This window comes from Pomacea canaliculata, linkage group LG9, assembly GCF_003073045.1.
Source record: "Pomacea canaliculata isolate SZHN2017 linkage group LG9, ASM307304v1, whole genome shotgun sequence".
NCBI classification, from domain to species: Eukaryota; Metazoa; Mollusca; class Gastropoda; order Architaenioglossa; family Ampullariidae; genus Pomacea; species Pomacea canaliculata.
The window spans coordinates 16,881-149,013 of NC_037598.1; the positions used below are offsets into that span (position 1 = coordinate 16,881).

Below are 132,133 nucleotides of genomic sequence, written 5' to 3' on the forward strand. Positions count from 1 at the left end.
TATTTAGTTGTTTTCCATAAAATAATTCTATAATAAGCATTCCAATCAACTTTTTAAATTTTGCATCTGAAGATTATTAGGTATGTTCTGCTAAAGTTATGTTTCTTGTTAGGAAGGACTTTCTAACGACAAAACAAAAGATTAGTAACATTTCTCATCTGAAGACTTTAATTATGTTCTCACGAATTCTATTCTCTTTAGGTGTTCTTGCATTTCGGAAAAGTCAGCCACAGCCATTGTCATCAGTCGACCGGAGGTCAAGTCACTGGTCTTGTTGGACGAGTAGGAGTGTGGAATACTGTTCAGTCTAACAGACCAGAAGATGAAGAACTATCAAACGACAATCAGCTGGAAAATGGTACCGTTAAAAATGTTATCTGCTTAAAGATCGCCACAGTCACCTCCAGACAACTTGCTCCTTCTCATGGCATCACCGTGTGTGTGTCTCTGTGTTCGTGCATGCAAAGGGATTTCAGCAAAAATGCAAAAAGAAAATAAATAAATAAAAAATAAAAATAAATTTCTGTGCACAATGACTGAGTTGACGGCAGCACTGATCTGTAGGTGCACGCCCCACTGTGTGTACAGGTGTTTGTACATCGCTCTGTGTGAATAACGGTCACACGCTGCACGCTGCTCATGCGCTTCCTGATAATTGCACGACACACACATGAACACTTGTGAAATACTCATTAAAGCTTTGACAAAATAAAACAATATTTCTTGTAAAAAAAAGTAATGAACATTTTTTTTCTTTTTCTCTCTCTTTCATGCACTCTGTGTGTGTGTGTGTGTGTGTTCCTTCAGTCTACATACGTAAGTACGTGTGATTTCCTGTCAGTGACTGATCACGTGCTGTGCGATACAGTAAATGTAATTTTAACATGCGTGTGTCTGTGTGTGCACAGCCCTGCAATATACGCTCTCATTCTTAAACTCGACTTACCTTATGTGCTTTATTTTCTCAATGAAAATTCTTTTTTAACGAAAACAGTTGTCTTTAAGGTTTTTAGAACAAAGTTTTCTAGCTAGCGAAAAAAAAAAAATTACAGAAAGCTATATTGAACAAAGGGTTTCCTGTAGGCGTGGCAGTAGGTAAGTGTATTTAAATCAGCTTCACAGACCAGTAGCCCACACGCAGCCACTCAGTCACAGAAATGTTTTCCACTGTTGAGAGGTTTGTTGCACTGACGAGTGTTTCTAGTTCTCAACTGACAGGCGCCGACACAACGCTGCTTCTCTTAGGGTTAGTGCTTCACACACTGTCCACTCAAACATTTGTTTCTTCTAACTCAGCGACATTAGCAAACACTTCGGACACAGAGAACCACTCGCGACAGTTTGATAATGAATACTTGTTATCTTCTCTGTCTCTCGTCAGACGCGATGTTTCTACTAGTCACGTGACAGTGTCTACACCTGACGTCACGTCTGACACTAAACAGTTAGACAGGAGACTTACAACGTCTACACTATCAGCTGTTGTCACTAGGGAGAATGTGTTAATGAAAGAAAATAACAATACAAGTGTAAACATGTCTTTACGAAATGACACCTATCGTTCCGTTCTTATTTCTCTAAACTACATCACAAACTGTTTGAAGAAAAGATCAGCAGGCGAATTCAAAGTAACTGACATGAAGATAACAATTAATGTCTCCGATTTTATTCCGAAAGGATCTTGTAAAATAAAGGTATCCCTACCTGTTGACCACATGGCTCGTGTTCAGGTAACTAAGAACGCATCGTGTGAGGATCTTCAGATTGAGTTGCAGGACGTTCAAGAAGATTTCCTGTTAGTCGAGGAGATGGAAGATGTTTATTCAAGCTACATATGTAAGGATTATGTAGATGCCTTCTCCTTTAGCAATAAAATCCTGGTTTCAATGGAGTCATTAACTATTAAAAAAATGTCAATTTCAATATATATCAAAATATCCGCAGTTCATATTCAACAGAGACCTCAGCTGGAAGTCATCTATACGACACACAACTCTGGTACGTAAAACATTATTTTTTGTTGTTTTTTTTTTTGTTTGAGTAAGTAAATAAAACACTGTACTATATTTGTTAACAACCGAGACATGAAATAGCTAAATTAGTACAACAAATGCCGAAGCATATATGCAAATAATAAACTACACACTAAACAGCCGCCATCACGCCCGTTTAATTGTGACTAACAAATAATCATCAAAGACAATAAATTAAATGCTTCACAGTCAGTGCTGTAATGTGGCAACCAAATGTCATGTAGACATCAAATCGCTAACAACTAAATGTCCAGACTAAAGCTGACCACGTTAAGAACAGACGGGCTTTGAACTTTAGGGAAGCAGTCTGCAGGGTGGCCGACCTTCAATAACAGGAGCTGGGTACTTCAGGTGTCTACTGTCGCAGGCTGATTAGTTGGCTGACACGTCTATAGCTTCCCTTCATTTCCATCGTCCTTATCTTGGAGACCTAAGCTTTTGTTAGTATAATAACAATAATTACAACAATAATAATAAGTCCAACATTTTTATTACAAAACGTGCCATTTGTATTCCTTTCAATCACACTCCTAAGGACAGTTATTTCGTGGGATGGAGGATATAACAACTCTTCTGATGACCGATAAAAGACAAACAAAGACAACGCAGAGAAGAATCGCATATCAACAGCTCAAAGTCTCGTGCTTCTGTCGTGTAAGATGAGGAGGGAAGGAGCATTAAACGGAAAATAAGGGGAGTTGAAGAAGGACTGGCATTGTGTGGATGTTTATCAGGAGCGAGACAAAAGGGCAGCTTTAAACAGAGATGAGGAGGCTGTTGACAAGCTGACATTTTCAATATTTGTGATGAGAGGAAGTAAAACATCTAACTGACGAGTTGTTGGCTTGGTTTTGAGTGTAATCGCCTTTACAATGGCTTCAGAGACTGGTCAAAACTTGAGGAGCATCCCGAGAAAACATCATGTTATTATTCGGTGTCACGGACGCGGCTCTCACCAGAGCAACACACACAACACGTCCACGCTCATTTTTTCACACACCAGACAAACATCTGCCCATGGGCTGCTCGTCTATTTACTGACAGAGGTCTAGTGTGTTGCTTATCACACTAGCCGTCCTAATCCACTGGTCAACACAAATAATAACAGTTTTACGCAGCAACAAGCTATCACACTCATATCTTCACTAAATCATAAGGCATACATCATAATCATAACTGTAGTAAACCATCCAGATATGGCATGAAATCTATGAATGTAAAACTCAAATAAACTACTGGACACAGCCAGCAAGAAAACACAGTCCAGTGTCTAGAATACTCAGGGTGCACATCAAACCACGCTAGAACCTACAATACTCAGGGTGCACAGCTCCGCTACTAAATCCCACTCTGGCTGTGTAGGATGAAGGGTTGGGGGGGGGAGGTTCCTCTACTCGACCACCATCCTTCTAGTTGCGCTGCTGCCGTCCTGTTGGTGTCGTCGTCGTCGTCGTCGTCGTCGTCGTCGCGCCGACTCCCGCTGTCAAACCTATAGCCGTCTCGAGCCCGGTGCCTCACTCCCCGCTCACTTTATACAATCGCAGAGCTTCTTGGAGACTGTGCAGCGTCTCCGGTCCCACTCGTTTCTTGAAGGCCGTGCAGAGCCTCACCTCGGTAGTCCACAATAAACAATAGTGGTGTCACACCTCGCTCCTGCAAGCAACTTCCAAACGGCCTCTTCACCTTTACACACTGTCTGTGTTAATCCAAACCGCCCCCCTTTTGGCTTTCAACCGTCGTCTATATACACTCCATGTGTCACACTCCACACTGGGTGAGCACTTCATGCCTCACACGTGAGGTCCAAAACTCACGTGGTGTCCAGAATTCACGTGGCTCACGATTTTTACATGGCAGGGGGGCAACACACAGGGCTGGCTACGTCACCCCCATCCCCCCCTATCCCTTTACCGTCTGATTCGGCGACATCATATCTAAAGATTATCTTGTATCTGCGATCTCGTGAAGAAATAATCATTAAAACCTTGTGGTATCTGTGAAGACGAGTAAGTAGTGAACACTTCTACTTCCATATACAGCTCGCACACACACACACGCACACTCTACTCACACAGAAACCATTTTTCATTTGCCCCTCTGTCTTTCATCTTACACCCTACACCTACACACCTACACACACATTATTATACCCCAGCCTGCTTTACATTTATATGATTAACACTGAAAGATATCTTTCCAGTTGAAATTCCTGTTTAAACTGTCCATGGGGTGACACGTGGGTGTAGCGGGCACAATGGTCGCCAGAATCACCATTTAACACAAACAAGGACACCGTGGAGCACAATTCAATTAAAAGACGAAAAAAAAAAAGTTTTCTTTTGTGTCTTTTGAATGTCTTTGATTTTCGTTGCTTGATTTTGTTGCTAGAGAGTGTGAGACAGAGTAATAGAGAGAGTGAGAGAGAAAGGTAGAGTTTGTGTGCTTACCGGAATATATGTTTTACTCATTAAAGGCTATGTTCGAACACCCAACTGGAACGGGTCAATTCCTACAAGCATGGACAGCTGGACAAAGATTCTTATCCCCAATCACCATATGGTAATGGTTAGTTTTCAAAAAAAAGATATGACTGAAACTGATGAATGCGAACGAGAGAAACTCTCTCTGTACAGTGAAGAACCTCTCGATACACATTTGATCTTAAGGACATGTGACAGCAGACAGCCACCTGTTTCTCTCTACAATGTCAGCAAGCTGCACATTCACTTCCGGTCTGTGAGATTATCTCCAGAGACAGGATTTCGACTTTTTTTCTCTTTTCACACCCTCTCCGCTCTTCCCCAACAACTGAGTGACGGCAGGTGGAACTGCTCTGTGCCGCACTGGCCCGACTTCCGCCTGCACTTCCCGTGTAACCTGGTGTCCGACTGCGTGGGCAACGAGGACGAAGAGGACTGTCCTTACACCGGTCACGTGTGTGGTCCAGGCTTCCTGTCAGCTAACGTCACGTGTCTACAGTTTGTAAAGCCATTCCAGGATGTATCGTGGGAGACAGCTGCGGAAACCTGCAAGTCTCGAGGTCTGGTGCTGATGACAGCGAACACACCTGCAGAATGGGAGGCAACTCGAGATCTTCTGCGGCGGTATTTTCCTAACTCCGAGTTTGTGCTTTATAGGGTACGGCCGCCTTCCTCGTCATTGTCATACATGTAAGCTATTGTAGCTGTAACATTTCTCTTTCCATCTGCTACTAAAATAATCCCTGGTATCTACTGTTTAAATAAACTCTGTGTCCCGAAGGCTTATCTTGATTAAGTGGTTATTCAGAAAACGATACTCGTCCTTGAAGACCATCAAACCAATTGGTCTTACTTTCTAGAAGGAAAACTCGTAATCCTTGCTGAAATATCTCACAAGAAAAACTAGTAAAAACTTTAAGCCGTTTTTTTGATTACTATTCTTATTGACTAATTACACAGTCTTCTCTTCTGTTTCTTTAATATGAATTATTATAAGTCAGCATGTTCCATAAAAGACATCCTATTATCAAAACTAAATAACAATAATAAATTAGATTTTGATGCTTGGTTTAGTTTTAAGGGTAAAAAAGAAAGTAAACGTTCAGTCTGGAAGACAAGTAATCACATTATTTTCTTTCCTCTCTTGTTAGGTACAGACAGTTGTGGATAGGAGTGGATGGAATAGCAAATTATCTGCAACAACTGGATACTAGGTTACAACACGATGATTGCCTGGGCATCAGTATTTACTCAGACTATCACTATGGCCCAAGTGTCGCAGAATGCAATTATAACTATTGGTCATGGTTCGCCTGCAAGTTTCCCGTTAGTCCCGATGACACTTTACCACAGATGCCGGTGTTGCTCACAGCCAACTGGTCAGTGGACGTCTTGCAGTGTCCGTCACTCCACTACACACACACTTTCCTCGCTTGTGATGTCAAGAGTGAGTGCTGGGCGGACAAGTACGACAACTCTAAGACATGTAGTACTCCTGTGACGTCACGTCCTCCTTTGTTCTCGTGTATCAACGAGATTCAACGTGTGCCCTACTCCCTTGTCTGCGATCATCGGTCTCACTGCTCCGATGACAGCGACGAGAAGTTCTGCATCTTTCCTTCTTGTCCTCGGAAAAAGGACTTTTTTGAGTGTGACAACAAACAGGTAAACAGTTGAGTGTGGGGGTGACGTTGTCTTTTTTCTCAACTAGTAGTATGGTGTGTTGGGACAAATATATTTAAACGTTATTTACATCATGGTTTATGTTTAAGTTAAATGATAAACAAGTAAATAAAGAGATATAATTGCAACGAGCATGATCCCAATATCACACGGATAATTTACTTCCGTTGTGCATGTCCATAGCTACATAAAAACTATTCTTAAGTTTTCTTTGTCAGGGCCAACATTACTGCCAATGAGTAAAAGTTTTCTCACTGCAAAGTTTAGTGATTCAATAAGACTGTTTAACACAGGACATGTCTCTAGCTAAATATAGTATTAAGTATTATAAGTATCCTTTTTTTGTTCGTCGTCCCATTTTTAAATGTTAAATTTTTCGTCTGTGTGGGATCCTTTTTTCGCATCGGTATAATCTTCATTTGCTAATATTTTATGCTGACTTACTCTCATTTATTACATTGTTATCGTTTTCTGATGAGCACTTTGATTGACACTCAAACGTTTGCTTTGTTCTTTACAGTGCATTCCAAATAATTTTCAATGCGATGAATTTGTGCATTGCCTAGATGGCTCAGACGAAATAAGATGCATGGAAACATATTTATTTACTACCAAAAAAAGTTTTCCTCCACCTGCTATCATAGACATGGACTCGGATGGATTGCTGAGACCAGTAAAGCCATTAACGACGACACACCAACCTCTGTGTAATGAAACCCATTTCCAGTGTCCAGGACTAGACATTTACTGCATGCCCGTCTATGTTCGCTGTAATGGTGTCTTTGACTGTCCAGGTAAACAGGACGAGACGGCGTGTGACACCTACACCTGTCCCGGCTACTACCGCTGCCGCTCGTCCCACGTCTGCCTCCATCCTCATCACGTGTGTGACGGTTGGTCACAGTGTCCTGAGGGAGACGACGAGCTGCTGTGTGGCCTTTCTTGTCCTGACACGTGTGTGTGTCACGGACTGGCCTTCACCTGCATTAAGATGTTTGCAGCTTCCAGTTACTTACAACTGCGGTTTCTTGAAGCAAGTGGGTCGGGGATGACCCCCAGCGATGTTGTCAACAACACCATGATTGTTTATCTCAGCTTTAACAACTGTAACATCAGTGTTCTCGACCAAATGAACTTGGCTAACCTTCACATCCTTGACCTAAGTGACAATTATATTACCTCATTCAGTTCTAATATAATTGAAAACCTACATAATCTGAGGACATTAAGTCTTGCAGGTAATCCTCTTGCATCTTTATACCCAACTGACAGACATCGTCATTCTGTATTAAGGCAAGTAATAGACCTTGATGTTTCCAGAGTTAAGTTTCCAATACTGGATGTTATAATTTCTGTAACATTTCCTAATCTACAAAAACTTAATCTGTCGAGCTGCGGCGTTGAAACCATTGCTGGCGAGGTGTTCACAAACCTGACTGAAATACGAAGTCTAGATTTAAAGGGGTCTGCTGTGAACTATTTCCCACCACAAACATTCACCTTCTTAAGTAAGTTAGAGTCCCTGTATGCCGACAACTACAAGGTCTGTTGTCCTGTCTCACTTCCCGAACGGTTTAATTTGCAAAAGTGTGAAGCGCCATCTGACGAGGTCTCGTCCTGTGATGCCCTCCTGCGCTCAGACACATACCGTGTCTTCCTCTCGTTATTCGCGGCTTTAGCTCTGATGGGCAACGCGGGAAGTTTTGTTTACCGCGTGTTTATCAGTAAGAAAACAAGCAACCTTGGTTTTGATGTCTTTGTCACTAATTTAAGTATAGCTGACTTTGTGATGGGTGTGTACCTGGTGATCATAGGAATAGCTGACCGTGTGTACCTGGGAAACTACTTGTGGAACGACTTAATATGGAGAAATAGTTGTGTGTGTAAGCTGGCCGGCTTTCTCTGTCTACTGTCCAGTGAAGTGTCAGCTTTTATTATCCTTCTCGTCACACTAGACCGATTACTTGTCATCGCGTTTCCATTTAGTGTCCTTCACTTCTGTAAACAATCTGCGTGGATTGCTTCAGGTATAGTATGGAGTGTCGGTGTTCTCATTGCAGTGATTCCTTTACTGCCATCAACATCTGATTGGAATTTCTACAGTCAAAACGGGATCTGTATTCCGATTCCAATCATCAGGAACTACTTTTCGGGAAATGATTACGCTTTTGGTGTCATGATTGTCCTTAACGGATTTCTCTTCTTGCTTATTACTGCTGGTCAGGTTTTCATCTTCTGGTCTGTAAGAGTCAACAGTATGACAGACACATCCAAGAAGACCAAGGACCTGACCATCGCCCGTCGACTGATGACAGTGGTTGTGTCTGACTTTTGCTGCAAGTTCCCCGTGGCCTTGCTGGGACTTCTAGCGGCCCGCGGCACGCCAGTCTCTAGTGAGGTCATCGTCGCTCTCGTCATCTTCGTTGTTCCCCTCAACTCCGCTCTCAACCCCTTCCTGTACACATACAACGTGATGAAGGAGCGCAGGCGCAAGGCCAGAGAAGAGAAAATGAGAAAGTATTTTATGTCACTTACCAAATAGAAGAACACTAAAACAGACTAGTAGTTGTGTGCAGAAAAAAATGACTTTGGTTGAGAAATTTTTTTGCTTTTTTTTAATAAATAAAAGTATTATTTACAGAAACATTAAACTTGTGACAAGATTCATGTTAATCTTAAAATCCGGAATTCGATTAGTTGTTATAGGTTTCCCTAATCTTGGTCTTTATTATAAGTTACTTTCTTGCGGAAAACTTAAATACTGTATTGTTGATTCTAGGCAGCACACTCAGTCCGGTAAAATAAGTTACTAAATAAAGGTGTTTGTAAAATTTACTGGTTTAAAGGACGCACTGGGATGCTAAGAATGTGTAGAGTATACTGAAATCCCTTTTTTAGTGGAGGACAACTCGATCTTGATTCTTCTTACGGATACTTGTCATGTCACGTGACATGTCTAACCCTGACATTGCAGCTACAGGAGGATATAAGGACCTGGCACGAACTCAGTACTATCTACAATAATAGTGGAGATTCTTAATGCGCTATCACAGATGAGGTTGCTGACCATCAACTAAAAGCTCTATTCCCTTATTACAGCTGTAATGTTACTCCGCGCCATTCTTGGGTTGTGAGGGTTCATCACACACTAGACTGCAAAGTTCTAGACCAGCATTCTTCTAGTTCTTGTTGATAAGAATAAACATTTCACTGTGAATAGCACAGACCTTGTCACTGTACTTGCTGGACCTGTCTCCTTTGATGTCACAGCTTAGTTTACTAATATGTCAGTGAACGAGAGAAGAATACATGAAATAAATTATATTTGAAATAATCATCCCCCTCAGAGAGAGAGAGAAAGCTGTTCCCAAACAGATTATTGATCCCTCGAGCTGTTGCTTGACCCCAATTGTACTCAAATATATGAGGTGACAGAAGGACAGGCCAGAAAATAACCCGTAAGTCCCATAGTTGCCAATATTTTAAAGGAGGACCATACCCCACTACACTACTGCTCCCTACTGGGGGCAATATATGGTGTCAAGACACCACCTGTGACATGTAGCTGCTACAGCCTGCTGAGACCGGGCAGTTGACGCCGTAGGTGAAGGTGAGGACGTGTCATGGTGTCGTGGGTAGTTGCATGTGTCTCCACGGATTGGTTGTAGTATAACTGTTTAACAGACGGCTAGTCGTTTACAAAGAAGAAAAACACAGACAAGAGTGTTGGTGGCTCGCAAAGACAGAATGTGACCGATGGCGCTGTTCTTATGAAGCTTATAATAGACAGACAGCTGAAACTTATTTATCATTATAGGTTGACTGAGAGACAACTAGCTATTACCTGTTTATAATGATGGTTAGACTGACAGACAACTGTAAATTGTTTATCATTATAGGTTGACTGAGAGACAACTAGCTATTACCTGTTTATAATGATGGTTAGACTGACAGACAGCTGTAAATTGTCTATCATTATACCATGACTGAGAGACAACTATAACCTGTTTACTTAAAATAATTGTTAGATTGATTAATAGACAAGCAGATGTAACTCGTTTATTATGAAAGGTTGACTGAGAGACAACAAAAACCTATTTTAGACTGACAGACAGCTGTAACTTGTTTATCATTATACCATGACTGAGAGACAACTATAACCTGTTAATAATAATTGTTTGAGTAGCGGTTCTCAACCTGTGGGGCGCGAACCCTGGGGGGGGGGGTGCGACGTACCTACAAGGAGGGCGCGAAGGTGGTATTTTTTTAAAAGTTTCTTATACCGGTATTACTGAAATTAGTTTACATTGTGTAACCGAGTGGTGAGGGGCCTCAAAGTCCAAATCTCTTCTCCCTATTCAAGTACACTGTCTCGGCAATGCAGTGACTTCTCACTTCCAAAACTCAAAACACAATCCCCCTCTCAACAATTAAGCCTCCAATCTCCCTCCTCTCGCCTTTTTCCCTCTCTCTCTCCCAATCTCTCATCGCTGACTCCCCTCTCCCTCTCCAGTCACACCTCTCTCTTTTTATTAAAAACATGTAAAAGGCAGGCATATAATTCATATAAGGCATATATATTATAATATATAATATTATATATTATAATATATGAATATAATATATAAGGCAGATAATATGTCTGTGGTCACTATAAATAGAGTAGTCTGTGCTATCAAAAGGTTGATTTGCCCCCTGAGCTTATGGAATAAGATGATTCATTGCCGGAATCAGGCAGTTTTTATTATATCTGGCCATGATTGCCTGCCTCCACTTTGAGGATGCTGGCTGCTCTCGTCCCATGTGAGGTCAGAAGAAGGGAGACCACTCGCGGCACTGAGCGGACAGTGCACGTTGACGACGACAGGACGGTTAGGACAAAGACAGGTAAATCCAGTTTCGCTCACAGGACATTGGGACACTACGTGGCAATGCAAAATAAACAAAGTATATTATATACATATAAATTATTACCTTATACCTGCCCTCTGTCAATAGATAATATTGATTACAATTTTAATTTGTAGGAACAAAAATTGCTAGATGTAAGCATTTTACGAAATTACCTCGCGTTTAAAAGAGAAAAGCTGTGAAGAAAGCAATGTTTTACACAGACAATACACTTTGTTACAAGGTAGTAGAGGAGAAGAAGGGAGGATTTGATAGGCAGTAGGGAGCTGGAATGACCACCTGTCCGTTATGTACGAGATAGGTGGTGATTAGTTGTAGTTCAAAGGCTGCACGGTGTAAATAGAGGCTGTCAGGTGTGTTGACATCAGATCCTCTGTGGGATGTTGGTCGGGTATTTGTGACTGTTTCAGCGCGACATACTCGGGTGTGTGCAGACACCATCAGCAATAAAGTGCTCAACGCTTCATCTCACCTGTGGCTGTCTGGTGTCGGCAGCGGAATCTCGAGGCTGGTTGTAGATAGTCTGTCAATGATGCTATAGTTTTTTTTTTTTTATTTTTTCTGAGCAAAGGAAAAGAAAGTGACTATAAAGATGACGGAACTCATCAAGAGTCGTTGAAATTCGCTGACTACTTTAATTATGCTGTGTTTTGTACTAATAAAGACTAATAAAACTAATAAAACTAATTTACAGTCATGTCTTCAAGAAACATTTAAAGTGTGCAGTGTTGCTTGTACATTATATAAAGTAGGCTGAATCGCTCTGCAGAGTATTTTATGATGACAGAGGAGAGCCTTTAAAAGTTGTAGGAAGAGTTGCTCTTGCGGAAATGTATGTTTGTGGCACATGGATGCGAGAGCGCACACACACACACACAAACACACTTGCAAGCGCACGTAGACACACATTTGATGTCACACGCAGATCATCATTGACTAATTTACTGTATTTCGGATCATCATTATCAATCATCATCGATCATCATCGATCACGGTCGATCATCAGTACCAGCCTCCCAGTCCACCCCTAGCCTAGTGGTCACTCCTGGCTGCTGTGTAATCATGACACCTTGCCCAGGCGTCTCTCACCTTTCACACTCACCCGCTCCTCTCAACGCCCGATGAAGATGCCCCAAGGGACGCTACGCTGTGGGGCTCGCTTCATTGTCTCCAAGTGACTGGAACCAATGGCCAGAGTCCACAACACCACGTGACGCTACAGCGCGTGACTGCTTTTGGCGCCCAAACTGCGGAAAGCGTTGGGAGGGCCATGAACAGCGAACCCCCATTGTTACAACAAGCAGCAGACTCAGCATCAAGCAGACGACTCGTGACGTAGCATACGCATGACGTCAGGCCTTGCTACAGTCATCGGAAAATGGCCTCGACCTTTCCCCGCGAACCGGATAAAAATAGTCTGGAATATGACGTCATAGTCGTCTGCTGTCAGCCTTTCTATTCCCTGGGCGTCCCCAGCGCTGAGAGAAACACAGGCTGACAAGCGACAACAGCCATAGGTAGTTATAGTAAACCAAGCAGGGTCAAGATCCTCTTCTACACTTTCTATAAATAGCCATATGACACGACATCCTTCCTTTTCTTTAGAAATTTGAGTTAAAAGCAATTTTATTAAAGACGTCAGTTTTGTTTAGTTTGTGTGATTCTTTTTACTACTTAAGATAACTTGTGTTGTGTGTGTCTGTGTTTTTTTTTCGTTGTTCGTCTGTTTCTAATATAAAATGGTTCGTTTGTGTGTGTGTTTTTTTTTATCCCGTCCGAAAGTAACTTCAGATTTGCATGCGACAGACTAGAATGCGAGTAGAAGATTCTAAGTCTAAGGGAAGTAAATCTACTACAGAATTGCCTTTTGCTTAGTTCTGTCCCTTATTGTCTAAACAAGTCGCGAGAATGTTCAAGCTTTGGTTACCTAGTTATTTGTTCTAGACTAATTGTTCCTGATTAAAAAATGTTTTAATTATTTATCAAAATTGTAGAAAGAGCAGGTTTACATCTCATTACTATAAAATTTTAATCGTTTTAAGAGAAGAGTGGCAAAGAAGTTTAAGCTTGCGTATGTGTGTGTGTGTACTCCGGACTTTAACAAATAATAACTGTGATTATGGACTAAGATGTCATCTGTACTTTTTGGTTTGTAAATATAGTTGGCGACATATCAGGCATTGAAAGCTATCTGTAAAATAAATTTTGGGGACTTCAGGATTGTTGTAAATGTTATAACTGTAACACCAAGCACTTAAGTACTCTAGATTATAAAAAAATTGTTGTTTTTGTGCTTTTCTTGAAATGTTTCGGTAAAATTTGTGAACCACAGTTCTCTATAGCTTTGAGGAAAAAGGCCTCTGCAAAAATAGTTTACGATTGCTAAAAAAAACAAACATGGTGATAGCCCTTATGTTAGAATTAATAACTGAGTTAAGACTTTCTGACAAAGTGATAACACGCCTCTCAACTAACTGAGAATTCTATTGTTTTTCTATTCTAAAAGACATCCCAGTTTAATGTAAGTAGCAAGGTGAATACTCTGGACAATATTTTGTATGGTTACTTTAGTTTGACACAGGCACGATGCTATAAATATCTTTTTCATCGTAGTCTCATTTCTCTGTCGTTTTTATAGAGGTCTCCTGCCGCCCTTTCTTAAAGACCAGAATGAATGGTTTTTGTCTTTTTATGGATAATTATATATAGGTGATATAAAACTAACCTGTAAATTTCAGCCATTAAAACTTATGCGTTAATTAATTAACCGCTAGAATTTGTGTACTACGTCACGTTAGTGAACCGTTTATAACAGTCCCAGCAGTCAATAGAGAGAGAGAGAGTGTGTGCGAATTATTCGGACGCTGACAGTCTACATTTTTCTAATTATGACAAACTGTTACTTTAGTACGAAACTATCGCTCATTCTGTCTCTCTGTTTGGTGTTGACTGCTGGAAACCTTGTGAATGGTGCACTAGCGTGGCTTGAGTATAGTATGAAATGTATCTTCTAGAATCTAGATGAATTCAAATAACCACGAGCATGCTTATGCCTTCTTCGTAGTTGTAAAAGTCCAATGCATGCAATTCATTTTTTTTTTATAGAGAATAACAGAAAACCAAGTAAGATGGAAACAGCCAGTGATCAGACAAATAATGCACTCCGATCTTTTGAAGACAAATGTCGTATTGTTGCAATGATTTGATGTTTGGATATCGATGTCCATCTCTTTTTTTCTCTACCATTACATCTAACGTGCTTTGCATTTGATGTTCTATTCAACTTTTCTTCTTTTGTTTCATTCTTCGTTGCCCGTTCTTTAGAATCGCTAGAGGGAGGGAAAGCGGTAAAGCAAGGGGAGATAATATTAGGTGCATTCTGTGTATTGTAAGTATTTTGTGTTTGTGTATTGCGTGTATTATGAGTCTTCGCGCTGATGTCAATGTTTAGTATGCTTAGAGCAGTGACTCACTTCTTTACTCATTCCTGTACTTTCATACAAAAAACATGGTCAATGCATCAGAACTTCTTAAAAATTTATTTTTGATTAGCAGATCGTGGACTAGTCGGATGTGGGATTTTCTCTGTTCATCACTAACACTTTCATTAGCATGACAATGGGCTGAAGGCTGGAGATGTGATGTGATGCTATCCCACTGTTGTCAGCAACTAAAATAATAAAAGTCAGCAACAACACCTCAGTTTACATATGAGACTATGTAAGAATCTTAACTGCTGTTTATTATCGGAAAAAAGTCTTGAGACAGCTGTTGAACTTGTGTTACTCCAGTTTAGTATGATATATGTATTGTATGTATTAATATGCATTAATATACATGTATGCATGTATTAACGAACATCTGATACATGTGCATATAAAACATGTTTTTTTAATTTATGCTTTTGTTTATTTCCCACATGGATACATGAATGAGATCACTTGTTAAAACATTTCCTTACACTTATTCTGACTAAAAGATAACTAACTCCAGCCAAGTATGTCTCTCACTCTTACATTTGGCTAATACTAAGGTTATAAACATTTTCCTTACATTTTACCATGCTTATGTATATCCATGTACCTGAGTACTCACCTGTGTGCCTGATGTCAGTCTCTACCTGAACAACCACATCTTGCGGACAGCGCTGCGCTTAGAGTTGAGTGTGAAAGTGCCTCCAGTTCCAGAGTCCACAGGTTCTGAAAAATAAGCATTCTATATTACAAAAGAGACGGACAACAAAAAAAGTTATCTTGGATTTCTGTTATTCTTTATAGTCTAAAATATTTTGATTTCAAAGTTAGTATCGGTATATAGTAAAAAAGTATATTAATTAGTTTGTTATGAACTTATGACATAGACAAAAACAACTCATACACAAAGTTCCTACAAGCGGGTATCTAACATACATTTGCACACACCGGTAATACAGTAACTTAATATTTGCTGGTATCTTTACCACAGAGATTGGACACAGCCTTGTAGTCATCTTCACATTCACAAGTAGTCAGGCAGTAGGCACCCGACACACAGTTGTTTGCATTTTCCCCTGAACACTCCTGGCCTTGTGTCAGCACTGCAATCAGGTGTTGTTTGTTTACAGAACAGTACTTAGCATGCACACACACACACACACACAAACTTTTTCATACAATTTAGGGGTTTACTGAAATCAGATTTTCGTTACTTATTAACAAACGTAAAGGACACCTAGACTGTGTTATTTACCAGTTGCACAGTAATAACAAGTTATCGTGTAAATACAATTTTCAACTAAATTTGTCAGTCTTTTACAAATGAGAGAATACTTATTTTATACATTAAACTAATCAGGGAAATTTAATATAAACACTGTCTGGTTACCTGTTTTCTTAATAGTAGTAATGGGATAATTCGGTCATGGTAGGATCGGAACATTTGTCGCTTATAAAAATGCAAACTTGTGTAGCTGCACCTCTTTATTTTTTTATGTCAATATAGGATTTTAAAACATTTCTTGTCTTGTACAGTGAAAAGAAATACTTGCAGCACTTGGCATAGACTCTGTCACAGACAGCGCCAGTCACGCAGGTGTCGGCAGCAGAACAGGGGGAGCCTACTCCAACATTGGTGGCCGCTAGGGTCGCTGTAACAATATGGCATAGCAACAACACACAGCACCACCTTGTAGATGTTTTATCAGCATCATCAATAATTCTCCTTCAAACATTTTTGCTTATATCTATTTCAACTTACAGTGACTATCAAAATTGTTCATGGACAAGACAATATGTACAGGATGTACGTACGGTTAGCAGCCAGAAGAAGCAAGAAGCCAGTTCCAAGCAAAGCCAGCTCCATTCTCAGTTCAGTCGCAAAGGTCTTCCTGTCTAAAGATGGTTCAGATGATCTTCCGTGAAGAGGTCATGACATCACACACCCTTTTATATCTTTCCACCAAATGTAAGTGTGTTTGTGTGGGTAGGTGTGCTTATTAATCACAGTATCTGACATCAATGTCGTTTCCACACCTTTTGTGTCTTGTTTAGATCCCTGTATATTTTACTTACTTCTTGCAGGTGTCACCAAATCATTAGAAATTGACCTCACCCTTCATTGAGAATGGGTTAATCAATGCTTACCTTCTTCATAAATGATTCTAAAACTCTTTACTAAAGACAGCCTGACTGAGTTAATACCTAAAGCCACAATAAGGAAACGTGTGTGGTGATAACATCCTTGCAGAAATCTCTCTAATCAAAGTAAGCTCACTGTCAGCTGTTTCCTGTTTACAGCCACACACGTCTCAAACATATTTCTTCTTCTACTTAGTCGAGTAATCTTAGAGAGAGAGAGAAAGAGAAAGCTAAGTAATGACTTCCTTAATGTGAGTGCTCATTAGTCGATGACTGAATTAGTTGTGCTTTAGAGAAGCTTTCTTAAAACATTGATAGTTTATTCGCAAAAGACTCAACAGAATTTTTCTTTTTTCAAATTTTTTTTTTCCTTGCCGTTAAACGTATCTCTGTTTTCCTTTCTCGTCTCGGATGAATGGCTTTGTATAACTGTCTGCAGTTTTCGTTTCTATTTCTGCTGCGTAAGTCTTTTTCTTTCTCCATCCTCTTTTACCTTCGTATCAATTAATCTACAATGTATATTTTGTAACAACGAAAGTAACCTTCATCGACTCCATAGTATACTTTTCTCTAGACTAGCATACATTAAGTGCAATACCTTTTGGAATTGTCTTTTTATCCCACGCGTTTTCTCACTACAAAACACAAGACCTGTCCATACTGATAGAACTGACCTTCATTAAAACCCAAATATTTGTCTTTTGTCTCTTCACTTTAACTGAGGATCCATGTTGTCTTGAATATGGGGATATGAACACACTTGAAAAAGAACTGATTTATTTAGTGTGATGATGGTTTTGTACACTTCATGTCTTTTACCGAATGCAATCGGGATTTTGCTTCATTGTTTACCAGATTACAATGTGTTTTAGGCATTTACAAAGCCAAGTGCCGTTTATTGGTTAGTTTTCGTAATAATATTGAATAATCTGAAGTAAACAATAAACGCTGTTTAGCAATAGTCAGCAAATAAACGATGTCATTCATGTTTCTTGTTTTGTACTTACTAGGATAACGAGCAAGCAAAGAACAATGTCAAATATTGTTGGTTCGACTTTTCCCTGCCCTAGCTTTGTCAAAAGGGTTTATGTAAAGTTTTCTTATAGGTGAAAATCCCAAAAAATAAAATAAAGGGAAAGATTTCATGATTTAGAGATAAGCATATTGTAGGTATTCATGATTTTGTATTAACGGGACGGTGTGTAGTTGATTTTTGTTTTATAATAGTAGAAGTTCTTTAATTACACGACCTGGTTACACTATAAGGATGTAACTTCACAAAAATCAAATATTTAAATAAAAAATAATAAAGCAATCTGTTTAGCTTATCACATGGGTAGATCGAGGGTTTACGCCTGTGGTCCATCAGTCGTAAGTCATCCATTTGGTCGGTCGACTTGAGGTTTGGATAACCAAAAGTTGCAGTCTCCAAGAGTGACATACAAGACCACTAGAAAATAAAATAAAAGATGTTCCTGAAATAAAAGGCAGTAAAACTGTTGAGAAATGACGGAAATAAAGAGATTTTTTTGTTAGAATTAATAATGCTGCAATAGTTCATATTATCATGCATTTTTAATTCTCAAACGAGGCTTTAACATAACAAGGTCTCATCGCATTCTCTTTTTTTAAGAGGATAGGTGAAGATATATATATAGCATTGTATGCAAGGGGAGAAATTCCCATAACTCAGTATAATGTTTTCTTGTCCAATTTACTTCCATTTGAAATGCTTTCTTGACCTACAAACAGGTCAAAAAGGGTCAAAGAGATACTTGAAACGAACAGATTGTAAGGGATTTTCTAAATTACTTGCTTCCCTACTCCGAAAGAATTTCGTGAAAGAGCATCCGTTCGTTTCCTGATATGATTTAAATTTGTTTGATAGCCGTGAATTCATTACAAATAAGAGAAGGATAACAAAAAGCTGCTGATCTCATTATTTGATAATTAGTTAGTAATCGTCCTTTTTCTTTTCTGACCTTTTGTAGTTTGAATGAATACTCGTAATTCCAAGAGTCTGTACTTAATTTTTTTTAGTTTAGACAGGAATGTTACACATCGTCTTGTAATTCCAGTGCAACTTCACTAATGATGATGTCCCAGTTCTCTGCAGCAAATTATTTTTCATCACAGGTGCTGATGACGTCAGTGGTGATACTGGAGACGTTAGTGGTGCATCAAGTGCCTGCAGTCATACTACGAATACAGTGTGCGATAAAGTCTATGAAAAGTGTTGTGTTTCCTTTATTCTCCAATGAAGAAATTGTGTCTTTTTTCTGAAGGATGAATATAACCTAGGCAAGAATGCACATTTGACTATAAGGCCAGTATTTATGGCCGTTATTACATGTATGGGTGTGTCCATTGTTAGCTGTACAGTAAGTTTTCGACATTAATAGCCTAGAATTTGAAATGCACATAGACCTAAAAGAATATTTACAGATGAATATCGTGTAACCAGCCAGTCGAAATTGTCAACTACAGCAGCCAACTTTTTAAATTAAATTTATATATATGTATAATGTGTTATATAACTGTAGTTGATTATACTGTGGTGTTGGGATCTTCTATCAAAAGGTAGTGTTTAAAACTAAATAAAAACAAATTTTCCCTTGTTTTTAGTATAATGCAGCGCAAGCATTTCATCTACGCAGTGACCAACACGTAGACAAGTTAAATTAAATGTCCTTTAACTATGTAGCATTGTATGATCCTACATTTTTGTTTTGGTTAGGATTTGTGTTCCCATGTACTGAAATCAGCTTCTGAAATCGGTAATTTTCGGCTTTCTAGACTATTTAAAAATTATTTTACATATAAAGACATTTTATACCATTCACTTACAAAATATTCTGTAGAGACGACCTCAGAAAAAAAGTTGGTCACGTGTTTAAGTTAAGGAGCCTTAAAGGAAGCTAAAAGCTGACTTTTTCTCTTTTACAAGGCGCCATGTATTAGAAATACTTGATCTCCATAAAAATTCCGGCATCGGTCAGAAAAAATTCTTTTTGTCTCTGAACAAAAATTATTTATCTAGCTGACTCTAGTCAAAATATGTCCAACTGTAGAAGTCTTCGTTTGCTTCTTTGTGCTTATTCATCCTCTTGTTATACTTCTTCCCCTCCCTCCCAATGTGTTTGTGTGTGCTTATGTGTATGTGTGTGTTAGTGTGTGTGTTTGTGTGTTATGTGTGTACGTGTTTCTGTCTATGTGTATGTGTTCTGACTATGTGGCTAAACGTTTTATTTACTCGTTTTTTTATGTCGGATAAAGAAACCGCTTATTAAAGATATCAGCGAATGTAAGCAGGGACCTAAAATACAAAAAAATGTTTTCCTTTTCTAAAACTGATCAGTCACTTTGCACATTATATATTTATATCTATAAATTATTTCAATGACTAAAGTAGGAAAAGCCTACACAGAAGCAAATGTAAACAACTGAGTTCTCAAGCTATTCCTCCTAAAATATTAAGTTATTGTATTTTGTGTTTGTATACTGTGTCTATTTTATGTGTTCGCGCTGATGTAAATGTGAATGTTCGGTATGGTTAAAGCAGTCCTACACTTCTTTCATCATTCCTATACTTTCATACAAGAAAAACAGTCAATGCATCAATGCTTTACATTTTATTTCTGATTAAACACATCGTGGATAAGTCGGATGTGTGATTTTCTCTGTGTCTCGCTAACACTTTCATCTGGTCACAGACTGATGCTTCTCCGTGACACAGAGCTTCATGATAATCACACAGAGCATGGCAGCAACACAGTCATCAGCTGACGATGGACAGACAGCTGCAGATGTGCTGTGGTACTCTCCAACTGGTGTCAACGACTAAAAAAATAAAAATAATAAAAATCATCAACAATATGTCAGTTGACATATTGAACCATGTAAGAATCTCAACTGCTGTTTAATATTAAGTAAACAATAGTGTTTTAATAGCTTTTGAACTATTGTTGCTCAAGTTTAGTATTGTGTTTATATGTGTATGTATTAACCAACACATATATATATATACACCTACAAATGCATGCTTATTATGCACTTATTTCTCGTATGGGTAAGTAAATGCGATTACTTTCTACAAACATTTTCTTAAACTTATTTTGTTTCAAACGATTAACTAACTCTGGCGAAAGTATGTCTCTTACTCCGACATTTGGATAATAAATAGGCTAGTAAAATATAGTTGACATTTTATCATCCTTATTTACAGCTACATGCCTAACTACTTACCTGTCTGCCCAGTAGGAGTCTCTACCAAGTCATCCACATCTTTTTATGAGTGTTGCGCTTAGAGTTTCGGATGATGTCTCCAGTGCCAGAGTTTGCAGGTTCTAAAAAAATAAAAACTTTATATAAAAAAGAGAGGAAAACAAAAAGTATTTTCTCACATTTGCGTTTTTCTTTATAGTTTTGAAAATTTTGATATCAAAGTTTGAACAAGTATGATATAAAGAAAGTGTAATAATTAGCTCTTTATGACAGACACATACAAGACTCATACACACAGTTCGTACAAACGGGTGTCAAACATACAATTGACATACCCGTAATTCAGAATTTTAATATTTGTTATATCTTTACCACAGAGATTGGACACAGCCGTATAGTCATCTTCACATTCACAAGTAGTCAGGCAGTAGGCACCCGACACACAGTTGTTTGCATTTTCGCCTGAACACTCCTGGCCTTGTGTCAGCACTGCAATCAGGTGTTGTTTGTTTACAGAACAGTACTGAGCACACAGACACACACACTCACACATACACATAAACACACGCACACCATGACTGTGGTATCAGTTGTACAGAAATAACAAGTTATCGTATAAATACAATTTTCAACTAAATTTGTTGCTTATTTCATTTGACTTTTTCCTTCACCTGGGATTTTTTTTTTTTTACAAATAAAAGAATAATTATTAGTTAATGTCAATAGTCAGGACAATGCTATATAGACCCTGATTAATTTTAAAGCCTTTACATTAATAGTTATCAGTGGTTATTTCGGGTCATGATAGGATGGTAACATTTGTCGCTTACTTATAGTAAATGAAAACTTGTGTAGCTAAAATTCCACATCTTGACCTCTAACTTTCTACAGTTCGCAGGAGTTCTAAATGCAATTAAACAGTTTCAAAATAAATTACAGATCAAAAACTGAGGAACTGAGGAAAGAAAAGAAAAGGTACGGGAGATAATTTGTAAGGGGAATAAATCGGTACAATTAATGCTTGGAAATTCTGACTCCTTGCCTAGTGGAATTGTGAAATTGGACTCTACCTTTGAAAACATACCATGGAAACTTGTTTTTAACAAATGCCATAAGACAACATCTGATAACCAACTAAAATGGTTCCAGTTAAGACTTCTCCTTAGAATTTTGTCAACTAACAGGTTTCTCTTTATAAGAATGATTGTTAATTCCCCCAAATGTGCTAGATATCTTAACGATGTAGAGACAATAAGTCATCTGTTATGGCAATGTCAACTTGTTAGTGCTTTCTGGAGAGATTTACATTCAGTCATGATTAGTAAATGTACAACACTAAGAAATTTTAATTTTTCTGAAAAACTTATTTTATTTGGTGTACAGGACACATTTGTACGGTCAAAGTGTTAGACCTAATTATCTTGTTAGCAAAATATTTCATTTATGTATGCAAATGGAAAAACGATATACCCTCTCTACATGCCTTTTTGAAGATTGTAAAATACAGATATAATATAGAAAGATACCATACTATTTTAGGTAATGAATTAGACCTATTTGAAGTTATTTGGAAACCATATTAAAAATTATTAATATAAGCGCAATTAGTGGAAGCTGGGATGTTCTCTGTCACTTCTTCTAAACATCTTTCCTCTTCACTCTTTTCTCCCTTTCTATACTGAATGAATCTAGTAATCAATGTCATAAATGTCATATATGTTGTGCTATTAAAAAAAAAGAAAACTTGTGTAGCTGAATTTTTATTTTCTTTCTAGTCAATATTGGATTTTAAAACATTTCTTGTCTTGTAGAGTCAAAAGAAATACTTGCAGCACTTGGCATAGACTCGGTCACAGACAGCGCCAGTCACGCAGGTGTCGGCAGCAGAACAGGGGGAGCCTACTCCAACATTGGTGGCCGCTAGGGTCGCTGTAACAACATGGCATAGCAACAACACACAGCACAACAGCAACCACAAGCACCAAACACACCTTTGAGGGTGACGTGGCGCCAACTACCAAAAAAGATATATATATAGGAAAAATACTAATATTAACAAACAAGTGTGATTACTCAGGTGTTATGTGCAGTTATCTGTAAACAGAAAAAAACGCGCTTATAAGTTTTTTTTCAGCGACATAAATATTTATGTTTATGAGACCAACATGTCTTTTTGAACTACATAAATTGTTGCATAAGGCAGACGATATGTATAGGATGTACTTACGGTTAGCAGCCAGAGCAAGAAGCAAGAAGACAGTTTCAAGCAAAGCCAGCTCCATGCTCAGTCGCAGAGGTCTTCCTGTCTAACGATGGTTCAGATGATCTTCAGAGATGTGGTGATGCCATCGCACACCCTTATATATCTTTCTACTGAAAGTGTAGACAGTGTGCGTGTGTGTGTGTGTGAGAGAGAGAATAAATCCTAGTATCTGACATCAATGTCATTTCCACACCTTTTGTGTCTTCTTTACAGCTCTCTATATTTGGCTTACTTCAAGTAGGTGGCAGCAAATCGTTAGAAATTGATATCAACAGTCATTGATGATGGGGTAATCAAAGGTTACCCTCTTCATAAATGATTCTAAAAGCCTTTACGAAAGACAGAAATCTCTGTAGTCAAAGTAAGCTCACTGCCAGCTGTTTGCTGTTTATAGCCACACGTGTCTCATATATATGTCTTTTCCTTCTTAGTCCGGGAATCTTAGAGAGAGAGAGAGAAGTAATGACTTCCTTTATGTCAGTGCTAATTAGCCGATGATTGAATTAGTGATGATTTAGGGAAACTTTCTTAAAGAATGCATAGTTTTTATTATTGCTAAAGATATTTTCAACGGAATCTTTCTTTTTCTCCTTTTTTTGCTTTCCGTTTAACTTACCTCGGCTTTTTTTCTCGTCTCCGATAAATTGTTTTGTATAACTGTCTGCACTGTTCCTCTTCTATCTCTGCTCCGTAGGTCTTTTTCTTTCCCCATCCTTTCTCTTCAACTTCGTATCAGTTAATCTACAATGTATATTTTGTAACAACGAAAGTAACCTTCATCGACTCCATTGTATACTTTCCTCTAGAGCATTCATTGAGTACAATACTTTAAGGGATGCTCTTTGCACACGGTGCTTTGTACTTCTTTAGTTTCATCAGTCATTGGAGACCGATTTTTACACTGATGCAAAATATTTATTGGGATGAACCTCTATCTGTCGGTGCGAGAAAAATAAGCTTTTGTGGTTTTTATGGGGTGTAGCTTAGAAAATAACTAGTGTCAAAGCAGTCTATGACTGACTTATAAATCCATCCACTATATTTACTTCGATCATGTTTTCGATTACAGCTCCTGTTTGGGTACACAATTTGCAGTTTGTACATAACTGATCATAGAAATGATAGAAAACAAACTTCGTTTCACAGAAGACTAACAGTTTGATGTTATCACTGTGAGGGATGCACTGACAGTACACACCAGCAAACACTTTCTCCCACGCGTTCTTTCTCTCTACAAAACACATGGAAAACTGCAGACAGTTATACAAAGCCATTCATCCGAGATGAGAAAGGAAAACGTAGGAAAGTTGAACGGCAAGGAAAAAAAAAGAAAAAAGAAATTTCAGTTTTAAATGTCTTCTGCGAATAAACTATCACTTCACTAAATCATCACTAATTTAATCATCGACTAATCAGCACTCACATCAAGGAAGTCATTACTTCTCTCTCTCTCTAAGATTCCCGGACTAAGTAGAAGAAGAAATATGTATGAGACGTGTGTGGTTGTAAACAGGAAACAGCTGACAGTGAGTTAACTTTAATTTGACAGATTTCTGCGAGAATGTTGCCACCACTCACGTTTCCTTATTGTGGCTTTAGGTATTAACTCAGTCAGGCTGTCTTTAGTAAAGGGTTTTAGAATTATTTATGAAGAAGGTAAGCACGATAAACCCATTATCATGACCGATGAGATCAGTTTCTAATGGTTTGGTGACACCTACAAGAAGTAAGCCAGATATAGAGGGCGCTAAATAAGACAGAACGTGTGGAAACGACATTGATGACAGATCCTGTGATTAATACTCTCTCTCTCACACACCCAAACTGTCTACACTTTCATCAGAAAGATATATAAGGGTGTGGTATCATCACCTCATCACTGAAGATCATCTGAACCATCTTTAGACAAGAAGACCTTTGAGACTGAGAATGGAGCTGGCTTTGCTTGGAACTGTCTTCTTGCTTCTTGCTCTGGCTGCTAACCGTACGTACATCCTATACACATCGTCTGCCCTATGCAACAATTTAAGTAGTTTGAAAAAAAATTTTAGACTCATAAACAGAATTATTTATGACACTGATAAAAAAATATAATTATAGACACGCTGATAATTTCCATAAAATTGTGAAGAGAAACTGAGTGAAGCTGGAGTTTTCAGGGTGGCGTTAACGGTCGGTCAGCCTGGAGTAAATTTTAGCCACAAGAAGCTCATCTGTCTGTTTGACTTATTGCAAAAAGTTATTTTTTTTTTGTTTACAGCTTAAACGCATAAATACTAATAAATAGTTTTTACATTCACTTGACGCAAACACACACAAGCTAGCATCAATCTTAAAAGCTATGAAACCTAAAATTCATGACCATCTAATACATTACAGAATTAAACATCCTAAAATAGGCATTGCACTTGCTTTCATCGCTTCTTGTCTGAGTTTTACACAGGTTTAAAGTAAACGGCCTAATATACCTCAGTAATGTCAGGTGTTTGTTGATATTAATATTTTTACTTTTTATTTATATATACTGAATTTTTATAGTTTGTTCCACGTCACCCTCAAGGACATCTTTGGAGCTTGTGGTTGCTGTGGTGCTGTGTGTTGTTGCTATGCCATGTTGTTACAGCGACCCTAGCGGCCACCAACGTTGGAGTAGGCTCCCCCTGTTCTGCTGCCGACACCTGCGTGACTGGCGCTGTCTGTGACAGAGTCTATGCCAAGTGCTGCAAGTATTTCTTTTCACTGTACAGGACAGGATTTCAAAAATCCAATAATTGTCTAGTGACATTCTTTAATAATAATTCTTCCATTTATAAAATACTGACATGTAAAGAAAAAGCCAAATAAAATAAAATAACTGACAAATTTAGTAGAAAATTGTATTATTACTGTAACTTGTTTTTACTGTACAACTGATACCACAGTCGCGATGTTCTTCAGGTTTGTTATTAAGTGGCGCAAACCTGATCTCAGTAAACCCCAAAACTGTATGAAAGTGTGGTTTTGTGTGTTTATATATAATTATATGTGTGTGTGTCTGTGTGCTAAGTACTATTGTGTAAACAAACAACACCTGATTGCAGTGCTGACACAAGGCCAGGAGTGTTCAGGCGAAAATGCAAACAACTGTGTGTCGGGTGCCTACTGCCTGACTACTTGTGAATGTGAAGATGACTATACGGCTGTGTCCAATCTCTGTGGTAAAGATATAACAAATATTAAAATTCTGAATTACGGGTATGTCAATTGTATGTTTGACACCCGTTTATACGAACTGTGTGTATGAGTCTTGTATGTGTCTGTCATAAAGCGCTAATTATTACACTTTCTTTATATCATGCTGATTCAAACTTTGATATCAAAATTTTCAAAACTATAAAGAAAAACGCAAATGTGGGAAAATACTCTTTTTACATCTCTTTATATATATATAATTGTTATTTCTTTTAAGAACCTGCAAACTCTGGCACTGGAGACATCATCCGAAACTCTAAGCGCAACACTCATAAAAAGATGTGGATGACTTGGTAGAGACTCCTACTGGGCAGACAGGTAAGTAGTTAGGCATGTAGCTGTAAATAAGGATGATAAAATGTAAACATTTTACTAACCTGTTTGTTATCCAAATTTCAAAGTGAGTTACATACTTTTGCCAGAGTTAGTCATCCGTTTTAGACAAAATTAGTGTACGAAAATATGCGTACAAAATGTTCTCATTTACTTACTCATATGGGAAAATAAACAATGCACCAAAAAACATGCATTTGTAGGTATATATGTGCTGCCTAATAGATACATGTATAAATGGTACACGGACTTTTCGCCGACGGACGTTTCGCCGCCGGACGTTTCGGAGCCGGACGTTTTGCCGACGGACGTTTCGCCACCGGACGTTTCGAGTCGGACCATTTGCCGACCGGCGTTTCGCCGCCGGACGTTTCGGCGCGGGGGCACTTTCATTTCAGCATTTCACGCGGGACCTTTAGCCGAAGTCAAGTGTGGGACGCCCTTCGCTACACATTTCTCTCGCCATTGTATCAATGTATCAGTGAACTCTCTCTCACTATCCCTCCTCATGTGAACCGTTAGCTCACACATTTCTCTCGCCATTGTATCAATGTTTTTTCTCAAAGCTGTTGCGCATAATCTGTGACAATCACAGTGAACTGTCTGTGAAGTCTGTGTGTAAAATTTGTTTGAAATAAGAATTATTGGTGTAATCTAGTAGTTTACTTTCATTCTTTGAGAAGTAAGTAAGCTCTCTCTCTCTCTGACATAATGCGACGAAACGTCCGGCGGCGAAACGCCGGTCGGCAAAACGTCCGACTCCGAAACGTCCGGCGGCGAAACGTGCAGTCGACAAAACGTCCGGCTCCGAAACGTCCGGCGGCGAAACGTCCGTCGGCAAAACGTCCGCACACGGTATAAAGACCATACGGAACTTGAGAAACAATAGTTCACGAGCTGTTTAAACACTATTTTTACTTAATATTAAACAGCAGTTGAGATTCTTACATGGTCTAAAATTTTAACTGACACATTGTTAATGATTTTTGTTATTTTATTATTTTAGTCGCTGACAACAGGTGGAGACCCCGACAGCACTTTCCAGCTTTCTGTCCATCGTCATGCTGATGACTCTGTACCCGCCATGCTTTAGCAGTCATCTACATTAGAAAAATATTTGCCTATAAATAATCAGTAATTATTATAACAAGCTCTGTGCTATAAAGAAAGATCAGCCTGTGATCAGATGAAAGTGTTAGGGAGAAACAGAAAAAATCACACATCTGACTAGTCCGTGATGTGTTTCAACTTGTCCAAACCTTGTTTGTTATTTGATTTCTGAGAAGCCAGTACTGGTTCTGAGATGGACATGGACTGATTGCTTTTTGAATGTGAGGACTCCATGTGATGTATCCTCTTGACAACTACTACCACTGTAACGAGTGCTACAGTAAAGTCTTATACAAGCATTTTGCTCTAATTCCTCGCCACTTTCAATTAAAAACTAAATTTCCCATGGTGCACCTTGTTGTCTAACCGCGGCTATTCGACAGTATTTTCACTGGATGTTTAGTGAATTAGTGCAAATTATAAATCAGAATTAAAATTTTAAAAAGCTCTGAAGCATTGACTGTTTCATGCTTGAAAGTTTGGGAAGGATGAAAGAAGTGTAGCACTGTGCTAAGCATACCGAACTTTTGCATTTACATAAGCACGAACATATAGCACACTTATTCACAAGACACATACAAAACACAAAATATAATTCACAGAATGCACAGGCCTAATAACTAAAAGCTCAAATAAAATGCCTAAAGTACTAAAGAACTATGCAACCTACACATCAATGAAGTTAATCAGTTCTTTTGTGAGTGTTTATTTCAGGGCAACATGGATTCTCTTGTTTTTGATACAGGTCACTTCGCACTTTGTCTTGTTGTCGGTGTCTCTGTCATAAAGTGGAAATTATTATAGTTTTGACCTTTTTCTAAATTATTAGATTGATATTCATAATACAACAGGTTTTTGATGAAATCAAAAGTCATTCCTCAACATTTTTTTCAAAAGAAGACATGATAATCATAAATGTAAGTAAACGTTTGCATTATTTATGACAAAACCAACGTTTCACTTTGATTTTATTTTGTTTCGGCAAATTCTTCCAGACTAACCCCACGATATCTTTCTTGTAATTGGTGGTCTCCATCTCTATTTTCTATGTCAATCTCTTAGTCATTTTTTTAAAGTTTATCTCTTTTTTAACAAGAACAAGAACAAGAACAAGAACAAGAACAAGAACAACAGCAACAAGAACAGGAGTAATCTTTTTCCCGAACACTCAACTAGAAGCAGGAGGAGGCCAGCAGATGTACTTTGCTGAATGTGATGAACTAAAAGCCACGGCTGCATCCCACCTACAGCAAGTTTCAGCGCCATTTTGTGAGCGGCAGATGTCATGTGTCGCTGATCTCAGGTGACCAGACGTCCAGCTTTTGACCTCGTGTCCCGCCTGCTCATGAAATGTCCGGGCGGGACGACCAATGTCCCGCTTTCTGGCAAGTCCATCAATGTCCCGCTTGTCTTTAAAAATCTGAATACCGTAAACTGATTCGCATCCGCGCCTTTGTTTTAGCTTTTACCTTTTGGTGGTGTCTTGTTGATCCCGATTTATTTTTCGTTGCTCTGCGGGCTCCGGTGTTTGACCCGTGACGACAATGACCTGCCGGCCGACATCTTATTGCACGCGCCGCTGGTACATCGCTGGTGGTCGTCTGCTCGTCCCTCGTAATAAAGGTGTCAGCTTCTTTGGTTACGGTTGTCCAGTGGCATTAACTTTCATCCCTACCCTACCCCACGCCAGCTGACTACACACCAAACCTAGTGATAATGGAATGGACAACAAATAAGTACACAATGGCTTTCACCTGCCGACTTTGTTGTGTAAAGTGAAGCTTTTTGAAGTCGCTCACTTTCCTTTGTAGGCAGCCTCCCCCTTTGCCCTCTAACGACTCCATCAGACATGTCAGTCTGTTATTATTTTTTGTCTTTTCACTTTCTCTGTGTTAGAATGCTACAGACTGCCGATTTCTAACTCTGTTGTACTTGATATAATAATTTTTTTAGAAAATTAACCTAGGCTGATGTTAAAAACATGAAAACAAGTGCATTTTACATTTTGGCAGACGATGCCGATCCAAAGGCATCCACAGGCCGAACTTAAGCCCACCCGTGGTATAGAGTTGTAGACTAATGTAGTTTGCTGGGTGATGGAGAAACGGGAAGAGAAAGTTTGATTGTGTCGTGAAGTAACTATAGGAAACAAGCTCCTCTGACATCTCACTCAGGGCTTAGAGGTTGCGGTGCAAGCGGCGGGCCCCATCCTCTCCATTCACAGAGTGGCCATACATCAGTAGCATACCTATCTCTTTACTGTCAATTCCAACTTGCTTGCAGCTCCCCCAAGTGGCACATTAATTCAGAGACCTCAATGCACGAATGTTCTTCTAGAATCTAGAATCTAGACGGTTCATGCACGATAAATCATTGTGTCCAGCGGCCCTCTGACACCTGGCCCGCTACCCCGACGGCCCCGCCTACCTTCGGCCTGGAAATTGTAGACTGCAGACTTGAACCTTAACATCTGCAGGTGTAATGCTTGGGTGTTCCGTCTTTAAACCAGAAAAAGAAGAAGGAAAACAATCCACTGACCAAGGCCGTGCCCCATTCACAACCGCGGGCCTACACCAGACATCAGACCCTCCTGCCATCTCATCAAGCCTACATCAGCACATTTCCCCTCATCTCTCGGCATTTCGTCCTCCCGCGTATTTTCCGCTGCCCGGCAGTTAAAGGTGGAAGCACTGAAAGGACTTTTAATAGTGAAGTGCAACAACAGCTAAAATTCGGGAAGTCTTTGTGAAAATGTTTTTGACACTATCTTGCAAGAACCGAACTTTACAAGGAGATTCATGGTCTATGACAGGGGTGGGCAATTGATTTTCCCAAGGGGCCGCATGAAAAATTAGGATGGTTTTAGAGGGCCGGACTAATAAAGTTAACTTAGTTTTACCCAATACTGTATATATAGTGCATATACTGGCGGGCGGTCCAGCGGGCGGGCCGGTCAGAGACAGGAGGCGGGCCAGATCCGGCCCGCGGGCAGGCCTTTGGCCAGGTCTGGTCTATGAAGTACGCTTTCGAAGCAACAGCCTCGCAAGGTGACGAATGTGCCGGATTATCGTCGATAATTTGTTACAGCGCCTCACTTGCACGTCCTCAAAGTTGGCTGAGCTGGAGATAAGGTATTAATATTTATATTTAAATTTAAAAAAAACAGTTTTCTTTTTAAAACGGAATACTGTAGTGGCGTGGACAGATCTGCCGTTGAAAGCCTCACTACTCGGCAAAAGTCAGAGGAAAGGCTTCTCCCCCCACCTCCTTTTTCGGCTTTCTTTGTCGGTGACATCTGGTCACCTTACGCTGATCACATCTCTGTCTGTCCTCCCTGGTTAATTGTTTGGTTGATTTAGTAGGTTAGTGCTTAAGTACTTCCTCTTTGGAATGTATTCACACTGAGAGGACGTAGTCACGGGTAGGGGTGGGGTGGGAACAGATGTCACATATATATTTCATTCTTTCCAGCGACTCCGAGCAAGTAGAACAGATGTCACATATATAAAATATATTGAGGACCATTGCTGTATTTGATAAACCTAGATTTATCTCTATGACCTATCGAACCTGGACTTGGTGGACTTTATACCACAGAAATTATGTTTGATGTTTTGTTTGTGCTTCTATATCGGCACACTTCAATAAACTGTATACAGAAAGGTTAAATACTAGTTTAGCAAAATTAATAATTATAAGTGAAGTGCATGTTGTCTTAAGCCTTAAAAAAGGACTTTTGTACTCATGAGTTTCTGTTGCTGTATGCTTCATGTTTACATTTGCTACAAAATCGGTTGGAGCTGAAATGATTTAGTGCAAATGCCTGCTCCATTTTTCTAAAAAAATATTTCTCCCTTGTTATCGCACCTTAGCCCAATTCCAAACATTACTAAAGGAAAGCACCAAAAATCTTCATGGTTTTTGTTTATTTGTTTTTTCTTTATGTCTTGATATTGATTGAAAGTCCCCACTGGCAAAAAGATTTTCATGTCACCGTTCAAGCAGATTCTTAGAGAACAATACTGTACTACAAGCACTAAACTTGTTTGAGTGAAACTGCCGTGCTGTCGGACAAGAAAACGCATTCTTCAAGTTGCCTCAAACCCTGCACTAGACGCTTTCAACAGCACCTTTGAACTCTAACCCCGACACTAGACCTTACGAAACGGGGGACGCATCCAAATTCCTTCCACTGCTGGCCTTAGGTACCCCGTCTCCAGCTCCCACCCCACTGGGCCTGCATTTTGTCAATCATCGGAACTGTTTGACTGTTGTCGCTGTCGTTAACGTAGTTTCAGAACGCGACAGCCAGCGATGTGTTCGACAACGTAAACCTCACGTACACCTGTCACCAGGTAGGCTACAAGCTCTGCACAGACATGACAGTCCCATCAGTACCAGCAATAGACAGGAGGACATTCCTGATACAACATACGTACTCCAAAGTCTTAAATCATCATATCTCAGTATCTCAATATCGTGAGTATCACTCAGTTGGAGACGTGGAATAGGCAATCCCACAGACACCTGGTTCTTCAACACCTGTGTGCTAGCAGGTGAGAAAACAAAAGGCATCGCTTTACTTCAAAAGACACTTTACCCCTGTGGTACTATTTAACATCAGATCACAGCTTCGTCTGAGCTGTACCGAAGAGGTAAATGTTACTAAAGGAAGAAAACGGCTTCCGAAAATTCCCCACCCGTCCTTCTTCTTCATTCTGTTACAATCATTTCATTCTTTCCAGCGTTCCTTTGTCTTTCCTGTAGTTTTCTGTTTCTATTGAACTAAAAAATTTTCCATTTCTGTTTTATTCAGTCTCTTTCTGTCTTTCTCGCACACACTTTTCTTCTCAGAGGTGCGATTTTTATTGCTGTCAGTTAGTGTACTCTTTTCACCCCGTCTCTAATTATTAAGCAATTTCCTTGCAACTTTTAAAGCATTAACATATTCAGCACATTATCTCCCACGATCACGCCTAAGACTTTTTCCGTCGAGCAAACGTGCAAAGTTTTTATCAGCTCCAAGCATTTGTTTGTTGTTTACGTGGCTGACGTAATGACCACGTACGATACTGAACAATGTGGGTTTGTTCCTCCCTGTGCTCTGTTAGTTTATTACTTCTTCGAACCTTCAGACCCCGCCTGAGAAAATGTAGACCTCCCCTTAACATTGCCCCTTTCGGCAATTACAAACAAGACATTTAAAAAAATTCTTCTCTGTGTGAGTGTGATTAAATAGAAAGAAAAGAAAAGGGGAAAAACGTAGATAAAACAATATAAATACAATACAATTTTATATATCTATAACACATATCCAGACATCAATTAACTTAGTGGTTTGAACATGTAAAGGCTTACTGAACCTAAAAATTCAAGGGAACTATGACAATATTTTTGAGGATGATATGGTGGTGTCGACAATGTCGCGATCTAAAGTATCCGTTAACAGGTTTATCGGCTTGTAAGCCTGTATGCTCTTTGTCTATCGGTTTGTCTGTCCGTCTGTCTTCCTTGAGCATGTTTGTTCGTTGATTATTATTATTTTATTAGGTCCAAGACTCCGCGCTTCATTCTAAAATGTTTATTGCACTTTTAGCTCAAGAATATATATTTTAGTCTACCATTCATGCACCTCACTAGATTAAGGCGTGTCCGTATGTGGAGGACAATGATCCCAGGCAGTTCAATAGTGGGTTTTGGCGGATATCTTTTTTTCGTTCAAATAAAACAATGTAAAGACACATTCGCTGCAAGCCCAATAAGGCAACAGAGTACAGTCTCGCCCATATCAAGGTTTCTTGATCATCTGATACTAAACGAATTTAACCGTATAAAAAGGATCTTTAATTTTCTTTTTTTTTTTGAGGACTCACACGCACCTGAGTGACTAGAAATTGTTTCTTTAGCAAACAGGCAAAGTTTAGTTTGTATCACTGTATTCTACAGATATTCTCGGCTGTCTTTGTGATAAGCGAATTTGTCTCTGGAGGGATTAGACATGTTGATAGAATAAAAGTATTTACATTTAGACAGTATGTTTATCGAAGACGTACACGTTTTTTTCGGAATGAGGACATCCTGCAGAGAATCCTATTGGACGAAAGCTCGCATGTTGGTTTGTGATAAAATGAGTCAGTTACTAAATGAGATTACTGAAAGCGCACGATCGCATTACGTCATACGCACGTGTTAAAATACTGACCAATCGGAGGACACTAGCTTCGAAAGACATGACCACACCTATCAACATTTGCAGTTGCTGTGGTGTATATGGATAAAAGCGTCTCCCCTCAGTCAATTCGCACCAGACGAGATCATTTGAGTTAGCTGGCAGTTGGGAAAAAATATTTTCTCCTGGAAATAGGCTTAACACTGCGTGGAACCCTCTTCGTTTTGGGTCTCATGGCTATCAGGAGTAAGTAGATTTAATATTACCTATTTTACTCTGAAAGGCAAACAATTATAATATTTCTTCTGACAAATTAAAATTTTTATTTCATATCTTAGATCGAGGAATATTTTATACACTGTTCTTAAGCGCGTGTTTAAAGATAATTTTTGTTAGAACAAAAGAGAGTTCAGGAATTTAACTACAGATGATCATATTTATCGCTTTACGAAGCCGTCTTCTGTGTGATGTAATAATCATGTATTAAGGAAAATGTAGATCCATAGCAGATGTCTACTTGCGCGTGTTATTTATTTGTCTTCTTCACTCAATATATCGAGTCTGTTGATGTGCTTTGTGTGCGATGTTGATGGACACGCAGAACGACCTTCGTTCCCCTACAAGATTATGTTGACGTGGGTAGTAAAAGTTAACGCACTGATCACTTGAGTTCAAATCATAACAATGACCGACACTTCCTGTCCCTCGCTGACGTCACACGCTGCAACCTTTGCTAAACATTTAATAAAGAAGTAATAGTATTGAAGTATTACAAGCTAAGCTGTTATAAATGAAACTATATAAACCTTTACAAGAAGTGATAAAAGCGAACGCAATGGATATTCCAGGATGTTTAACTATGTGGATTACATAATCAACAAATTTAGGTTTTACAGCAGTTACAATTTAAACTGATGCTAGTGTGTGTGTGAAAACAGGGGCTCTGCTCATTCTCTTTTGTCAATAGGAGAGATGCAGCAAAATATAGCATGGCAGTAAAGGGAAACAATTCGCATGACTCATTATAATGTTTTCTTGGCATTTAGTTTGTGTTTCTTATCCTATCCGAAATACCTGCAGAGTTCTATACTACAGACGAGGATGCGAATAGACGATTCTAAGTCTAAGGGAGGTAGATCTACTACACAATTGCATTTTGCTTAGTTACGTCCCTTGGGTAACGTTCACTGTTAGTTTCCACGTATCCGTTCACTTTGTTTTTTGTTTTTTGGTCTTAAGAAGAAAAACCTGAGAATTTTACCTAGTTATAGGGCCTAGACTACTTGTTCTTATTAATTAAAAATATTAAGTATTTCATCAAAATTGTATAAAGAGAAGATTAACATTTAATTACTAGAATGAAATTTTAATCGTCTCAAGAGGAGTGGTACAGAAAATGTACCCTAAAGTGTGTGTGTGTGTATATATATTCAGGCCTTTAATAGATATCAACTGTGATTATGAAATAAGATGTCATCTGAGCCCTTTGGATTCTAAATTTAGTTGACGACATATCAGACCGTGAAACTATCTAAAAGATAAGTTTTTCGGACTTCAGGATTGTTGTAAACGTTATAACTGTTAACACCAAGCACTTTAGAATTCTGAATAATAAAAACTTACTGCTGGTTTTGTGCTTCTCTTAAAATGTTTTCGTAAAATTTGAGAACCCTAGCGCTCTATAGAATAGAGGAAAAAGGCCCCTGCAAAAATAGTTTACGATTTCTGAAAAAAGTACTTAAATTAGAATTAATAACGGAGTTAAGACTTTCGGAGAGTGATGACACATTGAAAAAATCTTGGTCGTGATAGTTAAGCAGCAATAACTACAACACAACTAAGCTGTGTCGGTTAACTCTCTCTGTTTTTTTTTTTTTTTGTTGGACAAAGATGCATAATTTCAGCTGTAGAGAAACGAGTTTGTAAGATACAAGGGAGAGCACTACAAATGCATGTTACAAGGAATATTTTAGGTCACGTGAATATAAACAGGTCTGACATCAGGAACTGTGTCACTGTTGATTGTTCTTGGATTATGTAAAAGTGTTTAGCGAGGAAGCAAGTAAGAGGGTGTATGGTACGTATTTTTATCATTCTTTATGATTTTCCTTGATGGCCGCGAGCTTTATTGTTCCCTTATTTCTTTCCGTTCTTTGCTTGTGGCATCTGTTTACAGGGCTAGCTGCCTTGTCACACAGCCTTAGTTGCTGGCTCGGCGTAAAACACAACTTCCACTCCCTCACATTATCTCTTTTATCCTTTATCAAAGGCCATCACAAAACATTACTTCTCAAAGGAAAATATTATCCTTATTCTGTTTTAAATTTTAGTACTATTTATAATGACCTCAAAATCAACGATTTACAAGAGCATACTGCGTGACCTACATATCATGTATCTCAATGCGCTTAGAATTCACCCTACTGACCTTACTACTTCGAACTACCACACAGTACTACATACTTTTATCAGTAGCTTTGACTGAAGCTATTTTGCGAAACTATTAATTTAATAGTGCATTTAATTTTACATTTTACATGTGATATTTACTGTTAGATTTTATCTTAAAGAATAAAGTCTGAAACTAAGACTTATTCAGTTCGCAAAGTTAGCTTGTTAGACTTCCTCCGAACATGAATTACATTTGTTGACAACTTTTTTTTCAAGTTTATTTTACTATGTTTAAAACTGATGTCCAAAGTCACCGTTAAACTCAATCTAACACATTTAAAATAAAGTGAAGTTGACAAGAAAGTTTACAATTTATTTTTGATTCATATAATCCCAGCAAAACTGTAAAATGTTTACCTTTACGACCCATATCGTGTCCATGGTCAACGTTAAAACATTCTACGTCACATGATATGAGTGAATTTGCAACTATAAAATATATAAACATAATACAAAAATGAGCATGCCTCTCAACCAACCGAGAATTCTGTTGTTTTGCTATTGTAGAAGACTTCCCAGTTTAATGTAAGTAGCAAGGTGTGTACTTTTAAAGTTATTTTGCATGGTTACTATAGTTTGACACACGCGCGATGCTATAAATATCCTTTTCGTCATACTCTCATTTCTCAGTATCGTATCTATAGAGGTCTCCTGCACCTGCTTAAATTTATGAAGTGTGCTATCTTCTCACATCATGTTCGGAGGAAGTCTAACAAGCTAACTTTGCGAATTGAATAAGTCTTAGTCTCAGACTTTATTGAGCTTTGTAAATATGTTGCCCTATGACTTTATTATTAAGAGAAAAATAGAACATTGCAAGATGTATGTAACATCAAGTGAGGACAATAATATTTAGGACATTTGTTAATGAAAACCTTGCAACCTGCTGGACCACATAATGAATTTATTAGTGGAGCACCTCTTGAAGCTGTCAAATACACAGAACTGAAGGAAGAAACACTGAGCGTAATTTCCTTCCTTCGCTTCTCGGCTTTTTGGCTAAGATCAAAGCGATCATAGGAAAATAAAAATAAAAAAATGTTCTTCCTGAAAGTATCTTTAATTTATTTTTAATAGCACCGTTCTCGACATCTGCAAGTCATCGTTTGCCCTACGAAGCTTCCGTAAAAAAGGTCAACCTTTCTAATAACACTTGTAAAAATTGTGATGGTTTTTATGAGTTTTCCCATCATAAAATCTTAAGTATTAGGAGTTTCAACTAATCATATCGATATGTTGATAAAGTGTAAGTTCGACTGGAAAACAATTTTTACTTTTTTTTAAAAAGCTTTAATAGCTTTAAAGTAAGGGTTTCCTGAATTTTTACTTAATAACTAAAACACAGTATATCTCCTTTAAGTGGGAGAAAACTATAGAAAATATTATGTGCGACGCACTAGAGGAACTTTCACTTCAAAAGAGGTAAGAGGCTAATGTGTGAAAGACATTAAGACAGCCTTTTGAAAAAACTAGTATCCTTCATCTTTCGAGTCGCATCTGACAAATTATTTTTGTTTTGTTTGCTCTCACTCATCTGAATGGTATAAATTGACTACACTCAATTATGCAGCATCCAGAAAATAATATTACCAAATCCATTTTGCTTTAAAATGATATGAGTGCAGTTTCTATAAGAATCTGCTCTTTTGCATTAAAAAGAGAAGCAAAATACACCTAAACAAAAGACAACGACATTAGCGATAAGAAATGAAAAACGGAAAGTAAAGAGAATTTGGAGGTGATAGAAAGAGATGGTGAAGACAGACAGACAGACAGACAGACAGACAGACAGACAGACAGACAGACAGACAGACAGACAGACAGACAGACAGACAGACAGACAGACAGACAGACAGACAGACAGACAGACAGACAGACAAGGAGGCAAACAAATGTTTTTAGAGAAATATCCGCGGGGGGGTGGAGGCAATGTGTAAAACGCTTCTACTTTGTCTTTTAGACTGTAAACTAACAAAAGAATAATAATGTCACTCAAACGATTACCAGAACTAAGAAACTGTCACAAAACTGAATTTTTTGTGAGTCGTGTCACCTGTCATCTAAAGTGTCTTTGGTGGGATTATCTGAAATAAAGCTGTTTGAGCCTGTGATTAACAGGAAAAGAATTCAGATATTATAGATTAGTTGGAGAGAAGTCATAAAGCAATAAAACATTTATTGTTGCCGTTACCAGGTATTAGTTCAAATGCTTGTAACATCAAACACCTTCTGTAGCGATGAGAAATGCCATTTGTGACCATGTTTACAAGCACTCCGTGAGAGGTAAAAGTACTGAAATAATCTTATATCTTAAAGATTAGTGCAGTGGCTTTTTTTGCAATGTGATCAACATCGAAAATAAAAGAAAAATAAACAAAATGGAAAGCCTCTTGTCACAAAAATTACGGTCAGACTCACTGATACTAATTGTTTTAGATGGACAAATAATTAAATTAAACTTAAGTCAACGTATTGATTTTTCGATAATGATAACTTTCTTAATTAATAATGATTATTTTATTAACAGAACATTAATGTTTTACAGTGTTTCATCAAAACGAGTTATTATAAACATCTTCATTGTTGAAGAATTTTGCTCTCAATGCTTTGTTATCTAATGTGCTCGTACAAGCTGGTTATTAGAATAATGCACTTAGTAAGACACTTGCTTTAGATATAATAATGTCTCCATTTTATTAAGTCACAATATTGAACATTCTGTTTCATTTCCGTAAAACATTACTATTTTGCTTTTAGTGAAAGCAAACACAAGTTTATAGGAAATTTTAAACTCCGTTACGAAATTGATGCGATTAAAGGGTCCTTAACAAACAAGGAAGGGTTAATTTGTTCGTGTTTTATGCCGAGCCAGCAGTTAAGGCCATATAATGGTATGATTGACCTATCAACAGGTGCCACAGAGAAAGGAAAATCAGTGCTCCAAGCGTATTAAGTCTAGTTCTTTGCAAAACATAAGTAATATTACAAAAATCCGGAAAGTTTGACAGTGGTAAGCTCTATTTAATTTTGTATGAAGTCTTAAACCTGTTCTGGAGCACACATTGCAAAATAAAACAAGAGACCTTTTAATGGCTTCTTCTGTAACACATTTTGCTATTCTTAAAGGCCAACTTGAACGGTTTGCGTCTCTTTTTAGATATTAGTAGATATAGGAGATATAAAACTAACCTATAAATTTAAGGCTCCAAAACCCATTCGTTAATTAATTATCAGCTACGATTCGAACCTGAAACCAACGAGCGCCGTAACAGTGTGCTACGTCACGCTAACAGTGTACTACGTCACGTTAGTGCAAAACTCACGTTTCCTGCAGTCAGCACCAATCAGAGGGAGAGAATGAGCCACAGTTCAGAAGCTGCCGTCTGCATTTTTCTTAGTTCTGAAAAAAACTGTTACTTTAGTACGAATAACCTTAACTCTCTCTCTCTGGTTGGTGTTGACTGTAGGCAGCGTTGTGAGTTTTGCACTAACGTGACGTACACTGTTATCGGCGCTCGTTGATTGCAGGTGCGAATTGTAGCAAGTAATTTATTAGCGGAGGAGGTTTGGAGGCTGAAATATACAGGTTAGGTTTATATCGCCTATATCTACCGATATCTGCAAAAAAACAAAAAACAAAAACAAAAACAAAAAACAAACAAACAAAAAAAAACAACAACAAAAAACCCCAAATAACTCCGCACACTTAAACAATATGTGAAGAAAAGATTACATAAGCGAAAACGGCGGGCTACTGGGCAGTTAAAAAAATAAAGATAAAAAGCTTCTTATCTGAATGATGTTACTGATAAACAGCTTTTTCAGGTTTTGAAAGAACCTGACGACTATTATTAGAGCAATAACAAGGGAAACAAATATGAGAAACGTTAAGTTTGATTTGAAAACACGTGTAGTTTTATTAAAAAAGAAGAAGACTTCAACTTAAAGATCAAAGACTTGACGCGCGACTGGCAAAAATCGCTTATCAGTCCGAGTATTGTTACATGAAAGTAAAAAACACTCGCTTTCTGGAAAGCTATTACTAATTATTACTATTAGTATCATACTAGGAAGGGAAAGACGATGCAGAATTTCTTCCAAAAGTTGAGAAAATGTACTAAAAATAGGGAAACTATTAAGCAATGCCACCTTACTTTCAAATGCGAATTGTCAGACGACTTTGCTCTTTTGTTAGTCGAGAAGTAGGTGGATTTTAAAGAAAGCTGTAGAGAGTTATTTAGATGACATGGGTTTGGTCTAGGAGAGCTTGTAAAATGCGAGCGCTAGAACGTTGCTACTTTACTCCCTTATCAACACCTGTGTTCCATTAGATACCTATGAAATTTTTCACGAAGTCTACTTTCTTTCTTACTTTCTTACTTTCTTTCTTTTATTTTCCTTTTAAAACTTCTACCTCTTTTCTAAATGGGGTGAAATTTGTGACTGTGGCTAAAAAGTGGGAGAGACATTATAAGCATACAAAAGACCGTGCTGGATCGGACATCACGACCTTTCACAGATGCATGCTTGTTGCCATAAAACTCAACTCTACTTGTCCTAATCCTCGTGCTATCATAAACTGTCCTTCACTACACCTGTCAAGTTTTACCTCAGGTATCCAACGAGCGCCGTGTGTACTTCCGCCTCATGAGTATCACAGCCTGGTGGGGGACATTTTTTTTCTCGCCAATTTGTAATTATTTATTACAGTTGTGCACTCATGTCTGTCGTTTTCCTGCTGTTACTACAAACAATGCTGACATATTGTCATGGTGCTGTGTATGAGTTCTCTTTGTCACGCCTGATTACTACTCTAAATAGCATTTAAGCATTTTATAACTTTCACAAATGGTCGAGAACCCTTGACATACTTTCTCTCGATCAAGTAAAGGGAACCTTTCTATTTCGTAATTTTCTTTAAGTCTTATGTTTAGTAGAACTTTATTATTTTGGTAATAAGACATTGTATTAATATCAAATCTCTATTTATTCCTTTCTTCCTTTTTCTCTTTACTGGGGGTTTCAGATTGAGTGTTTGAGTTTGCTAATATCTCGTTTATTTTCCCTTGTAAAAAACATTGAGAAGGAAAATGCGATGTATAATTAAATTTAATTTTGTTACAGTAACATCTTGTAATGTGTCCGTAATAGTCCATAAGAAAGTAATACCAAAATTATCGCCTTAGTGGTTTCAGACATACAAGTTTGTTTTATCCGTTACGATCATTTTAAGACTGCTGTAAATGTACTTTGATAATCATTTAATCTAGATATGCTACTAATACTACTAATCATAGTAATAATAAAATGGCAATTTATAAAGCGCAATATCTCAGTTGTTCATAGCTCGTTGCGCCGAAAAAGATCACAAAATAGTAACAAAAATGTAGAATAAGATCACACAATTTTAAGATGTAGAACAAGATCACAAAATAGTAACAAAGATGAAGAAGGAAGAACAACGCGAGGACTTGATGCGGGCCGACAGTAAAGGGCGATAACTGTAGATGTAACGGTGATAACTCCAGAGAATAAGGTCCGTGACATCAGAAGAATACTTGGACGATACTGAGTAATCTTGAGAATATGGAGAAATATCATCATATGAAACTGCAAGAGGGTGATCATCACTTCAGTTTATTCACTGTAGCTTAAGGTCGCTTTTTAAATAACATTATATACATTATCAGGGCTTCTGCTAAGGCTAAATTCTTTGGGGTCCCAGGAACCCCTTCTTCGGATTTTTAAGGGGTCCCTGTTCTTCGCCCAAATTTGAAGTGGACCCCATTGATGAAAATTGAAGGGGGCCTCCGAACTTTTAATGCGTACTGTACGCAATTTTTTGTGTAAGCAGAAGCCCTGAATTATATACATTATGTAGAGTTCTTTTGCAAACCAGAAGAGGAAGATAAAGCAGTAGAAGCAAATGTAAACATTAACGCAAAACATTTTTATCCAAATCGAAGCATGACAACGAAATATAAACAAAATCAAGGAGAGCCGATCCCCTCAGTCTATTTGGTGAAGGGACAGAACTCTCAATCATGAAATATGTCTACACTGGTCTCCATGTCATCTGAACATTCGCACATTCCGACAGCTTCATGATTCAAGCAAAAGACAAGACAAGAACTCTTGTGTTCTAAACTGCTGCAAAAGCAGGTGAAGAAGGAATGTTGTACTTCTGTTAAAGTGTCTTTACAAAAAAAAAAAAAAAACCCCAAACAAACAAACAAACAAAAACCAACAATAAACAACAAAAAACACACTTTACGGAAGATGTTTAAGAAGAAAGATATGTTGATATTATTCACTCTATGATTATGCTCCCTGAATTTTGTGTGACACAAACTATAAATGTAAACTGCATTGCTCTTAATATATTTAATTACAGGGTAGCGCCCTAAAAGCAAATAATGTTTTCTATATTTTTTCCTGACTGGTAGGACATTTAATATTTAATTTAGGATCTGTTGCCCAAAGTTCTGCTAAAGAGTTTTGTTGTTTTTCAGAAATAACAAACAGCAAAAGTAACTACGACGAAACCTTGATATAACAAAGGCTTTATCTGATTAAAGGAGAGAAAGTTAACTATGCACATATTTAAAATCTACGAAGAAAGGCATCAAAGACTAAAAAAAAAAAAAAACCCACACATTTTCGTGAAGGACGAAGATTAAAAGCATTCTCTCTAGAGAGTTTCAAGAAGATCCTTACTAAACTGAAATTATGAAGGGAAATACGAAAATAATCTTCTGCACATTGTAATATAGAATACAACGGACGTCTTTTGATAAGGAATAATTTGTGTATTCGCTTTACAAATGAGCACGTGCTATGTCGAATAGTTTAATACCTATTCTTACCTATTCGTTTAGATGTTTTAGATTAGAGCATGCTGACCAGTTTGCTCGTCTGGCAGTATTTAATATGGTATGAAAATATACCTCTATGTAAACATATCCTTTCATGCAATCATTAAAATAGTTTCATTTTCAGATAAACCGATTGGACAACATTATTAGATGTATTTTTTTTTATGATTTACTTATGTACAGGCGGCTTAAGTAGCATGCTGCCTTCAAGCAATTAAAGACAATAACCAATCGGAACAGAAATTCATAGGCGCGCCAGAAAGTACATGTAGAGACCTGTCAACACTTTTAGTTGCTAAGGTGGAAAGGAATAAAAGGGCCTCTGGGTCATAGGCCGCAGTCACTCAGCACCGAGGAGATCATCCGAGCTAGAGGGCACGCAGACAAATATTTTAGCTAGAAATGGGGCTGGCATTACTTGGAACTGTCATCTTACTTCTTACTGTGGCTACTAACCGTATGTACACAATGTTTGCAACTAACTAAAACATGATTCTCGACATACTACTTCTAGTGATAGCTAACAGTAACTTAGATGAAAGAACGTTTCAATCGACTGTTTAGAAAACAATTTAAAAACGATATCCTTTTGATGAAAATTAGGAATTGATTCTAATACGCGAGTTTACTCTATCCAAATGTAAGTGATTTTAATATATGCATGTACATATATATTCACTGTGTGTTTTTTGTGTGTGTGTGCGCGCGCGTGTGTGTGACAGAGAGCTTTTAGAAATCGGATTCATCTGGCTACTTGAAACAAATAAATTGTAAGCCATTTTCTCAAAATATTGTCTCCATACCCCAAAAGAATTAAGAACTTAGTGAAAGAAAGACATTTGTTAGTTTAATAGAGTTGAATTGATAACAAACAAGAGAAGGATAACACCAAATCTTGTTTGAATAAGACTGCATATGCATACTATGTCTTATTATTTTATGAGTTGTTAGTAATCTCCTATTTGCTTCTGGCTATCTTTCTATAAAATTGATAATCACAGATTTTTCTGGCCATCTTTTCTAGAAGGTAACAGTTTGAATAAATGCTCCTAATTTAATTAATTTATAGTTATTAATTATACATTAGTCACTTACATTTTGTTTTAGTTTAAGACAGGAATGTTACACATCTAAATCCAGTAGAACTTCACTAATGATGATGTCCCAGTTCTCTACACCAGCTTATTTTTTCATTGCAGGTTGTGATGCCGCCGCTGGTGATACTGGAGACGTTTGTTCATCAAGTGCCTGCAGTGATACCACGAATGCAGTGTGCGATAAAGTCTATGAAAAGTGTTGTAAGTGTTTCTTTTATTCTCCGATGAAGAAATCGTTTTTTTTTTCTGAAGGACGAATATAGCTTAGGCAGCAATGTACATTTGACTATAAGGCCAGTCTTTATGGCCTTTATTGCATGTATGGGTGTGTCCATTGTTAGCTGTACAGTAAGTTTTCGACATTAACATTACTCCACGTCCTAGAATTTTAAATGCACCTAGCACTGAAAGAATATTTACAGATGAATGTCTTGAAACCCGCCAGTGGAAACTACAGCGGCCACCTTTTCAATTAAAAAGATTTAAAAAAAAATAATGTGCTATATAACTGCAATGGATCATATTGTGGTGTTGGGATTTTCTATCTAAAGGCAGTGTTATAAAACTAAAAAAGGAAGTCTATCCTAATTTTTAGTAAAATGCAACGCCAGTCTTTTATCTAGCTATTTACTAATACTTAGACCAGTTAAATTAAATGTCATTTAACTATGAAACATTTTATTTTCCCCCATTTTTTCTTAGTATTTTTGTTCCCATGTACTGAAATCAGTAATTTTCGGCTTTCTACAATATACAATATTTTTTTCTTTACTTGAAGAAATTTTCTGTCTTTCACTTATAAAACATACTGTAGAGAGCAGCTCAGAAAAATAACAAATATGGTCGCGTGTTTACGTTTGGGAGTCTTATAGGTAACTTGAAAGCTGATCTTATGTTATCTTTCAATACGCCATGTATTAGAAATACTTGATCTCCATAAAGATGCCAGCATCTGTCAGCAACATTTGCTTTTGAGCCTAAACAAAATTTAATTATATATCTAGCTGATTCTGATCAAAATATGTCCAACTGCAGAACTTCTTTAGTTGCATCTTTGTGATTATTTATCCTCTTGTTATACTGCTTCCTTTCCCTCCAGTTGTGTGTGTGTGTGTTTTTTTTTGTGTGTGTGTTAATGTGTGTGTTTGTGTGTGGCTATACGTTTTATTTACTAGTTTTTTTTACGTCAACTCGATAAAGAAACCACTTATTATAAATATTAGCGAATGAATACACAAAAATTGTTTTCCCTTTTTAAAATTGATCAATCACTTTGAAAGTTTTATCTATATTTCAGTGATCAAAGCAGGAAAAGCCTGTGCAGGAGCAAATGCAAACAATTGCATTTTTGGAGCGTCCTGCCAATCGTCTGTTTGTACATGCGGAAATGGCTATAACAAAGCTACTGATCTCTGTAGTAAGACTAACTATTAAGAACGTGTGTGTATGCATACATATCTCTGTGTGTGTGTGTGTGTGGGGGGGGGGGTATGTGTGTCTGAAGACGAAAGAAACAGAAGACAAATTTAATATTTCACTCTTACCATTTCTTAATCTTCTTGTAATGCTCTGTTGCTTTTTCTGACAACGTGTTTAACAGCGAATTCTTTGCAGTGTTACATCGTTTCAATGAATTCTATGTTAATTCTATGTTACCCCAGATATCATTTAAACATTTTATATACGTTCACAAGCGGTAGAGAACCCTTTCTAAACGTTTACAAAATATCTAAATGCTATCAGTGAATTTGTTTCGAGTTGGTCATGACAGCAGTTTGTGAAATGACATTTAATAGTCTTATTCTAATTTTAATGTACCATTTTCGCAAAACAGGACTACCTCCATATAATAAGGCTGTTTGTAGTTTAAATAGTTTACATAATGTCACTTTTGTTGATCAAGAAACTGATCAGTGACAAATTGAACCGCCTTAGACCATCATGTCTTTTGACCTTCCCTTAAAGACTATTTTGTTTTAGCCCCTAAAGTAGGTGGGACTGCTGGCACTGACTGCAGCTCTGCGGCAACTTTATGTACAACTCCTAATTCTGAGTGCAACAATCAAGTCTGCAAATGCAAGAATGGATTTATAATTAACATTGATGATGGAAAGTGTGGTGAGTTTTGAAAACACATGCAGGCATACAAACAAACACTTGAAGTGTCTAAACACCAAACAATTAAAACAAAATATAGACTATGTTCCCAACAGATCGACGGATGGATAAACAAAAGACTTAACATGGACTGATGCTTCTTGTTTGTTTATTCTACCAGATGGAGCCGTAGGTACAGCTTGCACTGCTAAAGACACGTGTGTGACCTCTACTATCTGTGATTCTGCTAAATTAAAATGCTGTAAATATACTTCATTTTACCTTCCAAATAAATATAATTATTGGTTTCTAGCTTATACTTTCACTTACAATTTTTTTTCCATTTAATTCTATAATAAGAATAGGGAGATCATGAACTATTGCCAGCTTAATGGTAAGAATGAAAGAACACACATTCCACTGAGGTAAACACCTTTGCATAAGGATACATCTTTGTCTATGGCTGTTTTTAAAAATATTTTTCTTCGATGTCAAACTTACTGTGAATGTGCTTGTGTGCATGTTAGTCTACTGATATCAGTCGACTACGTATGGTGAGAGATTTATCATCTGCTAGCAACAATTGTCATATTTAGTCTGTCCATGCTGGATCTGTCAGCTGTGTGTGATACTTCATGCAGTGCCTTATTTCTAAAGACTATGTGCAATTTAACAGAAGAAAACTTTATTGAATAGGCCATCATAAAAATATTAAGGTAATACACAAACTGTATAGGATTATCAACATGAATTTTACAATTGTAGGGAATATACCAAGTTACGTGTGTAGTTACAAAAACACGAGTACAAAGAGAACAAACAGAAAAATATACTATCTTATCCAGTTAAAATGCAAAACACTTCACACCATGTCAAACCTGTTTGCCTTAATACTTCATAATCCTATGAGTTGTTGCATCCGTTTTCTCCAAACACCAGCAGAGTAGTAGGGGCTGAACTGACTAGACATAATTCCCTCTTGTAAATGAGCTATTTAGTAAATTTCACTTTTCTATTACGAGTGAGTTGAAGCCTCTCTTGGAACATATGTGTCTGGGTAGACTACTGATGAGAAGTTGAAGGATTTAGCAAAACTGTGTTGTTCGAAATTTATAAATATGTACTACCTTCATCTCCACACTGATATCTAAGGAGATATAGCACAGCATCAAGAACATTATCATAAAATTGCGCTTTGCTTGTTTCAGTGATAAGACACGGGAAGTCATGTGTTGGTAATACAGACAAGTGTGTGTCACATGCCACGTGTTCTGAGAATGTCTGTCAGTGTGATGCCAGCACAACCGTCGCCTCTCCTGACGGCGTGTGCAGTAAGTTGTTATTGTATCTAAATATGTTTCTTATGATCAGAAATTGTTCAGTTTCTATGAGATAACATTATGTACCCTTTCACCGAGTAAAGTGAAAAACTCATGTGTTTAGGAAGGTCGTATTCATTAGCATCTGCAGTTTACCCATGGAAAAAAAAATTCAATTTCACCATGAGGCGGGCATGATCAAACTCAAGCAATATGTGGAGCTCAACAGGCATGTGTTTGGACTCCGTCCGTGGGATAACATTAAAAGCTTTGCATTTTCTAAAGCAAAGATTTTGACACCAAAGCATAATCTATTACACTTCATCCTGTGATAGAAATATATGTAAACTCAGAAGAAAAGCCTCCAATTAGTGAGACCGTTGGCAATAAAAAGTTGAAATTCATTACAGACTTGTAATAAGTATTTTCCAAACGAGTTTCTCATTGTAATAGCTGAGGTTCGATTACACTGACTGGCTGAATCGATTGAGCATGATTCAGTGTTGGTTGCCATGTTCTCAAATAAGTCATTAGAATGTGAAACATTTTCAGCAGCAGGTCTAACATTGAAATCACTTAAAAAAACAAAAGGGTGTTCGCCTAGGAATCTAATCACTTCCAGGATACAATATTACAACATAGAGATACCATCATCAATTTCATTTTCTTTATAATATGGTGAATCGGCAGGGGGGAATGTAGGTTCTACCAAAACATCATTCTACATTTGAGTCAGGTCCTCGACATACACAAAACTAACATGTTATCAAACTCCACCTTAATTTGTTGTACAAAGTAGGGTATGGTTTTGTTGACTAGGATTAAAACCCCACCAGAAAAGTGACTAGCAGATTCAATGAACTTGAAACCTGGAGAAATAAACACTTCATGATTTGGAAAAGTGTCACGCTTGACACTTACACAGAAATCTCTAGAAATACTATGAAGTGAAATTCATCAATAAAATGTCTTAAATCATTGACATTGTCGTATATGCAGGACAGTATTTCAATGTTATGCGATAAAAATTTCAAATCTTTGTTTCGCTAGGACTTCCGGATTGCAACTATAATTATTGGTACTAACCGGGTTGTCCAGGAGATTTAAACTGTTCGGGCCACGGCCGAGTCCTCCTCTCGTGTTAGAAATTCCTGTTTGTGCCCGGTTCTGTGTATCGGGTTTACATTAATTTTTGCTTACTAGCACTGAATGTTTGTGGCATTTGCTTAGTCCAGCTTGTTGCTGTTGAGTAGCACTAGTGGACGTGGCTCTTTTTAATCTCGTGTCGTAGCGAGTTTGACTGGTGTTCGAAGCTCGTACGGGCTTTTGGGATGGAGTGTCCTCTGCCTCCGTGTAATGCCCGTGTTTTCCGAGCGTAGTGGGTGGTTGTACAGTTGTTCCATTTTGGGATCTCGTGACGTCCTTTGCATGGCGATGGTTGTTGTTTGTCACATGGGTACGACTTCCTGTTGTTGTCTGGCATATCAGGGTTGTGAAGGCCAACAGGGAGTTGACAACTAAGAGACTGCAAGTTTTCAAAAATCTTACCCCTCCATCTTCATTGGTATCGCAGATCTTGAGTGATTGTTACGGGGAGCGTCTGTCTTCCAAATGAAGCTTTCCATTGTTATAGAAGGCGATCTTACCCTCATCACGGGCTCTTTGTATATAATCCCCTTGCCTCCTGGTCAGATCATTTGCCACTGACTCCCTCCGCTCTCAGTTTGTCTCGAAGGGATTTACTTCCAATTGCGAAGCACTTTGTCTGGCAATTTTTGAAACTTCACGGTTTCCCGAGGCGGTGTACCTGTTCTGTGTCATCGTTGTGCCTAGATGAATCCTCACAAAGGTCGCTCAGAAGTCCGCCCACCTTTTCAGCACACACACCATATGTAAGAATTTAGAATACAATAGGGCTTGATCCAAGTTACTCCCTCAGTCAGCTAACCGCCACCTGTAGTCGTGGTGGTGGTGGTGGGGAGATCACATGGATAGACGCGGCAGCCGACAGGCCCGCCTCTTGCCTACTGTGGGCGATAGTCAGCAGGTCCCGTACAGGACGAACTCCAGTCTTTGACCTTCGTAAGTCAGTTCTTCCTCTGACCACCGAGGTGTCCAATACCCTCCAATGTGCCTTAAAGGACAGTCTTCGACAGGGTGTCGTGCCGGGTCACATGATTAAAGATGACCAGCTTACTTCGCTTGACAGTTCAAAGTAGAGGTTCCCGGTGTCATACGAGTGTGGCCATCTTGTTTCGTAGAAAGTCTTTGGTTCTATGTTCGCTGTCTGAGACCCGCAGTAGCCTCCCAGAAACGTTTCCTGGTCCAAGTAGCCGAGGTGCTATATAATTAAAATAGTGCAGTGCTCCCCCCAAACCATATAAGAGACTGATCACAGACAACTATGAGTAGTTGTGAAGGGTGACTTACCTCTATGTCAATATACAACAACCACATTTCCCCTTCAATTTGTAGAAGACACAAATACAAACTAAGCATTGCAAATCACTAACGACAGTCAGTAAACAAAGGACTTCAAGATAACGTGGACAGAAGAACCAACAAAGCAAAAGCAAATAGGATTAGGATTAGCATCGAGAGGAGCAAAGCCATGGTCATCACTAGTGGTGTCAGCTGAGCAGAACATGAGCGGACAACAGCTGGGAGAAGTCTATAGCTTCAGGTATCACGGAATCTTCCCCTTAGTCAGAAAGTCACTGCAAGAATTCAACAGGCACAGCAGAATGATTAGGCCCCGCAGAATATGGCAAAGTAACTTTATTAGCTTTGAACAATTGTGCAAGTTCCTTGTCATTCCTATCTTATCTTGCGGTAACCGGCATGGACAGTGCTAACCGACAAACCCCCTTCCCCTAAGTGTCCAATAAATTTGGTCTCAATTGTATTAATGAAACAAAGCATGGATGTACCAAGAACCTATTCATGCAGCAGTAAAACGTTGCAAGCGACTCCGGTTAAAATGCAAAACACTTCACACCATGTCAAACCTGTTTGCCTTAATACTTCATAATCCTATGAGTTGTTGCATCCGATTTCTCCAAACACCAGCAGAGTAGTAGGGGCTGAACTGGCTAGACATAATTCCCTCTTGTAAATGAGCTATTTAGTAAATTTCATTTATCTATTACAAATGAGTTGAAGCCTCTCTTGAAACATGTGTGTCTGGGTAGGCTATGGATGAGAAACTGAAGGATTTAGCAAAACTGTGTTGTTCGAAATTTTAGCTTCATCTCTACTGATATCTAAGTAGACATAGCTTAGCACCAAGAACAGTATCATGAAATGACACTTTGCTTATTTCAGTGATAAGACACGGGCAGTCATGTGTTGGTAATACAGACAAGTGTGTGTCACATGCCACGTGTTCTGAGAATGTCTGTCAGTGTGATGCCAGCACAACAGTCGCCTCCCCTGACGGCGTGTGTAGTAAGTTGTTATTGTATCTAAATATGTTTCTTATGATCAGAAATTATTCAGCTTCTATGAGTTAAAATTATGTACCTTTTCATTGAGTTAAGTGAAAACCTTAGGTGTGTAGGGAGGTGGTAGTCTCTGGTCGTATTCATTAGTGTCATGAACCAGCCTGGTTCAGGGCCAGAAAAAAGGGCCGAAGTAATAATGAAAACATTAAAGAGGGGCAGTTGGTACCCGGGGGTGATACCAGGCTGTGAGTGGACAATAGGGGTGAGGATGCTATCTCCCTTTGTGGTAGCTGAGCCTGGGAATCGAGATCCGTTTACGAAAGGGGGGCAGCAACCACCACTTCCCAGGTACGGGTGTTAATTGAAAGACCGGTACTCTCGGCCATGAGACCAGAGTTTGTTTTCTTTCGTTTTTAATCTAGTAGTCTTATATTATAAAATTTAAACAAATGTTTACACGAAAATAATCCTATTTTCACAGTTTATTCATGAGTTGTCGAAATATTCTGCTTTTTCTTTACCTGATCAAGATAATGTTTCTCATACTTTATTTATTTAATCAGTGGAGGCCTCACGTTAGACAAACCGCTGAGAAGAATGTAAAGGCGGGACTTAAAATATGGGGCTCCAGCCTTAACCTGTGGTTACCCGAGTTTTTAAGCTCGGGTAGGGTAATAGACTTGGTAAACATGATTCAAAATACGACTGGTGAGTGATTATGTTAAAGAAATTTACGTATAAATAAAACTGTTGTTATAAGATGCGAGAAGCAGACGAGGGAAAGGAAATGGCAAAAAAGCAGTAACTTTGCTCAAAGAAAAATCTTTATCAATTACCTAAAGCTAATATTGTTGTTTTCAGCCCTGAAGAACAGCGCAAGGTCTTCAGCAATATTCTCATGTTGGATGCTGTTTGTGGCGCTGACGGTCGGGTCATCAACTGTCATTTAACACCGATCCACAAGCCATCTCCTTTCGTTGATCTTCTGGTAACAAACTGCATTCGTCCAGGACTGAGAATATACTGTTTAATGTGAATGACAGATGATGCTTCAGGCAACTTTCTGTCACTTTTCTTTTCATAAAAATACCTCTTTAACATAAACTTAAGCTCCATTTCTGTGTAGAATGATCTTAATCAACATTTGACGATTGTATTCATTAATGCTCTCATTATCCTGTTTTTCTCGAGAGTACTAATATATTTACCGTATTTTGTTTATTATGGTTTAAAAAGTAAAAATAATTTATTTATTAAGGCTAATAAGCTTTAAGAAATACTTTTCTGCTGAATTTATCACTTATTTCAAAGACACTATTGATCGCATCTCAGCTGTCAAAATTATGATAAACCTCTGCTAAATCTTGTAAATTTAATTTAAAATCTGCAGTGTAGAGAAATATAAAAACAACAGATGAATAATACTGATTGACTGGTTTGTGCAAATGACTTTCCACACAAATGAGCTCCATTCTTTGGTACCTCATGAGTCCAAATGAGTAAAATTATTTAGACACAGGATCCATGTCATCCATTACATGGTGAACAATGAGCTGCCATTGAAGAGACCTCTCTGTGCCTGATGTGTCATATGTACAAATACTTCAATCTAGTTTCAGGTACAGTGATTCTTACAATACCTATGTAAATATCAATGCTGGACCATGTTATTATATGAACTTATAAATGGGTACACTTTACTGTGTCCCTGTAAAACACTAGGTGAATGATAATTGCTAAAATTAAAGCATCTGCGTGTAACATTATATTTAAGTTTTTCTTAATTTTGTTTTTACATTTCTGACTGTTGCATTGAAAGTTGTGTGTGTTTGTGTTGAGGAAGGGAAGGGTGTTATTTTACGTTGGGGCCTACAACCTAGCCTTTAATTATATCACAGCCAGGCATTCAGCCCTTAAAACAGATGCCACATGCAGAGAAAGAACAGTGTGCCTCAATCGAGAGCTGAACGCAGGACAGCCAACCTTCATTGTACTAGTCACAGGCGTTAGCTATTGCCTCTCCGGAACACCATGCAAACAAAAACAGGAGAATCTAATCGAGTAGGTCTCACAGAAAGCATTTTTGTGCAACAGCATGAAATATTAGCATTGACTATCACATAAAAATAAACATTATGAAGTTGTTCTTGTTCGTCACACTGACAATGCACAGTTGCACACATTTTAAGATCAGATCATCAAACGCACGAGTATGGTTCCACAACAATTACTCAGATGTTTATAATTTTTTATATACCTAGCTCAAAACATTTAAAACAGTTGAAGTGAGAGTGAGTGTGTTGTCCTCTACAAACCAGTAGCAATACTAGTTACTATAGGATTGAAGTTTCATAATGATCATTCTTTACAGAACCTCTAAAACTAAATTCATCCATGTCTGAGCACTGTATCCGGAACATGTTACACATTTCGACAGGAAGCCGACCCTTGTGCCTCAGTCATGGTACAATGACTCAACCGGAAAAATCGAATCATGTGGGTTTTCTGCGCATATTTTTCGCGCACCTAATTACTAACAGGAGAATAGTGTATTGTAGAAGAATGGACTTGGAGTATTTGTAAATAGCTGTATATATCCGTAAAAGACAGACCTGTTAATATATTTTGTTGTGTTGTCCTATTACTGATCTTGTTCGTTCATTGTGTTGGACGAGAGACTCACGGCAACGCCACCTGACATCAAGGTCTTGTGAGTGGCAAAGCCTATACACACACCCGTGTAACTTATTTGTTTGTCTTATTGTTTTGAAAATAATAATATCTTTTGTACAACAAGCTACTTAATTAGCTAGCATTACTAAGTAGACAACTACACCAAGTAAATGAGAATGTAAGGAGTGAAATAGGTGCAAACAAATAAAATGGGATAAGGTTTGCCTCGAGATAAGAAACATGATCCTTGATTGTTCTCATTAAATGACATCAGTTATCTGTACAGAATTTTGTACTCTGCGCGATGGCAGAGATAAACAGTTTGGTATCTTAAAACTCATTTAAAAATATTAGAAATGTGTATGGTGTCACTTCATTATTAACAATAACACAAAGTCAAGTAGACAAACAGAGAGGGAAAAATTAGGGCAAAGCCACCAGCCCTGTAAAAAGATGGCTCATGCAAGTAAAGAACAACGTGCCCTAGAAGAGATCTGAACCCAAGACAACAACTCCTCACTGTATTGGTGACAGGCGCTAGTCGCTGCAGGTCGCCCTAAGCAAGGAAGAAGAATGAGTAAAGTGGATATCTACCTATCTGTCTGTCTGTGTTTACCAAACTGAATAGCTGTTTATAGACACACGCCATTTACTAAATCGTTCGACTAGAGATATTGTACATAGGACTGATGCGAACACAGGAAACACTAAAGTGTTGGCAGGATAATGATGCACATTTTCTAAACGAAATACCATGAAGACATTGTAACCATTATGAAGAGTTGTAAGTGGTTAACAAAACTATATATATAGACCTGATACAGGAAGTCGGAATATGAAAACTAGAATGTTTGAATTCTGATACAAAGGACAAACGGATAGAATCCAGCAAGATTAACATTAACTTTGATGTGATTTTATTTATCTTGCGTTAAAAATACGAACAATATACCATTTCTTAATGCCCTTAACAGTTGAAGCATTAAATTTTAAGGAATCAGCTAACATATTCTGCCTTGAAGTTTTTTTTATATTAATTTGAAATTATGGAAGTTGTGCCATACAAACTAAAGAAAAGATGGAAAGCTGATTTTTTTTGGTCGATAGCTATTGGAATGTTTGAAACGACGCGGCTAGAATCGTACAAACAAAATGTAGTGCGAGACAAGACTCACATCAAGAAGGTTATGTCACACAGTATGTTGCTACATTAAGTGTTGACCCCCACCTCAGTTTCCTTCCTGTTGTCGTGGTCGTATGATGCTCGTTGACAGTCTCGATACCAACGTGGGTGTGTCGCCACTCAGATGCTGTCAGTGAAAGCTTTTCAAGGTTCCTGGGAAGGTTTGTTTCGCCTTAAATTTTAGAAGAAATGGCTTTCTTAATTCGCATTAACAGGTAAATACGACGACAGATATTGTGAGTGTGTAGTGCTAATGTTCGTTTTTATTAAGGAAAAGAAACGGTTGTATGCCTAAATTTTAATCTTACTTAAAAACTACTGAAATAAATGCTATGAATTTGCCTCATGTGTTTCTTTCGACTTAGTCTTTCAGCTAACTTTTACCAGGCGTGTCATAACGCCGGTTATTTCACCTTGCAGCGAACTTTTTCCATTTTTATTTTTAACTTTACTGTAGCTAGAACGCGTGTTCATGTCTATATTGTCCACCGGGACAAATAAAGTTGAGCATTGTCATCATTGTCATTGTTACTACGCACTAACAAAAAGGGAATACTGAAGGGAGGTAGCTACTGGAACCTTAAGAATTGATCCACTCTGGATTACTTCCCTTTAACTGCAGAGGGAAAATTAAAGAAGAAGGTTAAAAAAAGTCAACCAATTGGTTATTTCGTTATGTTTTAAAGTAGTCAAAAGCTCAGTCTACCGAGCTTTATGTTGAAGTTCGAGCTTTATTTAGAAGTCAGTTGCCGATTATTTATATCAACATGGATTTGTATTCAAACAACCAAATACGAGAAAAAATATAGTATTCACATTTTAATATATATTCTAATAAAAATCTGTTTTTTGTGCTTTTTGTTTGTACATATTGTGTAAAATGTTTGTTGTTAATTTCTAATTTTTGACCTAATTTCAGATTCGTGAATTCTTTGTCCAATACAGTTACAATCTTTCATTTGATTTTACGACAAAAAACCAAAATAAAACCTATAATTTTTTATAATTCACACCACGTATATGTTTTAAAATACTTTTTAAAACGGAGTATCGCAGTTGTCTTGATTGTAGATTAACATTTTGTAATTCTTTTTAAAATACCGGCCATTTCATTCGCGGACATTCGCCGTTACGTCCAGTATAAGATGACTTTGCTGTTAAATTCTTGTCGTTAACCGTGTTGCGACTGTTGTAGGAGCACATACAATAATACTGTTTAGGTATAGTACAAACCTCTTATGAACAAAAAACTGACAAAACATCACTAGAGGATGCAAACTGTGCAGATTTTGGCCCTTGTTTTCATCAGTCTGTATAAAATATTTGCTATCCAGTTATACAGCCATGGAACATTTTAGAGCAGAGACCAGTTTCCTGTCCTAAGACAAGGCGCGGATGGACGACTTGCTCCTGAAAAATCTGTTCCTGTTTAGTAAACCTCGCTGTCTGCCATGTCTCACCATCAACCATCTGCTGTGCAGCAGCAGGTAGTAAACTTTTTACAGGTGTGATCATCGCCACTGTCATAGGACTGCGATTAATAGAATAGTTCAATTGAATTTGTGCAATTGAAATAATTTCTTATAATTTTATTTCTTTCACGATTTTTATTCGTAAAGGCAGTCCATAAACAAACTAATGAATGGTGTTTTATTCCTAATTAATTTATTTATGTGTCTATAAGTATGTCTATCTGCAAACACAGATTCGAACACTCATATTCCAGCCCATCCCTGTCAACAAGTGTATCTTAAACATATGAGTACATACGCAAGCGTTTGTTTGGGATTTTGTGTGTCTGTGAAAGAGAGACGGAGTGAAAAGAAACATGTACTGGCATAAAAATTTCTGTCTCCTACAGTTATTTTGTTTATCTAATGGTATGCACTCTTTAAAAGTTTCTTAACTTTTGTATTATTTTGACTCTGGAATAGAGCTTAAAAATAGCATCTGAAAACTACTAACAGCAAAGTTACTAGTATTATTTGAAAGAATTTTAACAAATGCGACTCTATAAATCCAGCTGAACCACCCGAAAAATTGTAGTACGATGAACATCCTCATTATCCTTGTCATCATCATGGTCGTCGTCTAACTACTGAAATGCAAGTGAGCTCTCTATGTAGCCCATTATGTAGGTAATATTTGTGTATTTAATAAATTGTTATAAATTGTTATAAATAACATGTCTATAGTGTATATAGTGTCAAAACTAACACAAATATATGCATGCTATCAATCGTAACACATTTGGCCTAATGTAGGGATCCTGTCCAGCACTCGCCCAGTCATTCTGGCTACAGTGGGTCGAGAAGGCATTTCCTAATCTCGACTCTCAAGCCTACTTCATCCCTCCTGTCTACGTTAACCGCGTGCCTATGGCCAGATGGTCGACTGCTGGTCGGGATGTCCTGGTTCTTCAGCCAGCACCTGGACAGGCTGGTCAGACCATGCAAGCATCTTCACCTTCCCCATCAGCATCCCAGGTGTCCCTGCCTCAAGATGCACGCATTTCTGACAGTGATGTTAGAGATGATGCAGCCATGCAGCGAGTCTTCTGTTGCTTGCAGAAAATGGCCGAGCAGAAGGGAGAAGTCTTAGTAGGTCTCAGTCAGCTTCAGTTCGGCCAGTACCTGTCTGAATCCTGTTATGCTGCTGCAGCCGCCCAGCTACCCCTACCTGCAAGTCTTCCTCCTAGTCTGCCGCGGAAGTGGAAGAGAGGAGACTTCGATGTACTTCTCATTCACCAAACTTACGGCTTTGTCGTCTGTGAGGTGAAGGCATTCGGAGATAATGTCGCGAAACTTAATATGACAAACAAAGATATAGAAAACAATATCAGAAAGAAGCTCACTCAGGCTGTTTCACAGCTGGACAAGTCGGAGGTCATGTTGTCACACCTGGTGTCTGACATCACTTCCGGCCTGCGCATCACAAAGACGATCGCTGTTCCGAACCTAACGGTTTCTCAGGTACAACAGGCCATCGCTGGCGACGTACGTTTGGCTCAGGTAAGGATTGTTCTTCCAACTTTCTCAAGAAAACAATTGTGTAAATTAATTGTTTTAATTAGGCGGAAAGTAAGATGTAAATTATACTGTTTAAGAAGGCTTCACTCTTGGATGTCGCCTAGCAGTTCCCCTGTCTACTTCTTCTTACCATGCTTTGCAAGGAAGACTTTTAATATCTACTGCAAGGTGTCGATGATCAAACATAATGTTTTCATCGTCTTTACTGATAACACACTTTTCTTAATACTTTTTCTTTGGAAGGATCTGTGTCGATGTCTTGGAGCAACAGATTCCGCAGACATTGGTGGTCTTTGTCTGTGCTCTGATCAGTTGTCTGACCCCAAGACCCCATGGGATGTTAACAGCGATGTGCTGAGGGAGCTGGGGGTCTGGTGGCAGCGACGTGTGGCTTGCAATGGACCGGACAGTCAGATGGCAGCAGTCTACAAGACGTTGGTGGCCAGGTAAATAATAATGAACTTTTAACATAATCATTGGAATTAACATTATCTAAACTATGATGCATCAAAATTGACGTTTGTTGTAAACTTGGGTCATCTGATTAGTCATAGATGATTAACACAATTTAAAAATAATATGAAGTTTGACGAATGGCACTAGAAAAAAGCAAAAGCCCAAGTATGTTTGAATAGTTTGGCATTTTTGTGTGTATATATATATATCGTGTTATGTTTATTTTTTTGAAATAAAACTGTGATTTCCTGTTAAAACTCTTTGATAATGTTTCATAACAGTGTTGTGAAAATACTGTACAGTAAATATCATTTAAATAGTATACTCCAGTCTGAATACAAACGTGCTTATCCATGTAGGTAAAGATTCGTTCAAGCATATACTTTTGTTGTTTGCCACAAGTGTTGGATAGTGTTTAGTCAGTTTCCGACAATATGTTGGTAATGTGTGATTATTCTTCTTGTCTCAGTGTGTGATTTTTCTTCTTGTCTCAGGTTCTGTGGTCCAGCGACGACAGTGACTGTGCCCTGCACATCTGCTCCCCGCCTGTGTATCAAGACATTGAGTCAGGCCGTGTCCTACACGGGGATGTGTTACACAGCTTTCATATCTCTGTTCCCGGAGCAAGTTCACCTGCTCAACGCAGCCCTTCCTCGAGTCTTTGTGGCCGGACCTCCTGGAACAGGCAAAACCGTGATGCTGCTGCTGATGGGCACAGAATGGCTGCGATGTGGGCGCCACGTTCTTGTTGTCAGCACTTGGAGTGGGAGTCGTGTAGCATGCACCATGCTGCATCTGATGCTTCTGCAGACAATAACATCACAACAAGCAACAGGGGGGACACCGGGCAAAGTGACCTTACTGAAGTGTGACCTCGAGACGCGTTCTCGAAGAGACGAAAGTGCAAAGGTCGTAGAGAAGGCACTGAACGATGTAGAGGCGGCGATGGAAGGGCCGTTGTACGTTATCGCCGATGAAGCATCAGAGTAAGTCGTAAGATGCGATGACTATCATGTCAATGGACATGCTTTTTACAACCATTACAGCATGGTATTATTTAATATGTAATAATTAGAGAATAAGATGCAGGGGTTACGTACTTGTATTAAGACAAAAAATGTTAAATCAAATTTTATACATCTTTAGAAGCACAGGAATGTAATATTTTAAAGTACTTTATGGATCTTATACATTACTAGCAAGACACAGGCAGTCATCATCAAGTATAAAATGCTGTCTTTGACAGGTCACATGAATTCCTCAGTTTATGTGACAAGCTGCTGAAACGACATCCTCGACTCCATCTTTGGGCGGCTAACTTTTCTTTTAATGATGTACCTGTTGGCTGGCAAGAGGAACTTTTAACCAGACCTCTCCGTTCTCCTCCAGTTGTCGTCAGGGAAGTTGAGAAGGACAAGCAGTTGGCTGTATTTCGTCGTGTACAGCCGTACAGTGAGCGTGGGGTACCCGACCACACAGACGGTCCCCCAGTCACTCGACTGTATCATGGAGTCAAGTCTAACCATTCCCTGTCAGCCCGTATCATTGACTGTTGGACATGTGGAGACATGGTGGCCAGCTTTCTACACAATCTTCATGTTGGGGCTCAAGGTAAAGATGCTTTGTATATCGTAAAGTATGATTTGTGCAGTTAATAGTTAATGATGTGATACATGAAAGCTCGTAAACAGCTAAGAAGTTAAGAAAAAGTTTCCAGGATTTTAGTTTTGAAGCCAAGATAAGTCAGTGCTCCAGAAAGAGCCATTTGATCGTGGTATTCGTCCACACACTTTTGGCATTGCTTTATGTTATTTAACCAATGATATTTTCCAACTGGTTTGTGACAACTTCCAGAGAGGTAAAACAAAATCCACTAGTCTAGTCACCATTTCAATAACCCTAACACTTTATTGTCCCATGTTGTCCTTGGACAACGACTTTCCTTGGCTTCATAAGTGTAACCCTGGAGACATTAATGTGTTTTTCAAATATAACATCATTGTCTATATCTGTCTGCATACATAAATATAATTTATAAAAGGCTTGTTTTAAATGTAATTAGAGACTCCTACTACATCTACGACCGCCATCTCCAGCAGTGGGAGCACAACGCCTGTGTGTCTGGAGTGGAGAGATGTGCTGGTGGTGTACCAGGATGCCACCAACTTTGCTGCGGTGAAGGCCATGACAGAAGCTGGTGTTCCAGCGCGCATCATGGCGGACGATGACGTCGAGGACGTGGCGTCTGCCGCAAGCAACGTGGTGTGGGTGGCCAAGGTAAAGGAGGTTCGTGGTATAGAGAGAAAAATAGTCGTCTGGACAGCCTATGGCGAAGATGATGATCGGCTTTGTTCCATGTCCAGGTGCACGTCCCAGCTTGTAATCATCCAAGAATCATCTTAACTATGTTTGTTGCATTTCTACATTGCATATTTTTATTTAGTACAAAACAGAAACATAGACTTTGATTTTTGCACGATCATATATACCGGGTGGTTTACTACCCAAAGCACCATGGTGAAGCAGGTTCTAGCAACTAGGTGAGAGATCAACGATGTACAAACTCGTCGTCACATGAAGAATGGCTGCTCTGCTTAGCTCAGGGCAAATGTTGTCTATAAAAGCTAAATTTGGTTGATTGTTTTCTAATGTACATTTTTTATAAACTCGATGTTTTTACTCATTAATTTTGTTAATGCGCTTGTTCACTCTCCAGTCAGACTAAGCTGATCATCTGTAACAATCCTTAAATATGTTTACTGACGAATAATTCCCACTGGTTCATCGATGATGTATTTTTAATACTGATATTAAATGACATTATCACGGCGTGTGTGTATCGCCATTTTTGATGTATAGTTAACCCTTCAGAATATATAATATAGTTAGTCCTCTTGTAAATAAACTGTGTGGCGGCAGGTTTTGTTTACAGCTTGTGTGTGTCTCTCTCTCTGCCCGGGTGGTGGTCAGCTTACAAAACACACGGGCGCGGAGTGGCGAGCAGTTTTGTTTGTTTGCTTTTGTCGCAAACGTCTCGAACATTCCACGCGATGATCACCCGGTGTCGTGGATGGAGTCACGACTGACCAGACATCCCAGACCATTGCTGCTGTAAGGAAGATGCCTGATGTAATTGTAGAGATTGCTGCACCTTCCAGCAATAGGCCTGAGTCATAGACGAGAGACTCGAGACCCCGGGTAGCACGGGTAGATTCTTCGGTTAGGACAAACTCAACAAGAGTACCTGTAACCTATGTCTACCTAGTCTAACCTGGTCTACAGGGGACTACAGAAGAAAAGGATCTTATGTGTATTTAAAAGAGATTAAACTTTTCATGGCGTTCAGCCCCGAGCGATGGAATTTTTCACAAACTTGGGTTTTTAAGAGCAGAAGGAAAGAATCCAACAGAAGGGAAGTTATCCAAGTTGGCAGCATGAAGGGGTCCAGGGCTTGAATTATTATTATTAATATTCACGTATAGTTAACAAGTTATTATGAGTGTGTCCAGTGTTACATTTGATATTTGCCACCATGTTTGTCTTTATAACTTGGTTGCTCTAAGAACATAAAGATAAAATTAGTTTGCTTACGATAAATATTGTATTTGTTTGGTGTGCCGGGTAAGAAAGCCCTGACAAAATGTTTGTTTTAATTTGTGAAAGAGAAAGAATGTCAAACTGTCGGCAAAACGTACGACTTCGAAACGTCCGGCGGCGAAACGTCCCCACACGGGTTTCATCCATTTTGATGTACTTGGGATGGGCTGATGAGCCATGAAAGATTAATTCTTCTTGAGCACAAAATGGCTTTCTTGGTGACAGGGATTTTGTGTATAAAATGAAAAGATTGACCCTGAGTACTGAGAACTAGGTAATAAGGCAAGAAAGTGGAGCAGGATGTGATGTTTGACCATCGACGAACACGGTCTGGGTCCTGTCAGTCGAGAGCAAAGCCATGCCAGCTCATATCCATGAATTCATTAGACGGTGTGAAGTGTTTATCAGCGACAACCACCACTAAACCTAAGCTTAGTGTTGTGTGTGACCCAAAATGAACTCTTACAAATATCAGAAAACACTCTCCTACAGGCAAAAAAATGTCCTCCAGAGACTGACAATCACCTTTAGAGAGAGGGAAGAGAAGGAGCTCTGTACTGTGCCGCCATCAAGCACCCACCCACATTTCAAGACAGCTTTATCTGTTTACTGTATATCACCTCCAACACTTTAGCCTGGCTTAAATAACAAGCCTACTTCCTCTCTCTGAGATTATACACTGCAAACAACCGTAGATAAGATTGTTTATGTGACTAACGGTTATAAATATTCAGCCGCTGACTCAGTTTAATTTGTTTTTAGAGACTTCCGTGTGTGTGATGTCTGTCATCTAACATTTCTTTCTTTTCGTCACACGGCCATAGGGCTGTAAGTAAGTACAAGCCTGGTGGATACGGAAGATATATCAAAATTAACAGTAGATAAGACATAAACAGTTACAAAGTCGTTTTATTCCTGTCTTTAACAATTTATAAATTAAACAGTTCTGTAAAACTTAAGTTGCCATGACAGCCAGCTAATCTTATGTTAGACTATAGAGGACATGAACATGTACATTGTGTTGATACCGGCTTGCTTATTTTAACTCAATTTACTTAAAATCAATGTTACAATGATCATGAGCATGGAAAGAAACAATCTGGATAAAAGCACTTGATTGACTTTGTGCGATGTGCGATTCTTGACGATTTCACAAAACTCCGATTTATCATTAATATTAATCTTGTTTTTCTTAGCTTGATTTTAAATTTTTCGACACCTGTATAAAACAGGTAATGGCTGCTTCTTATTAGTAAGATTATTGTACTTTCAATCAGATATCTTTTGTGAGATTATAGACTAAAAGATCAAGGTTGGGTACAAAATAAATAAATAGAGAAATAAACAATTATTGATGCACTTTTCTTGCTGTTCGCTTTTTACAGAATAAGTACACGTTGAGGAACTGCATGAGTTTGACAACTCATTCTACATGAGGTTTTACTTTGATATTTTAGACAAGGCAGCAATTTCTAACACGTGGCAAAAATATTATGTCAGAAACGCTTTGAAATAATTAAATATTAAATTAACCATGCCGACCTCTCGATATAGCATATTTAAGAGCAAAATAAACTTTCATTTGCAAAAATTAAGAGAAGGGTTTAAGGTAGAAAGCTACCTAAGCCCTAAACTTTTAATTAGTTTCAAGTTTTACACAGTCCCCGCCACACACGAAGTTCGTGCTTTCATACAAGGAAATAAAAAAAATTTCGAGTGTAGAAGATTAGTGCTTTGTTTGATAAGGAATATAAATATAGAAATCAAAACACTTAAAGAAGACTACGTGTTTTATTCCTACACCATATCGTGAGATTCCGAAAATATACAATGCGATGTTCAATGATGAATCATGTTTTCTTGTCTTATATGGACACGCTTTTCCAAACTTAGGATTATTTGTTGAGGTTACGGAAAATAATCTTGTTATTGTCCTTTATTAATATTTAAGCAACTGAATAATTGTGCTGCTCTTGTGATAAAAACACCGATGTTTTATTTCAAGTCTACTCTACATCTTCAGTTGAAGATCAATCAAAGTGTAAAGATCCTCAAAATACTAAGCACAGCAAACCTTTTGATTGCACATTTTTGTTACGGAAGTAGGACGCGAATGTACATTAATGACTGTTGGTTGCGGTTTGTTTAAGCCTTCAACACAAGCATTTCCTTGAGTTTTTATAGCCAAGATTACAAAAGCTTAGTCAAGTACAGTGTAACTAAGTGCAATTAGGGTATCCAACGGCAAAACTGGTCAATCTGATTGCACGAAAAGTTTGGGGCGGAGTTATGACTTGTTCAGATAAAGTTCTTTGACGACTGACTAGGACCGCAGGTTCTTATGGTGTAATATAAATCTGTCTTAAATTCTGATCTGTTAGTAAAGCCCTTGTAAAAGTTTGGAAACTCCCCACAGTTGGAAATTCCCATCAACATATTCAGTTGCTAATGGGGACTCATATAAAAGATCTTCAGATCCTCGACTCAGTCACTCAGCTCTGGACTCCGCCAACCGAACGAACAGTCAAACACAATGGCGCTGATACTGTTTGGCACGGTCTTTCTTCTTCTTGTGACTGGTAACATTTCCTACATTTTATTCTTCGTTTTCGGTTTTGAAAAAAAGATTTCTTTATTTTAAAACATATTGTTCATTTGAACTTGAATTAGGATGCAATACATTTTGTATATCTTTTGTACAAATCAAAGAGCTGAGTATAGCATAGTTTATGATGTAAGAAAGTCTTAGAGTTTCATTGAGTTTATGCCAACTTTTTGTTATCCATGGATACGGGAGTCATAGGTACTTCAAATTATTTATATCCTCCCCAGTTCAGCTGCTAAGCCACAGATAATTTGTAGGTTGTATGAGCATGTGGGGGTAAAATCTTGTAGGTGTGATTTACATATTAACAAACTGCGTGTTTTTGTGTTGTACTATGATGCACGACTTCCTATTATTCTCTTTAATATTTTTCTGCTACTTCCGATTTAGTAAATATGCATACTTCCCATATTATAATTGTCTATTGGTTGTCTATTGGGATTAATTAATAAGGTTGGTTATTTGTTATTGGTCTATGCCAGAAGAAAATGTACACATATTCGACAATATTTCGCAGCAGATCTTTCTAGTCGACCACAAGTTTGCTGTCACCTACCACAGTGCTTGAGTTTCATATTTATCTGCATCAAGAAGCCTCACCACTCTAAATTTGCTTGTGATAGCAAACGATATTAAAAAAAGAAAAACGTTGACTTTTAATCAATTTAAACTCAAAAACTTACTTTATGTAATTTTTGTGTTTAAATAATGAAGCAGAAATTGACATGGTGCACTAAAAACAGATAAATAGATCTTAGCTTAATAAAGTAGTGAAGAAATTAGGATGCAAAAAACAAAAAAATAAGCAAAATTAAACCCTTACATGTCTCTAAAACTATTTTGTTTATAATACTTTAATATTAAAATGCTCCATTTACAATAGTGTCAGAAACAGAAAAATAGTTGTAGTTCTACTATACTTAATTTGGAACCATCAAAATATAACATACATAGTGTAGCACCGAGAACAAATTTCCAACGAAGCATGATAAGCCGAGAAGAAACAGCCGTTTAACAAAAATTTACAAGGGTATGAATAACAGTTTCAGTTTATGTTGTTTTAACAAGTACTTTGCTCAACCTTACACACTCAGATAAAAGTCTTTCTTACAATTTCCATTAAAACTGTTTTCTCTCTTTTATTGAAACAGGTGTTCTGTCTACTGCTGACATTCCTGTTGGCACTGCTTGCACTGCTGCTGACACCTGCATCGCCAATGCTGTCTGCGATAAAGTTCATGGCAAATGCTGCAAGTATTCTTTGTTATTTTACAAAAAGATCATTGATTTTAAATATCACCTGTTCTTTTGACTTGTTAGCTGAGAAAGAAATAGGTAACTATAAAACTTTCTACTGTTATATCTTTAGGCTCTGAGAAATGTTAATGAATTGTTTTTCTTTGACCATCACTTCTTTCGTGTGAGCTCTTACAAACACTACTGTACTCTACCATGCAGTTCTTTGTTAGTCGATGTCTGTTTAGTACTTCTTTGTTAATAATTCGGTTTTTATAGATAGGAAAGATCCTTCTCGTCTTCTCTATTCTTTATCTGCTTGTTCAATATCTCTCATACATAACTAGTATATCATCCCAGAGTTTAGATAAAGAAATATACTTGTTTGCTGTTAATTTGTCTGAGCTATTTTAGAGAGAACTTCTTTACTTGATGTAAGTGCTGGTTCTCTATAGTGCTTCTTGCTTGGCTTCCTATAATATTCTAGTCTTTGTGAGTGCCATATGATGGTAATGCCTTGTTGTTGCAATGTTCCTGCGTTTTTCGTCAAAGGTGAATACTGGCACCCAGGGAACTAGGCGTGTGCTACCCACGTCAGCATAATCTTGCACGAAAACAATATAATAAACACACATCAGTCGCTATTTTCATCACATGGTCAATGATTCCCTTTCCATGCTTTTCCCCGAATAAAAGATGTATCACATTAAGTGCAACAATACTGATTTATTAAGCATACAAATTATGAAAATCATTACATACAATCCTGCTCATGTAGGGAAGTTAGGGGGGGGGGGGCTAAGCTATTTGTACTTGCGATGTGAGTGCTGTGAATTCCCAATGAACCCACCATTGGCTCTCACATGCGCACACTAACTTATCTCTGACAGTTGTTACTGCTGCTCTCGTACTGACAATCTCTCCTGCTTCTCTACATGTTGCGAGTCCACCCTTGTGATAAGAAAGTCTCAGATCGACAACCACAACATGCGTATGACATTGTGCTTGTGTCCGTCCGACTGTCCGACTGAAATGCAACGTACCTCCCTACTAAAACGCGTTGCAATGCGGTGAACACAACAGACATTCTCTTTTTGATTCGATGACTCCTTCAGCCGGCTTGGCGTCGAACGTCTACCTATTACAGGTATACAGGTTGTAGTCATGAAGTCCTTTAATTTCCACGACCATAGCTGGCAGCCCTGACATCCAATCGTCCTTTCTCCCAACTCTTTGCGCTCTTGCCTTAAGCCTCGGTCTTGAAGAAAAGTAGAAGATGGCTTTGGAGATAGATGAAGTGCTGACCAAGTGATCCCTCTATACTGATGTCGTGCCGAGAAGTATACTGCAATGTTTGTCATTCTCCTGTTGTACATTTGAATATATACAGCAAGGGATACCAGCGGTTGACAGCTCACCTAGCGTCCTTTATTCAATCAGCAATTAGCCAGCGTGGACTAGAGGAAAACCATTACCGCCTCTGGCTTTTTTCCACACCTACAGGTGTTAGGGTGGACAGGTGACTAATCCTTCCCTGTGTCATAATATTAGTTCCTGGCAGTCAGGTGTGAGAAAACCTTTAGGTGTTACTCTCTGTCTAACCATCAGACTTCCTATCGAGACCGTCCAGATGTCATTAACACCTTCGCGGGCCAGTTGGTCTTTTCTCAAGGCCACCTACTCCACATAACACCTATATACGTTGGCACCTACGCTCTCTTTTCTTAAGTATACTCTCTGACTTGTCGACATTAGAACTCAGCTATGGACAGTTTAACGTCCTACCCGTATAGTCTTCCAGAGTGACTTTTTTGACCCTGACATATATCGTTCTTCGTGACTCCCACATAACAGTATGTATAGTTGCACGAAATGACTGAGCACATTTCTTTAAGTATACAATGTGTCTTTAGTGAACGGGACGGATACAGTGTGCACTAAGGCATCTGCAAACACCTGTGTATTTGGGGCATCTTGTAAAGACACAGCAACTGCAGGCACTGCGAATTGCGACTGTGATGCTGGCTTTAAAAAAAAACCTAACGACAAAATCTGCGGTAAGTCCTTGAAATGGTATGTCTATTTGCCTGTCTATGAAGCATGAATCAGTTTTTAAAATGTAATTAAAATGTACTTTATTCATCTTAAAAAGTCAGAGCATAGCTTTATGTAGTATACTAAATAAAATGAATCATGTGAATAAAATGTACTGTAGCAAGTGTAAAAAGTGTTTTCGTTTATTAACAGAGGCCGATGTAGGTACCCCCTGCAATGAGAGTGTCACCTGCGTTTCCTCCTTTACGTGCGATGCAGTTTTAGGGAAATGCTGTAAGTTCTTTTCTTAAGTTGATGAATGTATATAACGTTTCTTTGGAATATTTTGTCCACTAAGATATCCGTCAATTTCTATCGGCAATAATCCTTAATAATCCATCCTGACTTTGGAAGTAATGCACTTCTATACTGACGGTTGTTTCATGTATTATTATGTCTTTATTTGATAATTTTGTATAAATAAACACGAATAATAACAACAACAACAACAACAACAACAACAAAACCCATCAAATGGGTAAATGTATTTAAGGTGTCAATTCCAGTCGATAGAAAAAATATGGAGTGTAAGTTAAAAATACGTTTAAATAACTACGATCTAAGGAGAAGTGTACTTGTAAGTGTCTGGGCGTATTATGAGCTACTTCTAATAGTCCAGTCTTTTTTCACATGGCTTATCCATTCCCTATGATCGTAATGCCTTGCAAAAAGGTTTTTATTAGATAAGCATGTTTTTCCTTGTCAAAGAGCCAGTCAATCATCAAACTTCAGGTAAGTAATATTTTTACACATATATATGTGTTGTATATTTCATTCACTGAATTAAAACAAAATTCTACTTTAGTACTGGACAAAGATGTTCTTTTGGTTATCTGGTATGCTTCTGATATGCTTCTTCAATCTAATTTAGTTAATTGTAGGGGTAAAGCACGAAACATTTAAGTAATTCAGAAATCTTGAAAAGATATAGAAGGTATGCATTCTTGTCATCGACAGGGACAGAGGTTTTTTTTATTACCATTGTGAACTGAATATTTAACTTTTAGAGTTTTACCAGTTCAATCACAAATAAATAACACCAGAAAATCTTAATACATGTTATAGACATAACATTCAAAATGGTTACTGGTACATGTAGTAGTAGTATGTTTATAGAAACGTAGCATCTATTAACTTGGTGGATTAAATTAGGAAGTCTAAAAATATTAGTGACTGTTAGAAATCATAGTAATCTAACAAGGGAGAAGTATGCTACAGTTAACTGAAAAATTAATTTGTATTCTTTTCTCGAATGTCAACATTTAGTGCTCAAAGTGGACCAATCATGTAAAGGAAACGAAAAGAACTGCGTTTCTGGAGCAACTTGTGAAGCAGATCTCTGTACATGTGAAGCCGGCTACACAACACAAACTGATAAAACTTGCAGTAAGGACGATTGACAGTGATTTTCGCACTTAAACACGCGCGCGCGCGCGTGTGTGTGTGTGTGTGTGTGTGTGTGTGTGTGTGTGTGTGTGTGTGTGTGTGTGTGTGTGTGTGTGTGTGTTTTCGCGCACACGCTGTATTGTTAACACAACATTTTGCAGACATCGTAGTTTGATGTTGAAGGTATTTCTCGACTTACACTCTAATTTTGATGATCAGATTTCTAGTGCTGCTATAAGATCTGCCTTTTGTTCTAAAATTATATTATTTTTTCATTCTCATAGGTCTGATAAATTCGGCAAATTTATTTATTGTCTTTTGGGGGAAATGCCATTTCAATGTGCTTCAGAGTATTTTAAAAGTTTGATATACCTTAGTGTTTTCAAATATTCTGGCTGTGTTCAGTATCACTACCCAACTTTCGTTACTTTTCCTGTTTTGTTTTACCTATTTATATATAGTCGATTAGATTATCGTTTTTTTCTACAGAATTTCTATCCCCATCGATCAAAATTTTTTTTCTAGAATTACATAAAATTGTCTAAACTATATAAAATATGTATTTTAATGTCTTTGATGAATTTCATCAGAAAAAACCCAGACAGGAGACGAGAAGGCGAAATCATCAGGAAGCTTCTTTTCGCCTCTTCTCTTTTTTCTAGCTCCTGTTTCCATGGGAGTCTTCGTGGGACAGTGAACAAACAGATTCCTCGTGCTTCTAAGCGGAACTCGACCAGGCTTGTTTGTATTAAGAATGTGCCATGCAGTTATGTATCAACTTTCTCGTTAATTTGTAATGATCTGACAAACAAAAAAGAAGTAAAAAGGACAAAAAAGAATATAAAATTAAAAATTACTTTGTGAAATAGAAGTAAAACACTTCTAGAAATACATCGCCGTCTCAAATTGTAAGCCTTTGTCTACCAAGCACAGGGGGCACAAGTTGTTTGATTTTCTCGCTGAAAGTTAGTCTTCTGATTCTGCATAGAGATTTCCTTTATGACGATGATGTGTTTTGAACGACAAATTAGTTCTTCAATAAATATGCAGGTATTAAATTCCTATTTGCAACTTCAAAGTATCTACCGTAATCACTGAAAATGAAAAAGAAAACAGCATGAAAGATTAAATGATAAAAACGTTTGGAGGTAATCAGCATTTTGTCCTAAATTTTATTACAAGAAAAAATCCTTCACACGACTTGTGTATCATGAATCCGACGATATAAACTTCGTAAAAGCGCATACAAATACAGGAAAATCCCGATTTTGTGAAACGTAAAATAAACTAACCTAAGATAAATCAGTAAAAACATCTCTGTGCTCTCAAAGGACGTTCATGTCAGACTGCTGGACTTCGTTCACGTTTGGCTGGGGAACCACGACACACTTTACAAGTACGTGGGGATAAATCGTTCCTAGAGATCACAGAATACAATATTTTAGAACTGTCCTCTGGATGAGTTTTAATTTCCTCACTTTTTTGTCCTTAAAGACTTCTGTGTTGTAGTGTGACAAACCTTTACCTTTCAATGTGTATAACCTTAGCCTTTATTTGTATCGCTGTCAATGGAACTGCAATAAAGTCTAGTTTTCAAACCTGCTTTGTTTTTACTTGTGCACTAAGCAATACCTTTGGTCTGGATGGCTTAAAATAAGAGGACACAATGACGACCAGCTTATAGGACTGACAACGGTACGCAGCAGAAGATTGCTATGAAGAACGTGACAAACTCTTAGGTGCATTCATTCTTCTTGCATACTTTTCTAAGGCTGTGCAGACACGTGTCTTTGCTTGGCCTAAGATATCCAACAACAAAGCAGATTCATATTATATAAGTCTTGGACTTGACTTCCGTCCAGAAGCAGAGGTGCAGGTAGACTTATGACAAGTAAATGCAAACAATAAACACACCGTGAAATGCGTAAACATACTATACTAGATTTCAAATAGACATCTTTCAAAAGAAATGTAAGCAAAAAACCTTAAATTCTGACAGATGAAGCAGGGAGTTACTGGCCTAACCTACTTTAATAACTTTTGGCAGTCCTAATTTCATTTTTATCTTTTCATAACTTAAAGAGTTACTGGAGTTTAGCTTTACTTTGTCTTGCACCACCCAGTCTTTGAGGTCTATCGTACATATGGCATAATAGATCATGATAGGTGAGGTGGAACTTTGTAAAGGATAACTAATCAAATGCAAATGGGGAAATCAGATATTAGAAGGGAAGAAAGGACAATGAGAAGAAGACTGTCAGCCAGTTATTTTGACCACAAAAAGTGATATAAAAAAGGCAAACTGTTTAGGAACAGATTTTGAAACCTAAAGAAAAATTAGTTAATTGTGGTAATGTGCTTGCTTAAAGTGAAGTCGCAAAACATAGTGTCACAAACCTGGTGCTTTATTTTAGCTGTAAAAAAGAGAGAACATTGAGAAAGAGGGGGAAGGTGAGAAAGACGAGCGATCGGCGTGTGAATCACGAGATGGTCGAGTGTTGAATTCAGGCTTCTGAAAGTTCGAAATGTAGACAAAGGGAAGAATGGAAAAAGTGTTTTGTTGTACTTTGTTTTTCCTTCTTGTGGCGGTAACCCCTTGACTAGATCAGGGAACGTGAAAGTATTCTCTTTATTGCGAAAGTCCTGACTAGACTTCGTGTAAACCTGATCGATGTTCTGAATAAACTTGTCAAACTGAGGCTGTTGAAGTGAGTGTAGAAAATGTATTTTCTACTTTTAACAATGTTTGATGACAGTTCATTAGAGGAGGGACCATCAACCGAGAACTCCCCTTTTCACGGCCGGCCACACTAACCTCCTACTTTCGCGACAACCTACTAGCTCCCTCACTCACCACCGGTGTCCAGTCGGTGGCAAACAAAAAATAAATTAAGATTACGTTTGGACATAACTGTAAACTATTTCTGTATTAATGTACTGTTTTCATTACATTCTTTTCATTCACATATATATTGAACTTTTTCTCGTATTTGGTGAATGGACTTGCAGTGGTTGTGTTGTAATTTGGTGTGGGCGAAGACTTGTGTCAAAAGTTATCTATTGCGCAACAGAACTACCACATCCCACCCTTTACACCATGCAAGAAAGACGAACACAGTCCTGGTCCTGTCGGTGAGATAGGAATCAAGCCATGCCAGCTCATATCCATGAATCGTTCAGACCTTGTGAAGTGTTTAAAGGTGTGATCAACAGTGTCAATACGATGAAGTCTTTATCAGCAATAACCACCACTAAACCTAAGCTTAGGTTTGTATGTTATCCAAAGAGAACCCTTACGAACGTGAAGAAAACAACCTCCTGAAAGGCAAAAAAATGTCCATAGAATAGTGCACAGAGACTGACAATCACCTTTAGAGAGAGGGGGGAAGGGAAAGAAGGAGTTCTGTATCAAGTGCCGCTATCAAACACACATCCATCTCTCAAGAGATCTTAATCGGTTTTTAATGTGTCACCTTAACAGTTTAGCCTGGCTTAAATAACAAGTCTGCTTCCTCTCTCTGAGATTATACAGTGCAGATAACCGTAGATAAGATTGTTTATGTGACTAACGGTTATAAATATTCAACCGCTGACGCAGTTTACTTTTTTAATCGAGAGACTTCCGTGTGTGTGATGTCTGTCATCTATCATTTCTTTCTCTTCGTGACTCGGCTATAGGGTTGTAACCACGTTCAAGCCTGGTGGAGATGGAAGATATATTAAAATTAACAGTAGATAAGGCATAAACAGTTACAAAGTCGTTTTATTCTTATCTTTAACAAATCATAGATTGAATCGTTCTGAAACTTCAACAATCATAAAAGTCAGCTAATCTTATCAGACTATAGAGGATATGAACATGGAACAAAAATATTAAAACATGTCTTGCTTATTTTGACTCAGTTTATTGACAATCAATGTTACAATGACCATGAGCAAGTAAATAAACCATCTAGATAAAAAATACTCGATTGACATTATGTGATGTTCGATTCATGCTTTCGACGATTTCACCAAACTCCCCGGAAGATTTATTAGCATTATTATTGTTCTTGTTGTTGTTGTTTTACATAGCTTGATTTTTCATTTCTCGACATTTTTCGACATTTGTGTTAAGTTATTTGATAAAATAGGTGATGGCTACTTGTTATAAGTGAGCCTCCTGTACTTTCAATTGTGTATCATCTTGTAAGATTATAGACTAAATATCAAGGTTGGATAAAAAAAAAATAAATAGAGAAATAAACAATTATTGATGCACTTTTCTTGCTGTTCGCGTTTCACAGGATAAGTACACATTGAGGAAATACATGAGTTTGACAAATCGTGGTACATGAGTTTTTAGCTTAATATTTTAGACAAGGCACATGTCTCTAAGAGCTCGTTGTCAGGAGAACGTTTGAGTGGTTAAATATTAAATTAATCTATTGTCGATATAACATATTGAACGGCATAATGTATGTTGGTTTTAAAAATAGTCGAGAAAAGTTTAAGGTAGAAAAATACTTCAGTCCTAAACTTTTAATTAGTTTTAAGATTTACACTGTCGCAACCTGTTCGCACTTCCAAACAAGGAAATAAAAAGAATTTAGAGTGGAGAAGTTAAACGCTTTCTTTAATAGGGAATATAAAAATACAAATTAAAAGAGACTGAGATAGAAGGGAAATTTGAGCGATGGATTAAGAAAGTTGCGAATAAACAAGAGACAGGGTGTCTGACATACTAACAGACACACAGGCAAATGAAAAAAATCAGTGAAAGACATACAGACTGACACATACACACCTGAAGAGTTAAAACACGAGTTGGAAAAAGAGAGAAGGTAAAGATAATTATTAGCCTATCTATCAATAATCTAGTCATCCACCCTGCTAGGAAATTTAAGCCTGTCTGCCTTATACCGACACTTCTACCTGATATTAAGTGATTCATTTCCTTGTTACTAAGATTCCACCCTGTGGGAGACTCCATTAAAGGTTGTTTATGTGATGTAAACGGCTGACTAGAGGCTCAGTTGGAGTTAAGAGCTTACCGAAATCGCTCCGTCTGATATCTCTACTATTTTGTTTGTCGTTGTAAAGCCATTTTAATAACAAAAAAAAAAACAAAAAAAAAAAATATAAAAAAATTAAAAATAAAAAAAACAAAAAAATAGATCACGTGTTCCACTTAAGTTACAGAGACTCTGTTCATTCAATGCTGATTAAACCCTGAGTTGTCAGATTCTAACATCAAATAGTTTAAATTGTAAATAGCATCACAGTTAAGCAATCAACATTAGGTTTAACTTTTAACTGCGAGTATACTAAAAGAAAATATCAATAGAACAAATAAAAACTAAAACGTTTCAAAAGAATCAAACAACCATAGCAATTAAAAGACATCTTATACAACGCAAAAAAATTATTTTGGCTTTGAGCATTAAATTATGTGTATCCCGTTTCGAAGAAGAATCTTGTAATTGTTCACCTTGCAATAAAAATTAAAAGGAAATAGATAATTATCAGATAGCAATATCACTTTTGCCCAGGTGTTTATTCCAAGACGGTGTATTTTCAGTATTTGAAACACTTTTGGAGTTGTTCTTGTCAAAGGTATTTTACAAAATTAGGTTTTGTAAGAGTAAATTATGTAACAATTTACAGACTTAGACAAGGCTACCTGCTTTACTCCTACATTACATAGTAGTATATTCTGAAAATCTTGGAATGCGCTGTTTGATGACGAATCCAGTTTTCTTGTTTTATATGGACACGATTTTTCTACGTTATAATTGTTCTTTGAGGTTGCGGAAAAAATTCTGTTATTTTCATTTTTATGGTCATTTACTAATATTTTAACACTGAATAATTGTGCTTTTCATGTGATAAACTCCGGTGTTATATTTCTAGGCAATTCTGCATCTTTAATCGAAGCAAGGTGTAACGATGAGCAAAATGTTAAGTACAGTAAAATTTTTGTTTTCATCAGTCCTTTATCCAAGTAGGACGCGAATGCACATTACTTCTTTGAATGTCCGTTGCCGTTTGTTGAAGCCTCAGCTTTCAACATAAGCATTTCCTTGACTTATTATAACAAGATTACAGGAGCTTACTCATGTACAGTGTAACTTAGTGCAGTAAGGGTATGCAACTGAAAACTGGTCAATCTGATTGCACAAGAGGTTTGGGGCGTAGTTTTGACTCATTGACATAAAGTGCTTTGACGACAGGTTCTTATGGTGTAACATAAATCTGTCTGCTTACATTCTGATCTGTTGAGAAAACACTTACAAATGTTTTGAAACTCATTACAGTTTGAAATTGCTGTCAACATATTCAGTTGCTAAGGGGTACTCAGATAAAAGATCCTGAGATCGTCGACTCAGTCACTCAGCTGTGGACTCCGCCAACTGAACGAACAGTCAAACACGATGGCGCTGGTACTGTTTGGCACGGTCTTCTGTCTTTTTGTCACTGGTAACGTTTTCTACATTTTATTGTTCATTTTTCGGTTTGTAAAAATATATCTTTTTATTTTAAAATATATTTTTTCATTTTTACATGTATTAAGAAGAAACAAACTTTCTATGTCATTTGTAAAAATCAAATAAAAGAGCTGCGTATAATAATAATAAATGCAGCATTTGTGGAGCACATACTCACACTCCTAAGGAGTTCTTAGCGCTTAAGAACAACAATGAACATGGACAGCATACGAGGGAAAGGAAAACAAACAAATAATACAATAACCAAGAAAGAATAAAGAACTGTACTAATGATAAATAAAATAAATAAATAATAATATAAAAAAACCGCAAGGAGACATCAGCTAACAAGAACTGAAAGTTTCGTGATAAAGACGAACAGAGAATGGTTTGAAAAAGGATGAACATGGTAGCTAAAACATAATTTTTAATGAATAAAAATCTTTCATTGAGTTTTATTGAGTTGATGTCAACTTTATGTTACACATATGAGAGGAATCTATAGTACTCCACATTATTTGTATCCTTCCCAGTTCAGCAGAGTTCATAGATAAATTCTTGGTTTTATAAACATCTGGGAGTACAATGCTGGAGGCTTTATTTACAAATTGATATATTGTGTGTTTTCTTGTTTTGCTATGATGAGCGACTTCCTTATTGTTTCTGTTTTTTTTTGTTCTGTTTTCTGATTTACTAAGTATGCACACATCGAATGTTGGGACTATTGAGGTTGGTTATATGTTATTTGTTTATTCCTGAAGATACTTTACACACGTCCGAAAGTTCTTCCCACAAGATATTTTTAGTCGACCACAGCTTCGCTAAGATCAGTAACACAGTATTTTAGTTTCAGCTTTATTTATCGCATCAACAATTCTGACAACTCTATGTTTGCTTGTTATGGCAAACGATATCAATTAAAAAAACTTCGGTTTTAATTCCTTCAAACCTGAAAATATATTTTATGAAATTTTGCTGTTCAAAGAATGAAGTAGAAATTGACATATGGTTTACTAAAAACAAATGAACATATCAGATTTATAGAGTAGTAAAAGAAGTAAGATTCAAGAAACGAAAAATAGGCAAAATTGATTGTTTATATCCCTTTAAAGCTATTTCAATTATAATACTGTAATGTTCGAATGGGCTAGTCCAGAAACATAAAAACAGTTGTACTGCTGCCGTGTTTTATTTTGGATCTTGCAAACATAACATATAAAGTGTGGCAGCGGGAAAGATTTTCAAACAAAACATGATAAGCCTAGACGAAACAGACCTCTAAAAAATCTCATGGGTGTGGAAATAAAAATTTTTGTTTATGTTGCTCTCATAAGTACTTTACTCAATCTTATACACTCAGATCAAAGTCTTTCTTAAAATGTCCATTAAAACTTTCTCTGTTTCGTTGAAATATTTCTGAAACAGGTGCTGTGTCTGCTACTAACATCGCTGTTGATGCTGCTTGCACTCCTGCTGACACCTGCGCCCCCCATGCTGTCTGCGACAAAGTTCATGCCAAATGCTGCAAGTATTTGTTTTTCATTTGAGAAAAACAAGTTCACTGATTGTAAAGCATCACCAGTTCTTTAGATCCGTTAATTTTTCTGAGCTGTTTTAGAGAGAACTTCTTCCCTTGATGTAAGTGCTGGTTCCCATAGTGCTTGTTGATGGACTCCTTCTAATTGTTTAGTCTTCGTGACTGCCATATGATGGTAATACCTTCCTCTTGCAATGTTCCTGCCTTTTTCGTCAAATGTGAACACTGAGCCTGTGAATGACAAGATTTAAATTCTGCTACCCACGTAGTCGTAATCTTGCAGGGGGGAACTATGTGTATAATAATCACACATCAGTCGCTCACAATTTTGACCTTACGGCTTAAGGTTCCCCTCCCTTGTTTTTTTCCCAAATAAAGGGCGCGTTACAGACAGTACAACAATGAAGATTTATTAAGCATACAGATTGTGGTCCGTTGTCATTGACTTACCCACTGTGTCAAGGTTTCTTACCTCAAGCGTCCTTTCTCTCAAACTTTAGTCTCGAAGAAAAATTGAAAAGAACATTTGCAGAAAGTTCGGATTGTTGAGACTACTTCGTCCACATTGACGTTTTGCCAAGAAGTGTACTGCGATGTTTGTCGTTTCCCTACTCTACATTTACACAGACACGTACAAGGGATACAAGTGGGTGATCACTCACCTAGCGCTCTTTATTCAATCAACAATTAGACAGCAAGAAGAAGACCACCATCGCCTCTGAGCCTTTTCCGCACATGCAGATGGCGGGTTGGACAGGTTCCTCTCCCTTGTGATACTAGTAGTTCCTGCTAATCAGGTGTGAGAGACCCCCGAGGTGTTCCTCTATGTTTAAACATCAGTGGTACCCGTAGGGAGCGTCCAGATGTGATTAACACCTCCGCGGGCCACCTGGTCACTCTTGGATTCTCACGGTTATCTACCCCACATAACATATTGAAAGTATACACCACCTGGTATACATAAGCTGGTACCCACGCCCAGTTTTCTCAAGTAAGTGCTCTCTGGCTTGTGGACATTACATAATAGAACATGTGGGCAAATTTACGTCCTTACCACATAACACCCACTTGGTAAAATATTACAATCTCTACGATTACTTTGTCATATTTAGTTGTTTACCACTCTTGAAAACTTATTAACATTACATTAATTAATACATCTACACCTACATACCAGTCATTTTAGACTAACAAAATGAGACATTGCTATTGACACAGGTTACACGGAACAAATAACTTCTCCTCCCCGTATAGTTTTCCAGAATCTTCTAACAAATAGGACCCATCCTTCTTGATTCCCACAACAAAAATGCATGTATGGTTGCAAGAAATGACAGAGCATTTTTCTTAAAATTATAAAATGTGTCTTCAGTGCTTGAAACGGATGCAACGTGCACGAAGGGGGCTGTGAACAACTGTGTATATGGGGCATCTTGTAAAGACACAGCTACTACAAACACCTTCATTTGCGAATGTGATGCTGGTTTTACAAAAAACGCTAACGACAAAATCTGCGGTAAGTCCTTCAAATCTTTTGTCTGCATGCCTGCCTATGGTACTTAAATCAGTTCTTCATTATATATTTATTTTGTTTCGCTTAATTAAAGTTAGTTTCATACTTACGAGCTGCTGTATTAATAAGATCAAAGTATAATGTAAAATCTAATAGAAGGGTTTGTAAGTTTATTGTCCTTCTAGTTTGTGCTTTGTTTAAATGAATGGAGAAACAATAAAAGAGGAGAAAACGAAAGGAATAAATTCTTCGTTCCGTCAAACAGACAAAAAGTAATGTAGGTATTAATGTATTGCGCGATTTGTATTTGAATTTACTGGCTTTTAAAAGTTACAATACAGCTCTACTGTATCTACTAAATCAATCATGTGTAAACATAACTGTCTGGTGAATTCAAAAAACTGTTCAAGGAAAGTAAGCAATGTAGTAAGTACTATTTTGCATCAACAGAAGCCAATGTGGGTACAGCCTGCAATAAGAGTGTCACCTGTGTTTCATCTTCTACTTGCGACGCAGTTTTAAATAAATGCTGTAAGTTTATTTCCTATTTTACTGATTGTGTAGTTGATATGATTCGATTTCTTATACATTATTGTAACCAATCAGTCTTCACATTAAAAGTAATGCACTTCTATATGGCAAGATTGTTGCATTTAATACTGTAGGTTCATTGTATTTATTTGTAGTGCTTATAAGTAAAAAAGAAGATATAAATTTAGTAAAAGCTTTTTTCATTGAGCAGCATACGAAACACTGCAAACCAGTTTAAGAATCGTAATAAAGAAGCAGACACTGAAAAAAAAACAACATATAATGAATGTGTACTTGTCTTAACTAAATATGTCAATGCCTGCAAAAAGAATTAAAAATCTAAAAATCTTAGTACATATGGCAGACATTACATGTAAAAACGATGACGGGTAGTAATAACATGTTTTTTTTTAAAGTAGCATCCATTACCAGGTAATGTGGTAGTTAGAATTATCAACAGTCTAAAAATATCAGTGACTGTTACAAACCATACTCTAATAATATAATAAGAGACAAATAATCTAGAGATAAAAACTAATTGCAAAATTAATTTGTATCCTTTTACCAACTTTTTACATCTCAGTACTCAAGGTGGATCAGTCATGTAAATCAGGAAACGAAAAGAACTGTGTTTCTGGAGCATCTTGCGAGACAGATGTCTGTACATGTGGAGCCAGCTACACGGAACAAACTGATAAGACATGCAGTAAGAAAGTTTGATCGTGATTTTATGCACTCATACACGTGTGTGTGTGTGTGTGCGCGCGCATGTGTGTGTATTGTTAATGTTTCTCGACCATTATTCTAAATTTGATGATCTGCTGCCTAGTACTGCGATAAGCCTGCCTCTATTAATTTTATTGTTTCATTCGGATAAATTCGGCTTATTGCTATATAGATAAAGTTGTATATTGACTTTTGGGAAAATTGTCATTGTAATATGCTTTAAAGTAATTTAAACGTTTGATATACTTTCGTCTTTTCATTATTCCGGCTGTCTTCAGTGTCACCACCCAACTTTGGTTACTTTTTCTGTTTCGTTTGGTTTTGTCAGTTGACAGTGAAAGAGTTGATTTGATTATGATGGTTCACACAGAGCTTCTTTTCCAATAGGGTCGATGCTATGGACGCATTCTTCTATTCTAGAGTTATATTTTTATGGCAGTCAAGTTCCAGTAGTGTCACCACTTTCATGTTTCCTTTAGAAATAAGCAGCTTTCATATATATTGCTGTCTAAAAAAGCATCCAGTCTGGCTTGTACTGCATTCTTTAGCTTTTGTAGATATGTTAACACATACCACGGCGCTAATGTCTTTAAATATCACTCCCTCACTCGTAGCGAAACTATTTGAGAGATTATCTGTAAACATTAATACAATCTGTATCCTCCTTCCTCTGCCCCAAAATGTTGTATACATGTGGTGAGTTCTTAGTCCAGTCTCTCTAATGATGTCAACACAAAAGCGTATGTGTCAAAGAAACGTACTTTTATAGTGAACAGTGAAGGCAAAAACGGCTTTAGACAGCACTCTCAATGAAAAATTATTAAACTTTATGATCTACACTTATTTTAACGTATAAAGTGTCTTTCAAAAAGACACACATGCACTTACACAAGCATCCACAGTGGCTCTTCTATTTATAATAACATAATACACATTGATCTTTGTATTAAATTGCCTCCATACAATTCATATTGTACTTTATGAATTTCATGACAGGCAACAATAACGGGGGAGCATCAGGAAACATCTTCTCGCCGCTTCTCTTCTTCCTAGCGCCTGTGTCCATGGTCTTCGTGGGACAGTGAACACTGAACAGACTGACTCTTGTGGTTCTGAGCGGAATTCGACCAGGCTTCTCTGTGATAAGAAAATGTCATGCACTTATTTATTAACCTTTCTCGTTAGCGTCTTTAATTGTTAATGATCTGACAAAGAAATAAAAAAATGGTTAAAAGTGAATAAGACATTTAAAATTACTTTCCAAAGTAGAAGTACAACACATAATTGCATCGCGTGTCAATTGTCAGCGTCTTGTCCACCAGGGGAACACGTTGTTTGATTTGCTCGCTGAAAGGTACAGTCTTTTAAAAATGTACAAAGATTTTCTTCGTGATGATGCTGTGTTTTGACTGACAGTTTGTCTTTGAATGTACAAGAATTAAATCTTTATGATTTCTCAGTATTTACCCTAATCACTGAAAATGTAAAAATTGAATGAAAAATCAAATAACAGAAACCGCTAGTGGTATTCGGGATTTTGTCTTCCATTATGTTACACTTTCAGGAAAAATTCCTTTACGCGACTTATATATATAATTCAGACAATTTCCCTTTTCGTGAGACTAAACGAATGAAAATCGGTGACACGTTTCTGTGTTCTCTAAGGACGTTCATGTCAAGCTGATGGACTTTGTTCACGTTTGACTGGAGAACCACGATACACTGTTACAGTGAGTGGGGATAAGCCGTTCCTAGAGATCACCGAACAATATTCCAAGACTGTCCTTTCGGTGGGTTTTAATTTTCTCGTTTCTTTGTCTTTCTACATTAGAGATTTATAACCATAACCTTTTTGTTTTAATCACTGTCAAAGGAAATGCAATAAAGTCTAGTTCAGATATGTGTGAGGTTTTGTCTTCCCTTTTGGTTATTAGTCGTTATAGCATGTTCTCTAAAACAAAGTAGAGTTTCACAACAAATACGCTGTTGCGGTACAATTCTAACATAGCAAAAAAAGTATAATACTTAAACACACATGCAGTTTGGTGTGGACGACACCCAAGTCGCAGACAACACACTGCGTCCAACACTTGGTCTTTTTAACAACACATTACAAAAATCTGTTCGTAGGCTTACAATTCTGTATTGCGTTGATTTTAGAGTTAGAATCTTCTAATCAACTAATATCTATAAACAAAACTTACTTCAGCAGTTCCAAACGTCTTCAGTTTTGCAAACCATACACTTTCTCAAATGGGATCCGTGACTGTTGCCCTAATATCCCAGATCGGTATCTCAATACATACAGAATAACCAAAATTCTCTCTTTATATGAAGTCCAAGAGCAAGAAAACTCATAATCATACTCTCTCTCTCACTCACACACACACTCACACACTTATCTATCCACTCAAACCACAACACGCACTCACACTCATACACTAACACACTCTCACAAACATTGAAACACTTACACACCCACTCACACCTTAAAACGCTCTCACACTCACACACACTCTCCCCCACCCACTCAACCATCTATAAACCCACCCGCCCACCAAACAACAACACCCAAAATCATCACCACCAACAACAACGCCAACCTCTACCAACCACACCTGTTGCATACCTGTTACAATAAATCCTCAATAAAAAAATTGCGATGAATGAATACGATGAAGTCTTTATCAGCGATAAAGACAACTAAACCTAAGCTTAGTGCTGTATGTGATTCACAGTAAAGCCTTACGAGTGTAAGAAAAACACTCTCGGGAAAAAAATAAACAAAAACAAAATAGTCCCACAGAGACTGACAAACTTCTTTAGAGAAAGAGAGAGGGAGGGGAAGGGAAGGACGGAGTTGTGTGTTAAGTGCCGCTATCAAACACATATCCATCTCTCAAGAGAGCTTAATCTGTTTACAGTATATTGCCGCCAACACTTCAACATGGATTAAATAAAAAGTCTGTTTCCTTTCTCTGAGATTATACACTGCAAACACCCGTAGATAAGATTGCTTATGTGACTAACGGTTATAAATATTTAGCCGCTGACACAGTTTAATTTTTTAATCGAGAGACTTCCGTCTGATGTCTGTCATCTAACATTTCTTTCTCTCCGTGACACGGTCAGAGGGCTAACTAAGTACAAGCCTGGTGGAGATGGAAGATATATAAAAATCATACGACAGAGGTGTTAATCACATCTGGACGGTCTCTACGGGGTACCACTGACGTTTAAACATAGAGGAACACCTCGGCGGTGTCTCACACCTGATTAGCAGGAACTACTAGTATGACAAGGGAACGAAATCACCACCACCGCCACCACGGAGCTCGTTTGAGAAAGAAAAGAGAAATGACTACAGAACACGTTTCTGCGTTTCATTGTGTCTCTCGTTTCGTATAACTGGTAGTTCGTATATTGATTCGCTTGCAGAGGAATAATGCACATTCATTCATTTAAATCCAATTATCACGAATTCCTGTAACCCTGATGTGCCTGTTTAAATAGAGCTCATGGAAGCAATTGTTTTGTCAATCTATCATTTCAGTTACTTTAATTATAAAAAAACAGAAGCGGCTTTTTTGCTAGTTCCATTTCTTTTTCTCTTTCTCTCTCTGCGAAGCCAGTTTCGTACCTGCAAGACAAGAGGCTTTAATTTCACGAACTGCCTTGCTTTGCTATCTTTTGTCGGTACATAAATCTCGACTGTATTCTTCTCTCTCTTTCCCTCTCTCTCTCTCTGTCTTTTTCTCACTTAGTCACTATTAATCATCTATACGCCACCTTTCAAAGAAAACACTTACGTATCCAGCTTTCGAAGTCGTATGTTTCCGCCTAAAGCTCGGTGGGAGGTTTGTCGTTCTCCTTATTTATGTCTGGTACACTTACATCTGTCGAGCTAATGGCTAACCCTTTCTATCACCAGGAAATGTTGCTAAATTAATTGTGTAGCTCCTGTCAGAGCAATAGAGCTACCATAACCACCATTAACACATCGATTAGAACCGTAGCCGCTAATTAGAATCGATAACACTTAATTACTCAAGTGTTTCGATAACGTGTAAAGATTAAAATTATTCTGAGAATGATGACTGTTAGTTCTTGAGACACATTTGGGCAAAAATACTCTTTACAACTGCGATTTAAGACAGATTCTTTATCTGGGCGGAATAAGTTAAACCAGTGATGCACAACCTTTTTCGGCCTGCGGGCCATATTCCCTACCGCAAAAATTACAAAAAAAAAAAAATAGAACATACCATTTTTATTATAAAAAAAGTTGTACTTAGTGGGATATTTGAAGCTGCTTTTCCGAAACCAGCTTCTGAATGTCTGGCTGCATCGAAGAAACACCAAGTCTGAGCACTGAATCGAAATGTTCGTCCGCGAGGCGATTACGTAAGATGGGTTTCGCCCGTTTCATCACTGAAAACGTTTGTTCACACACATAAGTACTTGTAAACATCGTGATCATCCTTAACGCTTGTTTTGGAGATTTGGAAAAGTTTCTGCAGGCAACACTGCGTAGAAAGCAATTGTCTGCATCGCTCGAAATTTGTCAAGTAGGGATGTCTGGCTTTGCAAGTCAATCAGTTCCAGTTGCACACACTAACCCTAACACAGTGATCACACGTCCATCCACCTTGTTAGACTACGAAAGTAGAAAGTTTTCAGAAACGTAGACTTTAATTTTTCACGATCATATATACCCGATGGTTTACTACCCAAAGCACCATGGTGAAGCATGTTCTAGCAACTAGGTGAGAGACCAACGATGTACAAACTCATCGTCACATGAAGAATGGCTGCTGTGCTCAGCTCGGGCAAATTTTGTCTACAAAACCAAACTTTGCTTGATTGTTGTCTAATGTACATTAACTTTAAAACTCGATGTTTTTACTCATTTGTTAATGCTCATGTTCACACCCCAGTCAGACATGTTTCCTTGCACCCAGGGTAAACCATAGTCTTGGACGAAAACCGAGGCAGTCAATAGCCATCAACCTTTGACCTTTCGTGGTCTTTATTTTGACTCACTATAAGTATTGTTATGCCATGTAGATAAGCTTACTGGTGACAAAAAGCTGTCTGTTGTAAAAATGAAGGGGTCTGTTATACGCGAATATCCATGGTGGTAAAGGACTCAGTTTACTTCTGTACATCATTTCTGAGCAAATCATTTGTGGGGGGGGGGGATTGGTGTTTTACTCCGTGTCAGCAACTAAGGCTATATTACGGCAAGCAGCCAGCCCTGTAAACAGATGCCACGTGCAGAGAAAGATCAGCGTGCCCGAGACGAGAAATGAACTCTGGGCAGCCAACCTTCACTGTATTGGTGACAGGCGCTAACAGCTCTAACCGTTGCGCCACCGGACCGCTAAATCATTGGTGGGAGAGAACATAATGTAATCAGATTACAAGATTAACCGAGCCTAAACAAAAGGATAAAAAATGCGATGAACCTCATTAAATCATACAATCTTTATTTGATTTCCAGGATACAGAAACAAACATCAACTCCTGATAAAACTTAAGATGTTACGACAATGGTTAAGAGATGTAAAATTTGTAGACAAGAACAGTCAAAACTTATGAACAACATTAGAACTGTAAGACTAAGCTTATCATCTGTCACAAACCTCAAATATTTTGAGTTAAGAAGTTATTATGAGTGTGTCCAGTGTTAGATGTGATGTTCGCCACCATGTATGTCTCTATAACTTGGTTGGTCTAAGAACATAAAGATAAAATTAGTTTGCTTACGATAAATATTGTATTTGTTTGTTGTGCCAGGTAAGAAAGTCCTGACAAAATATGTTTTTTTTTAAAAATTTGTTAAGGAGAATGCATGTCAAACTGTGTGCTTGTAACTGATAATTAGCTACATTTGATTCTAATTAGTTGCATTTTGCCTTTTATTTTGTTTCTTGAAAGGTAAGTGTAATCATAAACCTACGCTCGGAGATATTGTCTTTTTTTAAACAACAGAACACGTAATTGCTGCATACCTGTGACAATCTATCTTCAATAAAACAGTTCTTCTGGTCACTTCCTCAACTGCCAAATTTTTCTTCTGTTTTTTTTTTTTTTTTTTTTTTTTTTTTTTTTTTTTTTTGTAAACAAGAGTGTGTTAATTTTGCTGAAACCATTGGAAGCAATTTTTGCGACATGGGCAAGTTCTGAAAGAAACATTATAAGCGAGTGACACGTTCAATTTCCAGCAAAATGCACAAACGAGAGTATTCTTTCAAAGAATGTACTTAATATTTAACATGTGGTGCCTGTCCGTAGGGTGTGGGTGGACATAACTGTACTCACAAATAATCCTGCTTTAAAAAAAAAGACTGACCAAGAGGTAACACTTTTAATGTCAAAACTTCATAGTCTAAGTTTGAGCCCCGGTGAAGGTAAGATGCCCAGAGAAGGTCGTTTTTACTGTCACTTAGCGCCATCTTGTCCCACTGGAGCACAAGAGATTTTGATGTATCACTATTTTGATGTATTGGGATGAGCTGATGAGTCATGATTGATTTATTCTTCTTTAGCACAAAATGGCTTTCTTGATGAACAGCGATTTTGTGTACAAAATAAAAAGATTGACCCTGAGTACTGAGAACTCGGGAAGCATGCAAGAAAGTGGAGCAGGATGTGATGTTTGACCCTCGACGAACACGGTCCTGGTCCTGTCAGTCAGATAGGAGTCAAGCCCTGTTAGCTCATATCCATGAATGTTTAGACCAGTGGTTCTTAACCTTGTTTGAGGTATCGAACCCACAAGTTTCATATGCACATTCACCGAACCCTTCTTTAGTGTCATCACCAATTGCGTGTGTGTCTTGACCTCCTTGGCTGAGGCTCCACCTAACCCCTGAGACCGACTCACCGAACCCCTAGGGTTCGATCAAACCCCGGTTAAGAACCACTGGTCTAGAGTGACTCTAGACGGTGTGAAGTCTCTAAAGGAGCGTCACAACCCTGCTCTCCTGCCAACGGGAGTCAGGCGGACTGTGCGGACGCCAACGCCATTTGTCCAAAGCAGGGAGCAAAGTGTACCTGCAGCTCTGGGTTCACTGATTCTGGAACAGGCTGCAGTAAGCCTGACTTTCTTAAAACTATAGTTCATGAAATAATGACTGAGAATTTTTTCAAAAGCCCTCGCGTAGCTAAAACATTCATGTGGATACGAGTATCCTTCCATAAACGCCCAATACCGCTACAAATATTTAAAAAGCGAAAGAAAACACTTCTATCCATGTGAAAAATTATTTAGAAAACAGAACAAACATACGTAACATGTTTCTGCATTTTGTTGGACATATTTCGTACGGTAAACTTCATGTATTGACTGGCTTGTAGGGTTGCAATGCATCCGTTCATTCAAACTTTATGATAACGATCTTTTATTGTCCTGCTGTGTTTATGGAATCAATCATTTTCCTAATGTGTTCTTTCAGTTATTTACAATAAAAACAGAAGCAGCGTCTTTGACAGTTTCCATCTTTTATTTCTTTTCTGTCATTCGTTTTTTTTTCTTTCTATTTTCCACTCTCTTTACCTGTTTCTCCTGGAAATCACGCTTCGTACTTGCAAGACAGAAAGATTTAATGTAACTAACTGCCTTGCTCGCTATCCTTGTGTCGGTACAAAAATCTCTCCTGTATTCTCCTCTCTCTCTCTCTCTTATTCACTATTATCTTCTACCCAAAACCTTTCGTATATAAACCACTTGCATATACAGATAACGAAGTCGCGCGTTTCATTGCCAAAGCTCGGTGGGTGGCTTTCTTTATTTATGAGTCATACACTTACATCTGTCACATTAATGGCTGTGCTATATTTACTATCACCAGTACATAGTGCTGAATTTTACCCCGTTGCTCCTATGAGAGCAATAGAACTACTATACCAACCATTGAGATATCGATAAGAATTAATTACACCCAAGAGTTTACATGACATGTAAAACTTCAAATTATTCTCAGAACGAGGACCATTCGGTCTTGATACATTTACTGATTTACAGGTTATAAGCAGCACTCTAGCTGTAGTTCATAGTACTAGAAAGCGTGCATTGCAAATGGACAGGGAATTGCTATTAATTCGAGCTTAAAAATACCGCCAAGTGGTCGTTGATTTGGTGGACAATAGACCCATGATGTATTATGTAAACTTAGTCCTACCCATTTGGAAGTAAACTAATACAATAAATGTCAATGTTATTCTGACGCAGTATAATTCCTTTAGCTTAACCAGTTGTGGTATTGGTTTCTGAGGAAGGTTAGATAACAAAGGGAAGGAGATGGTAACCACTTTTACGAAAAGTTGTTCCCTCCTACGGTCAGGAGGCTTTCTTTTAACCTGTGAACGTCTAGTGATGTGCCTTGTACATGTCCTAAAATTGTAAACCACAACTGTTCAAACTGTTGCTAAAATTCAGAAACTGATTAGCAGTGGCTACACGTTAAATTGCAGGTACTGTAAAGCAATCTGATCTCCGGGAGGAGCCTTTTATTTGTTTGCTTGCATTATTATTAATTTATCGCGGATTGTTACTCTTTGTTTTGATATTTAGACAAATGAGTGTCGTAAAACGAAAAGATTAAATATTATAAAGTTAAATTATAACATGCTTCTTATACTCAATTCACTTTGTGTAGAAGAAGATACATTTCATCATCATCATGAGTAAATCATTTTTAGACATCTAGTTTAACACGATGTCTTAACAACTCTTTCGGTTTTCTGCCGTTCTACCTAAAACTAAAATAAAACAGACTGTGTGTTTGATTTGTGTGTGAGTAACCGTAACGGCACAAACTAAAGAAATGCATTATTAAAAAGACTTAAACTAAAAGAAAAAGATGATTACGACTAAAAACATTGTAACAGGTGTGTGAATCGTTGCTTGTCAAGCTTTTATTTATCAAACTACTTATTCCAATGACATTTTGAGACTCTTTTTTAATAAAGACAAATTATGGTAAAATACAGATTTAAATTTTGTCTTATAGCTCATTAAAATCGTCATTTTCTTAAGGAATACCCCGCATAAGCCGTGTGTCATAACCTGTACACACCTGTGTACACACTCAGAAACGCGGTTAAAATGTGTCGACAAGGGAGAGCACTACAAGAGAATGATATGAAGTGGCATTGTGTACTGTGATCGTACACGTGCAGAATTTTAACAGAATCTGAGGTGAAATTCGTTGTTGGAGATTTAAGTGACTTGATCTGATTTAGGATATCTGTACATTGTGAGTAAATCAAGAGTTTGACCTCAAATGTTTCTTTCTGTTTTTAACTTTACGAGTATAGGTAGTATCTTTTTAGGTTACATTCCTTAAGTTGACTGCGAGGCCTGCCAGTGCGTGAAGCAAAACAGTTCGTTTACGAAGTCTGCATATCCGTATGTATGATTACGTATTCATATTAAAATATTTATATATATACAGCGAGAAAGAAAATTATTGGTGTTAATGTAACGTGTGAAATGATTTATTTAAAATAATTTTATTTTTATTTGTGTAGGTCAACAATTATTACTCCAAATTCAGTACACAAGGGTACACAGTTTATTGACACTAGAGCAAATATCAGAGTAATACATTTATACAGCTGGCTTTAAATAGACAGCTTTTTCGTTGGAGCAATGGCATCTGAGCCTGAAGATCATCTGATTTAAAAGCCAGAAGTCAAAGTCTACTTCGTCCATTCCAGTGTTATAAATGGATTACTAATTAAAGGGTTATGGGAAGTATGACAGTCACGGAGAGCACCTCACTCTCTACCCATCAAAGGGTGATTTTTACCTGCAGATCTTTCAAACACTAAATATAAATATAACAGTCACTAGAAAAAGAACATTTAGTTCGCTTTAATGCAGTAAAATATGGCAAAATCAACTCTAAACGAATAAATGAATTATACGTTTTGGAGATTAACATTTATCGAGTATTTCTGTAAATGAAATTTAGGAAACACATCTTGAAGTAAAGAATAAGTGGCATAGAAAATAAAAAAGCATCATCAACAGCAACAAACAGTGTAAGGGACAAACTCGATGACCATAAGTAAGCTATACAAATAATTTTGTCACATGCACTCATACTCATTGAAATGATACAGACTTCTTACACAATTATATTTGTAATTTTTAAGTAATCAGCTGCCTCGATTTTTCTTAATGAACTTGTTAGTCCCAGAAGAAAGTTTGCATGACAGAAACTCGTTAATAAAATCATTATACCAAACGGTAACAATAAGTTTATTATTTGTAGAAAATAAATACATTAAAATATGATAATTTCACTACATGATGCAGAGTATTGTTTTTACTAATAACGAGCAGCATATTCTTATGTCATAAATGTGTCACCTGAGCTTGAGCTAGGGTTAATTACAAACCCTAATATTCACAATAATCACCTTATGAACCAGCATGGTTCTTAAAATTAGTTGTTTTTTCTTACATGTCGTTGTTAGATTTCAACTTTTTTTCAACCCGTCCTAAGCCACATTAATTTATAAACATACTACAGCAGAGTCTCGTAATCTGCACTCATCTATTTAGCTTAAATATTTCATAAAATGTGTATAAAAAAGACAATTATGATTCAATGATTTTGGTTTACACATTAATGTTGTGTTAAGATTCGATAATATCATCAATGTATTCTATGGAATATGTGACAATATTCTGTGCTGATAATGTGTCAATGCACACGAACTTATCAAGATAAACAAAGAATATTTACCTGATTGACAGAATTATTGATATCATCGACAATCTATCGGCTTTGCCTTAAGTATTTTTTTTCAAAGGATATAGCCTGCTTATTACTCAAACCTTCACTAAATAAATAAAAACATGGTCAAGATTTAGAAGATATTAGAAGAAATACATTTATTTTTACTTCAAAATTTTCTTAAATTATAATAATGTTATTAAAGAAAGTCATAAAAAATCCGAAACGTCTCGATACACGTTGCACGTAATATCTTCTACTCATATTTCAGTCGTAGCCATTTCTTGATGGCAACTAGGAGCATGCCATTAAGATCACAGGGGAGGGGTGAACATCTAAAACTGTAATAATCGACGACTTCGAATTGTACCTTCTAGCTGTCTGGCTTTTTTTGCCTAGTGTAAACGTTGGGTTTCAAATATTGCATGTACATACAATTACTTAACCAATTTAGTAGGAGTTTGATAACAAGTTTATAAAATATGTGCCATTTAAAACACTTAAAACAAGTGACCGTTTGAGACATCATGGAAAGAAATAACACTTTATTTTAAAAAGTAGAGCCCTGACATAGATGAAAATATGTTAGAATCAGATCGCCAGGAGCATAGATAGAGGGAAAAATTGAAGGAAGGGCGTACGCAAACTCACTTACATCAGAAAAGGACGGAGAAGAAGAAAAAGAAAAAAGAAGGAAAACAAAGAAAGAAAGATTTTTGAAGAAAGAGAAGGAGAGGAAGGTTTTGCCTCTTTAGCGCTGCTATCGAAAAGTTATTACTCCTTGAAGAGAACATGTTTACCCCTAGCAATGCTCATGACCTCTTCAGCTCCAACTGAATGGGGGGCTGCTTTATCTCTCACTTTCCAGATTTTGTATGACAGTAGTAAAGAGTATTTATGTGGCAGACACAGCTATAAACACTGTGGTCGAGACAAAGCTTAGTATAGTTCAAGAGGTTTCCGCAATGGTCTTGCCTTCCTCAGGGTTGTTGTGGGGATTTCTCTAAGATAACACTTCTTGAGTCTACGTACTAACCCCAGAAAAAGTGATCATATATTACAAGTTTGTGGCAAAGAAGCTATAAACAAGTAATTGCTTCTGTTACACTTGTATACTGCTGAAAATGGTCTGGAAGATTTTGCAACAGAACTCTACGATTAAAATAATTATTGACGCATTTGCTTTATGAATACACAACAAAAGAATACGGTATGACGCTATGAAACGCATCCAAAATAGTACCCAGTCAGAAAAGATTGAAAATTGTTTCCAATAAGATGAAATTTAAAGTAACAAACTAAGAAGATTTTTCCGTAGCAAAGACTGGTATATATTAATGTATCTATAAATCCAAACTTTATTATATTACTTTAAAAGTGTAACTGAAACATGTTGATGTCATTGTTTTGCCGTGATTCTGTTCTCATATAGGAATGTCCATGAATTTGTCAAACTTGTTTGTCAACAAAAGCGTGTCGGTGTTGCTGTCTTCCTGCTTAGTGATGCATGTATTGTGGGTATCACGAGAACATAAGTGATATACTAGAAACAGTAGCCCACACTGAGTTCATCCCACTTAAAGTATCTTTACAGATCCTTACTATGCACAACAAAGCTAGAAATATACGATACAGATACCTCTTCCCCCAAAATACTTTAATAGCTAATTGTTATAATTTTTATCATTAAGATTATATTGATACTTAAAACTAAGACTTCACTATTTTATCTCACAAAAGGTGTCTGTTACAGCGATGTTAAAAGTGCAGTATACATTTATACTTTACTTCTCAAAAATGCTGTATCACTATATAGATAGACAAATGACAAATGAAAAATCTTTATTTACGAACGTAACAGAATAAATAAAGTACATTTAATTTACATTTATATTCCGATTGAAGTAGAGCAAATGCATTATTACAAATCAAATGCATTAAAGTCACAAAAAATAGAAAATGTAGCAAGAGCTTTTTTGATTTGTTAATTAGCATGAATTAATTTTTTTAACTAATCAGTAACAAGTACAGCCTTCAATTGTACAATGTCGGTAATAGGTGTAGAAAGATAAATAGAAAAATCAGGGGTAACAGGAGATATACAGATTGCAATTTAGAATTTTGTTTATGACAAAGAAATATTATTTTTTGCTCGATGCACATTGGGATAAGTTGTTACCTTTTATTTCTTTGCTCAATAAGCATATTGTTTTGTTTCCTAAGCCTTTAGTAGATTAATTTCCTAACTACCATGCACTTCATTGCAGGAAGTACTCACAACAATAAAGCTACAGTGATCATGACTGGACAAGAGCTTTGGACTGTATTTCCCTATATGACTCATATACTGAGTCAGTCTTCTTAACCTGCCAAATGATTGAAATGTTCTCTAAAAGCTCGACCAGTTTTAAAAAGTGTCCCCAGTTCTAGACTTGTTTTAACACGTTTGTTGCTAGGGTGGACTGGAATAAAAGGTGGGTGGATTCCGAAATACAGTCAGTGAGCAACGGGTGACTCCAGCTGATACAGACTCGCCACCAGATACAACATGGGTTTGCTGCTGCTTTCAACTACCTTTTTATATCTTCTTGTGATCGGTAATAACATTTGGTATTTGATTTATTCCAATAATTTTAGAATATGTTATTTCGATATTTACTAATATCTTTATGATTTTTTTACTTATTATATGCATCTTTTATTTAGAAAGGACTGCACAACATTTTCAAGAACCTTCTTTTCTAATATTTGTCTAATATTAACTGTCTTTGGAATTTGTTTATTTTTTTATAAGTGTACCAGGCAAAAATCTATTATAATACTCTCCCTGTAGTAAACTGGACAATGAAATTAAACATCTTGCATAACTTTGTTCCTGCTGTGGGTTTTTTGTTAAAAGTATAATATTTTAATTTTTTTTTTGACTGACAAGTTAGTTTTAATTTATAATTAACAAAATATGATTCCTTGTCTTCTTTACTCTTGCTTTCTACCTTCTTTTTTTCCTAAATTCGTTCACACTTTTTAATTAATATTCATTCATTCTGCTTGTTCTACTTATTTGTTTTTTAGAATTCTATTCATTTTAACTAGAGAGTGAGAGAGTAACAATTTTTTCGTACAGATGCTACATTTGCGGCCAAAGTTCCTGCTGGCTCCGAGTGTCCTGAGAGCAGCAGTGGCAACACCTGTGACGATGATACAGTGTGCGATAAAGTGCATGGAAAATGCTGCAAGTGTTTTATTTTGTTGTGAAAATATGGCACTGTATAATACAAGCCAATGAAATACAGAGATTTACAAATTAACTATTTTAGCACTTTTACAAATAGAGCTTTTGATAAAGTTAACACAGAGAAAATCAGTAGAGAAGACTAATTACAATCACTAGATTAACAGTCACCTAGCATAAGAGGAAGGCATACTGTTGCATCTTAGCTTTCTTTTCGTTTGATCTGTTTAAGGCCTTGACATTTTCATAAAACCATGTTGAAATAAATATATTTTGTTTCTAAAGAAGGTCACTGATTTCATATTTGTTTTTGGGGTGTGCAGAATTAGAACGACTAAGAAATGTTTTGGATATAGCAGCTAAGAAAGTTTTTTTAAAAACACTAGATCACATCGTACACTAACAAAAAGCGAATTTATTCGCCTTTAAAACGAAAGCACGTTGAGGGCCAGTTAAAATGTTTCAATGGTTTTAAAACCTTTTCAGTGCTGAAGGTAGGCAAGGCCTGTACCGGAACAAATCAACATAACTGTGTTTTCGGGGCATCCTGTGGAGCTACTAACTGTGAATGTGGTGCTGGTTATACAGAGAAAAGCGAGATTTGTGGTGAGAACATTTTAAATTACAAAAAAAAACAAAACAACAAAAAACAAAAAAAACAAACAAACAACAAAATCACATTGCAACATTAGTGTTATTTATGTCTGCGTTTTTGTGAATTAGAATTGACTTTAAAAGGAATAGCTAGATCGTCCGAAAGGGGATTTTCGTCTCAGTCGTCTTTTCTTGGTTGTAAAAGTCTCCTGCTTCCTGTTAACAGTGTTGCTTTGTTTTGTTTGTTATGATTGTTATACCTATATTTCAAGACTATGCGATACGAGATCAAACTAAACAAATTGGTAGTAATAAATAATACAAAAATAATAGGCTTAAGGTCGTGACTATAAATAATAACAATTGAAACAGAAAGAGATTTCCTGTGAAGACGACTAAAACATCTAAGAAAAGAAAACTTACGTGTTTTTGCAATGGTCAGAGAGGAAGAGATGTTGTATAATAGACATAAGGATAGCGTGTGAAAATGTCCATCTACATGTGTTTGCGTTCTACAGAGAAAAAGCAATATAGTGTAAGAAAAAAGAGTAATACTTTGCAAAAGAAAGTATGTGTGCTAAATTTAGTCTAGCCTTCCCTTGTTCAATGGCAGACGAGGCTCTCAAGTTCTATAGTTTGCAATTCTATGCATATCCTATTGTTTGTGTGGAGTAACCTCTGCTTTACTTTATCTTGTGTTTGTAACAATCCATAAGCTACCATGAAAAAAAATTGCAGCATGCAAAAACTAGTTAAAGTTGACTTAATGCAAACTAAGCTTTAATTATTTAGTTGCGTTGATGAAGATTCTCACATAATATTAAAAGTTAGGAATCTATGTTTGGAGTTTATATCACACTCAATTTCAGTCAGAAATATTCCTTTCAGCTTTGCTTTTATATTGCCTTTTACGCTGCATGATTTCATATCCTATTACCATTCCTGTCAAACTGTTCCTTGATGTATACCTTATCTTTTGATTTGCTCTGGAAAGTAATCTGTTTGTTTTAGCACCACAACACAGTGGAACTGTTGGCTTTGACTGTTCGACAAATGCAGCTCTATGTACCACTCCTAATTCAGAATGTAGTGATCAGGGAGCCTGCAAATGCAAGACTGGATTTGTGATTAATATAGCCGATGGACAGTGTGGTGAGTAGTACAAAGTACCAATCAGTGCGTGCACGCACACCCACACACACGCGCGCGCGTTCAGATACGCACACACACGCGTACAGCCACACACACATTTATTTTGTATAGACAAGCATACTCACAAACGTGAATTACAACCTCTGTATGAACATACCCGGCTTAAAGAAGAGCGATAGTTATTAAAAAAACAGAAAGAGACAAAGCATTCGACAAACAGATCAACGATTTGACAAATAGTTTAAAGAACAGCTTTATTATTGTAACTTTTATACCATGATAAAGCTGTGAGACTATCATATGAAACAGACAAATATGTACTAAAATAGAATAATAAAATAGAATAAGGGAAACACATTTGCTCACCTAAAAACTGTTTTCAGAAGAGAGACGACCATAAAGACAAAGATGCATACGATCCAGTATAATGACAGACAATAAATCACGAAAAGAGACTCCTCACCTTATAAAATGTATTTACAGACCACGATGTGGGAACACCTTGCACTACAGGAGACACATGTGTGGCCGCTTCTGTCTGCGACAACGTTGCAGAAAAATGCTGTAAATATCTTTCTTATTAAATTTTTAAGAGGCATTTGTATCTAGTAGTTAGTATTTAATTACTAACAGTGAAAACAACTCAAAAGAATATTAAATCATATAACAGTGTTCCAATATTTTCCTTGTGATAAAATCAATATTTAAATAATTTTTAAATATTGTTTGCGAATACGTTGTTAGAACATGCTGTACATATAACACTTAACTTCCATTTTATGAATTCCAGTGTAAAGAAGGATGTAGGTAAAGACTCACCAGAAATAACTGTTTATTAAATGACATTTTGTATAATAGGAAACAAGATACCCAAAAGGTACATTATCAATTGCATTGCTTTAGTATATAATCTAAATTGAATTGTCTATTATACGTCTATACAGAAAACAAAGTACGAAATTGCTAACCATAAGTGAAAACAGACAAATATATATATATATGTGTGTATTAAAATAAGTTACAAAGTCATCGCAGTTTATAAGAAGTAACTTTATACAGAAAATTAATTTGTCACATTTTATTACCAACTATATATATATATATTTCAGTGCTCAAGGCTGATCAGTCATGTACAGCAGAAAACGAAAAGAACTGTGTTTCTGGAGCATCTTGCCAAGCAAATGGCTGCACATGCGGAGCTGGCTACACAACACACACTGATAAAACTTGTAGTAAGGACGGTTACAGATGCATTTGTTCACTGTGAATCAGGGTGTCTTGTGTGTGGTGGTGGGAGCAGGGTATCGAGGACAACTGTTCTTTCTGCTGCCCTAACAACTGTTTTGTTGTTTTAGCACCTAAGACACCTGGAACCGTTGGCTTTGATTGCACATCTAACGATGATTTATGCACAACTGCCAATTCTGAGTGCAGCAGCCTGAAAGCCTGCAAATGCAAGGATGGATTTCTGCTAAACATTGCAAATGGACAGTGTGGTGAGTGTAAACACATGCTAACACATATTCGCTTGAGGGTAATAGTTACAGACATATGGTTGCTCGAGCTTAGTAACAAACAAGCACAAGGCGGCAAACAGAAAAATATGTACTTAAATAGAATATTATAAAAAAGATTGAGGGAAGCACATTTGTCCATTCAAAAACTCTATTAAGAAGAGAGACGATGATAAAGTCAAGAGGGTATACAATTCAGTAAATGGACAGATGGCCAATCATAAAAATACCTTACATTGTAATATAAATGTGTTTTCAGACGGCAATGTGGGTACACCTTGTACTACGGGAGACACGTGTGTGGCCTCTTCTGTCTGCGACAACGTTGCGGAGAAATGCTGTAATTATAGTTGTCTTAATTTTTAAAAAGTATTTGTATTCAGAAGTTGGTATATTATTATTAGTAGTAGTAACTACTAAATCGTATAAGAGTTTTTCCGAGTTTTGTCAGCTCATAAAATTAATGCTCAAATAATTTTGAAATGTTGTTCTCGAAAACGTTGCTAGAACATGCTGTAAATATGACATTTAAATTCAATTTTATGAATTAAAGCGTAAACAAGGATGCTTGTAAAGGCTCACCACAAACTGCTGTTAAATAATTAATATTTCTTTACTATAGGAAACAATGATTCGAGATATTGAACGGAGACAATATCAATTGCATTGCTGTAGTACAGTCAGACCTCGAAAAGTCGACCTTCCCTAAGTCGAAAACCTCCCTATATCGAATTAATTGTTAGTTGCCGGCCAAATACCTTCGCCTCTTACGCCATTTTCCCTAACTCCAAAACTCCGTAAGTCGATTTTTTTTCGGGTCCTTTTGAGTTCGACTTATCGAGGTATGTCTGTATATCCTCTAAATTCAGTTGTCTATTATAAGTCTATACAGAAACAAAATATGAAACTGCTGACCATTAGGCAATATATATATAAATCAAAAATACGTTACAAAGTCCTCTAAGTGTCTAATAAGTAACTTTCCCAGCAACCTAATAAAAGAACTGTTTATTGAATAAAACACTCTGTTTTAATAACGCTTAAAGGTTAGACCATACATTAGTAGCTGCATAAGAACAGATGTAATAGTGTTTACAAGTATAGGATGGTGAGAAAAGGAAGAGTAATTGGTCTTTTACGCACAGTCAGCAACTAAGTCTACATCACGGAAAAGCAGCTTGTCATGAAAACAGCTGCTTCATGCAAAAAAAGAACAGTATGTTTGAGGCGGGAACTGAACCCACGATGGTAAACTCTTACAGCATGAGTGACAGACACTAACTCTTGTGCTAACGGACAGTCAGTCTGTGATGGGATCAAGTGACTGGATGTCCACAGTAAATAAAACAACCCCAAATAACAGATAACAAATGTATCAAGAAGGGGCAAGAAGAGAGTGTATTACACGCTATTCTACACTAAAACTTCGATTAAAAGCATAATACATACTCAAAGACCTAAACTGATGAGGCCAAATAGCTGCAATCGCAGGCAGGTTAACACACACACACAACAAAGCACTATCCTCTAATAACTGTAAAATAGTTTGTGTTGTTTATCCTTTATTTATTTCTCTTTTTCCGCTTTGATGTTTGATTTCTTCGGTTTCGTTATTTTACCTCGCGGTAATTAACATTAATCTAAAACTCTGATGTTACAAGGAATACCTTCCAGATATTAGTAAACGTTACAAGAACAACACTATTAAAACTTTTAAAAATAAATGTCAAATTAATTTGTCACATTTTATTACCAACTATATATATATATATTTCAGTGCTCAAGGCTGATCAGTCATGTACAGCAGAAAACGAAAAGAACTGTGTTTCTGGAGCATCTTGCCAAGCAAATGGCTGCACATGCGGAGCTGGCTACACAACACACACTGATAAAACTTGTAGTAAGGACGGTTACAGATGCATTTGTTCACGGTGAATCAGGGTGTCTTGTGTGTGGTGGTGGGAGCAGGGTATCGAGGACAACTGTACTTTCTGCTGCCCTAACAACTGTTTTGTTGTTTTAGCACCTAAGACACCTGGAACTGTTGGCTTTGATTGCACATCTGGTGTGAGTGTATGCACAACTGCCAATTCTGAGTGCAGCAGCCTGAAAGCCTGCAAATGCCAGAATGGATTTCTGCTAAACATTACAAATGGACAGTGTGGTGAGTGTAAATAAGCACAAGGACGGCAAACAGAAAAATATGTACTTAAATAGAATATTATAAAGTAGACTGAGGGAAGCACATTTGTCCATTCAAAATCTCTATTAAGAAGAGAGACGATGATAAAGTCAATAGGGTATACAATCCAGTAAATGGACAGATGGCCAATCATAAAAAATCCCTATATTATAACATAAATGTATTTACAGACCACGATGTGGGAACACCTTGCACTCCAGGAGACACGTGTGTGGCCTCTTCTGTCTGCGACAACGTTGCGGGAAAATGCTGTAAATATATTATTTGTTAAAGTTTTAGCAAGTTTTTATTAAAACGTATGTTCCATTTATTATTAAGAGTGATAACTACTGATAAAAAGAGTATTAACTCATATAACACTTTTGTAATTGGGGTCTGATTAGAAAGTTTATCTTAAAATATATTGAAATACTGAGCGTAGCCAAAACATGGCGATAAGTCGACAGATATCTTTACCAGTTTTTCAATCAAAACCAGAGGAAGATGTTTTTACATGGTAACAAGTTATCTGGACAACACTTGTAGATACGACCGTATCCTATTTAATAACTTTTTAATGTCAACTGGTACAGTACACTCTTGTACACTGGGATTACCAATTGTTACCGCATTGCAATGTTTTATGCCAAACGTGGCTCCGGGAAACCAGGCTCGTGGATGAGCTGTTAGGCTTAACTCCTGCTTACCGACGTCAACGTAATCCTGTAGGAGAACCACAAATACAATAATCACACGTCAATCACAGTTTTCTCAGGTAGTGGAAGTCCTTTCTCAGGTAGTGCGTCTTCTCATAGGTAGTGCACGCCCTCTCATAGGTAGTTCAAGTCCAGGTCACGTAGCCCTTTGATTTCCACGGCGACAGCAGGCAGTCCTGACAGTTCCTCGTCACTGACTCGCCTTCTTGCTCAAGGTTCTCTAACCCAAGTGTCCTTCCTCCCGAGTCTTGTCCTCTTCCCGGTCTCGGGGTACAATTAAAGTCGGTCTCTGATATGCTGAAGTTGCTTTGACTGCTGACCATTTGCTCCGTCCACCCTCCTAAAGTCATGCCGAGAAGTGTTTGGCAAGATTCCCGTTTCCCTATTTCACTTTGTATAATTGCACATACACATACAACCAGGGATACCATTGGTCACTCATTCATCATCCAATCATCAAATATCTAACACTGACAAGAAGGATACCACCTCTATTGACCCTCTGCCCCGGCTACAAGTGGCGTTGTGGACAGGGATGTAATCCCCCTCCACGTCTGAGCCTAATAGGTCCTGGTAGACTTGTGTGGGACTCCTAAGGTGTCACTCTCTCCCCCGACGTCATTGACTCCTTTGCCTGCCGGCTGGTCACACCAGCAGTTGCCTCACGAAAGACCTGTACTCTTCTACCCCATAAACACTTCTACGCTGTCACACACCCCTCTTTTCTTGCATAAGGATTTTCAGGATTGTCAGCAAGAGACCCTAGACACTAATCTTCGTGATTGTTACTTTCCTATTAAGGTTACCACATGACATAATTATAGGAGCCTCACAGGGATGTGTCTTGTTTCTTGTTCTAATCTCTTTTTACGCCATAAATGTCTGAACAGATTTGTGCTAGTGTGCCCCGCTGTTGATTTACTTTGCGGACGATAAGGTGTGACCGCTAGTCTCAGAATAAGAATAAAATTTGTAGTATGAGAAAAGCTAGACGCTTCTAATATTAAAGAATTCTTCCTTAATAGTAGCAATCTGTCTCTACTTCTGTATTCATTGGCAAGAAGACGGTAGAACAGGTACAGCATGATAGGTAGCACTTCACAATGCTAAACAATAATCCTTACATGAAAATACTAGCATTGTTTCCAGAAAGGTACTTTAGAACCTGTTCCTGCTGAGAAAACGAAAACTTTGGGGTGAGCAACTGTCCTTCGGAGAGCGTTTTAACATTTAATATGTTTGTGTTGCTTGGCTTTCTTTCTATGAAGGGTGAAGCTTGCTTTATGAGGGTGATGAAGACTGCCAGTAATATCATTTGCAATCTATGGAGGCCACTAAATGATCTATTTATCAGGAATGTCAGGTTAAAAGCTGTAAGCATCATCATAGACCCTTCTTAACCACGATACCACTTTATACTTTGCTATAGATGGGAACAATTGCTCTCCAATAAGAGTGATTTTGAAGTTTTAATCAACTGCAATAGCATTAATCACAAACCCAATACTAATCATGGTGAGTCTCTGACCATCGTCGATGATGTGCGTGTGTATGGAGAGAAAGGTGTAAGGCGTTACCATTTTTTTTTTAATAATTATTTCTGCTTATCACACAATACACTTGTGATTGTATTTTTGTGAAGACTTTTTCATTATGACATGCAAAGGGAAAAATGTTATTCTGCATGTCTAAGAAAGCTTATAGAAGACAATATTCATTTCCGAATTTCTATAGCCTTCACTGAAAATGTATTTTGTGCTGGGTTGGCTACTCGCAGCAGGTCCAAACGTTTGTGAACTGGCGACGTTCTACTTTGGATTGCATTTTTAACATTGGGTATGTGTTTCGATCTTTATATAAAACACACAAGAAGAACTGCAAAAACCTGACAAACGAACAATATAAGAATATTTTGTGTTCCCTTGCGGTGTCTGCGCCTGCTCTGTCGACGAAACTAGCGATTACTTTTATTTGTATACTTCTTCTGTCTACATACTCACGGAGCAAGATATCCACAAACCACGTTATTTTATTATATTGTTTCAGCAATAATCCACGGGGAGTCATGTCCTACTGGTAGTGACAAGTGCGTGTCCAACGCTGCATGTGTTGATAATGTCTGTAAATGCGATGCAACCAAAGCGATTTCTTCTACTGCAGGCTTGTGCCGTAAGTTGTTCTCGTTTTCGTCTTCTTAAATATGATTTCATTTTAACGACAGAGTTAGGATGGTCAGGTCTGTAAAATATATCATAATATCTTCATTTTTTTGAAAACTCTCAAACAAGACACGCAAGGCATGCTCTCATACAAATATGTCACACATAGCTCAATTCAATCACACTCGTGTGAAAATGTTTTTGTTATTATGAACTTAATGAAATATTCAGCTCCCCGTTTATGTGAAAGAAATTCTTAAATAAACTGAGTCGAGAATTTTAATATAATAATATTATTATTATCATTCCTCGTAATAAAGTCGCAGATAAGAGTATTTGACTAAGAAGAGGATCACTTACAAACTAAGACTTGCTTGAAATACACAAGTAACTAAACGATTACCTATGATTGTTTTGTGTGTGTATTATAATATGCAAGAATAAAAATATATAGTATATCACAATATAACAAATATATATTTCAGTGCTTAAGACAGGTCAGGCCTGTACTGTGAAGAGCTACTGTGTTGTCGGTGCAACATGCAAGTCAACGTGTCAATGCTCCAACGACTTTGCGGAAAACGCTGCTACGAAGCTGTGCGGTATGATATATTTGAAGTTTAGACTGCAAAAAAAAAAGAAGACAAAGAGAGATACAAAAGAAGAGAAAAAGAAAAGTCACTGAAAGAGAGAGAAAACAGATATTCATTGATTTTATAATTTCACTTTGACTATGAAGGAGAATAAAAAGATGGAAAATACACAATAATATCAAGACTAAAATGGAAAAACCCAAGGTAATAAAGCAGGAAATAAGGAAGGAAATACGTGACCCATAACTTTTTTTTCTGCTACAGAAGCCAAGGCTGGAACTGCTTGTTCGTCAGATGTCCCCTGTGTCGGATCCACCGTTTGCGAGTCAGGAAAATGTTGTAAGTTTGTTTGTACATTACCTGAATTCATAGAACGGCTTGTCAAGCCCAGGAGAACCTTTTAACAGCAAGTAATGTTATAATAATATTATACTTACAATCTTTATTGCGCAGTGTCTTCAGTTATTCGAAATTTGTTGTTTTGATGTAATGAACCAAAACTTTGATATAAAGAGCTAATGTCTTACTCAGAAATAAATAAACCATGTTGCCTGGATACACATTACCGTGAACTTTTGTATGTGCTCTGTAAGCAATGTTGAAGAATTTGGCATAGCTGTCTGCCTCCTCATACATATCGTTGGAAGGAATGAGTACATTATCTGGATACTACGCCTGCTTGTTTCAGTGATAAAACACGGATCATCATGCGCAGATAATCTCAACAATTGTGTGCCACATGCTGCATGTGTTTCGGATGTTTGCCAGTGTGATGTCAGCACAACGGTCGCAGCCCCCTCCGGCTTGTGCAGTACGCTTTGCTAATGTCATTGATATTTATCACTAAACTTATTGCACATAGTCTATATTTTTTTATAGTTATGATTTTTTACTTTTTCTTTCTCGGGCGAGACAGAAACTAAGATAGTAATGGGTAGGCGTCAGTTTGAAATTGTACTTGTTTCATTGCTCTCTCTCTCTCACTCTCTCACTCACTCACTCACTCAGAACTTGTATTGATATTTCCAGCTCTTAAGAATGAGGGGAGTAATTCAGCAAAAATTTCCTTCTGGTTGTTGATTGCGGCGTTGGTGTCCCTATCTCTTGCTGACTATTTGATGTAACGCCTCTTCAAAGTCGACTTCTTGACAAGAAACCGCATCCGTAGAGGACTGAGCATATCGTCTTTTTCTGTGAACAGAACTACAATCTTAACACCCTTCACGATTTTCTCAATGTCTGTGGTAGTCAACATTGATTAAAGTGTCTCGTCTAAATTAGGAAGTAATAAACTTTTGTTTAGTCCGATTTATTTTAATTACCGAAGTCTTCAGACATCTTTCTGATCTGCGTACTGAACTACTTTCATCAATCTTCTTGAACAGCCTTTTCAATATTAATTAAAAAGCGCTGTAAAATAATAAACTTATCTTTCCCATGAAATAACTTTACCGAAGATCGGAGAGATTTATCAGAAACACTCTATATTAATCATACTTTTTGAAATAATACAGATAACTCTTTAGCAATTGATTTGTGCAAATGGTTTTGCACACAAATGATGTCATTCTTTCTCGTGGCCTCATCAGTCAAAATGAGTAAAATCTTTCTTTTATCCCCGTTTTTTAGCGCTTTTGTTCTCCCATTTTGACAGAGGATCCATGGCATCCAGCACATGGGGAAAAATGAGGTCACCTGGCTAGGTCTGAGTATCTTTGTGTTTGACAGGCCACGTGCACAAATCATTTCAATCAATTCAACTACACGAAATGAATAAAGACCTTAAATCAGTAATTTATAACCACAATGTCAATGTGACATATCATAATTATGTAAGAATATATTCTCCATTTATATATATATTTAAGAAAACTACAAATAAAAGTGTTATGTGAATCCTTTCATGATCTCTGCTGTTGTTTACTGCTTTTGTATTGAATACTGAAACCTGTAGTTTTTATGGCATTATGCATTTACTATTTCTTTCTGAGGAACACCAGAGAATCGGCAAAATGTCTCACTTCCATGACTTCCATAAAACATTTTTAAAGTCTAACCTTATCAGAGAAAATCAAAGATTTTATAACTTTTATGTTAACGCGCACATACTTAAGGAAAAAATTCACATCAACACATGGGCAAATATCTAAATACAGCTGAGCATTAAAACAACAATAAAGAAAAAAGTTTGCAAACATGTAAGTGATGTGTACCACACACAGTTCAAAGCACTTTCCGAGAGAGTTAAAGCTTTAGATATTGCTGCTCGCCGACCATTAGACTGATTTTTTTTTTGGTCAGAAACAGTCTAGAATTTATCTTGCCATTTATATTTATCCGTTTTAACATTCATAACTATAAATTTTCATAGAATGTGTAATCCCAGTTTCTTAAAGTCAGTTCGGACACTTTCATGCTGGAGAAGTGTTTTTGACTAATAACGTTTGGTTTTTCACAAAACATTGTGCAAATGTAAGACACTATAGAGCGTGTATAGAAGTGTGCTTCAATAACATTTGAATAAAAAGAGTTTTTCATATTTATTTTCTGAATCATCAAGACAGACAAAATTGCAAAAAAAAAAAGTCTATGCTACACATCACATCTTCCTTTCGTTCTATTTTTTTTTTTCTTTAACTCATTCTCCTTTATAAAGAAAAAGGGCTGATATTGCTTCAAGAGCATCATGCAGAGACTGTAAACATAATCCAGTTAGTAAGAAGCTCTACATATACACATGCATAAACTCCACACTAAAATGCTCTTTTAGAATACACACACGAGTGCATACAAACACACACAGGACCCCCTTTCATACACCACCACCATAAACTTCAAGCACATGCATGAGTGTTTATTATATTTTCAGAAAGAGAAAACATATTCAATGCTATATTCGCCAGCAAGACAAAACTAAATTGTGCCAATCGTAACCCGTCTCCCACAATCTCCATCTTATAAAGCAACCCTACAAAGACCACCTCTCTGTACATATCTCTTGGACCTCAGACATTTAGGTTTTAGAGACACTTTAGTCAGATTTAGACTAGGTATAACAAATCCTATGTGTCTGAAATTTAGGCAGTCTGAAATCAATGCAATAACTTTTTTTGCTACTAAACTTTCCTTTGTGCTTATACCGATTTAAGAGAAGAGAATATTCCACCCAAATTCTATAAATTTTCAACTCACCTAAAATTTTTTGTTCTTATGGCTGACAATTACCCATAACAGGTCGCTTTGCCACTTACCCCTACAAAGCATTAAATTGGAGAAATACAAATGCCACACATCATATCACAAACGTGTTTATAAAATTCTTTTTTTTTTTTTTACTTTTTTTTGCCGTTTCGGTATAGGTAATGCGCTGTTTACTTCTATATTATTGCATCACGCAATATTTTAAAAGAAACTGCTAGAAACAGTTACCTGTATACATATCTCGTTTTATAGTTAGTGATGGCCCTGTGCTTTGAACAATAAATATTTAGTTTCATTTTTATTTCAGAATAATCTTTGAATTATCGGACAAAAGTGTCCAGAGCAAATCCATTTTGCTTATTATCTAAGGGAAGTAATTTAGTAAGAAAAACTACACGCTCTTCAAGAAGCTATCTCCCTTTAAACATGTCTTTAATGTTTGTAATCATATCTATTTTTAATTTATTGTTACTATCTTTTGTAATGTGGAGGTATAGGTAAAAGGGATTTTTCCTTGTGTCTAAGATATGTGTCAGTGATTTGAGTGTGTTTATTTATGTGTAAGCAGGGTAGGTATAATTTTCAAACAATTTTCCTTAACTTGTTTCCTAATGTTTTCAAAATTTTTCCGCAGCAGTTATGAAGCTATGCAATATATATGCGTTATATACTCATCTACTTTCCATATTGTACAAATTGATGGTAGATATAGAAAGTATTCAGCTGTAGAGGTACAGTTAAAAAGTATTTACGACTTTTTGGAATATTGCTGAACAGTTTGGGGGATTTTACTTGGCGCAGGGAAGCTACCTCAGAGGCCAACTCTGCAACAACATCAAATACGTAGACCACAGACTATTGACCAAGCTTGCGACACCTGTGTACTCATCTTTTCATAATTTATCCGACCGTTGTAAAAAATCACACCTTTAAAGAATTTGAGAGAATAAGGAAATATCTTATTGAAGTTCTCATACCATGTTCTATTAAAAAAAACTTGAATTCAAAAATTTCCCCAAAGAACAAAAGCACAATAAAATGAACAGAGTAATATAAGGTTGCATATATGTTCAATATTCCTTTTTACACATATTGAAGCGCCCGTACATTTCTAGGGATCGCTATAAATTAATAATAATTTGATAAATGTCAGTTAGTTCAGTTATTAGGTAGAAAATGCTTAACAATGTGTCAAAGAATCATGATGTAGGGAAAATACTTAAATACTTGGTAATAATATCCTCTACCCTCACACATGCAGAGAAAAGTGTGTTTGCTTCAAGATGTACCAGAACTTTCTTTATTTTAGCTGAGATAAATGGATGTTTTATTTTGTCATTTCAAACCACTCCACACAATAGTGTAAGAACCTACAACGCCTACGATAGCGACTCCATAAGTGCAAATAAAGAAAATGTGTTTAATCTGTTCTAAAGTCCCTGCCAAGATAGCAAGTGGTGTCCTCACCTAACCTACGTACCTTAACTGGCATTTAGCTTTCTGTGTGCTGTTAGAAGAACAGGAATAAACTTGTCTTTGTATCGCATTTGATGATAAGATTTGAGTCACCTGCTGATACCGCCAACGTTTGTCACACGCGACATGTGTGGATAATGTCTGTTGGTCTGATTCCAAATCATCACAAACCCTGGTGGCTTGTGTTCAAAAGTGTTATGGGACAATAAAATTATCTGTAATTTCGTTCATATCCAGAAGAATAAATAGAAAATAAAACCAAACTGACGCATTAAAAGCCCTTTCACGCCTTCTCTAGCCTCACCCACTTACACCCAAATGTATACACGTTTGTTTTAGCCATGGGAATTAAATGTAGTTGAATTTAATCTTTACGATCATTTATACATGTATACCTATTCAGGGTTATTTAAAATCATATGTTACAAAAGAACGATGCAACATTTACACGGGTAAGACTCAGTTGCCTCCCTTGATAGGTTCTGAAGTTTTCAGAAAATGAAAAGCGAAATTACACAAATCAATAAGAGAAAAGCCTTCTCCTGTTATAAATTGCATCGCATTTTTGTGTCAGAGAAGCTGTAGGCTTATTGTAAGATAATTTACACTCTACATTAGGCTGATTATTTAAATTATACCATTAAAACATTGTTTCTTAAAACTTTAATTCGGTCACTTGAAACAAGTTTCTTTTACACAATGATTTTTTTTTTACGACCAGCATATATTTTAAGTTTTACGATGTATAACATTTATTCCTCAGGTGACAGGATGTAACAATTAGTTGAAAAATTAATTTATTAATTGTGTGTTTAATGGTGGGATCAACATAGTAGGCAAAGCCTTGAACCCTAACTTTTCAAAGATTTTAAGTTTTTAGAATAATGTAGGTGACACGTAAAGAACAAATAGAAACAAAGAATGAAGCGGATTTGTTTAAAATTCATTACTTGAGAGAGCGCACTAGCAAGAGACAGGGGAGTAAAGGCAAAAAGGAAAGCAGAAGTCTACACACCAACAATAGGAGATAAACAAGTAATTGTTAACATAACTGATCATGTGGATCAAATATGCTATATATTGTAATAAGCATAGATACGGCATTTATTCTCTAGTCCAGCGGTTCTCAACCTTTTACTTGTGACGCCCCCCTGACGAACAAAGGTACGTCCGCGCCCTCCCTTAGCCAGCAATGTAAGCTAATTTCACTAATACCGGTATCAGAAACTTTTATAAAATGACCACCTTATCGCCCCCCTTGTAAGCACGTAGCGTCCCCCCAAGGGGGCGCGCCCCACCGTTTGAGAACCGCGGCTCTATGCGGTAATAAGTAGAAGAGAAAAAGAAAACAGACGAAAAAAAGACAGGCTGTCTGTGTGATATAGAGTAGTTCAATGCGGCGAATTATAAAACTCATTTTTTTCTACTAAATAACCCTTAGTCTTCAAAATTTCCTTAATTTAATCACCCTGACCCTTCAGTATGGCATAAATGGGATGTCAGCTTTTTGTGTCTCTAAGATTCTACGCTGCAGGAGAAAATAGTTATTTATATTTATGTGACAGAAACAGCTCTAAAGATTATCATACGGCTTTAACGGCCGACATAAAGCTTACTTTTGAAGACCTCAGACAGTTTGTTTTCTGCCTCTAATGGGCTTAAGATAAGGATACTTGTGTTTACGTAAAAGCTTTGGGGATATGGGTGACGGGAAAAAAGCAAACAAATGTCAGATATGAATCGTCTTGGTATAAGTTTGGTATCCAATGTTATGACTGTTTTGCAAAACATGAAAATTTGACCTTTTTTTGTTAGTATCCCGTTAAAGTGTTGTTTCTGGCACTAAATAATTGACGGCGAAACGAATACAATGGTATATGCTGATTCACCCACTTGTGTAAGTGCAAATTAGGAAATGGAACTAAAAAACATTTAATTCTAGAGCTCTAGAGCCCACACACGAAGATTGAGCTTTCAAACACTGTGACAAATGGAATTCTAAGTGAGCACAACTCCTTACTTTCAATGGAATGTATAGCGTATAATACTTTTTTTTTCTCAGTCAGAGAGTGAGGGAAAAAAAGAGATAGGAAAAGGGTGAGAAAGAAGAACGATAGACATAAAGAGAAAAAGAGGATACTTTTCACCTGGCTGCTACTTGTGTCTCATATTAATACTGTAGCTTATTGTGACCAAATTCTCAGTTAGCGGCTGGAAGTAAACGCAACAGTCCAAATCATAATATATTTTGAAAGAAATAAAATCATTTCTCTTTTTTGAAATTGATCTTTTATAAATCTGCTGCCTTAGTCTAGAGATAACTTACACAATCTCATCGGTTTAAAGCATTTGCTGATAGAGTTTGACATTCTCATTTTTATAGTGTAATTCCTTTGTTTGTTTGTGTTTAAATGAGATTTGTTGCTGTCACTATCTGTAAACTGTGTATATTTTTTATAACTTAAACGAACTATTGAGAAGAAATATAAGGTAATATTATATCCTATCCCAGTCTAGGTTCTGATTTGTGAGCTATGTTTTTGAAGGTTACATGTTTCTAATGTTTATCATCAACATATAATTAACATCTGCACTATTGTGGTGAGTTACTTTGTGAATATACGTTCTGTCGTTGAAGTTTGGTTTTTGAGTTAGTGGTTATATATATTTTATGTGTCTTTGTGCGGAAATCTGGAATTTTTTCAGCTTTTATTACTTCGCCTTATCGACTTCTGTTTGATTGGATTCTCCCACCCTTCCACCTTCCCCAGTAAAAGCAGTGTGCCACATAAGTTCTGACTTTTAGGGGTAAAGCAAAAAAAAAATTTTTTTTTGGTCAATTTTTTCCCTGTGAAGTAGAGTCCAAGATAAAACTTAACTGTGAGACCATCGGCGTCTTACTCATCCTCATCCATCTCACCAGCTTCAGTAGATGCTGCCATTATGTCTTCATTCCAGGCATCAATGTTAACCATTAATGAAAATGACTTTAAACATGTAAGCACTGATTTGAGTGATCAAGTTAGAAAGATTATTCTCATCTTTACAATAGCCTGGCCAGTGGTGGTGAGAAAGGAAATTGTAGAAATAACAGATAATATATTACACCATGTCGCTTCCCTTCCGGCTTAGCAAAAACAGGCCTCAGAGAAATAACTATAGCTTTTATAAAGATATTGACTTATGAAAAAGGCAGACGCAATAATAGTCATCGGCAAGTTTTTATATTTTGAAAGATGATGAGACCAGACCAAGTCAAGCGGAGTAGAAGAAGCGTGAAGTGGATGTCTCGGTTTCTGACATTAGTGAAGTTTGTTGCACAGAGCAGTTAGAGGAATGTAAACTGTATTGTTTGTTTCCAGTTTCAAGCACAACAAAAGGATGCCGGAAAAAGAGGAAAGTGAAAGGAAAGGGCGGTCATGAGTGAATCTTTAAAACAATTTATTTGATTTGTGCGCAAAGCTTGGGGTGAAAGTCATTGACTATTCTTATCTTGTTAAAGAGGTTTTAAACTCCTATGGCTCTTCCATTAAACATGTGCACGAAACTCATGTGATGGGCTAAGGTGCGCTCAGGGGAAAAGAGGGTTAATTGGTGTTTTCTTGACTAAACCTCAAAATTCGCTGTTTGTTTGAGACATTTAATACCATTTCACGGAGGTACTCGGACTTGACTAACACTGATCACGCACTCTTCCCACCCCTGCACACACACACACACATAGTAAATACATAATAGTAACTTTCATGACATTACTGTACTGTAATCTTTTTCTATAATTAAAATGTAACACAAAATATATACGACACAATCAATACACACTGATACATGTATTCTACTAATTACATATTCTAAAGAGCCAGCATATATATATATATTTAAGGTGCAAGATACAACCTCTCTCATATAGTGATTAGCACTTGGTTAAAGCTCTTAAAAGGGTAGCTGTGAGATAAGAAGCTTGCTTAAATCGTGACCAATCGGCACAACTCTTCTCAAAAGCGCAAAAAAAAAATCACACGGCTTTGGTTTATGTCAACAGTTTTAGTTGCTAAGGAGGACTTGTATAAAAGGTCTTTGCGTCCCTTCCTACCGTCACTCACCGCAGGACGACATCGACTAAACTTGTAGCCACACAAGCAAAATGGGTCCGATAATATTTGGAACTGTCTTATGCCTTGCTGTGACCGGTAATTGTTTTTCTAATTTTAGTTGTTTTTTTAAAATAACTTTGCTTGTAACTCAATATTTTGATTCTATTCTTATATCTCAGATCTCGATTAGTACAAACTTTGTGGTATATTTATTATGATGTTTATTAAAAATATTGAATATATATTCGCCACTATATCCCTACTTGGAAGCCTAGCAAAGGATTCTGTGCAACTTGTTTCTTTTTAAGAAATTACTGTTTAACAACAAAAAATACAAATAATGTCATTCAATTATTCTGGCTTTATCAAAACTAAATGCACAATGAAGTATTTAATAGCAGACGTCTGCTTATTTTCTGAGTTTTACATGTTACCACTGGCTCCATATAAAACATGCGTAGCAAGAGAAACAGCTACTTATGTCTTTTTACAGTTTAATTTGCGAAATATACATAAATATAGAAAGCGAGAGTAGATAGGTCAGAGTTCGATCCTTCTATGTACAACCCTTAGACATCAGTAGCAATTAATTATAATAAACAAGAAAGAAATGTACAATAAATCTCAGTGCTAGGTATAAAATAGAAAATGATTGCAAGAAAAATTGTTACATGCTCTACTGAAACAATAGACCGATGAATCATAATTCTCTAAGCAAAAAGTAAGAAGAAAATGTGACACACAGTTTCCACTTGCCTGAGCCCACACAAGTAAAAAATATGTATCCCGAAACTTAATTCTTCACCTTTAATAATGACTGTATGTACATTTAAAGAAAATGTTTAAAGTTTAATTTTATTACCTATTTTTTCTTACAATAAAGTGCATTGCATTTTGTGACATGTTTTGCAATATAGGACGTTTATTTATTATTTATAAAGAGGTTGATGTACACGTAGATTGAATAATTCCGTGTGAATTGAATAGCAGGGTTTACTCTTCATTGTATAGTTTACGAAGATGATAATTTGAATTATATCGTTGTCTTGGTCAGTTAAAGACCCTCTTGTATGCGTAATTGAATAATTAATACTTTAATGCGTGCGTACCTCAGCATATATTTAAAGATGCTCCATATGGAGAAAATGTCAGTAACTATATGCTCTGATTTAAAGAATAAGCCCGATATTTTAATGGCTAGGACTAAAGGTGGTTTTTTTTCTTGAAAGCTCAGTCTACAAAATTTTTCTGCATGTACTTATCTAAGCGCTCAAACGAAAGAAAGTAAGAAGAGGATAATACGGCCAGGTGACGGTATTGTTCTGATCAAAACCAGGTGTAACTGCGGCTGCTGGTACTGTCGCACTCGGAGCCACCTGCACACCTACCGACGGAAGTCGGGCTGACTGCGCGGACACCAACGCAATTTGTCCATCATCTGGAGCGAAATGTACCTGCACATCTGGATACACTCAGTCTGCAACCAGCTGCAGTAAGAATAATTTGCTTTACTACTAAAACATCAATAGTATACGGAAAATTGTTTGGAAACCTCTTGCCCTACGTCCACACAAATGGTGATAAATTTTCACATGCAAACCTTTGCACTTAAAGTTTATGATATACACAAGCATGCTTACACACGCACATAAAAGCTTGAGAACAGCATTCATTTACAATATTTTTTGTTATCTTTTTGTTTTTGCATTTTTTTACCCAAAGAACCTTTCATCAAATTAGTAAAAGAATTTAAAACATATTTTTATAGATGCTCAATATAGACAGAATTTCAGTAATTATATACTCCGCTTTCTAAAATAAGCCCGATATGTTAATGGCTGAGACAAAGCGTATATTTGTCTACCTACTCACCTCCACAATCACAAGCATGTCGACATATGCTTAAGTCAACACGCACAAACACACGCCCAAATTCATACACAGGACCATGAACGTGCACTTCCACACATGATAAAAAGGAAAGAACGAAAGAAGTGGATATTGCAGTCCAGTATGGCATTGTTTTGATAAATGAAAATCATGTGTAGCTGCGGCTGCTGGTACTGTCGCACTCGGAGCCACCTGCACACCTGCCGACGGAAGTCGGGCTGACTGCGCGGACACCAACGCAATTTGTCCAGCAGCTGGAGCGAAGTGTACCTGCAAATCTGGATACACTCAGTCTGCAACCAGCTGCAGTAAGCATGATTTGCTTTACTACTAAAACATCAATAATATACTGAAAATTGTTTTGAAACCCTTACCTTCGTGTAACACGAATGCTTCTACATTGAATTGAAATAAATTTCAGCAGTTTTGTACTTTGCTTTAAAATAAGTCAGGTATTATAATGGTTGAGACTAAGCATTCATTTTTGTACCTGATCACCTTTTGCCAACACTGAAATATACAAGTAGACCTGCAGACGGCAATGTTTACAGATATGAAAAATATTAGAGCATTGTCATGGTGCTTTGGTTATATAATGTAATAGAAATTACAGACGTGTAAAAATGTAAATTTAAATGTAGAAGTTATAATAAGAGATATAACTGTTCCAATTAGAGATAAAACATAAGCTTTTGTCTTTTATCCCAATCCTTGTTTACGACCAAAGCTAAGTGACTGTTGTGTTCATTGCGAAGTACCCTGAGTAACAAAGGGTATGCGACTGGACAAGACTGCTTTAGTATGCTGGCAGTTGGTGTTCCACTTAGTCTCTATTGAGGGAAGCTTTTACAACCGCAATGTAAACGACTTTCTTTCCTTTATCTAGAACAACCAAGTCACTCCCACTCCCGTAGGACACTCCACTGCCTATTTCAAATTAAAAAGGACCGACTGACGATTAACTATGTATTATCTACTAAATAAATACGGGAGATAAAGGTCAATGTTCAACGGTAGTGTTCTGTATCGAGTGACTTTGATCACAGGACACTCACGTTGCTGACACTTGTCTGTGTTCGTCCTGACACAGCGATCCTTGCCGAGATCATTTGAGGCAATGGTGTAAAACTGTAAAACTCTTGTGTTCGTGTGTACCAAGAGGAACTAAAAGAATCCCATTTGATGTAATGGGTTACAAATCAATAAAACAAGAAGACCGATCGATGACAACGCATTTGGATTTCTTTGAATTTTGTGTAGGCTTAAGAAGAATGTTAAAGAAACATAATGCACAAGTTATTTCAGGAAAAACCTGCAGAAAACAGTAAATATTTTTCAGTTTAGTGAAATATCTTTCAACAGATAAAATCCTTCCAAGAAAATAGTAGGTAACATGACTATTTTTTAGATGATGTGAATTTTTATCAATAACTTTGAATCTACTGTGAAACTAAAGTTCCTTTTTTAAAAAAAGTATGGTTTTGGGGTCATAATGGCAAAGAAACTGGCTGAAGATTTTAGGTATCTTAAAACAAAAATGTCAGTTTGTTTGCTTGTGCCTATTGCACCCAAAACTAAAAAATTGATTATTTGCCAAGGTACATCATACTAGAAGTCTGATTAATGATACCCTCTACTTACTGCCCAATTTTGCCTAACATGTGATAGGTCACAGCCAATAGTTCTGCTATCTGCACACACCATCCCGTCGGGTACAACTTTCTGTGTCTATGAGGTGTTGCCATAACATACGGGGACGAAAATGTCAGAAGGCTACACATTCTCTTCTAAAACATAAAAGTTTAAAAACAGCATGCATTTAAAACAAACATTGTATCACAATTTTTAATATTTGTTCTTTTAGTTCCTTGTCTTGTTTTTCCCAAAGAACCTTTCAAATCAAATTAAAACATATTTTTAAAAAAACGCTCAATATGGATAAAATTTCAGTTATTATATACTCTGCTGTTTAGAAATAAGCCCTACATTTTAATGGCTAATGCACAGGGTACATGTTTTACCTACTGACCTCCACAAGCGAGAACACGTCGACATATACTTATTTCAACACTCACATCACACCCGCAAATACACACTCAGGGACATATACACGCACCTGCTTACACAACGGGAGAGAGAGAAGGAAAAAAAAAACCAGTGGATAATGCGGAAGTATTTTTTTATAGCAAAATCAGGTGTAAATGCGCCTGCTGGTACTGTCGCACTCGGAGCCACCTGCACACCTGCCGACGGAACTCAGGCGAACTGCGCGGACACCAACGCAATTTGTCCAGCAGCTGGAGCGAAGTGTACCTGCAAATCTGGATACACTCAGTCTGGAACCAGTTGCAGTAAGCATGATTTGCTTCAGTATTATAAAATGAATACTATACTGTAAATTTGTTTCGAAACCCCTTCCCTCATGAGCACACAAATGCGTATAAATTCTCACATGCAAACATAAGCACGTAAAGTATATAAAATACACAGAATCATGCATACACACCCACATAATAGCTTTAAAGCAGCATGTATCCATACTATTTATCACAAATTTTTATATCCGTTCTATTAGCTGTCTTCGTAGTTTTCGCAAAGATCCTTCCAAATATAATTAAGCACGTGTATCTAAAAATGCTCCAGATAGGATCAATTTCAGGAGTTATATACTCTGCTTTTTTTAATTAAGCGCGAGAATACAATGAATGCGATAAATCATACATATTTCTACCTACTTACCCCGACAAACACCACCAGTTGGAGCAACGTACCTTGTAGTGGTGTGGTGGCCTGCACACCTGTCGATCCACAGAGCCATGTCGGCAGGAGCCTTGTGCTCCTGGCAGGTGTAACCAAACCCAACAAGTCTGTCAGGGGAGAGGCCAGACTAAAATATTGAACCCTGGCCCTCCAGGCTAGGGGTTTTGCTTTGGGCTAACAATCCACTCATGTAAAACAGAAAAGCTTTTAGATTAACTACAATACTACCAAAACAAGGGCCTGGTCGGGACATCTCCTCTCTCCAAGAGCCTATGACGAATGCTGGTGAGAGCTTTAGCAAAGCCTTCTTGCCGACTCATCTCTCAAAAGTGGCAAAGCAACAGGCAATTTATCTTCTATCGACATCCACTCAGCGAAACATTTTTGCTACAATAATTCTTCCAGTGGGACATACACTTTTAAGTCTACGATATAAATACACACATTATTAAATATTTGTTTTCTTATTGTTATTTTCTGGAATGCTATTTTAAAAATCTAAGATAATTTTCGGCCGTCTTTCGGGTTAAATCTTCATGCACTTTTAAGTTTGAAAATACTTACTTCTCTATATGCGCATGTATTAAGGCCAGGCACCGGTCATAAAATTGTCTTGTATACAGTGCTCATATACTATTATTATATATCTGAAATAATCTCTATATCTATCAGCTGAACAGAGAGGAAACAACAATGGAAGAGAAATCGCTTTTTCGCCGCTCCTTGTGTTCCTCGCTCCTGTTTCTCTGGCGGTTTTCATGGGGCAGTGACTCGGAATTTTCTTCGGCACCGGACAAGGCTTTCTATAAAAGGACATTTATATTATAGTTTCTTTATTAAAATTAGCTGTATTTAAACTCCTAAATTTCCCATAATTTGTCATAAAGCATATGTATAAATATGTGAAAACTTTGATGATGGCGGGATCTGATGAAAGGTTTTCCTTATTTGTACATATCTTTAGGAGCATTACAAAGTATTATTTATGACTGTCTTTCTACCAAATACACTTAGAATTCAACTAACATTAATATCAAGTGGTTTAGATGATCAAGGTAAAGCTAAATTTTGTTAGGTTGTGTGTTTCTACATTTTTACAAAACAGTCTGAACGATTACGTGCACTTGAAAATAATGCATAATCCAGCTACAAAAATATACAATTAATACAAATAAAGTAAACTTATACAGCTATTGAATGTAATTTGAAAGAGAATGTAATTTAATAAACGAAAATTATCGGTATTCTATGGGGAGCTGTAAGTCTAGATGTTGTTGGACTCTTCGCTCACTTTTGGTTGGGAAACAACTGCACATCGTACACCTCTGTGGGAAAATATATGTCCTTTAAGATAACCGAGTTGAGAAATAGGAATTATAATGATTCTTACAATAGCTGGTTAATCCCACTTTTTTTCTTTAGGTGCTTACATACCTGCATTTCTGTTTCAATGTATAACTGCTGATGGAACTGAAATAAAAAAAAAATATTTGATGATAACAGTCGCTTCTTGTTTTGCTTTGATCTCGCGCTTTTGGCGAGGCCACCTGTTTTGACTGAATGATGACATCCCATGACACAGAATAACACAACAGGCAAGCTTACTTGAACTGGTAAAAAGAAGCACTTTCTCTACACGATTTAAACACATCTGGTAATCAATGAGAACAGTGAACAACAAGTGGATATTTATATCTAAATCAATGTATTGTGTGTCCACTAAAATAACAAAGAATCTAACGGATAGGAGATAGAAAATAAAATCCAAAACAATGTTCACAAATTGTTTAAACTCAAAGCATACAAATTTGAGCGATTCAATGTTTCTTGTCGAGCGCCGGGAACCTAGCACCTGGGTAACAGTCGTGACGCTAATACCACAAGGAGGGACACGAAATTAGGTTTTTATACTAATTTCTCGTAGAGCCAGTAACTAAAGCTATGTTCCGAAAGAACTCTATGTGAACCTGTGATAGTTCCAACCACTGCGTCACTTGAGTTACTCTAATGAACTCCACAAACTTCAAAAAAAGATCAGTTATGGTCATGATCGACCACTTACCAGAAGAGTTAAAGCGCCGATGTCGGCCACCATCCCTGTCCCTGGCACTAATAAACCATTTATGTACCACACTATTTATTTCAATTTCTGCTGCTTTGGAAAATACTTTTTAAAAAGCGTCTGTACTTTGAGAGAGGAAGAAAAGCACTTTATAAAAAGAAAACAATCGTCAAAGTTCCATCCTCTGATATAAATGAAAAAAAAAGCCCCAACAGAAGCAACAAATTCTCTCTACCTTGCTGGAGAAAACCACCATTGTAACCAAGTTTTTTTTTATCCAATCTTTAAAAAGACTAGAGTATAATAAATAGATTCAAATATTTATTATATCTTTGTTCACACGTCTCTAGGGCTCCCCGCATTGGTTCGAGTTATCCAGCTCTCATTCGGTTGACAGTCACCCCTGGGTGGGTCTTGTGGAGATAGAAGGCTCTCAGGCCCTCTTGTAGTCAGGGATCAATTTCAGCGGGTCCTCCTTAACTGCTCCTCCACATTAATTCCTCCAACTTAATTACTAATGAGACTCTACCATTCACTGCTTCCATTGAGTTAAACTCATCAAGTTATTTTTTTTCAAACGTTATTAAGATTTTTCCCATGAGCCAATTTAAAAAATATTTTTTACCCTGATATCACAATTTAGAATTCAGGACACACTTGTATTATTAGCCTTTTTCTCCAACTCATTATGTCTTACCCATGCTTGTTTTAAAACAAGATAATTGCTTTTTTATTACTTTAAAAGTTTAACTCAAAGGTTGTGATCATCTGAGTGATCACACACACAACATAATAGAATTAATGTAAATATAATCGAGGTACGACCAAGAACAGTTTATATTTATGGAAACATATAAGAGGAATATTATATATGTAAAAGAAGTAATACACATAAGTGCTCATACACGACACATCAAAACAATATCTAGGAACACACACAGCAGACATACACCACACACGCACATTCATACACTATTACTAAAAACTTTAAATGCAAGCATAAAAATTCATTACATTTTGAAAGAGAATATATCTCTTTGATCTGCAAAACAAAACTGACTAATTAGTACCAATCTTTAAGTGCCTCATAGAATCTTCCATATTATACACTGCGAACATCATCAATAGTACACCACCATCACTCATAACATAAAAATATTGAATGATAATTCCTAGCAAATCAATTAGCCCCAACTTCAGAAAAAGAAAAGAAAAAGATTGATCGATTGATTGAAGCTGCAATGCTACAAATGCTGATCTCCAGCACAGTTATGAAAATATTCTCAAAGTCAGTTTGCATGATAGACTTCTTACAGATATAATCAAATAGTACAACTCAATAAACATGATTTTAAGAACGGGTATGTACAGGAGGCTTTATACATCCATACGCTATGTAAATAAGAATAGAGAGAAAAAAATACCTACACATTCACTCTAACTCTCTCGCTCACGCACGCACACACGCACACACGCACACAACAACAACAAGAGAGAGGAAGAGACATGGAATAAATGACACAACGCTGTGAATAAAGGGAGATCACTTCTGTAATGAAAAACATTTTGGTTCAAAAAGTCTTATCTCCCTTGATTGTGTCAAATGGATAGCATAATGGTTAGAACAAGTGTTGCAGGTTCGATACCGAGTAGTCTATCAAACATCCCCCAGTTGACACAGCAGGCGGCAATGAGTACCTTAAGCTGTAATTACTTGGAAGTTCTACAATTCTCAAGAGAAAAGTTGTTAAAATTAAGACTTATCTATATCAGTAGAATAAAATCATACATCATCGAGTGCAGATGCTTATTATTATTATGATTGAGGGGTTACGGTAGACTAACAGCCAGAACAGCGAGGGTGACCGTGGCGCACCTGTTGCATGACTAACAAGGTTTTTCCCTTTTTTTTAGAAAATGGGAAAGAAAGGGGAAAGGAAAGATCATTATGTAACCGAGTGTTGCGTGTTGAGGGGAGTAGAACAGTGACCACAACAGTCCAGCACTCAAACCAGAAAGGCAGGAGCCTGTCAGCAGTTACACAATTCTTTTAATGCCAATAGATCTACAGTCACGGCTGCGTCGCTTGTCTCGCACCTTCTCTTCGTAGTTTTCTCCCCTGTCCTTACGTCTCAGCTCTGCCCTTATATACCTCGCGGGTGTGTTACTTTTCGCGCTCTTTTGCATCAGCGTTGTTTTCGCGCTCTTTTGCATCAGCGTACTTTTCGCGCTCTTTCACAATCGTACCTTTACTTACTGGCATGCATCAGCAGATCTATCTAACAAGCGCTGGACAACCGGCCATCTACAATTAAATAACTGTCGCTGGCCAGAGCTTGACTTCTTAAAGACACGCGGCAAGTGCAGGGACACTAAGTGTAGGGGAGTGAAGGCTGCGGCTGCATAGAATGAAGCGATGTTCGTATTTTTGGGCATCTTAGGTTTTTGTGTTGACCTCTTCCTTAATTTCCTTAAAAGACAAGAAGCAGCAACAGTTTGGACGTCTGACCCCAAGAGGCAGCGTTTGTGATGGAAAAAGGTTGAGGTCGCTCGTCCTAAGAGACAGCCCCATAGTGTTAGTGAGGCCATTTATCTTTAGAAACAGCCCCATATTGTTAGTGAGGTCACTCATCCTTAGAGACAGTGCCGTCCACGGGTGAAGGCGTCAGTTGTGTTTTGTTTGTTTGTTTCTACGGTTTAAGATAATTTTTTGATGTGTTTGTTTATCTGTGGAAGATATATATCAGGATTCCGGACCATTTATCCCCATTGACTGTTGGGAAAGGGGGAGAGCAATACCCAGTGACTGAAATTGAGAGTATTATTCATTAGTCATCAGTGAATGCCAGAATGTAAACTTTATCAGATTTATGTTTGAATTTCTTCTTTGATTCTTTCAGATATTAAAATAAAATATCTTAAATTACACTAAGGATTAAGTGATGTAATTTCATTAGTTGCTATAGTATAAATTTAGTTAATATGAATAAATGTATTCAGTCCTACAAGAGAGGCAGAGTTAATTTTCTGAAGAAAGAACTTGCCAATGTCCAGGCGTCTACATGTACGCCAGTATCGGTGACAACTATTTACTTATCTTTATTACATAATTTCGCATACAATTGCGGAATACATTTTTCTTCAGACGGTGACGAAAACTATTATTCACTAATTTTCGTTTTCCGTTCTTTGTCTATTCGCCCTTCTCCATTAATGTTTATTTTTCATGTGCGTCTTTCTAATTATAGTGATTTATAATGAGATCATAAAATTTTAATTTATTAGATACTTATTAGTTATGAGTTGTATTTTTGTCGTCTCTTGAAAGAGAACAAGTTCTTTCTCTAGCCTTTTCCCGTGACCAACTTGACAAGAGGGCGATGCACTTTACTTTAAAGTAAATTTTAGAAGAGAGTATTTCGACTAAAAAACAAAAAATTGTGTCTGTCGGTCGTCCATAAGTTACAGCTCATTGTATTCCGGGGCGAAATGCACAGACTTGGTGTGGTAGATCATTCCATACACCACTGTCGCTGTTTTAATAAGATATACAATCGAGAAAACCTTTAACCTGAGCAGGTAAGCAATAAAGAGCATGTCAGTTTCGTCATGTTGACAATCTACTTAAATCTTCTACAGTCATCAAGGTTTCGCGGTAACCTGATAGAGGAGGAAGGCGATGCGGCTGTCCTGCCCTTTGTCCCTTACTTCCCGAGGGGAGCTCATGCAGTAAGTGCTACAACCTTTTATATCAGACAGGTAGAATCTAGTAGTCTTCCATGTAGCTTAGGTTTTTGTATGGTTAGAAAGCATAAGTGAGAACAATGAGGGAAGTTGTTATCAGTGATAGTCATATTGTAAAATCGCATGCTTAAAAGGAAAACATTATTTCTCGATGTTTTGTATATATATATATGTGAGTGTGAGTGTGTGTGTCTTTTTGTGAGGTACAGGGTTTCGATTATTAACGACCTTCAGCTGCCATTTGTATTCCGTATGCATGTCTCCATAATTTAAAGGACGGTGTTTACCCTTATTTAACCCTGTCTTATTTCAATGAAAGGCTTTTTTGAAATATGTGAGTTTAACGCTTTATGTCTGGATTCTTTTTATGTGTTTTTGCTTAGCAGCCAGCAAGTGAAGCTCTTTAAAACTAGACATGTCCAATACCTTAATGTCTGATGCAACAATGTGACATGAATAATTGGCACAGGTCCTCTCACGTGCATAGAAACGTCTCATGGTTTGAGTTTGTGTCAACAGCATTTGTTGCTAAGGTAGACTGAAATAAAAGGTCTTTGACACCCACCACAGAGCCAGTCAGCGAGGTACCACATGAACTAAAGTCAGGAAACACAGAAAAATGCCGCCAATACTCCTAGCGACTGTCTTCTTGTGCCCTCTTGTGGCCGGTAATTATCTCAATATTTTATACAGATTGTTTAAAATCTTAGGCCAGCAAAGATTTGTTTTTAGCTTCTGGTGTTTGCTTCGGACAGTTTTGTTTATTTATTTTTTTACCTTATTTTATTGAGATAGGGATTTAAGATTCAGCTGATAAAAATACAGGCGCAAAAGCATTCTGCACATAGTTTCTTTTAACATGATATAAGAAAGAAAATTCTGAGACCCAAAAAAGCCCTAGAATGGCATGTAGTATTTTTATTGTTTTAAGTAGTTACACATTAATAATTATGTAAAATCTGTTCACAGCTGCAGTTGCTGGCTCTGTCCCACTGTCACAACCCTGCTCTCCCGCCAACGGGAGTCAGGCGGACTGTGCGGACGTCAACGCCGTTTGTCCAAAGCAAGGAGCGAAGTGTACCTGCAGCTCTGGCTACACTGACTCTGGAACAATCTGCAGTAAGCATCATTTTTGCTAACATATAACTGATAAAATAATGGCTAAGAATTTTTTCAGAAGTCCTCGCCCTACTAAAACATTTATCTGGACACAAGTACCCTTCCATAGACATGCACTTAGTACTGAAATATATATCTACTTGTGCTCACAACTTGGACCCGTGTGCTAAGCAGATCCTTTGATGTTATTTATATTTACGGTGGATTGTTTGCTTTAACTTTTCAAATTCTTGGTTTTTAGTAAGTCCTAGGTTTGTCTATAAAATATACCGATAGATAAATTACACAATGCATATTTTTTCTCATCATTTCTCATAGAAATAAGTAACTCAGTCCACCTAGCATAGGTGCAATAGCCTTACTGAGGCGCTTGGCAATCGTAATTTGCAAGGGTCTTGTAAAACTTTCGTGAGGAAGCAGGATGGACTATGTTTTATCGTGCGTTAGTATTACAATGGTGAGTTTTTAATCAAAAAGTGAGTTGTAGGAAAAGCAGAAGTCAAACGAAGAAAGAAAAGCAGTAACAGCGAAAAATAAAAGTAAAGTGGGAAATGGAGACAAAGAGTAAAATGCAGGAACTAACAGCAAAAGATACAAATAAAAAGAATGAAGACATAACTTTAAGACAGGATGATGTTTTATCTAATACAGACTTCAAGTTCCTGTGAAAGGAATAAAAGAACTTTGAATGCTAGTTTGAGAAACATTATTTGTTGACAGTTGTAAACGGAGCCATTGGTGGGGCCTGCTTACGAGATTCTAAATGCGCTAATGCCACTTCAATATGTGAATCCAAGTTTTGCAGTAAGTATTTTACTTCTGTTCTTCTTTGTCTTAAACAAGCTCTTGGTAAGAAAATTTTATTTTATATTAATGATAAAAGGCTAGTCCCTTCATTTCTCCATTCTTCTATTGCCTTTATATCATTGCTCACAACCAACCAAAGTAAAATTCTGACTCTTTTACTGTATTCATACATCCCATTTTCTCGTACTTTTATTTTTATTGTTAAGTAAGTTTAACTTTCGTTGTAATCCATTATTTAGAAAACAATGTTCATAGGTCCTCGTGTCAAAACTCTACAACAATGTGATATCAGGTAAAATGAAAACACTTTAACAATAAACTAAGACTAGAATTAGTTTTTCTGCATTATAAATACACATAATACATATAATATACAAAGATATATATACTTCCGTATTTTAGAGGCCAAGGCTGGAGAAAACTGTTCTTTCACCACAGACTGCGTCTCACAGTCGACCTGCTCTGGCGGAGTTTGCAGGTGTAACAGCGGCACGACTGCAGCATCCTATGGCCTGTGTAGTAGGTATCTCACCTGAAGTGGGTATCTCACCAGTAGTGGGTATCTCACCTGTAGTGGGTATGTCATATGTAGTGGGTATCTCACCTGTAGTATGTATCTCACCTGTAGTGGGTATCTCACCTGTAGTAGGTATGTCACCTGTGGTAGATATCTCACATGTAGTAGGTATCTCAAATGTATTGGGTATGTCATATGTAGTAGGTATGTCACATGTAGTAGGTATCTTACCTGTAGTGGGTATCTCACCTGTAGTGGGTATCTCATGTATTGGGCATCTCACCTGTAGTGGGTATCTCACCTGTGGTAGATATCTCACATGTAGTAGGTATCTTACATGTAGTAGGTATCTCACCTGTAGTGGGTATCTTACCTGTAGTGGGTATCTCACCCGTAGTGGGTATGTCACATGTAGTGGGTATCTCACCTGTAGTGGGTATCTCACCTGTAGTGGGTATCTCACGTGTAGTAGTAAATGCAAATTCAAACAAAATCGTTGACAGAGACAAATGGAACTGTGGGTGGGGCCTGCTTACCAGGTTCTACATGCATCGACCCCACTTCAGTATGCGATGCATCTAGATGTAGTAAGTATTTCACTTGATTACTTTATTCGATTTAAAAGAAGTTCTTAGTAGTTTGAAAAGACAATGTTTCATCGACATCAGATTCAAAGTTAGTTGCTAATGCTTTAAGGTGTTTGCTGTTTTGGAACAACATGCCTACACCCAAGTAATTTACCCACTGCTTCTTTTATATACATCTCGCTTTTCCCATGTTTATTCTACTTATATATTGTTTGTTGATTACTGTCAGCAAGTTTTAAAATCCAGTCTTCAAAAGGACTAGACTCTAATAAATATCGCATCAAATAGTTATTATATATTTGTTCCCACGTCTGTGTTCGTAGAGATCAGAGCTGGCGAGTTCTGTACCTACACCCGTAACTGTGTTTCACAGTCGAGTTGTGTGAGCGAGGAATGTGTGTGTTATGGCGGCATGACCCCCACAGTCGATGGCTTGTGCTGTAGGTGTTGTAAAACTTTCATTCCCTTATTATTCTATTTATTTGTTTTTACTGATCAAACGTTAGCTCTCTTTGTTCTTACTGCATTGAAAAGACAAATATGGTAGTGTCGAAAATTTTAAATATGGTATACAACTTGTATCATGTAAATGCTATGTTTTAAACATAAGAAAACAGTTGTGACAAATGGAAAAAAAAAAGAAAAAGGAAAGAGAGAAGAAAGAAATATCAAAAAGGAGCAAATGAAATGAGAGAACATTAACAGACATTTTTTAAATGCTTCCGTATCCCATAAAGATATTATTTTCCAGATAAAAGAGTCGTTAAATGCAAATTTGAAAAACAGTTGCAGATGGAACCCTGGGTGGTGCTTGCTTACTGGGGTCTACGTGCACAGACCCCAGTCTAATCTGTGAATCAGCTGAATGCAGTAAATATTTCACTTCAGTTTTTCGTTAGCTTTTCTAGAACAGAGTAGTAACCGGGCGATATTTCATTAAGTTTGGATTTAAAAATTGTCTGCCAGTCTCTTCATTTCTTTATTCTTCTGTCACTGTTTGCCCCAACCATTCACAATGCACGTTTGACTGCGTTATTATGTTTGCCTATTGCACTTTTCTAGTATTCACTTCTTTATTGTGAATTAATTTGTGCTCACGTTTTAACAAAATGCATTATTTAGAAAAAAGGATTTCACGATTGTATGTTCATGAAATTAAAATAAAACTGTCTGCCTCGAGTATAAAAACAAACAAAACTGATGACATTGGACATCATACACGAAACATATACATATTCATCCATGTAAATATCTCTACGTTTTCATAAATAGTATTGTTTGTACATACATTTGCATTATATACATCTACAATGTGTGTGTATGTGTGTTTTATATAAGGTAAAATTCAAACTCCTGGAATTAGTTATTCTGTAGTCTCCTTATACAAAGATATCTATTATATATATATATAAACTTATCTGTTTTTAGAGACCAAAGCTGGAGAGAACTGTTCTTTTACAAAAGAATGTGTATCACAGTCAACCTGCTCTGGTGGAGTATGCACGTGTAATGCCGGCTTTACTGCAGCAGTATCTGGCTTGTGTAGTAGGTATCTTATATGTAGTAGGTATCTTAATATGTTGTCGGTATCTCACATGTAGTAGGTATATCATGTAGTAGGTATATCAATGAGAATAGCAGTAAAAAAAAAATTGCAAATAAATTAGATAGTACATGGCTGTAAAGACAAGATCTGCCCCATGAAAAATTTGTTTTCTGGTTTAAGAAATAAAATTGCAATTAAATGCAAATTTAAAGAAAATTGTTGACAGAGGCCAATGGAACCGTTGGTGGGTCCTGCTTAGCAGGTTCTCTCTGCGTTAGCCCCACTTCATTGTGCGACTCGTTTGTATGTAGTAAGTATATCACTTGATTTCTTTCTTTGAGTAGAAGTGCTTAGTGGTTTGAAGAGATAGTATTTGATTGATATCAGATTTAGAAGTTAGATGATAGTTCTTTCAGTTATTTGTTTCTCTATGACTTGGAACATCATGTCTGCACTAATACAAATAAATTGCTCACTGCTACTTTTATATTGCGCGTTTTACTTTTCTTATTTTACTCTACTTCTTTCTACTTGTGAGTTAATGTCGTAAAAACCTTTAAGAAAAGACAATAATTTTATGAATAGTATGTGCTCGAGGAAAAAGACATTATTCTATATTATACACAATAGAAAATGTGCATATTTATTCATTTGTTGTAAATAAAAACATGTATATAACTAACAGTGTGTTTGTACATTTTTACATTATATATATGTATAAATAACATTTCTTCGTGTTTACAACCTTTTGTGCGGTTTTAGCGTAAAGTTGGAAACGCAGTCCCTAGAAATCAATTAAAACTATGATCATTTGTCTTTTTTCTTATCACATAGAAACAAACACATTCTAAAGTTTTATTTACCTGTCTGTTTTTCTAGAGGCCAAAGCTGGACAGCCTTGTTCCTTTACCTCAGAATGTGTTTCGCTGTCGACCTGCGTACTCGGGGTGTGCACGTGCTATGGCGGCTTCTCTCCGGCGATGACTGGCTTGTGCGGTAGGTGTCTCTCCTTGTTCTTCTTGTCTTTGAAGAAAATAATTAATTACGAAAGACAATTTATATTTGTTGTAGCAGAAAAATGTATAAAAAATGGATACAAGATACTGTCGTATCCCATTATAATTTCTTTTTCCTGTCTTAGAGAGTAATTGAATGCAAATTTAAAGAAAACAATTAATTAACAGTTGCAGATGGAATCCTCGGTGGGGCTTGTTTACTGGGTTCTACGTGCTCTGCTGTCAACTTAGTCTGCGACTCAACTGTTTGCAGTAAGCATTTCGCTTTTTTATTTATCGAAGAGCTTGGTTGCTTGAAGGGATGATACTTCATTGATATTACATTTAGTAATTGGTTGCTAATGCCTTCCGTTATTTATTTCTCTATTGCTGTTCACATTTTTCCCCACCCTAACTTAAAGTGTGTTTGCTGACTGTTTCTTTTATATTTCAAATTATATGATTAATGAACGTATACAAACATATTATAAAAATCACTTTAATGAAAAAATCCGTTATTTGCTATTACATAGATTTGAAAGCGAAACTGAGCTGGAGTAAATAAAACTATAAAGTTTTATATTAGAAACAATGGAACATGCACATATCTATGAACATTTATAAATTTCCATCTATAATTATTTTTTAATATATTTATATTATATATCAATTCACGAATATGTGCGATATCTGATGTAGAATGCAAAGACCTTTGCGACATGTTAAGACTAGAATAATTGTTCTTCATTTTCAAATGATACATACAAATATATAACACATATGTGTGCCCTCTGTGTTTTAGAGATCAGAGCTGGACAGCCCTGTTCCTCTGTCACTCATTGTGTTTCACAGTCGACCTGTGTGGGCTACAACTGCACGTGTAACAAGGGTTACACTGCAACACCGACTGGCTTGTGTAGTAAGTATCTCACGTGTCACGCTTCGCTTCCGTTGTACTTATCACATTTATTTGCCAACTTTTAGGTAGCTCTCTTTTACTTATTATTTTGAAAAAATGTAGGAAGCTTTTTCAAGAACGATATTTTAGGTGGTGCATAAGTGATATTACGTATATACCTTGTTGTAAAAATGTAAACACAATTATTATGTAAATATGTCAAGGTAAATAAATAACTATAGTAATATTAGGCACTGATTATTTTGACACAACAGTAATGGTTACTTACTGCCTTAAGAGTTTGTTAGCTAATTTTTGTTTATAAATTATTAGAAACATACATCGTACCGCAGCAGCTACCACCCTACTACCCCACTACTCAAGCTCCATTATCAAGTATTAGCTATCTTAGGTATCTACATTATGTGTTCTCGTCTTTCTATTACTTTTTAACCATTATCCCCACAACAGAAAATCTCTATAAAATTTTTTTCTAACACCTTTGATTTCTGTGATTTTGATAGATGAAGGTGCTCACCAGCCTGATTACTCCTGGCTCCTCAACGGAAGCATCCTCACACTTTTGATGACCTTATACCTTCTATAAGTCATCATTCATTAGCCTTCTACTGAGACCCCAAACCGGAAATGGACTTTGTTTTAACCAGCTTCGATGACTTTACTTAGTTTTACGTTTTCAATTGCCATAAGACAAAGTATTTTAAAGTTTTAACTGCATCACCACAGAAGAGAACTAAAGGCGAGTTTTAAACAAATTGTGTAAACAGTAAATATGACGATTCTAAACACTTTTAAAAAGTCAGAATTAAATTTATTGTCATCTGAATTAAATGATCCAAATTTAACAAGCAAACAAATACTATGTTAATGTCGAAATAAACATTTAACTTTTTACTATCTGTTTTATTCTGCAAATTTGACTTTCTTTCTAGTTTCTTTGATATTTAATTTTTAATTAAGAGGGTTACAGCAACAAATGAACTGTAACATGTTTAGCAAAACAAGTTCTTCTTTACCCTGTCTTTATAAAAGAAAGTTTCTTTTCATGGAGGCTCTACGTGATGTGTTTGTGATCTCTTGCTTTCTTATTGAGTCCCTTCTCTCTCTCATCTTCTTCTTTTATTTCATTCTTATTTATTACTCTCCTTTCTAAATATATTTTGCACATTCACGGTATGAACCAGAAATTTTAGTTTGGTGAAGGTTAGGGGCCTCCATTGAAAAGAATTTGCTTTTATTCTTAAAAAAAGTTTTCTCACACGTTTCAGTAATGCACGCTTTCACATATTTTTTTCTCTCTATTTTGCCTTTCAATAGATGATATTTTTTTACGATGCCTGTACTCCTATAAATGTGTTTTATTCAATGACTTTCTGTAATTCTAGAATTTTTATATTCCGTCCAGTTTTCTATTAATAAATATTTCTTGCAACAATACGTGTTTGTGTGCAATGGTGTGCAGCGTGTGAATGTAGACACGTGCATGTATGTGTGACTGCATTGTGTTTTAATTCGACAGTTTATTGCAATACAGATTTAGCTCTTACAAGATACTCCCACTGACCAGTCCGTACCCTCGCCCAGACGAAGTAAAGCTGTTGTTTTTAATATTAATATAATGCAATTTGGATGTTAGTTTTTTAAGCTATTGATGATCGAATTGCTAAAAATTGTCAGAATTTTGTGTTATAGTGTTATAAACAAATATCGTAATTTTTCTTCACTGAGAATATGAAGTATAAAACAAAATAAAATACTTTAATTTGGATTATGAAACGATAAATGGATGGATGAATTAGCAGAGAGAAAAGGTGTTTTATGAATCATACTAATTAAAGCTTTACCATGGAAAGCACGTGTCGTGCTCAAAACAATCTGTCAGACAGTTTCTCCAGCAAAACACGAATCATTCACGACCTTGGCAATATTTGTTGGTCCTCAGTGGGTCCCTTGGCACCCTGACGACCTTGGTGACATTTCCATGTGTTTATTCCAGAGGTCGACAGCTCTTTATCCCCTGTGGACTAGACCCTGTGATGACATGCATTATGTAGATTATTCCCTTCCATTGTTGTGGGAGGTTTTGTAATTTCTGGATGCATGTGTACTTGTGTTCGTGTGCGTACGTGCGGAATTCTTCTTGTCATTGTGTTGGTCTGCCTGTACCACAGCACCGAGCTGCGGTAGACGATAAAATGATAGAATTCGTCTGAACTGTAAATTTAGTGAATTTTTATATTGGTCACTCCATTGTTATCACCGCCATTCCCCGGCCGTGTTCATTACTCCTTAGGGCGGTGAAATTGTCGAGCGTAGACTATCAATTTAATGTTGCTGCTACTGCTGCTGCTGCTGCTGCTGTTGTTGTTGTTGTTGTTGTTGTTGTTGTTGTTGTTGACATAAACCTTCTTTAGATAAAGTTTAGATTACAGCCATTATGTTGTAACATGAAGTAAGTACACCTCTGATGGTTAGAATGATTGGAATGAACAACAGACTTTTAATTTCACTAGACTACTCCACAATCTACCCCCACATAAAATTATACTGGAAACTTTGAGACTAAAATAGCGACTTAGGAAAGATTCTTGGTCTTAGTCGCACTGAACAAGACAATGTAATTCCTTTTAATAATTACAACATTTCTTAGTCTTTTCCGCACAGCTACGTTAATGTTATTAAAAAAAAAGTGTTAGGTTTATTGGTTAGTTAATATGATAATGTTGTTATTGCACATCGTGCATTCGAATGATTCTTCTGGAATCAGGCTGTTCACGAGGTAAACTTTCATGTTGGAACCCTGTGGGCCCTTGAGGATTCTTTTACAAATTCATATTAGAAATAAAAGTAACTGTCTAGACGATTTCATCTTTACCTGATGACAGTCAGTCTACAACATGTTGTGAGTCGGAGGCTTGTGGAGGTGGACTGTTATTGGATGAGGCAAACATGTCAGACATTAGGGCTGATAGGCTAATCACATATATTTATTGGGTCGTAGAGCAGATGTATTTTAGATGAGGACCTTTTCCCATTAGACTAACCCGGTAAATAATACGATAAATAGAAATATTTAGAGAAGAGAACATCATTTAATTGCTTTGTTACTGCGACTCTCAGTTTTATTATTTAGGAGGCTCTTAAAATATGCGT

The 132,133-nt window shown here is 37.1% G+C and overlaps 7 protein-coding genes across 7 annotated transcripts; 5 read left to right on the forward strand and 2 right to left on the reverse strand.

Moving 5' to 3' along the window:
* Positions 1-14,658: 14,658 nt before the first annotated feature.
* On the reverse strand, positions 14,659-16,497 carry LOC112572059. The gene is made up of 5 exons (XM_025251574.1): positions 16,396-16,497; positions 16,134-16,232; positions 15,567-15,683; positions 15,203-15,306; positions 14,659-14,777 (listed from the first exon to the last, which is right to left on the reverse strand). Exons 1-4 carry the CDS (start codon positions 16,445-16,447, stop codon positions 15,224-15,226), a joined length of 351 nt encoding a protein of 116 aa, XP_025107359.1. The 5' UTR covers positions 16,448-16,497; the 3' UTR covers positions 14,659-14,777; positions 15,203-15,223.
* Positions 16,498-20,341: 3,844 nt separating this feature from the next.
* On the reverse strand, positions 20,342-23,289 carry LOC112572058. Its single transcript, XM_025251573.1, has 5 exons — positions 23,174-23,289; positions 22,777-22,875; positions 21,319-21,435; positions 20,968-21,068; positions 20,342-20,562 (listed from the first exon to the last, which is right to left on the reverse strand). The coding sequence occupies exons 1-4, from the start codon at positions 23,226-23,228 to the stop codon at positions 20,989-20,991; spliced, it is 351 nt and encodes a 116-aa protein (XP_025107358.1). The 5' UTR covers positions 23,229-23,289; the 3' UTR covers positions 20,342-20,562; positions 20,968-20,988.
* Positions 23,290-25,064: 1,775 nt separating this feature from the next.
* On the forward strand, positions 25,065-28,331 carry LOC112572233. The gene is made up of 5 exons (XM_025251807.1): positions 25,065-25,193; positions 25,833-25,931; positions 26,290-26,406; positions 26,658-26,758; positions 27,780-28,331. The coding sequence occupies exons 1-4, from the start codon at positions 25,139-25,141 to the stop codon at positions 26,735-26,737; spliced, it is 351 nt and encodes a 116-aa protein (XP_025107592.1). The 5' UTR covers positions 25,065-25,138; the 3' UTR covers positions 26,738-26,758; positions 27,780-28,331.
* Positions 28,332-34,285: 5,954 nt separating this feature from the next.
* LOC112572046 (prion-like-(Q/N-rich) domain-bearing protein 25) lies at positions 34,286-53,086 on the forward strand. Its single transcript, XM_025251555.1, has 9 exons — positions 34,286-34,298; positions 36,097-36,129; positions 44,578-44,676; positions 45,773-45,892; positions 46,456-46,593; positions 46,754-46,834; positions 47,781-47,903; positions 51,216-51,338; positions 52,196-53,086. Exons 1-9 carry the CDS (start codon positions 34,286-34,288, stop codon positions 52,282-52,284), a joined length of 819 nt encoding a protein of 272 aa, XP_025107340.1. The 3' UTR covers positions 52,285-53,086.
* A 2,219-nt stretch (positions 53,087-55,305) lies between these two features.
* Positions 55,306-61,601, forward strand: LOC112572228. Its single transcript, XM_025251801.1, has 7 exons — positions 55,306-55,405; positions 56,525-56,677; positions 57,455-58,201; positions 58,463-58,665; positions 59,170-59,661; positions 59,922-60,286; positions 60,738-61,601. The coding sequence occupies exons 2-7, from the start codon at positions 56,642-56,644 to the stop codon at positions 61,076-61,078; spliced, it is 2,184 nt and encodes a 727-aa protein (XP_025107586.1). The 5' UTR covers positions 55,306-55,405; positions 56,525-56,641; the 3' UTR covers positions 61,079-61,601.
* Positions 61,602-89,514: 27,913 nt separating this feature from the next.
* On the forward strand, positions 89,515-105,144 carry LOC112572229 (protein draper-like). The gene is made up of 17 exons (XM_025251802.1): positions 89,515-89,630; positions 93,578-93,718; positions 94,246-94,353; positions 94,840-94,959; positions 95,959-96,099; positions 96,583-96,663; positions 97,209-97,331; positions 97,455-97,595; positions 97,873-97,953; positions 99,391-99,513; positions 99,637-99,777; positions 99,987-100,067; positions 102,558-102,680; positions 103,156-103,272; positions 103,528-103,602; positions 103,952-104,074; positions 104,293-105,144. Exons 2-17 carry the CDS (start codon positions 93,670-93,672, stop codon positions 104,385-104,387), a joined length of 1,722 nt encoding a protein of 573 aa, XP_025107587.1. The 5' UTR covers positions 89,515-89,630; positions 93,578-93,669; the 3' UTR covers positions 104,388-105,144.
* A 6,893-nt stretch (positions 105,145-112,037) lies between these two features.
* On the forward strand, positions 112,038-118,184 carry LOC112572232 (stabilin-2-like). Its single transcript, XM_025251805.1, has 5 exons — positions 112,038-112,130; positions 113,371-113,526; positions 114,083-114,232; positions 116,111-116,275; positions 117,357-118,184. Exons 1-5 carry the CDS (start codon positions 112,085-112,087, stop codon positions 117,452-117,454), a joined length of 615 nt encoding a protein of 204 aa, XP_025107590.1. The 5' UTR covers positions 112,038-112,084; the 3' UTR covers positions 117,455-118,184.
* The last annotated feature ends 13,949 nt before the right edge of the window (positions 118,185-132,133 follow it).

Coding starts and splice junctions, on each gene's coding strand:
- LOC112572232 (XM_025251805.1), top strand. CDS start 112,085: ATGGGTCCGATAATATTTGGAACTGTCTTATGCCTTGCTGTGACCG. Junction 112,131..113,370: donor CTTATGCCTTGCTGTGACCG/GTAATTGTTTTT, acceptor GATCAAAACCAG/GTGTAACTGCGGCTGCTGGT. Junction 116,276..117,356: donor TCAGTCTGGAACCAGTTGCA/GTAAGCATGATT, acceptor TATATCTATCAG/CTGAACAGAGAGGAAACAAC.
- LOC112572228 (XM_025251801.1), top strand. CDS start 56,642: ATGTCTCACCATCAACCATCTGCTGTGCAGCAGCAG. Junction 56,678..57,454: donor CATCTGCTGTGCAGCAGCAG/GTAGTAAACTTT, acceptor GGCCTAATGTAG/GGATCCTGTCCAGCACTCGC. Junction 60,287..60,737: donor TCTTCATGTTGGGGCTCAAG/GTAAAGATGCTT, acceptor AAATGTAATTAG/AGACTCCTACTACATCTACG.
- LOC112572058 (XM_025251573.1), bottom strand. CDS start 23,228: ATGGAGCTGGCTTTGCTTGAAACTGTCTTCTTGCTTCTTGCTCTGGCT. Junction 21,436..22,776: donor CCGAGTCTATGCCAAGTGCT/GCAAGTATTTCT, acceptor ACCTGATTGCAG/TGCTGACACAAGGCCAGGAG. Junction 21,069..21,318: donor GGCTGTGTCCAATCTCTGTG/GTAAAGATATAA, acceptor TTATTTTTTTAG/AACCTGCAAACTCTGGCACT.
- LOC112572233 (XM_025251807.1), top strand. CDS start 25,139: ATGGAGCTGGCTTTGCTTGGAACTGTCTTCTTGCTTCTTGCTCTGGCT. Junction 25,194..25,832: donor TCTTGCTCTGGCTGCTAACC/GTACGTACATCC, acceptor ATGTTGTTACAG/CGACCCTAGCGGCCACCAAC. Junction 26,407..26,657: donor GGCTGTGTCCAATCTCTGTG/GTAAAGATATAA, acceptor ATTTCTTTTAAG/AACCTGCAAACTCTGGCACT.
- LOC112572059 (XM_025251574.1), bottom strand. CDS start 16,447: ATGGAGCTGGCTTTGCTTGGAACTGGCTTCTTGCTTCTTCTGGCTGCT. Junction 16,233..16,395: donor GCTTCTTCTGGCTGCTAACC/GTACGTACATCC, acceptor ATATTGTTACAG/CGACCCTAGCGGCCACCAAT. Junction 15,684..16,133: donor CAGAGTCTATGCCAAGTGCT/GCAAGTATTTCT, acceptor ACCTGATTGCAG/TGCTGACACAAGGCCAGGAG.
- LOC112572229 (XM_025251802.1), top strand. CDS start 93,670: ATGGGTTTGCTGCTGCTTTCAACTACCTTTTTATATCTTCTTGTGATC. Junction 96,100..96,582: donor TATAGCCGATGGACAGTGTG/GTGAGTAGTACA, acceptor ATGTATTTACAG/ACCACGATGTGGGAACACCT. Junction 103,603..103,951: donor TTGCGAGTCAGGAAAATGTT/GTAAGTTTGTTT, acceptor TGCTTGTTTCAG/TGATAAAACACGGATCATCA.
- LOC112572046 (XM_025251555.1), top strand. Junction 46,594..46,753: donor CATTGATGATGGAAAGTGTG/GTGAGTTTTGAA, acceptor TTATTCTACCAG/ATGGAGCCGTAGGTACAGCT. Junction 51,339..52,195: donor CTCCCCTGACGGCGTGTGTA/GTAAGTTGTTAT, acceptor TGTTGTTTTCAG/CCCTGAAGAACAGCGCAAGG.